Source organism: Cygnus olor, chromosome 23, assembly GCF_009769625.2.
Source record: "Cygnus olor isolate bCygOlo1 chromosome 23, bCygOlo1.pri.v2, whole genome shotgun sequence".
NCBI lineage: Eukaryota > Metazoa > Chordata > Aves > Anseriformes > Anatidae > Cygnus > Cygnus olor.
Genome location: NC_049191.1, coordinates 6,788,221 through 6,929,445, shown reverse-complemented (window position 1 = coordinate 6,929,445; position 141,225 = coordinate 6,788,221). Strand labels below are relative to the sequence as shown.

The window sequence follows — 141,225 nt, the reverse complement described above, 5'->3', positions numbered from 1 at the left end:
CTGACTCTTCACTAAGCAATGACGTTATCTCCTGCAGCACTGAGCCCCTGTGTTCTGTGGCCAGCAATGACCTTTTTGTCCCCATGCAGAAGGGACCATCAAAGCAAATTCTGGTCATTATCAAATACCTGGACAGATGAACTTTCCTGTACTCTATCACAATGGCAAGACATTCATGACTGACAAATGCACGAGTTGCAGGGATGGCTTGTGTTCACTTGTGGAACACCCTGCATCCCAGGGTGAAGACATCTCCACGAATCTCCTGGCAGATCTTTCACCTAGCCCTGTCACCTCTCATTACCAAGCCTCTTTTTCAAAATACCGTTCATTATCACAACAATGCCTGATGAGCAGCTCTGTGAGATAATTTTACAACAGCTACCTGTTGTTATTAGGAAGAAAGGGACCGATTAGTCTCCTTAGACAATGAGAACAGAAGTAGTTACCTGATCTTCCCTGACAGCAGAGAAAATTTAAGTAAAGTCTAGAAAAGACAAAACCAACAGTCAGTGCACCAAGATTTGGACATCAGCCTGAGAGACATCAGAGAAATCTCAGAGATGGAAAGGTGACAGTATTAAAATGGCAGATATAAATGACTGTATGGAAATGGAACAGGCCAAAACCATTAAAGGCAGATGATTTGGGACAAAATGCAACCTGCATGTTGACTGGAGGTAGGAAGTCTCTTTTCTCTATACCTTTGTTTTTCTTGAATGACTCACTACAAAGCCCTTGTACCAGCTTTCCCTGGTCACTAATAGGCAACTTACTGAACTAGAAGACTGGCACATCTGTCACAGCATTTTGGATTATTAGGGAACTTAAACTGTATGGTTCACGTACAAGGACCAGCCAGCTATCCTGGGAGCAGACGTCATTAAGTTTTGCTCAGTCATGCAGGTAGAGAAGAAACTCTCAATAATCCTGCCTCTTGTCCTTGCATGCCTCTGTAATAGATTGCCTGGCAGCTGGCCTTACCTCTCTACCTCTAAAGTGCGTGAGCTGGAAACCCAAAACACTGAGGAGCCGAGTACACCCCTTAGGCTTCACACGTTCTGCCTGATTCCTCTCAGACCACAAGTGTCCAGCAAAGCACTTGCCAGCACCCCTCAGAGAAGGGAACTTCATTTTTTCAAAGGAAAGCATAGCATTCTGGGTCTGTGAGTGGAACTTTGTGCATTAAATCTGCTGCAAACACAACAGCCTGCAGACTGAGCCCTTGCCAGGCTGGCCAAAGAGTGACCAACAGCTCAATGAGCATCCATTGCCCCTTGAACAGCAATCTGGCTTTGGCAGATCTCAGTTTGCATATATAGGATACGCAAACCTAATTAGAACAAGACAGTGCAGGATCAGGCACACAGCTGGCCAGTCTCATGGGTGGAGCTAAAGCCTCATCTCTTTGTTTCTCCATGTAGGAAGGATGCAGGCTCACAGAGAGAGAGCAAGCCACCAGCTATCAGTAATGAAAACATGCAGCTTTAATGCCCTTTTAATTGTAGATCTCAAAAAATCATCTCTAAAGGGTCAGAGTTCTCAACCCTGTCTTACATGGGAGAAACTGAGGCACAGAATGGTGACATGACCCGTCCCACCCCAGGAGGCTGCTACCGGGGTGAGGACGAGGAGCTGGTCTCAGTCCTGCACTCTGTCCAACGGCAGAAGAGGTTTCATCGTGCAGAGCTGAGAGCTTTAATCCCTAATACATGCTGCCTTCTGCAGTCACAGAACTGTTTCTTCCCACCCACACCCCCCTCTGGTGATGTGCTGCCCTCTTCTCAGAGAGTCCTGCTCGCTGCCACCTTCTTGTAAGGTCACGGTCCTCTAACCAAAGCACTTCTTTCCTAGCATGGACTAGCGAGAACTCAGCACCCCAACGGGCTCACTCCTTGCTTCCCTGGAAAGATATTTCTCTTCTTCACGGAGAAAAAGAATTGGATAGGCAGAGGCTTGAAAGTGAAGAAACCCCACCTGAAATAACCAAGGAGGGATCTTACCAGGAATTTACCAGGAGGGATAACAGTTCCCCGGTCCCTGCAGGACGGAGGAAACATGCAGACCCCTTGAGACCCAGGGTGCTGGCAGATGCTGCCTGCCATTCGCAGGGCACGCGTGGTGCCCCGGCGCTTGGTGCCGAGGTAGCTCGGCCCTGGTTCTTTGTTACTTCAGAAACTCTTCTTTTACTGTTCAATTCCACCATCTAGTGGACATTTCTCGCAGTACACTACGGGTCTTCTACAAACAGCTCTTAATCATGCGCTATTTTACATCCTTTGTAAGATCTGCCCAAACTCCTTTGTTACCCAGGGTACCAGATGTGGTTACTTTGCATTTTGGGGAGCACCTGATCAAGTTTAGAGCAGAAGTTCATATAGTTTCACCTCAGTAAAGAAGATGAACACTTTACACAAGGCCCGTATCAATTCTGCACATGAAAAACTAAGGGAGCGGTACACAAGGCCCAAGGGGGACCTCCTGACATGGAGAACTGGGAATGGACCCTTACTGGCCAAAGCGATGATTTGTAAATGAAGATTTTTTACCCAAATCAAATTCTGTACAGTCTGCTTGTCACTTTCCAATGAAAGCATAACCCCTGCTAAGTTCACAAACAATGAAACATCAGATAAAACCCAGTGGTGAGCACAGAGTGGAAACCAACAGAGCTTCTCCAGTGTGTTTCACTGGCTGATCACTGCAACGGCTTTGGTCCACATCTTGATGGGAACTGGTCAAGAGAAACTAAAAAAAATGGGATTTTTACAGTCTTCTCTGGAGAAGAAAGAGCAGTGTCATAACTCAGGTTGTATGCACCTCCTTTGTTGAGAGAGCTGCCTCTGCCACCACTGAAGCCTTTTGGTAGATGTTTGGATCACAGTAGGAACTATTTCATCACAGTTTCAGCAGCCACAGAGTAAGAACTGAGGGCGCATCTGGAGAAGGGCAGATGGCAGTCACTCCCATGTCTTGATCTTTTGCTGCTTATAACATTCTTCATTAAAAAATAGACAAGAATGGTTTCCACAGGTACTCAGAGATGTGCAGAGCACTTCATCAGCGTGTGAGCTGCTCCATCTTGCCAACAGACTTTGTGCACCCCTCCAATGGATGCATTTAGAAACGTTCTTGCATGGCATTTCAGATCGCTTCTTGTGGTTTGCAGTGTATAGCCGTGCTCGTGCCACATAAACCAGCTGGGTTTGTATCAGTTACTGCTTTCTGCAGATGTTGCTTTGGCGTGCCCTGCACAGCACAGAGGAGAGCAAAGGGGTGGAGTAGGTGCACCTCCTGTACGTGTGCTAATGCTGTGTATATCTTCATTCTGGTGCATGGCTGGGTGCTGCCAATGCTTTCCTGTCTGGGAGGGTGCACCGGGGTAACTGCTTTACTTTTTTGTGAAGTTTTCAAACTGCATGGCACGGTCAAAAATGTATATACAAGAACTTTATAAATGTGCAATAAGGACAAACAGCAAGGTTTTAAAATAAAAGTAAAGGGCATTTGATTTCACGTGACTCAGAGGGTTTGGCTCACCCCAGGTATTATCTCAGGCTCTTAGGGACAGATCAGGGCTGCCTCTGAGCTCAGGCAGAGCAGCTGGCAGGGTACTGGGGTGACAGAAAGGACAGGGAGCAAGTGTCCAGCCTGTCTCTGCTAGGTCCAGGCTTCTGCTGCAAAGTCCTCTGCTGCCACCAAGGGAGAGGTCAGGGTGGATGGGGTTCCAGCTCTGGCTGCAGGAGGCAGCTGCACCGTCAACAACGCAGCATCAGCAGCAAGTATTTCCAGGCTTCTCCATCTTAGCCCTGAGCCTTTCCCTCCCAGGACAGAGGCAGGCTCAATCCTGTCCCCTCCATCAGCAGCAGGCATACAGGCAGGTTGGCAGCTGCCACCAAGGATGAAGGGGAAGCACCTCTGGGGGCTCTGGTGGAGAAGTGGTGGATGGGGGGAGGGTTCCACTCAGCTCAGGCAGGCAGCTGAGCAGGGCATGAAGTCACTCTGTGGGGCCAGGAGAGTGGTTGGGAACAGGGTAAGAGAGGATTACGGTTGGATAGGGTTGTACCGTACCCTTCTCCCACAGGCGGCTATATAAGGTGTTCTCACCCACATCATTGCCACCTTGGTCACATGGAAGGCAGCATTCAGAGGAGTATAACCTCAAACCCAACCAACATGATACATCTGAGGTGATAAATGTAAATTCCAGGCATGTGTGGCAATACCAATACTGATTACAGTGAAGACAAAATGTTTTCTCTGCAGTGCTGGCCAGTGTTGGGCTGGCAGTGAGCCCAATTGGCTGCCAGACTCTCCTCGACAGGGTCTCAGCCAGGCTCTTGGATAACCCATCAGTGCCAGGAACACTTTGGTGCAGGGCAGCCTTTAGCTGCTTCTTTGACCAGTCATGGCACAGAAGAGTTACCGGCCTGAGATGATAACTCACTGGCAAAATCTTGCTGCAGCAGGTCACGTTTTGATCTTCAGGAGTGACCACGCTAAGAGTAGGTTGCAGAGGTCCCAAAAGCACTAACCACGCTACCAGAGAACTAGGCACCTGGATGTCAGCACTCCCTTCTTGGGGCTGCGCATACAAGGCACACACCTCTCCACTGCCTGTAACAGGAGCACAAATAAACAACTAGCTCAGTGGAAAACATCCGTGCTGTAGGAACTGAATGCCATGTCAGGCACATGTAATTCCATCTGTGCTTGCTTGTTCTTATGAAAGTAAAGTTTGTTTCAGTAGTCACATTCAAACACAGCCCTGCTGATCACACACCACCCATGAATGGTACCACATAGGCGAAGGGGGCTTCCCTCTTCTTGGATGGAACTGGAACCAAGAAATATGGCAAAGCCACAGCTGAAACACATTGTTTTGGCAGCAAGATCTCAGAATACAGGGCAACAGTGGGATTCAGATTAGTGGAAAACTGGCTCACACCTGAAGATGTAAGATAACTAGCTCTGCATGGGTCGTAAACACTGATCCTTCTTAGTGAATGCAGAAATTAGAAACTACAAAGGCAGAGCCACAGTGAGAAGGCAGAACACTCCCATCACCTCGAGGGAGACAAACCTTTGAGAAGGCAGGGACAACACCATGAGGTGCACGCACAGTGGTTACCTTACGAACATCACCTGCTCGCATCAGTCCCTCAGCACCTCTGCCAAGGTATCTATCTGCCTGAAGGAATCGCCTTCTTTCACCACACTAAGCCGACTTCACACACCGAAGGAATGCACATGTCACCAGCATGTGTCATTTTGCACTAACATGGCAAATAAAACTCCAACACCTGCTTAAAAATGTTCATACACATTTCTCTTCTTGAACTCATTATTCTACCTTATAGTCTTTGAGTAGATTTACTAGGGCCTGCAGAATCACAGCAACCTCACAGGCCTCCTTCTGCTTGTAGATCAGGGCTTCCATCTCACAGACATTATAATTAGGCAAAATCAACATTTCTGTGGAATTCTAAGGCAGCCAAGGAAAAAAATGTAAAAACAAAGATGAACGCAGTGAACTTGTTAAGAAAGCCCTCACCTGAAAAAATGTTAAATGTGCCTTTAAAAGGAAATACAAACCCTGATTCCTATAATCAGGATGATAACATACTATTATTATAAGAATAGTAACTAATAAAATAAAATTACATATTATACAATCTATTACTATATTATAATATTATATCAACTGTAATAACAAACCTTTTCCTGCATGAACACAGACCTAAATAATAAGGAAGTTCAAATGAGTATTTGAGGATTCTAATATATTCTTTCCTCACATAATTACTGCAATACATTAGCATTCATCAGGACTATGCCAATCTTCTGAACAAAACGCTTTCAAATTCATTTGATCTGCTGTGAATCAAATTCAGTTAAATAAACAGAGTAGATCCATTTTATCACATTCACAATCTGTATTTTACTGGGAGAGACTCAAGACCAAGACATTGTAAGGCCAAAGCAGTGAAATACCACCACCACTGTTGCCAAACTTCGCCTCCAAAAGGTCCAGGTAATCTTACGTTATTTGAGATGTGACTTTTCTGGGTCACTGCAATTCCACACCATTTAATATTCACAAATAGCTCCCAGTGAGTTCACTTATCTCTTAAGCACCACTGGATATCCAACCCCTGAGGCCTTATTAGGCACTGATGAAAAGAATCATGCATCTAAAAGCAGAAGCTTGCGTTTAGGTTACATACACCTCTGAAAGTAAGCGCCTACCTTCACTCCTAAGCAGTTGCTCCAGTCAGATGTCTGATGCTCACTCAAGAAATGGAAAAAGCTGAGATGCCCAGCCCCGGAACAACCCAGCCTCCCTGTGCTTTACCAGATGCTCTCAGCCAATGTATGTGGGGTACACACACACACAGATGTACATACACACACATCCTTTCCTGCATTTCTGCATGCTGTCACCCCTTCATCACATCTACCACCACTCTCACCTTAAAAAAGATGTTGGAAACTAACGTTCTTGCTTTTAAGCTAGCTGAGTAACAGATGAAAGCAAAAAGAGCCCTTCGTGAAGAAGCAAAACAGCACAGTCAGGCAATTCCAATGGCAAATGCTTCTCAGAGGAATTGCCATCAAGGGCGCCAGAGGCTGCACTATTGTGCGCTGTCACTGCCCGCCAGCAGCAAGGGGAAACAGCCTGCCCCTGGGGGAGGCAAGAGGCAGCTTGCCCACAGAACTAACCATGTGCAGGAGAACATGTCCATGGGGAAACATTCTGGCAGACCAGATGCAGACTTTAAGAGTGCAAGACCAATGACGGCAGAGTACGCTGGCACACGTTTCCATGGCAGAGATGTAACTGAAAGCAAGAAAAGCCTGGAACCACTCCCCACACAATCCCCAAATTCACAGCAGGATCTGTGCAGTCACCTCCCCCGGCCAGGAACACTCCTCAGCAGCTTCCAATGGCATAGCCAAAAGGCAAACATCACCAGCGTGTTCCTACCCTTTCTGATTCCTACCCACGACCAGCTGATCACCCCATCAGTAGCCCTACCCTGTTTCTACATCCCCTTAGGCACTACCCCCAGGCAAAGTCACCAGTCTGCAAGAGGCGGGGTGACACTGCCAGATGCCGTGAGATGCCTCGTCTCTCAGGATCTTCACCAGAAGGCCAGAGATCGGCCACACCATCTCTTTCACACGGCAGCCTGAGGATGGCCCTGATTTAAACCACGGAGACAATGACAATTACAGTACAAGAATCTGCCTGGCTTCCCTTCATGGCTCCTTCCCCTCTTTTCTGTCATTGGCATCTGGTATAATTAGGCACAATTATTTGGGGGAAAAGTGTACAACTTGGGCACGTTAACTGCAATCAGTAGCAATAAATTTATCTGTATGATTATATACACAAAGTTCTCTGATGTGCTCAACACCCACCAAAATATCAGTGAGCTCTTCAGAGGCCAAACCCTAATTGCAAGGATGGGGCATGACAGAGAAAGGAAAGCCAGAGAAAAACTGAAGGAGATAAAAAGTTTGAGGCAGCATTAGGTAATATGACAAAACCAAGAGATCTAGTCATTTGTTTCTTACAACTGTACTTCCACGTAAGCAGTGACATTTGCCACAGACAAGATAGGTGATTAAGGCATACACAGAACAACTCCGTAACTATGACTAAGAATGTCTAGGATAATTTATGACCAGATAAAATTGAGCAAGCAGTAAGCAGAAAACATGCGTGGAGCATCAGGAGCAGCATTCCGACAGCACAGCAGGCTGCTCTGCTCAACCATCAGGAGAAATCACCACGAGACCCCATCAGCCAACAACGGGCTGGGGACAACAGGCAGGGCTTGTCGGGGACAACCAGGCTTTCCCTGGGCTTTTTTCCTTTTCCTTTGCCCCTTTTCCTCGGGCTTCGTCCCGTCGCTGCAGGAACCAGCTGCCCAAGTCCCACTCACGAGCCTGCTGGAAAAGAGCGCAGAAACAACTGTAAAGAAACCCGTTTAATTCTTTGGGCCTCGCGAGTTCTTTTCTGCTTCTCCAGTGAGTGCTGAGCAGTTCTTAGCACCCAGCCTGCGGGTGCCGGGCCCCCAGCCCCCTCAGTTCCCCGGTCCCCCTCAGGAGGTGCCGCGAGCCCCGCGGGGCCAGGACCCGCAGCAGCGCTGGGCGACGCCGACCGGGGCGGGACGGGACAACGGTTCGGTGTCAGGGGACGTGCTTAGGGACACGGCTTGCCGGCGGTACCGGTGGCAGGGGGCGCTTGGACCGGGCGCAGCCGGCTGCCTCACCCACTTTAACGGCCCTGTGACTGAGCGCCGGGCCCCGCCCCGTCAAGGCTGAAGCGCGGCTCCCCTCACCCCCCCGCCCTCCCCCGCCTCACTGCGCAGGCGCCCGAGGGAGGCCCGCGCTTGCGCCCCGTCGCGCGCCGGCCTCATGAGCCTCAGCACCTCGCCGGCTGGCAGCGGCTCGGCGCGCGCGCGCACCCCCGCCCGCTCCGCTCTGCTCCCCTCGCCCCGCCACGCGCCCTCCGCGCGCCGCCGCCGCTGCTGCTCCTGCTGCTGCCGCGAGGACCCGGCGGGAACAGGTGAGGGGCGGCGGGCTGGGGAGGGGGCGCGCGGCGGGCGCGAGCGGGCGGGACCACGCGGGCAGGCGCGGGGGGGGGGGGGGGGGGGGTGAAGGGCGGGCGGGACCACGCGGCGGAGGGGGGGGGGAGGCCGGATGGCGGGCGGGCGGGCGGGGGTGGGGGGGGGCCGCGTCCTGCGACGGGAACGGGGAGGGTGGGGGGGGGGGGGCTGAGTGACAGCGGGGGGGGAGGGTCGTGAGGGATGGGGGGGATAACAGGATGGGGGTGATGGGACGGGGGGTGACAGGGTGACGGGATGGGGGTGACGGGACGGGGGGGTGACAGGATGGGAGTGATGGGACCGGGGGGTGCCGGGGTGATGGGATGGGGGGGGGTGACAGGATGGGAGGTGACAGGGTGGGGGTTACAGCATGGGGGTGACGGGACTGGGGGTGACGGGATGGGGGTGATGGGACGGAGGGCTGCAGGCGGTGGGGGCACAAGGCCGGGGTCTCTCAGCGGGGCTGCCGCTGCCTCGCCGGGTACCACGGCCGTGCGGACCCCGCTGAGGCTGTGAGGCGTCGCAGGCCGGCGGGCAGATGAAGTACATCCTGGTGACGGGCGGCGTGATCTCGGGCATCGGCAAGGGGATCATCGCCAGCAGCATCGGCACCATTCTCAAGTCCAGCGGGCTGCACGTCACCTCCATCAAGATCGACCCCTACATCAACATCGACGCGGGCACCTTCTCCCCCTACGAGCACGGTGAGCGGCCCCAGAGCAGCGCCCAGGTCTTCGGGTGGCTCCTGGGCTGGTGGGAAGGTGCCAGCTCCTGCGGCTGGGACCTGCCAGTGGAGCCTGTGCCACGAGGCAGCCTGCAGCAAAGATGGGCTCACGGGGGCTTTGGACTCTGGTCTTTTATCGCTGCAAATGAAGCTGGTGCCTGGTAAAGGGGTTCAGTTGTCAGGGTGTTAGTCTTCTTTGTTGGGCAAGGCTTCTAGTTTTATTAGCTGCTCCTGAATTTGCTGTAGCAACCAAAGAAGGTGTTACCCTGTGTTGAATTCTTTAGCTGTCACATGCAAAACCAGCAAGTTGCTGATGCGGACTATATCTCTGTGATGTGTGTGCTTGTGCCTTTCTGTGTCCTGCAGGCGAGGTGTTTGTGCTAGATGACGGAGGGGAGGTGGACCTGGACCTTGGTAACTATGAGCGCTTCCTTGATATCCGACTCACCAAAGACAACAATCTGACTACTGGGAAGATTTACCAGTACGTCATCAACAAGGAGAGGAAGGGAGACTATCTCGGCAAAACTGTCCAAGGTGATGTGAAGCTTTGTTTCTGGTGTTTAGATATGTATTCCATATTTCTGTACTGGTCAGATGCTTTTGAATTCTATCTTAATTTGAGGTCTTTTTTTTCTGATCTGTGCTGTCTTTGTGACATTTTTGATTTGAGAAGGCACGCTGGCGCAAATTTTGGGGTGCGTGCCAAAGTTTACCTGTAACCCCCCTCGAAACCGTACAGTGCTCAGGAGCATACTGCCTGTTGTATGACCTATATCCTGGGCTTGGATCCAACTTTCTAACAGCCAATCCTAAATGTGAACAGACTTCAGACCAATATATCTGTGGATTATTTGGTAGCTTGTTAAGACTGTTACTGTTGTTGATAACTCATTTAAATAATACTGTCATGTCTTTAGAAGACCCAGAGGATATTTGAGGATTAGATGTCTTCTCTTTTTAAGCATCCTCCACAGCTGCTTTGGATAAAGATTTTTATAGATGGTTTAAAACAGGCTAACTTTCTGCTTAGTGCATAGAACTGTATTTACTGGAAGCTTCCATCTTAAGAAGGAACATTGTTTACATATGTTTAAATTGAAGCAGGATTACATTTCCTGCCAAAGCACCTCTCTTGAAAATCGCAGCCAAGAATAGCCACTTCAAAAATGCATACTTCTTTAAAGACATGTATCAGTGCTGATGTGATATGGGAAGCACTGGCTAGTTATTTTCAATAATTTGGTCTGTAGTGGGATAGGTTGTGATTTTAACCCTTTCCATGGTTTATTCTTCAGTTGTTCCCCACATCACAGATGCTATACAAGAATGGGTAATGAGGCAGGCACGAATTCCTGTAGATGAAGACGGTATTGAACCCCAAGTTTGTGTGATTGAGGTTTGTAGCTCTTAAAACATAGCTTTGTTTCTGTATGGAATAAACTGAACTATATGTATGTTTTGTTTAATAAAACTGTAATTTTCAGTAATGTTTGACTTTGCATGTTGAGATGGTTAAAAATCTCCCTTGTTAGCCTCACTTTTATCTTCTGGTTGCTCTGTGTCTGAATCCATATACAGAAGGGCTTAGGTCCTGGACAGTTATATTTTTGAGGTCCTTTGCTCTCTAGAATAATACAGATTAGTTTACGGAATGAATTTTAGCTCTCGTAATTTTATACATCAAAGTCTGAGTTAATTGTGCTGTGCCCTCATCGTACTTGGTGGATAGAGGAAGGGTAGGTAAGTGACCCTCTGTGACAAGCACTTGTCTCTCCTTAGCAGTAACAGGACCCTCAGAGTGACTACCTCCAGCATAGACCTAGAAAAATGAATTGCATGAGTCAGTAGTGATGAACCCTGTTCTGTTGCCTGCACATTGTATGTGTCATCCTGCTGCCAGAGGAGACAGAAGAGGGCTAACTAAGCCTCTGAGGTGGTGCCGCTGAGTTGGCTGGCAGGATGTGCTGATACAGGAGAGAATGTGGTTGTCAGAGTGCCCAGGTCACGGTGACTTAGGACTCTTCCTGCAGCTTGAGTGCCAGTTTCTGTCCCAGGATTTGCAGCTATGGATCCTGAAGTACCTAGGAAGCACTGTCTGACAGCGCTCAGGAGTTTCTCACTGCTCCAAAGAATGCCTTGTGTTTCTTTATCTGCATGTGTGCAAAACCACGGTATAGTCACTTAAACTAACAGAAATTTTGCTTCTTGGTGCCACCTAATGTTCATAAACGATAATTCAGAAGATCTGTGATAGTAGCCCAACAGCATTTAAACACTTAAATCTTTTCCCTGAAGAGAGAGTAAAGGCACAGCTAACGTCCCTGGAGATGTGCTGTCCATGTGAGAAGCTGTTTTGCTTGTGGATTTTTGACTTTGGGGAAAATCACGAAGGTAGAATAGTAGTTGGGGTACACTGGAGGCCGAGGAAGTAGCACATACAACTGGCAAATCTTGTTGCTTTTCATATTGACGTTTTGGTGTTGATGCTCCTTAGGGAATTAGAGGGAGGTGCTGGGGAGGTGTTTAGATGTCCTTTTATGTATGTGTTAGTACCCTTTAGCATTCCTATATAGTAGAGTTTTGATGCTAACTTTAATTCTAAATGTCTTTGTCTTTTTTTAGCTTGGTGGAACAGTAGGTGATATTGAAAGCATGCCTTTCATTGAAGCTTTCCGTCAGTTCCAGTTCAAAGCCAGAAGAGAGAATTTTTGTAACATTCATGTCAGTCTAGTTCCACAGGTAAGGAACTAAAATGCCATGGTGGTCAGCTGCTTCTTCTGATCCAAAGCTTGATTTCTAAATAGGTGTTTCTGATATGTTGTATCTAAAGACACTGTATTTCTGTTTCTGTATATAGAAAGTTCTGGAAGAAATGCAGAGAATATATGGTTACATATTTTTATAAGGTTCACAAGAACAGAACAGAAAATTTTCAAAGTGTGTAAGCATGTAATAAATATAGTTGGGAGTTGCAGCAAACTCAGTTTTTCATCTTTAACTGCTGTCTTTCTCTGTGGAATCATCTAGCTTTTGCAGATAAATTTGCTTTCTAGGGCTGAAAACTTCCAGATTTTCTTCATTTGTGTTGTCTTTCACTTCTGCAAAGCTCTCATAAAATTCAGTGTTAGAGCCAGACCTCACAGCCATTTCATTTTAATATGATCATATTCCAAGTTATTCCTACACTTCTTCGTTATTTCTGTTACTGTGTGTCTTTTTCCCAAGATGTCCAGTATCTGTAATTCATGAAATAAGTTGGGTTACTTCTGTAATTTCAAAACATAGTGCTGTGTTTTGAAATACAGTCTGTGTGTTTGCATCTTTAACAGCAGCCAGATGTGACAGTTTTTAATTACTGTATAATAGTCTTAGTGGCAGTTGCCCTTGGTTCAAAAATTCATTGAATAAGGTCTTCAGAAGCAGTGCTATTAAAAGAATCAGTTAATTAGAAATCACAAAGAAAAACAAAATGTCCTTATGTTCCGAGCAGATGCTGCAAACTCCAGTTAATACTAAAAGCAAATGAAGGTACTTTATGCCATGTAACGCCTGATATCTGTATTATCTGCCCTGGATTTGAACGCAATTTACAATCTTAACCACTCAAAAACCTCTATTTCAAGAATCACTGCTGAAAAAAAGTCTTAGATGGTAATGAGAGTATGCATGAGTATTCCTTGTTTAGGAACTGGATCTGACAGAGTAACTTAGTTGCGTTACAGGGGCACAGATCAGTCTTTGTTCTCTCTTCTCAATCTTACCTTCCCTTTCTGGCTGGGCTAGGTGATTTAGGGAGAGAAAATCAGAAATTTAAATTACTAGGTATGTGGAGGGAACAGTGAATAAAAAACCTGAGACTCCCTGTGCTCTCCTTTTCCATAGTAGAATGCATGTCTTCTTACTGTTCAGACTTGAACTCTGGTTTCTGCTGGTTGATTTCAGTTTTTGAGATTAAAATGATAGTACAAAAGGGTATTCAAAGCTCATGTAAATTGTCTAAAAACTGGGTCAAAGTTTTATGAGACAAATAGGGTGGAGAGTCCCCAGTAACGTGAGTCATTGCTATAAATCATCAGAAATTAATGTAACAAATTCTGCTCTTTGACCAGCCAAGCTCTACAGGAGAGCAGAAGACTAAACCCACCCAAAACAGTGTTCGTGAACTCAGAGGCCTCGGTCTCTCACCAGACCTGGTAAGGTTTGCTGCATGGCTTTGAATTTGAAAATGCAGTACTGGCACGTTGCAACAGCAACCTAGTCTAAATAAGTTGAGTCCTTGCATATTGGTTTAAACAAACAAAAAAAAGTAACTAAGCTGTTGGTTTTTTTTTTCCAAGTCACAGAGACATTGCAGAAAGACATTTTTTTTTGTTAGAGGTTTGTTATGTGAATGTCTGAGTAGTCTGCTGCTTCAGAACCTTGATGTTGCTGTTCTGTTAGATTGTTTGCAGGTGCTCTACTCCATTGGATACCTCAGTAAAAGAAAAGATTTCCATGTTCTGTCATGTTGAACCAGAACAGGTAAAGGTTGCTGTCTACTTTGTTTATTGCAAGTAGCAATAAATATTGTAGCTGTTTGTCAAATGCTGAGTGAAGTTTTACCTGAGCATAGAGCTGTTGTTCTAGCTCTCTCTGTAATAGCTGCATAATTCATTTGCTTCTTTGTCTTACCTACATTCCTTGCATAAGCAACCGTTACAATTGTCCTTTTTGTGTCCACATCTATTTTTTATAAGGTAACTATGCTTAGGTGTAGACGATTCTGTGGAATCCAAGGTATTTTCTGAATAGCTTTTTTATACCTTGTTTATCCTTCAACATTCCTTCTGTGAATACAGAGGAATGAGATTTTTATCAGTATTTACAGGCCAAAGGGTAGGTGCCCAAAATTGGGTTAAAAGGATATGTGAATGCATTTTTGTACACTACTTTCGTGTTAGTGTTCTTCTGCCCATGCTTGCATATGGAGAAATTACAAAGAAAAGTTTAAATGGTATTCAAGAGGAGCGTTGTTTACTTGAATGTTAAGTGGTATGCAAAAATTCCACGTTAGCCTGTTTTTTTGTTATGCTGAGTGTAATCTGCATAGCATAGTCTGAGGTAGACCTTGGAAAATAATCAGATAGTCTGGAGGGCGCTTACTAGCTTTCAGTTCCAGCCAGAGCTTGGAAAAGTGTGTCTTTTTATGAAACAAGGGATATCACTGCACATTTTCAGGCTCTGTCAAGTCTTCTTTTTAAGTTCCTATACAAGATCAAAGGGAGTCTTGTGGTTTCACGTGTTCCATTCAGAATTAGCTGGTGATAATATTGATGTGTCAGCAGTATGATATCCACCTCTTGTTTTCCAACCTGCTGTTGGTCAGGAATTGTAAGTAAATTCCCCAAGTCAGCCACTTTCTTGGAAGTTTAATGCAATTTTATGTAGTTGTTTCTCTAACTGCAGTTGCACTTGAATTGAGAAGTAAATGTTACTGTCTGCAAAGGAGGAAAATTGCAGTTTAGTTCTGCTGGTGAAGTGTTGAACTTTGCTTTCATGGGAGTTGGGAGAAATGAGGATTTAAAAATAGTTGTGCCATATTTTTGATCCTTCATAAAGTACAGTCTCCGTGATGGTCAGATGGCCATTGTTTAGAGACATCTTTCCTTTTCTGCTGAAGCCTTCTTCAGTGAACTTAACTGTTGAAGTCTGTATTCCTCACCAGTCTAAGAATTCTTTGTTCTGTAGCTGTTTAATTCCAAGTTTGATGAAGGACTGAAAATGATTACTCTGTTGAACCCACAGAGTTCCCTGGACTTTAATCAGACTTGGAGCCCTGGTTAAGAATGACAATGGTGGGCAGATCCAGTCGTGCTGGGGGTTGTAGTTCTAGAAATATGAAGTCCTTCCTTCCCCAGAGCTGGAGACCTCTGCTTAGGAGGAGAAACTCACCTCTCTTGACTTCTTTTTTGAATTCTGTTACGCACTTGCATAACTTCCCTAGCAGCTGACTGTCATATTGCTGGGTCGTCGTGCCACAGCCCTTCCTCAGGCTGTAGTGAGTCGCAATACCTGGGACGTGGTGAAGGATAACCTTTTTAAGTATAGGGAAACTAGTATTAAGCTGTTCATGTGGTATGTTATTCGGTGCATGTTATTTCTTGCATGTTTAAGTAGTCAAAGGGTTGTTTTCTAGAGATGGAAGTTCTTTCAATAGCCATCTAAAAATAATTTGACAGGCACGCTTAAATCTGTTCTAATGACATTCGTATTTTATGAACAGGTTATCTGTGTTCATGATGTCTCTTCTATATACCGGGTTCCTCTGTTGTTAGAGGAGCAGGGAGTTGTTGACTACTTCAGACACAGGCTTGATCTTCCCATTGGGAGACAGCCCAGGAGGATGCTTATGAAGTGGAAGGAAATGGCTGACAGGTGAGCTGCACCGCTGGGTGAAGTGGGACTTAAGAATCTCAATAAGTTTCTCTACTTCACTGTTGGTTATTAGGTTATGAATGTTACTACATATTCATTCAGTGTTCTGAAGTGCTCAAGCTTTTTCCTCTTTTTTTCTTTACTACAAAAGTACATTTTCTTCCTAGATGGTTAACCATTCGGAAAAAAAAATCTTCAGTTTGAGAGTCCTTTAAGATACATTTTGTTCCTTACATTGTGGTGTTAGTGTACTGCCTGTGTCAGAACCATTTTGAAGTACTTAATGTGAATGGCTCAGCCCTCCCCCCAAAAAACAGCAGCGTTGTTACATAGCATTGAAATCCTTTTGTAGGCGTAGATGGGAGTCATCACGAATGTCAGTTTAAAAAAAAAAAGTACCTTTTGTGTGTGCTTTCAAGCAAGTGAAACAGCTGTTTTGTAACTGCTCCATCTGAGACTCCTAGAATGCTTTTTTTTTTTTTTTTCTTGTGGGGACTACAGTGCTTCTTCCTTGTGAAACAGTGAATTGAGTCTTTCCAGTCAGCATTCGGGCCCTTTCTGAAGCCTTATACACAGCTGTCTTTATAAGAAATTAATTTTCAAGATCTAGATTCTTCCCTTTAAAACACACGTGACCAGTGTAAAGAACGTTTCACTTTGACAGGGTAAGCTCTCAGTAAATGACTTGGTTAAAGGTACTTAATAATTCTGAAATAAACTGTAGAAACAGAATCTCTTAGTTGTAACCAAGAATGCTGTGTAAATCACGTGCTACCAGAGGCTGGGGACAGAAAGTGTAGGCGGCACAACTCAGGATTCTAGAAGTCATTTCTTTATTTCTGGCTGCTGAAGTGAACTCAGTCAGAAGCAGCGTGGGAAGATGCCGTACAGTATAAACATATGCGGAATTGTGCTTTGATCCTCTCTTCTGATAGTTACTGCTGACTTTTTGGATGTAATAGAACTTCCCGAAAAGACAGCTTGTATCTGTTCAAAATGGCTTTTTACCACAAGGAGAGACAAGTTAATTTATACGTAGCTTTATGCAAGCTTTTGCTCTCATGTTGCTGTTTTTTTCTTCCATTCTTGCTTTGATGTTTTTTAGGTTGTCTTTGTTACAGAAGGTCATCTCTTTCACAGTTGGTTTATCTCCAGTCTGACAGACTCCCAAGAGCCTAGCTCTTTAAATTACTTGAAAAGCTGAATAGAATATAAATGATTCTTGCCCCCATTTCCTCTTAGTGATGAAGTAACACCAGTGTTTTGATTTTTCTTTAGGTATGACCGTCTCCTTGAAACATGTTCCATTGCACTTGTTGGCAAATACACCAAATTTTCAGATTCCTACGCGTCTGTCATTAAGGCACTGGAACATTCTGCACTGGCTATCAACCATAAACTTGACATCAAGGTGTGTGCGTGCATGCAAGTAAATTTCCCCTTTCATACTTACAGTGCTGCCCATCTTAGTTGTTGACTTAAAGGGAGAGTTGATCCAGCCAGTGAACTTTAAAACTGTTCTTGGATTACAGCATCTGTTGTCAGGCATGAAACAGCTTTAAAGCAAACCAGCCTTTCATCCTGAGAGTTATGCAAGGCATCGGTGTAATTGATGGGAACTCCTGAGTGGTCAGTGTTGCATGTTGAACTGTGACAGAGCTCTAGATGTATTTGAAGAGTGCAATATTTGCTTTAATTTCTGGCAGTTGTCAAAAGCGATCCATTTTTAGGGTTGTCGCTGTTAACCTTGTACTGACGGCCTTTATGATGCTTCTCCCTCATTCTTTTATTGAGGTTTTAATACTGGGCTGGCTCCACAGATGCTTCTAATAGTCTTGATCACAGCTAAATGTTCTGAAAAGGTTGAAATGTGTATCTGTTGTCAGAAATTGAACTTCTATTTAATTAAAGTTTTTTAAAGGTGCAGTGGATTCATGATGCCATTGAGTCGTGGAAATAGCTGCTTTTTTTACAACAGCACCGTTCTACATTTGTCTTACATTTTGACTTAACTTTTTTTTTTTTCACCTCCACTGATTTTTTTAAGAGTGGTAAAAGGCAAATACTGTGTGTTCATCAATGGGTAGTTCCTGGTAGCTGTGTTTGTATGGTTCAGGAGGGTAATGGATTCTGTGTGTGTCGTGCATCGAGACCTTGCCTTAATGAGAACTAAGGAGACTCTGTATTTATATTTTTGTGGCAGTACCTCATAATCCTTTTTGGGATTTTTTTTTTCCCCAGTATATTGACTCTGCTGACTTGGAGCCAGCAACCCTGCAGGAAGAACCTGTCCGATACCATGAAGCATGGCAGAAACTATGTGGTGCTCAGTAAGATTCTTGTACTCTGTCCATTTGTTTGGAGCATGTCTGATAAACTTGCTACTTCTGACACTTAGGGAGTGCCTCGCCATAGGCCTTTTTCTTAGGCAGTGTACCAGCACACTCTTGAAGCTGCCCCAAAGACCTCTCAAGGAAATTAAGGATAAGATAGAGTAGAATGACTTTGAAAAAATAAAAATGAAAAATGAGGGAGTTTGTGAAAGGCAGCATTAGGGAAAATTATTATGGACATAAGGATTTGCACAGGCTTAGCAGGGAAACGGGGTGAGAGGAAATGAGGGAAAAGGATAGATACTGGCAAAGGTTTGGAAAACCAAAGAGAGGAAATACATAAATATGGTATTCAGTTCTTTAAGAAGAAGGTATAGGTACTGTGTTCAGCTCTGGAGCCACCAGAACAAGGACATGGATGTATTAGAATGAGTCCAGAGGAAGCCACCAAGATGATCAAGGGGCTGGAGCACCTCTCCTGTGAAGACAGGCTGAGGGAGTTGGGGTTGTTCAGCCTGGAGAAGAGAAGGCTCTGGAGAGACCTCACAGCGGCCTGACACTGCCTAAAGGGGGCTGCAGGAAAGCTGGGGAGGGACTCTGTGTCAGGGGTGTGGTGATAGGACAAGGGATAATGGGTCTAAACTGAAACAGGAAAGGTTTAGATTAGATAACAGGAAGAAATTCTTTACTGTGAGGGTGGTGAGGCACTGGAACAGGTTGCCCAGAGAAGCTGTGGATGCCCCATCCCTGGAGGTGTTCAAGGCCAGGCTGGATGGGGCTGGGGACACCTGGTCCGGTGGGAGGAGTCTCTGCCCATGGCAGGGGGGTTGGAATTAGATTACCTTTAAGGCCCCTTCCAACCCGAACCATTCTGATTCTATGAAAAAGTGTTACAATGCAGAGAAATGCCAAGAGTTAGCCAGGAAGCTCTTGTTAGAAAACAAGAACCAGTGAGGCTTGTTAGTCCTAAAGGAAGCAGGCTTTGGGTGATACCGATAGAACAAAGAAGCTCCTGCAGAATTCAGTTTCCTTGTGCCTGGGGTTAGGACGGTGTGACTCTGCAGCCAGTGGCTTCCTTGGCATGGGCCGGGCTGGGTGATGCATTTGCAAACAGGTGTTTGTTGCAGAGTGTGTGGATCATCCAGCGTGAACTACTTGAGTATTGCAACCTGCATTGTATTTGGGATTCCTTGGAAGGTAAAATGGGCATTTATAAAATGTTTCCCCCCAGATATTTTGTGACACCTCATATGAAGTCATATAGAAGCTGTGCTGCAGACAGGCTTTGCCACTTAGGGCACTTTAAAGCCCTTTTCAGTAGTGAATTCTTGCAAGATGTATAGGAGAGAGTGGCATGTGGTTGCTGGGAACCATGCTGGTGAGTCACATGTGAAAAGAATCTTTTCACTCTCGTGCAGCGGAGTCCTGGTTCCTGGTGGATTTGGTGTTCGCGGGACAGAAGGCAAAATTCAAGCTATTTCTTGGGCAAGAAAACAGAAAAAACCCTTCTTAGGTGAGAAATGTTTTTCATCCATTAGAAGAAATAAAGAAGGAAGTTGAATAAAAGCTTAACTGGACTGCAGCAAGAGCTTTGTGGATTTTCATGAGTGTTTAGAATATACAGTTTTGAAGATAATTGGCTGAAGGAAAGCGGTGGTCTGTGCTCAGCTTAATGGGGTAATAGTCATCATCTTTAGTTAGCTCTGAAGTAGTCAGAGTTGGTTGGGATGTGATGGCAAAATCTCCACGGTGAGGGGGTGTGAGTTTCAGAGCATGGCTGTGGTGATCTTGGCACCTGGAACCAAAGAAATGTGTGAATGCTTTTAAACTAACCGGGCATAGTGCGAGACCGGAGATGTCACGTGAGCAGTGGATGGGGTGTGAGGTGTGGAGGTAAAACGTGTCAAAACAGCCTGGTACAGGGCGAACGGCCCCTTAAATCCAAGTCCCAGTCAGGGGTCTGTCTCTTCCAAGTTTAACCTCTGACTCGGGACTGCTCTGTGAAGGCGCGTGCGCTTTGCCCAACAAAGCTTTTGCTTTTGTGAGCATAGGCTCAGTGGTCCCGTGTCCTGACTTGATCTGTGTTCTGTCTTTCCTTCTGCAGGCGTTTGTTTGGGAATGCAGTTAGCAGTTGTGGAGTTTGCGCGCAGTGTTCTTGGTTGGCAAGGTAATTGCACAAGCCTTTCCTGGGCTTTGGACATTTTATTTTGGTTGGTTGGGTAATACCTGTAACTCTATATTTTTCATTGGTAGGTAGATTAAATTTTTTTTTCTAGGCTTATAAAAAGAATTCCCCTCCTCCTTTGCTAACCCAAGTAAAAAAGAAATAATCTCCTTATCCTATTCAAGTAAAGCTCAGTGCTGTAATGCTTTTAACAACAGAAAAATTTCTATTGCTTAGAGTGAGGTTCAGCTCTTGATTAAGACACAAGTGAAGTTGTGCTCACATGTGCTGGACAGCCTAATTCCCATTATAGCCATTGGCAATGAAGACCAGAACACAATTCAGCTGACCAGGCAGTTGCACCTACTTCAGCAATTTGAATTACTTTCTGGGCTCCACTCCTTGAATGGACTTGGTTCCTGTTTTAAAGGAAGTTTTGACAGGAATTAGTGTCTCAGACTGATTCTGAATCTTGGTAGTAGTGAAGGGGTGGAGGGGGCAGGCACAGGGTTGTGTTTTTCGGAGTACTTCTTCCTTCCCCCTCCCTAGCTTTATTTAAAATACTCAGAACCGTTGTATTTTTCCTGAATGACCCTTGCTTTCAGCACCGAGTGCGCTAGCATTAGTTGCCCTACCTCTGGGCAGAAATTCATATCTAACGTTGCTGACAGAGTACTGTGTTTTTGCTGTCTGGGGCTGAAATGACAGCTCTGTGCAGGCAGAGGGTCTCAGCAAAGCTAAGGCTGCTGCTTGCCAGAAGGGTGGGGATGGGATGCAGTTGTACCTGGGGGAGGTGCATGCAATGGTGAGAGGGACTTTGTGTTTCTAATCAATTAATGTAACATTGCAGATGCTAACTCAACAGAATTTGACCCCAAAACCACACATCCAGTGGTGAGTATGTCGTGACTTGCTTGCAGTATCCTTACTGTGCTAGACTTGTCTGCACGCACCCGTTGGTATAGATAAGAGCTTGGGTTATTTTGTCTTGTGGCTTTTTTAAGTCTGTTTTTTATCACTTCCTAATCTGAACAGCAAATGTTTCCTAGTTAACTGTATGACAGTTGCCACTTCTTAGACTATTATAGTGCTTGTTATTGGTGCAACAGTGATATATATATATATATATATATATATGTATATATGTATATGTATATATATATAGAATTGCACTTCTTTGTAAAATGACATGTTTCCTAAGAGGTGAAAGAAAAAAATGCCCTTCTTAAATGGCAGTTTAAAAGCTATCTGAAATCAAAGAGTAAACAGTAAAGATTTGGTGATATCCAGGTCCAGTCAAATTCGGATATCACCAAATTTGATTATGATCTCAGAAATTAGCATAGGCAAAGATGAATTCCTTGGAACATTTGCGGACAGATTTCTGAACCTGCGTTTCTCAGACTGCAGACCACATGTGTGTCATCCAGGGTCCCACCATAAAGGCTGGCTTCTGCTATGTTTTTAAAATGCTACTCAGAAGAAAAGATTTTTCTAAAAACAAGCTTATGAAGTTCTACAAAGTATAAGTGATGCTGATTTCAGGGTTTTGTTTCTGTGAAGTTGTTTTTAGTTCGGTAAATAGCACAGTAGTATTATTGTGGGATCTGTGTGGGCTTTGACTCAGACAATTTCCTATGCTAGAGCTTCCCAAATATCCACAAGCCTCCTATATGTTCTCTGTACAGCCTTTACTAGAATAACTCAGCTAATTAATCAAGGTCTGTTGGTCTGCCTTCTCAAGACAATGTTCTGTGGGTTGTTTAGTTTTCTATATTGATGTTGATTTCTTTTTTCCTGTTAGTATTTCAGAGTGTGCCTGGGACTGAGCATCCCTCAGTCTCACTTCCTGCTCTGAATGCTTTTCCCAGGTCATAGACATGCCAGAACATAATCCTGGGCAAATGGGTGGAACCATGAGGCTTGGCAAGAGAAGAACACTCTTCCAAACGAAGAATTCAATCATGAGTAAGGCTTGTCTTACCTTCCATGTTTGGAAGTCTTTCCTGGGAATAAGATGCCTATATAGCGGGATGTAGTGGGTATAGGGAAGTGAGATCTGGGAATGTTAAAGCATTCCTTGAACTTATTTTCCAGTAGTGAAATGGAGATCAATCGATTTGGTCCCCTCTAGAAGTGGCTTATTACAGTGGATGCTAATCGTATGAATGTGTCAAAACTTGACATCAGGTGAACTGTTTGGCATTTATTTAAGACATTGACTTTTTTTTTTGGTGTAGGGAAGCTGTATGGGGATCATGATTTCTTGGAAGAGAGACACAGACACAGGTTTGAGGTAAAAATGCTATTGTGGGTGTTGAGCTTCTCTGTATAATCCCGGCAAAAGAGATCATGGGTTTTCTTGCTTCTGGTCTTCTAGGTCAATCCAGAACTGAAAAACTGTTTTGAAGAGCAGGGTTTGAAATTTGTAGGCCAAGATGAGGAGGGAGAGCGAATGGAAGTAGTTGAGTTAGAAGGTGAGTATTTAAGAATTGAGATTATGAGCCTCAGTATCTATGAGGGAAACTGTGAAGGTAATCGAGCAGACTTTTGTGTGGGACCAGTCCAGGCTCCGTCAGAACCATTCCGTGCATAGAGTGACATGCTGAGTTTCCTAAAAAAAAAAAAAAAAAAAAAAAAAAAAAAAAAAAAGTCCCATGGGCCTGTCCATTTAGGAACAACAGACAGGATAGGAAAGATACTGATCACATTTAAGCCATGATGATGGAGAGGAAGTGTTTTTAGGTGCAGTTCAGCCACCGGCTTAGAGACTTGTCATTAATGTTTCCTGTTTCTTTCTTGTAGAGCATCCATTCTTTGTGGGTGTTCAGTATCACCCTGAATTCCTCTCTAGACCAATTAAGCCATCTCCTCCATACTTTGGCCTCCTGTTGGCATCTGCAGGAAGACTCGCACATTATCTGCAAAAGGGCTGCAGGCTCTCACCCAGGTAGGTTAAAGGAAGACACCAGGCTTCTCATGCAGCAGTGCTTCCTTCTACAGGGTAAACTTGAGGCTCTTGTTCACACGGAGTGGGGCTTTGCTGGACTGTGAGGTGCTGGGGGTACTTAGAATCACAGGATGATTTTGGAAATCTTTTCCAACCTAAATTATTAAGTCCAACTGTTAACCTAGCACTGCCAAGTCTACCACTAAACCATGTCCGTAAGCACTGCATCTACACATCTTTTGAATAACTTCAGGGGTGGTTACTCAACTACTTTGCCGGGCAGCCTGTTCCAACCCTTTCATTGAAGAAATTTTTGCTAATATACAACCGAAACCTTCCCTGGCACAGCTTGAGGCCGTTTCCTCTTGTCCTATCCCTTGTTGTTTGGGAGAAGGTGCTTGCAGTACCTCTTCTTCACAGTCTTATTTGAAACCTGTTGTCTTGTATTTTAATATTGACTGTAGTGCCATAGAGCTGCACTTGCCCCACAGTGAGGTCCCAACTTCAGGAAGAGTAATTCTGGAGTGTCCTGTTGGGAATCAGATGTTTCAGGAAACTCAGCTGGGCCTGTTCTTTTAGATGATTGGAGACCTCACAGGGTTTTCTGCATGTTTCTTGTACAAGTCCTAGGTACAGGTTGGTCCTTGAGAAACTCGTTTCCATTGATGGTTTAAAGAACGGTCCCAGCTTGTTGCAGCTTTGTGGTTTTTTTTTTTTCTGCTGCCTTAAGCTTTCTGTTAGTTTGCAAAACAACTAATGTTTTGGACAGATTATAACGGTGCATTTACTTTCTTCTGTTGCTCCTGACTGCCCTGCAGTTCTGCTCAGTAGACAAGGCAATATGCAGCAAATAAATACCACTTCGGTAGTGACCCTTTTCTCCTTATAAAGAAAGACGTTCTATCGTAGTAGGAATGCTAACACACACTAAACCACAGCAGCAACAACCAGAAATAGCTAAACAATACCAGAGAGAGAACACTAAATTTATTAACCAAAAGCAATGCAAAAAGGAAAGCATTGGCCTTTCTGGGTTGAGGTGCAATGCAGCTATACCCACAGGAATTCCTGTGCCAGTCTCTGGGGAATGGCTGTCAGTTGTGCTCTGACTGATCTGCCATAAAGAGAGTTTGTGTGATAATGCCTCATTTCAGTGCTCCATGGGTCGAGGGATATTTTAATTTCCTGCTTTTGCACGTGGAATTTGAAGTGGCTCATCACAGGAGAGGAGCTTGAAGTTTCTTCTGTGTCGGAGCATCCTAAGTTATTGTTATCTGCTGTGGGAGTTTTTTGTGATTATGTTAACAAATTATTTCATATTCAGCATGTAATCTAAAAAGATTTGTGGCAGTTAAAGTCCAGCCTTTATTCCTGTGCTATTGTACCTGTTACGGAGTGTTCAGGTAAGTCTCATCATTGCATACCTGTGAAGCTTGCAACTAACACCAAAGGAGGGAACAGTCTGTACACTTGAGGATGTAATGACTGTTCTGATGGTCTTAGGCAGGAGGAGTGGGCCAAAAGAACTGTATGAAACTTAGCAAGGACAAATGTATCTAAGAAGGATAAACCCCTTGCAATAATGCAGGCTGGGGACTGAGGATCTGGGGAGCAGCTCTGCTGGCATGTTGCTGCAAGTCTTGGTGAACAGCAAGCTGAACATAAGCCAGCAGGGTTCAGTGTGCTCTGGCGGCGTTGAAAACATGAACAGCGTTCTGGGCTGTATGAATAAGAGAGAAAGCCAGTACATGGACAAAAGTGTTTGTCTCTTTACTCAGCATTTCTTAGACCACGTCTAGAATGCTTTACACAGTTTTGGGCCCTCCAGGACAAGTAAGATGTTGATAGACTGGAGAGAGTTCAGTGGAGGGCCACCAAAGAAGATCAGGAGGCTGGAGTACTGGCTAGTTGAGGAGAAGCCGAGGGAGTTGGGCTTGTTCAGCCTGGAAGAATTATTTTGTTAATGGGGACTTCATGGGGGTCTAATAGGAGCCCACCAGTACCTATGAGAAGGTTTTTAAGAAGATGAAAATGGGATTTTTACAGGAGTGCATGATGGGAAGATGCGAAACAATGGACGCAAATTGAATCTGTTTTTCACCTTCAGATTGGTCAAGTGTTTGTGCAAGTTGCCCAGTAAGGGTTGTGCAGTCTCTGCTCTTGGAGAACTTCAAAATGTGACTGGATGGATCCTGAGCAATTGTCTCTGGTGTGATAGCTGATCCTGCTGTCTGACTGTCCTGAGAGCCCTTCCAGTCTGAATTACTTTGTGATTCTGAAAAAGTTTTTTAATGGATTAGAGACAATCAGCTGTTACTGAGAAGATCATGGATGGTTAACCAGTCTCCTCTTGATTGAATTTAATTTAGATTAGCTTGGTCTTAAAATGTTTCTCTCTCTATATATAGATAGATGTAGTTTGATTTATATATATACATTTATATTATAATATTTTATAATCTATTTATGTATTTGTTATTCTAGGAAATTTTGCATGCTTTGCTTTTTGTCCTAAGCCAACAGTACAAAACTGCACTAATTCCTGATGCACATCTAGGTTTATAAAACACTTCTGCTCTGTAAAATAAAATCTTTCTGAATTCTACAGGGACACCTACAGTGACAGAAGTGGCAGCAGCTCACCTGACTCAGAGATAACAGAGCTGAAGTTTCCATCATTCAGTCACGACTGATTCCCGGTAACTTTTAATGATACTAACCTCTTCCCTTACAGAAGAAAAAATCGTTGCCCAATCTGTCCTTCTAGTGTTTCACATCAGTTGGTTGAAAACTGGCATGCTGCAAAAAGTGCTGGTGCTTACACGTGTTCTAGCTGTGTTGAGAGATGCATAATACCTCATGTCTGTGTAACAGATGTGGGTGTATATTTCCCTAGCAAACTGACACGTAATAAAGTATAAAAATAAATGTGGGAGCTTAGGATTGACTTCAAATAAAGAAACAAAGAACAAATACAGCACACCTTGCTGAAGATGGAAGCATGGCCAAGCAAGGGGTTACTGGATTTAGAAGGCTTAGTATTTGGGGAGCACAATCTTACCTTTGCCAAAAAAACATACTTGAAATACCCATTCTCCCCTACCTCCTGAGACAGCAAATTTCTCTGTTAAAATTGGATGTGTGTATGTATAAAAATAAAAACTCATTTTTGGAGGAGGGGCAGTAAACCTTAGCTTTCAAACTTCAGCAGAAAAAAAAAATAGAACACTTCAAACCTTAATTTGCAATGTTAACTGCAGAGTGGAAATGAGGGTTAGCCCATGAAATCTAGCACAAAAGTACTTCCCCCATCCCCAGTCATGGCACTGGGCCTTTGTAGTACTAAAGTTAGCTAGAATCACTTGGGCATTGGTTTGTTCCAGATCTGTTGTCACGGCAAACCACGAGCTGAAGAACCCCTCTCTAAAGTTCAGAAGCTTTGGCTCACTGAGAGTATCAAGCAAGCTCCATGACATGCCTAGTACTGGGTACAGAATTGATACCTGGTAGCTTGGAGTCCTTCCCCAAAATAAAGTTGTAGGGAAAGTCAAATTGGCACATGTGATGCATGCCCTGTCCAGCTGACTGACCTGCTGGTTCAAGTCTCAGCTCAACTCTTAATAGCTGCAACAAAATGAAGGGTTTCCTTTTGGTACAGGCAGTGAGTGGGCAATGCTGCTCATCCAGGGCTGGGAAGGGGGAGAGGTTAATGCTTAGCCTCATAGTGCTCATTCCCAAAGTTTTATTTAAATGTTGACTTCTAGAATGAAGTTCATAGAATGGCTAGAATCATAGAATGGCTCGGGTTGGAAGGGACCTTAAAGATCATTTAGTTCCAGCCCCCCTGCCATGGGCAGGGAATAACCCCAAGGTTGCTTTCTTGGAGATATAATCTAGTGGTTTTAAAACTGCCACAATGCCCCTATGAACTAAAAGACGTCTATTTTCAGACAAGGAATGTTGCCAAGTTGCAACTGTTCGGTTTGTCTGGAGCGATGCAGTTTTAAGACTCGGATTTCAGTGTGCTATGCAATTTCAGTCTATCAACTCTTACTAATTAATTCTTTTATTTCTTTCTTTCCTTCTCCAGATGCGTCTTCGCTGAAGAGAAGAGCCCTCATTAGATTTTTTCCAGGCATTCTTACAGCAATAGCTTGAACACTGTCAGCTTTGGGCTTTCTTAAGTTATGTTTGTTTGTTTTTTTTAAATTCCGTTATGAAATCCTGTCTATTTCCTCAACTCCTCTGTCTTGTTTTTCTGTGTAGATTCTGATTATTTCTGGAAGAGAGCTCATCACAGCACATGCACCTCTAGACTTTCTTCAGTTAGCACCATCTTGGAGATAAAAAGCAAATTTGAGTATGGGATTTGATGTGTTGGGGAGAATCTAGTTGCACACGTCCTTCCTAATGCATGGTAATGCTGGCATGAGTTTATATCTTGGACACTGGTGGTTGTGTTGCTTTCTCCAGCCTTTCTGCTCCCAAAGCAGTCTTTATTACTTGTGAAATAATGTGTATGATTCTAGATTTGGAGACTCGGTTCTTGTGCTGTGCTGCAGAGGATGGGTCTGTTAAGCTTTATGCAGTCTTTTTTTGGGAGGGAGGCGGGGGGATGCTTTGTTTATTTTTCCAATAGTATTTAAAAATGTTTGGCACTGGTGGTCTTGGTGCATTCATTGCCAGCAATGAACTTTTAACCAGGAAAATCTTCCTGGAATAGAGGAGTTAATCTGGAAAATGATCTGCTCTAACTGTGATATGTCACTCTGCAGGGATGCAATTAACTTGGATCATGTGAAAAAAAGCAAAGCTGTCAGGAAAGCCCATCATTGCCTGAATCGAGGCGTAACTGTTAGCCCTTTCTATGCCAGTGTTTGCTGGTGCTGCTTCTTGGGCTGGGAAACTTCAACTCCTTGCATCAAGGGGGAGGTACAGAACAGAAAGTGAACTACTTTCAGATGCTGCCTTTAAAAGCTCCCGTTGTCGTTTACCTTGGACTGAACAGTTCATGGTGCTTTTTCTTTGATTTGTAGTGGAGCCTTCCTTTGCCTTTTTTATACGGCGGAGCCATATGTGCCGCACTCAATGCAATACAGAAGTGCTATTTCCTGAGGGAGGGGCTTAGCAACTTGCCTACAGTGTTACTTGATGTAGTTTGTAGAAGTGTGCTGTCCTATGATGATGAGCTCAGCTTTGCAGTCCTGGGGTGGGAAATGCACTCTTTTTTTTTTTTTTTCCTGCCTCTTGCTGCAGTGTAAGCAACACAGTTTTTGGTCTCTGGTAATTTAGAAGAAAGGAAGAAAGTTATTCAGTTGTCTGAAGTGTCATATATTCAGAAATCTTCAGTTCATTAAAGTTTGGGGAAAGCTGTATGTCTCGAGCCTGGCTGAGTACTAACTCTTGTGTTGTCTGGTGCCAAACTTTATTAAGCACTGTTCTGTCATCTTAAGTGACCTTTTCCAAAGTCCTTCTTGCTTTATACCTTAATTATTTTAAATATACATTGTAAACCTGCTTTTAGCCAGAAAAGCTTTAAGCCTTCTCTGTGTGTGTCACTTATAACATCTCTGAAAAAATTACCAACTGAGATGCTCTCTGTTCTGAGCAAAATGCCAGTCATAAAATGGCTGACTCTAGCAGTATAAGGTCACTTGTTATCTGTAGCACAACTTCCTTTTCTTTTTCCTGAAATATCTTTATTTTGGCCAAAATTGTGCGACTGACTTCGTCATTAAATGATTATTTGTAATAAAATAACTAGCCAAATGCTTGCTATATTACTTCTGTAGCTCAGAGAAAAAGGACGTAAGTGTAATATTGTCTAACTTTCAACTTTTTTCTAGCTTGCATTGGCTAATTAGCCTCACAGTGTTTTTTAGACATCTATTTCTGAAGTCCATTTCTCATCGGTCTTTGCTCCAGCCCTGCTCAGGCCCTGGTGCAAGCTTCAGACCTGGGCTGCAGGCTTGGGGCCTGAGTGAGTTGTAGCAGCAATTTCATTTTTTTGAGTTGTTGGAGCCCTGTGTTCAGCCCTGGGGTCCCCAGCGCAAGGACACGGACCTATTAGAGCAAGTCCAGAGGAGGCCACAAAGATGATCAAGGGGCCGGAGCACCTCTCCCGTGAAGGCAGGCTGAGGGAGCTGGGAGAAGAGAAGGCTCGGGGGAGACATTACAGCAGCCTTCCAGTACCTAAAGGGCGCTGCAGGACAGCTGGGAAGGGACTCTTTGTCAGGGGGTGTGGTGATAGGACAAGAGGGAATGGCTTTAAACTAAGAGTTGGTTTCCATTAGATAACGAGGAAATTCTTTACTGTGAGCGTAGTGAGGCACTGGCCCAGGCTGCCCAGGGAAGCTGTGGATGCCCCACCCCTGGAAGTGCTCAAGGCCAGGATGGGTGCAGCTTTGAGCAACCTCGATGTCGCTGCCCATGGCAGAGCCCCCAGCCCGTGCCGCACACCCCGTGTCCCTCCCAGGCGCTGCTCCTGGACCCTCAGCACCGGGCGAGCCTGCAGCAGCCTCTCTCTGCCGTCCCTGCGGCATTCACAGGCTGCTGCCTGCCCGCAGGGGCCCTCCTTGCTCCGGGATGGTTTTGTGCCCGTTTTATGGAGTGCAGCAGGATCCCCCAGAGGTCTGGCGGAGAGGAGACGAGTGTGGTGCTGCCGTGGGGCCTGGCAGGCGCTGGGACAGTTTGTCCCTTCTTGTAGAGTAAACCCTGGCCAGCGCCTCACCCCGGGCAGCGAGGGACTCTGAGTCCATCCACTCCAGTGCTCCATGGCCCCTGCCCAGTGCTCCCACCCACGAGCTCCCAGGACTGAGAGCAGGATTGTGACCCTCCAGGAGCCCACGGGGTCTGTGCCCAACTCACGGGGGCACAGCACAGTGCCCTGCTAAAGGTAACGTGCTCCAGGCAGGGCTGGGCCCGCACATCCCTGAGAGCAGCTGTGCTCCTGGAGCAGGAACTGGAAACGCAGGGACTGGGTGAACGGTGAACAGCCCACTGCAGGAGAGGCTCAGGTGCGAGACAGCTGAGGGACTTGCAGGTGCACAAGTCCATGGGACCTGGTGAGGTACATCCCCGGGTCCTGAGGGATCTGGTGGATGTAGTTGCTGAGCCACTGTCCCTCATATTTGGAAAATCATGGGACTGACAGTTCCCACTGAGCGGGAGAGGGGAACCATAACCCCCACTTGTAAAAAGGGACAAAAGGAAGAGAACCGGGGAACTACAGCCCAGTCAGTCTCACCGCTGTGCCTGGCAAGATCATGGGGCAGATCCTCCTGGAAACTATGCTCAGGCACATGGAAACGAAGGAGGTGATTGGTGACAGCCAAAATGATTTCCCTAAGGGCAGATCATGCCTGACAAATCTGGTGGCCTTCTATGATGGGGTTACAGCCTTGGTGGATAGGGGAAGATCTGACATCATCTACCTGGATTTGTGCAAAGCATTTGACACTGTTCTGCACAACGTGCTTGTCTCCAAATTGGGGAGTCATGGATTTGACGGATGGACCACTCAGTGGGTAAGGAACTGGCTGGATGGTCACACTCGAAGAGATGTGTGGATCCAGGCTGTGCAATGAGCGGCTAGAGAGCAGCCCTTCCAAGGACGTGGTGGGTGCAAAACTTGACATGAGTCAGCAATGTGCACTTGCAGCCCAGAAGGCCAACCATGGCCTGGGCTGCACAAAAAGAAGCGTGGCCAACAGGGTGAAGGAGGGGATTCTTTCCCTTTGCTCTGCTCTCGTGAGACCTCACCCGGAGCCCTGCGTTCAGCTCGGGGGCCCCCAGCACAAGGAGGACGTGGACTTACTTAAGTCCAGCAGAGGCCACAAAGATGCTCAGAGGGCTGGAATACCGCTCATGTGAAGACAGGCTGAGGGAGTTGGGGGTTGTTCAGCCTAGAGAAAGCTCCAGGGAGACTTCACAGAGGCCTTCCAGTACCTAAAAGGGGACTACAAGAAAACTCTTTGTGAGAGAGTGCGGTGATAGGACAAGGGGGAATGAAGCTAGTAGGTTTATATAAGGAGGAAATTTTTTACTGTGAGGGTGGTGAGGCACTGGCCCAGGCTGCCCAGAGAAGCTGTGGCTGCCCCATCCCTGGAAGTGCCCAGTGCCAGGCTGGATGGGGCTTTGGGCAACCTGTTCTGGTGGGAGGTGTCCCTGCCCATGGCAGAGGGTTGGAATTAGATGGTCTCTAAGGTCCCTTCCAATCCAAGGCACTGTGTGATTCTATGCCAGAGAGGGCTCTGGGCTGGCTCCAGAAAGGCAGCACCACTCGTGGGGTCATGAAGCGCCTCCAACCTCTAAGAGGTGGTGCAGGACCTGCTGCGGTCTGCCCAGTTCCCCCCCCCCCCACCTCCCAGCAGTGCCCATGGAGCAGCCATGGATCCGTCCATCTGTCCTGCCCCAATGCCTGACCCCATCCCCACAGTGCCCAGGCTTGCCCCCACGGCAGGTGCCTGTGGAAACGCTGCCAGGGGCCCAGCTATGTGCTTCCCCCCCCGCCCCCTCCCCCAGCACGCACACAACCAGCAGCGAGGAAACATACTTAGTTATTCTTTTATTTATAAACAAATCAACATAAAATAAGTGCAGAGGAAAGCACTGGCTGACCCCGCATGGGGACCTGTCTACAGCGGGATCAGCATCGGATACAAACGAGGGGCATCCCGGGGCCAGTGCTGTGAGTGACGGGGCTCTGTGAGGTGAGCAGAGCCCCACCTCCCTCTGAAGACACTGGTGCAGGAGCAGGGAGCGCAGCAGAGACCTTGCTGTACAACAAAAAGCCTTTTTCTTACTTTGGGGTTTGTGGATTTTTTTTTTGCAACTTTCCCCTTAGGGGTAAACCTGACCCAGTGCAAGAGACTGGAGAAGAGACTGGCTTGCCACGGGGACCCTTCCTACTGCTGCCCAGGGCCCTCGAGGGTTGCAGGGAAGAGTGTGTGAGATGTTTATCTGTATGCAAAGAGGGTGACCTAACGGCAGGAGAAGTGCTTGCAATGGAGATCCCCGTTCCCTCCTTTGGTCATTGCAGGAAGGAAGCGCGTGTGCGCTGGCTCCACGGCAGCTCTCCCCGGTCAGCCCTGCCCCGGGGCAGGAGACGCCGCAGGGACCCAACAGCCCCCGGCCTGGCCCCCGCAGCCCCCAGCCGGGGTCAGGGCGCTCCCCAGGGATGCAGCTTTGGCACAATCGGGCAGCCTCTGCTCGGGTACTTCTCCTGCAGCTGCAGTAACGCATCTGGGACAGAGGATTACCGCTCAAGTGCCATCAAAAATAAATACATTAGACTGTCTGAGACAAACAGGTGCCCCCGGGCAGGGCAAAACCCTCACGGGAAGAGTAATGCAAGGGCTGGTCACCAGACCGGGGTCCTCTGCCTTGCCAGACCCGACAGCCTCTTGCCAATGCCGAGCTGGGACGGAGCGAGACACCAGAGGACCTGGAGGGCCCCTTGGATGATGAACCTTTGCACCTCTGGCTAAAAATCTCCAAGAGCTGCAAGTTCAACAACAGGTACAAAAAAACATTTTAAACAGAAAACTCCTTATAAAAAAAAAAAAGAAAAAAAGAAACAGAAGCAGGAGAGAAGGATCAGTCAAGTCCTACAGCATCCAGCCAGCCTCCAATGCTGACCCAGATGCATCCTTGCCACGGGTACGCCAGACCCAGACATGCTCCTCAGCTCTCCCGTGGCTCGCTCCATCTCCTTGGCCGCACGGCGTCCCCAGCTTCCCCAGTCAGAAATAAATACGAAGGCCTTCCTACCAGCCCGGCCTCCCCAGCACGTGGAAGGCCAGGAGGGGAGGGGCAGGCAGTGCTCGGGCAGTGAGGGTGCCCCGGGGCGGGCGGATGGGCTCTTGTGGAAGACGGGGAGCGGGGTGGTTGCTGCTCTAAGCCAGCCGCCATGCTATGAGGGCCGAGTGCAGTCGCAGGCGCTGTCCCTCTCGCAGGCAGGCTGCCCACAGGGGCACAGCAAAGCGCAAAGCGTCCGAGGGGCCGGGGACCACGGGCCGCCTGGGGCAGGCGAGGCTGGGAGAGCAGGGCCGGCTGGGTGCTCCTGCAGCACAGCGAGAGGGAGAGGAGCCAGCACAAGCCCCGTCCTGAGGACTCTGCCACTGCTCCTGCCCAGAGCAGCTCCTCAGTCCCAGAGCGGTGGGACTGGGAGCCTGCAGAGCGGCACCGGCTCGGTGCTCGGACGTCCACGACGCGCTGGGTGTGGAGCCCAGGGCCAGCCGACTGCCGGCCTCCTTGCCAAGGCCCGCGGGGCCTGGCTGCCGGGGGCAGGGGTGGGCGGCTGGTCCCTGCAGCAGGCCGGGGTCGGAGAGGCATCCGTCGGCGGCGTGGATGGGTGTGTGTGCATGCGTACCTGTCTGCAGGTGAGTGCGGGTGTGGGTGGCCAGGAGCAGAGCTTCCAGGATCTGTCCTGCCAAGCGTCCTCTCAGAACTTGCCTTGCTTTAGCTTGTCAATGTGGTAGGTTAGCTTTAGGGCTGGCCCCAGCTTCAGCCCCATGTACTTCATCATCATGTCGCTCCGCAGCAAGAGCAGGGCTTTCCCGTCGATCTCCTGCAAGGAGGAGAAACAGCACCCGTCAGAGCCCTGTTCAGCCCTCCAGCCTCCCAGCATCTCAGCTGCCCAGGGCAACTCACAAACCGATGGACAACTGAGGAGTGCCTTCTGGCTCTGGCTGCTGCTGGCACGTCAGGACAGGCAGGATTTTGTTCTCATGGCTCATTCACGTTTGCGTTCGCCCAGCGTGAACTGTTCCTCAAGCAGCCCAGCAAGCTGTACTGCAGGCAGGTCCCTGCCGCTTACACTGGCAGGCCCAAACCCTGCCTGTCAGCCAGGCTGCGCCCACAACACCGACAGCTGAAACACCACAGCTAGCACAGCGCATCGTTCAACCGCAAGGGAGGCAGCTAGTATGTAGCCTCTGCATCCTGGTGTGGGCATCCTGCCCCCCCGGCCCTGCCTGCGGCACAGGGGACACAGCCTGGACGCCACGTGGTGGTGGCACACCTGCTGGAACCATGCTGTGGGGCAGCGAACGCCCAGGAGCTGTGCTGAGCTGGTGGTCAGCACCCCCTGAGCGGAGCGGCAGTGCTCGGGAGCTGCCTCTCACCCAAGGGCATTGCTGCCCTGGTGCAGGGAAAACGTCCTGGGAAAGGATGTGCCCTGAGAGCCATCCTACTGCCACACATGCGGCACTCTGCAAACTAGACTTCACCACGTGAAAAACGGCCATGCTGAAGTCAAGGCTGGAGAAATGAGGCAAGAGGCAGAAATCTGTAAACCCAAAGAGAAGGCCACAATGTGCAAAGTTGTCTGGAGTCTCTAAACAAATGTCCTGCAGCTGGCAGGGAAGTGGAGCATCTCACCTCCAGCAGGCCTGGTCTCAGCAGCATGGCTTACAGAAGTACCTCCTGCCTCGCAGCAGAGCCAGACATGCCCCTTGCAGAGGCTCAAGAGGGAAGGGATCATGAAGCTTGAAGAAACTGGGGAGCAGCTTTGCACTTAGCACCTGCTAGCAGATGTTTCTCAGGCTGTCATCCCTTGCAGCACTCTTTTCCTTGGCCCAGAGCTTTGCAGTGGACAAGTTGCCATGAAGAAAATGTTTACTACTGCATTTACTTTTAGCAAATATCACAGCCTCTGACAACAGAAAACCCTGTCCTGTGTTGTCACTCAGCTAGGTCTCACATCTAGTAAGATCTCCAGTACCGGGTTTGTTCTGTTCTTTCTTTCCTAAAGTGAAAACTAAGCTCTTCCTCAGGACTGCCAACACCAGGGACTGTAATCCCTTAGTGGAGAGCTGAGCACTCTCTTGCATAATTAAAACATTTTTCAATTACTGGTGATTCTAAAATAGAACTCATTAAGGAAAAAAAAAAAAAAGAGCAAAGAGCGTGTGTCTCAGCCCAGCACGTGCCCCACTTGCCTCTCCTCCTGCCTGCGGAAGGGCTCTGTACAGCCCCAGCTTGCAAAACCCCCCAGACCTGCATCGAGGTCCGACTCCAGCTGCACCACGAACACAGACGTGAGCACGCACAGCACAGCCAGCCTGGTGCCATCGCAGGGAGACACCGAGCGTGGGCTCCCCTTCCTGCAACGAGCCCCGAGGCAGTGAGGGGGGAGATGCTTCCCCCAGCTGGCACAGGAGCTGCGCCGCCTCCAGCTCACAGCAAGGACTTCCTCCCACTGCTTCTCTGACTTCACGGGCACTACCAGGTAGTGGACTGAAGGAAAAGGTAGAGGACAGATGAACTGGCAGGAACCAGGACATGAAGGTGCCAAAATTTTTGTAGATTTCTTGGTACAAATTCCATGCTGTATGTCTGCAGCTATTTTGCACTTAAAGGTATGAACGAAAATCAGAGCCTTAGGAGACCCCTTTTTATTGGAGTCTAACTGCAATTCGCAGAGTGAATTCCACTTGGAACATGTTTCTTGCCAGAAGAAATTTGCTATGAAGTGAATTTTAGGATTCCGGGTGAAGAGTTCTGTGTGTTTTTGGTGCTACAGTTCAAATCCAGCTCCAAGCTGAGCTCTCTGCACACACAAAGGCAGCAGCACTGCAGCTTTAACCGGGCTGAGACGTCTTCCCCTCCGTGATTTCTGAGTGAAAAGATCCCAAGCCTGGACGTGATTCAAGTAGGATTTATAGGATATTTTCCTCAGCACAAAACTAGTGTGAAGTTCTGCTGTTCTGACTCTCACAGACCTTCCTCATCAGGTATCTATTCCCCACCCATATATAATACACGCATACACACACGTGCATACACACACACACAGAGACATACTTACATGTTTTCGAAAGAGGTCAGCGTGGGGTCCCAGCTGTGGATCTGCTTCTCGAATGAACTGCATCACCTCCTCCACCGTCCAGGACGAGGGGTCTCGGCTGTTGAGCCGCGAGACATCCCGAGAGCCAAGGTATCTGTCTGAACCTGGGGGTGTAATTGCAAGACAGCAGCAGTTACTCCAAGCGTGACCGCAGCAGCATTGCAGCAGACATTCACCCTAAGCTACCATTCAGTCTCCTCTTTCAAAGCACTGGCAGAGACAACGTGAAGGGCACAACCACGCCATACTCGAGAGTCCTGAGGCACAGGTCTAGCACCGAAGGACTTTCTCTCTCCTTATGCCTTACTTTTGGGGCAGCCTTCTATATCTAGCCCTGTTACTCACCCTAAAACCCCACTTCCCATTGCCCTTGTCCTTCAGGTGAGGCTTGCCCCACATTCCCAGTCCTCTTTGCCAAGCTGCTGTTTCCCTCCTTTGCAGACAATTCTCCACTCCCACTCCTCTCCCTGAGCACTGCTCCTGCCCTCGCCCCCCGCCCAGAACACCACCTTTAGCAGTTGTAACATGGCAAAGTTACTCTACGTTTTCATCGGCTGCATTTTCTGTTGGACTGAGCCCACGTGCAGAATTCTGTTGCCCTGAAACACTGCCTGAGCTAACACAAGTCCTGCTCTCAAAGCGCTGGCCTGGCACAGCCAGTTGTTTCAACTCTTGTGCCTGTATGCACAGATGGGGGGGACGCAGACAGATCGAGGCATCAGCAGCCTGAGCTTTTTAGAATCTTTTACTGACACCATGCACATAAAATTACAACTTTTTCTTGCAAACACCTGGATTTGGTATGTGGTTTACTGCAATTAACAGCTCTCCTGACGCTACTCCTCTACACAAGCACCGTTTGTGCATCCACCCATCCTCCTGGCCACCCACGCCAGCTCCCACCCTAATCAGACAGTTCTCATCGCACTGACCGCTCCCCAGCCGTCCTCGCTGACACCCATTTACCGCTCTGACAGCCCCTGCCCATGCTCACAAATTCATCTCCTGCCTGCTCCTTCCTATCCACTGCCTTCCACGTCCCAGCTAGTCACCAAGCCAAAGAGCTGACCCTGCGAGCACCTCCTGGCCGTATTTCCACCCACCCATCTGCCACGCCTCTAGAGCTACTGTTAAACCTAACAGACTACCTGTTTAACAGTGTAGAGGCCAGTCTCTGGTACTTGCTGAAGTTAGAAAGATGTAACTGGAGTTAGAAAAGCCCTTTATTGCCAAATTTACAATCGGAGGGCTGGCTTCTTAACTCTCTTACCCCCAGAGCTAAGCCTACGCAAGGCAGAGGTACTGCCCTGAGTGAGGCTAGAGGGTTGGTGCAGGTGCCTGTATCCTTGCAGGCGATAGTCTCTGGAGCTCCTGCTGTGGCTGGATGAATTGACAGAGTTCAAGGCAGAGTCCATGGGGTCCAGGCGAGGCTCCAAGGGCCCTGGGAGGCCATCTCCCAGAACAAAGGTTTCACCTGGAACGCACCAAGCTGCAATCAGTGCACACGAACGCCACGCAGCCCCACGTCACGGCTCAAGAGCAGCGTGCAGAGCCGCGGCAAGGCAGCACCACGCAGGGCATCCACGCAGCTGCAGGAACAGGCGTCACTCCACTTCACTGGGGGGCTCCTCGAAACTGAAATATGCACAGCTAAAGCACTGCAGCCTGGCGTTTGCCTGGCAAGTTCCAGTCCAACCAGTGAGCAGCGATAACGGTTGATACCCAGATTTGAGCAACAGCTGCTCTGCTAATGCCACCACCAGCTCCAGTTTGCATTCCTGCAGCCTCTTACTGCTTCCACAACTGCTCTGAGCCGGGAGAGGAAGCTCCCTGCATTTCAGGCTCAAGGCCTACAGATCATGGGCATCAGTGTGCAAGGGAACGGCCTGGGCCCTCGGGACTGTGGGGGATATTTAGCCAAACTCATGCCTTGGTGCGGGCAGCAGCACGCGCAGAGCAGGAGGGAGCAGCAGGCTCCTCCGAGCAGCTCACCTGCCCCATCATGGCCAGCAGTGGCATGGGGCTGATCCTCCTGTCCCAAAAGCGGGGTGCTGGGGATCAGCTGCGCACCCCTCCTGCCTTCTGCTGGGCTCTTCGGTGCATGATGGAGCTGGTGACCAGCACCCCTCGCTGGGGCAGGGCAGAAGGCTCTCCCCAGGCAGGGGTCCCAGTGCCTGCCTGGCCTCCTCACCAGCCCTTTCAGGGTGGGGGATGGAGAAAGCTGCCCTGGATGACGTTCCACTGACTGAGATCTGCACACCAGCAAGTGAACCTCGTATCTGGGCAAGATTTCCCTTTGCTCCCTTTGCTGTTATACTGGGATGGTTTCATCCTAGGACCACGTGTTTGTAGATTTTACTATGGCACAATGCAACCTAATCTCAGTCCAGGTGGAGCTGGTGCTTCATGAGTCATCCTCACATTCTTGGGTTCTTTATCACGAAATACCTGGCAGGTTTGCACAGCTGTAGAGGAAAGCGGCTCCTACAAGGTGTGGTGCCTGTGTACTCATCTGGGCTGTGCCACTGTGCCTGGCTGGAAGCCGCAGCACCTCCACCAGCACCCACAAAGAGCTGCGGCCACCCAAACGCTGCGGGAGGCCGCTAGGAGGGGGAAGCCTGGGGAGCTGCTCGAGCAGGAGAAACTCCAGCACAATTGGTGCTGAAGTGGGATGGTGGTGTGGGCACTGAGCTGGCGTCGCAGCCCATGAGACCCAAAAGTTCTGCCCAGGCATTTCTGCTAAGCTGACGCTTTTATGCTCCAGAGAAGGGAGATACAGCTTGCCTGAGCCCAAACCCGAGTGCTCCAGAGGCTGGGCCCTGCCAACCTTCTCCTGGAAGCAACTTATTTTCTTTGGTTCCTATGAACTACAAGGCTATTCTGTGAAGTGTGATCCTCTGGTTTTGGTGCTGTTGCTGCCTGTATTTGAGCAGAGAACCCAGGGGCGAGCTCAGCTGGGGTGGTCAGACCACAGCTTGCCAGGCAGCACCTCATTACGCTGTAAGATACAAACAGCCCTTTTTGTCCAGCTGCTCAGCAGTCCAGTGAAGCAAGTGTGAGCTTATCACCTTCAGAAATGCAACGCTCCATCTTCTGGGTTTTGCTACTCTGCATTTGAGGCACTTCTGCATTTATTTGCTCTTAGGCCACTGTGATGTTCTTAGATACCAACAGCACATCCTTAAGATGTCACGCAGAACCAGTGCTGATGTGAAGACTGATATTCCCTAGGTGACGTGTGCTGTTTGCTGGCCGGCGTGCCAGCAGTTTCCCATGTGGGTAGATAGATGTGTTTTCACTTGCTCTCTGTGCATCAGACAAGGGTTTCTGATTTATGACTGTTCCTGAATAACTCTGCACTCCTCCTTCACTCCTGTCCCACACTGCTTTTCCACCACCTCATTTCAGCACAAAACTGGGTGCAAACCCAGCACTGAGCTGGCTGCCAGCTCCCAAGGCGGACTGAGACTCCCTGTGCTGAGCCCAGGCACACAGTGGATGTGATTTGCGCCACTGGCTCTTCATAGGAGCTCCTTCGCAGAAGCTACCTTGGGTTTCCTCTCCAACATCAGGACGGTTTTTTCTTACACCACAAATCACTTCCCATTAAACACACACTTCTTGGAACATCTGTGCAAAGGGTGACGTCTGACTCCCGGAACGTGCGGTGGCGTGAGAGCGGCTGGGGGGCACAGCCTGCCGCACTGCTCTGCGTGCCTTGTGGCAGGACAGGGCCAGGTGCGGCAGAGACAGGGCACGGGCAGGGGTCTGTGCAGCTCAGCTCCAGCCTCCAGGGAAACACGACTCCCTCTGCGAGTGACGCACAGCCTCAGCTTGCCAGGAAGCCCCAGATGTGCTGGGTCAGGCAGCAGCACGTGTCCGACTGCTAATGACGACACCGAAGCTCACGCAGAGGGATGTGTGTCAGCAGAATTTCAGAGCTCGGCTGGAGAAGGCTGCAGCTTGGGAGGCTGGAAGACCACATGCATAGGTTCGTGTTGGTGCAACACTAAGGACCCAGAACTCACCCTCGGAACAGATTTAACTCAACAATTAACGCACTGTCATTATTCTGATGTGAATGCTCTGTGATGCGTTCTTCAAATATGTGATCATGTTCTCACATGTGTTTATGACCAAACATCCGAAGAACGGCATGCAGCCACACAACTTGGGAGCGCTGCTTTTTTGCCTAGAATTAAAGCTGCACACTCATCCTCAGGTTCCCTGGCTCTGGGCTGGCGAGTGCTTGGTTGTGCTGTAAATATTGCAGCAGAGCTGGAGGCTTCTCGGTAGGGTCAGTGCAAGAGAGGTCTCGAACTTTCTTAAAAATACAAACACACAGGGTGCTGCTTACACAAATGATACCGCCAGAGAGGGGAGAGGGAAACAAGGCAAGAGAAAAATTTTGACTAGCTCTGTGAATCAGCTACAGCAGAAGACAACACGCTTCTGCAGGCGGCAGCACACAGACTGCTTTCAGGCACACACACTATCCAGAATCCTTCTGCCCTTGATAACTAGTTTTTGGAGTGAGGAGGAGGTGGTTAATTTTTAGGCAGATTTTCTTACATAAACTGCTAGTTTTAAATACAGGCTTGCTTTTGGAGCATTGTAGGAAAACATGCCACAATTAGTGGTGGAGAGGCAGGGAGCAGATAATTAAAGTTTAATTAAACAAATAATGCTATAGATTCAAGAGTGCTGTTTTACTGCTAAAACATGGAGTTTGGCCACAAGCACAAATCTGATTTGCACAACTACTAAACACCCACTGTTTCCAACAAATGATAGTCTTTCAAAAGCGGGTCCCCACTGTGCTGGAACTGCAGCTTTTTAGCAAAAAGCTACATTAATGGCACTGGGTGTAAGAAGAAAAACAACATATGAAGAGAGATCCCCTCCTCGTCTTTCTGCCTTCCTGCCAAGGGCACAATGAATGGAGACTTCCCCCTGCTACTCACTGCTGTCAGTTCGGCGAACTGGAAATAGCTCAGGTGCTGCAGTGTGCCACACTGCTGCAGCCAGAATGGCTCTCCTGAGTGAGTTCGTCGCCACGAGCAGACACACCTCCTTGCTCAGGAAATACACCTATCTGAGTACTTCGGGCTCATGTTCTTAAAAAACATCCTCTGAAATGCAAATATCCCTGCTTCTACTTACATTTCACAGTGGATGAGGTGGAACGGGCCATTAGTTGATTGCCTGCAGGATAAAATTGAATTTCTAAAGGGGATTTCGAATTGCACCTTGTTTCTCTCTGCCCTGTACATCTCCTGCTTGAACCAAGAATGGACCAAGACCAAGTTGCTGTAGGAAGTTCACAAACCACGAGAATCACCACCTTCTTGTGAAGGCACACAGTCTGCACACTTGTCTCTACTTTTACAGAAGAGGCTGCAATAATCTGGGCATCTAGATGGCACGCCACATTCAAAGGCCAAAAGATACCTGAATACTCTCTGAAGCAGACTGAGATTCAACCTTCCAGACAACCTAACTAGGTTCCTACTCAGGATTACTTGTTACAGAATCCTTTTGACTGACAATACAGAGAGTCTGCGATACCACCTAAGCAAGGCACCTTAATTTTAGAGCCCCCCCAGAACAGCAAGGCACTGCGTATTTCACTGCCCGGACAGTAGGAGCTGACACGCTTTGCTAATGGTTACCTGTGTGCAGTGGCTGATGGATTAGAGGACACCAGGAAGAATGTGTACCAAGAGGTGATAGAGGGATTGGGTTCTAGGGAACAACTTTCAACTCGTCAGTATACATGGGACAGTCCCACAGTCACCTTGTTCTTCACATCAGCTATGTGACAAATCTGCCGTTTTGATCGATTTAGGTACTAAGGCCATTCGAACCTGTCCATCGCAGGGTGCAGGTTCAGATCAGCTGTGATTGGAAGAGCACAGAGCATGGTGAGGCATGAAGGCTAAGCTGCACCACAGTGCACAGGAGGCTGCTGACTCTCAAATCTGGGATCAACAGCCCAAGCCCAGCAAACTCAGCAACAACTGGGGAAACAGTGACTCTAGCAGGACAGCAACAGAGCACGAAGCCACTGAACTAAGAGCCCAGCTAACAGACTCCAGCAATTTTTCAGGAACTTATTACAAAGAACTGAGACTAACCACTTGGCAGATTTCACCATCAATTAAAAGGCTTTAGGAAAGCTAAACCTCCACTCTGCATTATGGAGCATTTACAGTTCACAACAAAAGGGAAGGTGGAAGCGTATTTACTGAGGACTCCTCCTCAGGCTCACAGTCCTCCAGCTACCCGGACTCCCTGGAAGCCCACGACCTGCACATGCAAGTGACACCTACGGACCACACACCAAAGAGGATATTTCTGCAATTACTTTTGAGAACGTGGCAGAGCACATCTGCGTCAGTTATTTGGCTGATGGTGCAGGCAGCAGCAGTGCTGCAGGAGGTTTGGTTTAGCTGGTGAAGCACACGGTAGCGAACCATGCCGTGTTATTTAGTGAGGGCTGTGAGGAACACGATGGGATCCTGGGGAAGGGCACTAGTTCCCAGCCAGACAGCTGCACATCAGCATCTGTAGAAAACACTGCAGCAAGCCATCATGGAAAAAAATCAGGGGGAGATTGACTGAAGCAACTGGACAGTTTTATGACCTTTAATATCATATATAGCAATGGAAGCTAAAATATGGGTAATTAAACCCCAGGTTTTATGGTATTAGCTGATCGCTATCAGGGTTAGAAGGAATTCTGCCTGCATTCCACACGTCTTGCACAACTGCTTGGGCTACCTGCCTTGGTGTACAACAGTTTCTTCTTCTCTCTGAAACACCAAGCACCGACCCATGCCAAAAGAGACAAAGCAAAGCAGACTTCCTAAGCCCACGGCTTGGGCTGGCATTGCCGTGAGGTTCTGCTGCATCCGTTACAAGTCACTATAAACAGCCAGCTTTGGGAAGAGACGCTGTGCTCACCTTCCAAAGGGTGACGGTCATTCTTTGGTAACTTGGGGGAGAGAGGAGCACTGTATGGAGGGGAATCTTGGGAATATCGCTTTGTACCCCGGCCTGGTCCCTGCAGAGTGCCGTCTAACGAACTGCTTCTGTCTAGGAAAAGAGAACAAGCCCTATTTAGGAGTGGAGATTTTCTGGGAAATTCAGCCCTGCCAGAGTCACTTGCGACTCTTGTGCACCGCCAGTCTGGTAACAGCCTGCTGAAACTGCAACCCAGCTACAGCTGTCAGCGCTTACCATTTCATACTTTGCTTTGGGAGTTTCACAGAGAAAAAGGGCGGGGATGAACCTAACAAGGCTCTGTAGCCACTTTTTGCCATGCTTCACCCCGAATGGCACCTTTGATCAGCATCATTCCGTTTCTCCTCCTTCTGGCTCATCTCCCACATGATTCCTCCTCCACCCCAGTCTCTTCACCTTTTGGACACTTGCAGCCCTCAGACAGTTTGCAGACACTCTATGCCATAGGCACCGTTTGATTAAACCGTACTTGAATTTTTGGTCTTTCCCTGAACGGCTCCCCCAGCGCCACGGCTGCCCCCCTGCCACTCTTCCGCCCCAGCGGTGGGGTTACAGGGCGCCGAGACCCAGCCACCTGGCACCGCACGCACCAGGCCGGGCCGCGAGGCGTCCCTCACAGATGGAAAATGCCAAACACAGAACGTCACTGCACGGATGGACACAGAGGATGGGACTGCTCACATGGACGGGACGGCAGCCACGACAGCGGTACGGTTGGCGGCGACCTTGCCCCGTGTGGGCACAGCACGGGGTACGGCCAGCACGAGGCGACACGTGCCAGCCTGCGGCGGGGACCCTGCGCCAAGGGGTGAAATGCTGGGAGACGAATGCCAGGAGCCGGACAAGAGCCTGCAGCAGCTCGAGCCACTGGTGCGGGACAGGAGGGGACTGGAGGGGTGACAAATACGGCGAGGGGTGGGTAGGACCAGACACCAACAGAGATATGTTACGCCAAACGAAGACACAAAGGTAAGGATGGGTGGAAAGCATCAGGCAGTCACAGCTTAGTTGGCTAACGAGAAACACGAAGGTAGATAAAAGCACCTGTTTTATCAAAATCCTTTTGGGAAAGGAAAGAAGCTGCTTTTACTGAGGCCCCTGGACTCCCTGTGACTACGGTCAAAAACCACCAAAATATTATTAGAAAGATTAGCACTGTCCTCAGGACAGTTCACTGTAAGAAACATTCGGTGCCCAGACAGAGATGAGAAACAAATGCTCTCAGTAATGTCTCTGGATATTTCTAAATGTAGAATAAGATGCATTTCTTCACCAAACAGTCACAGAACCGCAACAGAAGGTGATGTTTTTTAAAGGTTTTATCTTTTTTCTTTTTTTGTGTGTGGGGGGGTGTTTTAAAAAATTTTTGATTGTAAAAGTAATGCAAACACACAGAAGGTCAGGTTGTTGCAAATAACCCAGGGAATTAGAAAGTAAGTCAATGCAAATTAAAGGAAGGATAAACCAAAGCAGGTCTGCAGTCAGGGTTTCTCAGTTTAAATGGCAGTTTTTAAGAAAATAAGGAAATAGATGTGCGCACACAGCTGCATGCTGTGGATCATCAGGAGAAAAGGAAAATACCCTTAGTTCAAAGGATGCCTTAAACCTCTTGAATGTGTATCATCAGTGAGGGAAAGAGCTGGCAGGAAAGGACCCCACATCTAACCACACAAATACCACTTAGAGAAGGATGCTGATAACATGCAGATCATTTACAGGCAATGAAAGGGACCTGCTCAGCTAGGAGATGTACACTTTGGAGGACAGCACGTACAAGGATGATGTGAACTTTGAACTCAGCCTGTCTTCTGACAACGCAAAGGAAAAGACAGCACTATGTCCTCCACTGCAAAAGTAACACATGTGTGGGTACAGAGCTGGAGGACATCATGCAGAAAGGTAAAGACTGGGAAAAAAGCTCGTCCTTGTCTGCGAATTATGGGTCAGCTTTGGGGAATATTTCACCTCCCTAACTTGGAAGGTCTGTGGGGAGGGAGTACATCTGACCATGCCAGCATTTGTGCTGCCAGGATGGGCTCTGTCACAGTCAGGCTCTGCTCAGCTCGTCCCATTACATCAAAGTGGCCCCTTCAGGATGCTGTAACTTGCACTGGCTGCACCAGTGCTTCCTCCCTGTCTGCAGAGCATGGCTATGTGACAAGCCTCAGTGGAGATGTGCTTGGGACATCCACCTGAATCCAGCCATACCAATGCCACCTTCTGCTTTGCTTCCAATTGCAGCAATGTTGAACACTGGGACAAAGCCCAAAGGCTAACAGAAACGGGACAGGAATGAAAACACACACCATCGACTAAGAAGGAAAAATCAAATAACCAAATTTACTCAAGCTGGGGGGGAGGGGGGGCATGAGGGTGCAGGAGGAAGCAGAAATAAAACAAGAGAGAAGGTGCACGGGTCTGCAGCAGTGGGTCTGCAGCAGTGACTTCTAACAAAACTCAGTGATGGACTGCTCAGCAGGACTGGAAATACAGTGCTAGCGTTTAAAAAAGAAGGGGAAAAATGATATAGGCAACCGAATGCTCATGTACGACCTCAGCAGCACTGCAAGGCTTCTCAGAGGTTCAGAAGGGAGGGTAAGTATAACACTGCACTTACACACAGCACATACTGCAGTAGGCACTCGTCAGAGGTGACTAACCCAACAGCTTGTGTATCATGGGAAAATATCTCATTTATCAGACAACGGAAGCATGGTCAATCTCATTTACCTAGAATTCAGCAAGGCATTGGTCATAGAAAACCATCATTCAATATTTTATAGTAGCTTTGGCACAGATCTTAGAAGTTCACTGATGAAATCTGTTGACGTCTTCCCGAGTTGTGCCAGGCAAGACAGTATTTGATCAGAGAAAAATATATAAAGAACAGAGTACCAGACGAGGTAAATTCAGATGCAAAACGCAGATATGTATGTGACACATTGCCCTGCGAGCTGTGAACCTGCAGCTGACAATGACGGATGGGAAGAACAGGGTACATGACCAGGACGGGACGCTCATCGCCTGCTACAAGGACACAGCCATGAAAAGTGGCTTCTTGTGAAGACGGTGGTGCCAGTGCTGTGGCACCAGGCCCTCACCAGCTCTTCCCCAGAGTGCTGGGTAGCCCTCTGGTCACCTCACTGAAGTTTGACCCCAAGCAACACTACGTGAGGAGAGCAGAGAGCCTTTCTTACCAGCACAGATGGAAGGCAAGCTCCCCCAGAGGATACAACTGCTTTCTAACGGCCTCCAGAAGGAGGGGAACTAAGTCAAGCTAAAAGACGATGTTAAGACAAGACGACACAGTTACCAAGTAGCCCAAGAATAAATTTGGACTAGAAACTAATTCCCAACTAATTAAAAACGGAGCTCCAGAGTTAATCAAAGCAATTCTGTGGTGTCCACAGTAACAGGATCCCAACTCAGTGGCTCAGAGGGTTCATCCTGTCCGTGTTTTCAGATAGCTCCAGATCAGACCTACCTGCACACAGTATTTCCCAGCCCACTTCTATTCCTATCAAGAATAGTCAACTTTCCATTTTCTTGCAAATCCACAGTTTTCTGATGTGTAACTCGATCCATTCCTGCTGCCTTCTGTGGCTAGGGCCTACAGAGCCTGCGTGCCACGTCGCAACTCCATGGCAACACAGCCTGACCTACGGCTGCTGCAGACTTCTTCTGCCCCGAGCACACCCACGGGTCCCCCAGCGCACCGACGGCAGTGCTCGTGTCACGGTTAAGGGCGTTTGTTCTGGGAGCCGAGACCAGTTCCCACCAGTGACTGTTTTCTGGAAGAACTGGCCTGCTCAGGCACGTGAGTGCCTGAGCCACACAGGGAACAAAGCAAGACACACGGAGCTGGAGGCGAGTCCACTATAGCCTTCTCACTTGGTTTGATTTAAGCAAATATAAAACCGCATCCTCATTCTTCCATGACCAGCACTAACCTCTAAACATTATTGGTACTGTTTCTTTGCCCTCACCAGAAATCACTGTAATGCACAGATGTTTATCATCTTTCAGGCGCTTTAGAGAGATGTTAGATCCCTGAGACATCACTGTGAACTACAGGACTAGGGGTTATCACTTCTCTAGACTGTGGTTAATCTTTAATCCCTGCAAACACTCTAACAAAGAGCTCATGGTGAGCAGATCTCAAGACTGTGTCACGTTTGGGGCTTGCCTGTGCTTCCCCCGCGCTTCCTCCTACCTTCCTGCCCTGCCAGGCAGCCCAGCCCTCGGTGCAGACACCCGTGACATCCCACGGCGGCCACCAGCCCCATGGGGGGTACAGGACCCTCTCCACCCACGCCTGCTGCCATGCCCAGACATGGGAGCCTCTTCCTCACGTTCTGGCTTTGCTCGATCTCATGACGACAAGGTAGATCCACACAAAAACAAGGAGATTTCTTCTAACTGGGGGTCAGCTAGAGGGGTAACCTCTAGTTCCAGCAACTAGTCCAGCCGCTCCAGTATCTGCCACAGCAGCCAAGCAGCCTCCTACAGCTCTCCTTACACCACAGCAAGGATCCCTGCTCCTGGCCCTGCTGGCCCTGCACAGCCCCAACTTGCAGGCAGCTGCTCAGCCACGGAGGAAGCAGAGGACACTCACCCGGGACCCTCATGCTCTTAGCACTGTTGCCATTCCCCTCCCCAAACATGTGTGCTTTGAACACCAGCCTGGCCATGCCACCCAGCTGGTTTCACCATCCTCACTGACGGCTCCTGGAAGCACAGGAGTGAGAGGGCGGCAGGAGAGAGCAGAGAGGCAGGGGAGCAGAGCACAGAGAGATGCACGAAGCACTGAAGCACCAGGCTGTTGCGCCTAAGCCTCACACTTTTCAATCTTTCCTTAAGTAGTTTTTCCTAAGGCCTTATCCTTTTCCGTTAGAAATTCTTCTTGCTCTTTATGTAAGAGCCATAATTATCCAAAGGATTAACTCTGAAAGACCTCAAATGGTACAATAGTTATTCACTGGCTTGGAGAGTGGAGGATGCGTAACAGGAGAGCAGATCAGCACGAGACGTGTCAACCATGTAATGAGGGTGTAGATAGCATCTATCCTCTCCTCGAGCAGAGCTCCTACAGGATTAGCTCCCCCAGAGCCCCACAGCCAGCCCTGGGAGGCAGCTGTCGCCCCGGGGTTGCTGCCACCACATAGCACTTGCAGGGAAAACTACTGCTCTTCTTGTTTCCCAGTGCTTTCACTTAAAAGCAGTTTTGCAGCCTGACGATTTGCATCGTGGCATGAGCTATCTTGCCAGGGGTGTGCTGCTTCAACGCAGTGGAGCATTAGCCTTGCCAAGAAAAACAAAGCCACCTTTGCCTCGGATAGCTGCAGCGTGTTTCCATCCCCGAGCAGGCTGAGCTTCCGCTGAGGGCTGGACTGCTGGCAGCAGATTCGTGGCCACGCTGGAAACTGCTCAGGTAGGATTTAATTAAATTTCTAATTACAGTTTACCTACTACTTGTTATCACTCTTCTATTTCTTATGCAAAGGCTTTCACTAATTCCTAGCTGGATGAAGTCACTCTAATCAGATTACAGGAAGCGGGAAGGACCAGGGGACAAGGAGAGGAGGGAAGACAGGGAGACAGCACGGATGAGCGGAAACCTACAGGCAGAGATGGAAATCGGACTGACAGGCAGAAAATAAGGCAACTTGAACGCTAAGCGAAAAAGAGCCCTGCGGGCACGTGCATGACGCTGCTGTGATGCAATGAACCCTGCAGAGAGGGCTCAGAAACACGCTCCTGCCTCCTGAGTTAACGATAAAATCTGGGTTAAGGCGCGGAGCACCTGGGGTCCCTACAGCGCCGCCCCCGCCCCAACTCCTACCTGGTAGATACCTGTCGTGGTCGTACTCGTGTGAGCGCTGCATGTGGCTGTTCTGAGTGAAAGGCTGGTTCCCAAAGAGGTTGTCACTGCGGAGATTGTGGCAGAGCTTCTCCAGGAAGCGGAGGACGTAGGTGATACTGTTTACTGCTGGCAGGTTCAGAGTGTGCTGTTCCCGATCAAACACAGCTGGAGACAGAAACAAACAGAGCCCAACACGTAAACCCCCAGCAAAGGCAGGAGACTACGCCCAGGGCTGCACAGCCAGCTTCTGTATCTCAGCATCACTGGTCTAGACTAGAGCAAACAAAAGCCACTGCCTTCCGCTGGCTGGGCGCTGGCGAGCTCGCCTCCCTGGGACAGGCTAAAACCAGCCTGCTGCACCCGCTGTCAGGGACGAGGCTGCACGGCTGCGAAGCCGCGGTACCGGGAGCGGAAAGGCGCTCAAGGAGGGGCCTGCACTCCCGCCATCCGGGTCAACTGGGGCTTAAGAGTAAAATTAAAACTCGGGGGCAGGGGAAGAGAAGCTTCGCGGTACGGCTTTTCCTTCCACTAGGAGTTCTGCCAGTCCCCCCCGTTCCGTCCCCTGCTGGGGTCCAGGCAGTGCCAGAGGTGACCACGCACAGCGCTCCGCGGGCTCGCACCGGGGCTGCGTGCTGCTTGCTCCAGCAGCTGGGCCTGGAGGACAAGCTATTGCTCTGCTCTGCGTCAGCCGCTAGCTGTTGCTTCACTGACACAGATGTCTGGCAAGAAAGAGAAGACAGAAATCTTCTGTCTGCCCCTGGCCCGTGACTGTACCAAGCTTCAGGAGAGACATCTTCCAGCGACTGAATTCTTGCAATGACATCTCTGAAGGCAAAGTGCTGCAGGCCAGTTCTCACCTGAGATGACCTCTCCCCCGTGGCCTTGTTTTAAGAAGGAGAAGACTGTTTTCTGATGGTAAGCGCAATCAATGCAGGCCTGCACTGCTTGCTGCAGGACAACAGAAGCTCGAGCTGGTCCAAAATGATCCGGCAGCTGCTGAACTTTCTTCTTGTCTAGGTGGGGCCCAGTGCTGCCGTTCTTGTTCAAGTAAATGCAAACTGCCAAGATGAGAAATGTGTTTGCCATTAACCCACTCAAGAAATCAAGAAACAGATGCCTAAAATCCAGCCTGAAAGATAGAGATGCCCAGGTTTTAAGACTGTAAAATCACTCACAAAGTGTGAGCGAATCCATCACAGGTGCCTATCTGCAACCTAACAACAGTCACATTTAGGGGAGAATCACCTCCAACACCTTCCTGCCTCATCATGCTCACCTTCCACGCTGCTGCTATTACTCCTATGCTTTCCCCAGTGCTCAGGCTCCCAAAGGCAGGCTGCAGTGTGGTTCCCGGGCCAGCAATGTAAAGTGGCTGAGATGTTCAAAGGAAATGAAGGAATGCAGCCCCAATTCTTCCCTTTGGGGGGAAACTGGGTTCTTTGGGTTCCTCTGAAAATTGTGTTCTGTGGAAACAGAGGGCTCTACCCATATCCAGTGCTTGAACATATAAAAACTAGCTTTGCATTAGACTTTCCTGCCCAGATTCACCTTTGGCTGTATCTCACAGTTGTAGCAGAGCACATGCTCTGCACTGGCTGCTGCTATTCCTTCCCTGCTGCCTCTTGTCCCTGCTTGTGCCGAACAGCCCATGGCCACTGCTGCTCAGCAAGAGCTGTTCTGCACCTTGCTCTACCTTCAGCAGCTGTGCCTGGCACAGTTTTGGAGAGCCCATACTATGAACTCCTGAGTGCAGCTGCTCACAGTACTGCCTCTGGGCTGTATTGGCCACAGGAAGTGCACTTTGAGGGCTTTGGAGTCACTAACATGCAGGTGACAACTCAGGGAAAGGGATCTCTGCATTCGTCAGATGGACTTGCAATCCTCCTATGGCTTCGTATTTCCAGTATGGATAGGGATAAACGAACAGCTGGTCTGAACTCACGTGCCTCTTTTCCTCCTGACACACTCTGAGTTAGGCCAGCCTTTCTTTGTGGAATCTTAAGGTTTGCTGGTTTGTGTGCTTGTGAAGAAGTGGGAGTGCTGTGGCGTGCCACCTCCTGCCTGCTGCAGCTCCTAACTGTGCAATCTTTTCGAGGATGCAGTTCGAGACCCTTACCTGTGGGAGCCTGCATGGCAGAGCTGGGGATTGTAGCAGCGTCCTGGGGCACAGTGCTTGTGTCTGGTTCTGGGGTACTGGTTGTTGGAGAGGTGGGTGCTGGGTTCAGCAATGTCCTAGGTTTCCTCTGCAGAAAAAGATGAGGATATTTCTCCTTTTATCCCTGCTCTCCTATACCACCCATGATCACTACACTCTCTTCTCTGCATCCAACAAACAAGGCACTGTGGAACATGACACACTTCTGATGGCGATGACGGGGAGTTTCAAGAACCTACTTAATCAATATGTGTACATTCTAGAAACCACGATCCTCGAAAAAATAACAAGCCTGAGATCTGCCACCTCTGCTTGACTTAGACTAGCTACACATGATGGACAGAAGAGCTTATTCCACCATTTGGCCAACCTGTCATGATCACAGCATTTGCCGTGCTACTTCACAGCTAATGCAGCTCCAAAGACACGGTTTCTTGATGGAAATGATCTTTAGGACACAGACATTCTCTACAACTCTGAGGCTGGACTCGGAGGGATATTCCCAGCCCCACACACCCCTCTGGTCTCCTACTTGCTGCAGTCACACAGCCAGAGGCTGAGACAAACGTGCACAAATACACGCATGCACCATCCCATGGCAGAACTTGCAGCACCTGCTTTTCACCCGCCTGCATCAGCATCAGCTTTTACCTTACTGCCAGGCTTTGGGCCTCTCTTTCTGGGGAATTTCAAAGGCTCCACTGACTTGGAGGGTGTAGGCATGGGGTGATGGATTAGCGCTTTGGTCGTTCGACCACGCTTCTTCCCTGTTTTGCGACGCCTTTGCCCTTGTTGATGCCCCAAAACAGTCTTTGTGCTACTGTGCATGCTAGGTTTCTCCGAGTTTACTTCGGAGGCAGGTAAAGGGCTCTTTGGAATCACAACTGAAATAAAAAGAGAAAAAGCAAATATAATTAAATCAGGCGAGAATGAAAACAAGAGCAGCCTCCATCTTTAAACAGCGTCATATGGAAAAACCTGGAGTAGTCACAATCCCCTGAGTGGAGACCACTGCTCTCCATGCCAGAGTAAAAACCAAACGCGCCGATCCGGGGTTCAGCACCTGAGCTGTGGGGCGCTGTGGCTTAGCCTGGGCAGGCTGAACTCTGGAAGGATCGCACTTCGAGCCATACCTTCTTCCTGAAAACAACTGGCACCTACAGCTCTTCCATCTGCGAGTGGAGACCTGCCAGAGATCAGGTAAGATGCTCTGAAAGCATTCCTAGGGGAAGGATCAGTCAAGACCTGCCTGACAGTACAGAGCCAGGGCTGCGCTGGAAATCCCCTCTCTCGAGGCTGAAGTCAGATTTGCTCTGTCCCTAAATTACCAGTGAACTGCAGGGGAAGGCACCACTCTGTCCTTGATGCGTGCAAGGACGACTGCTCCCAGCCCAGAGCAATAGCTCCTATCTCAGTTACTTCAGCTCCTCTCATGCACTGCCAGAGGTGAGCGACGAGACAGTATCTGGCTGCAGACAGCACACGGTCCGATCCTTCTTATCTTCTCAAGCTTTCCATGACAAAACCAGGTTTCTGGTGTATTTCCCCCAAATCCCCTGAATTTGGTCATTCATCTTTCCCAAGCCCCACTAAAGGCTGGAGATGAGCTGGCCCAGTTCAGCAGACCAATGCCTCTTTGAACTTCTGCTACAAGAAAACAACACGGCACTCCTATATTTTGAAAACTGCACAGCGACATTTACGATGTCTCATTTCTCAGACCTGGAAACCTCACTGTGTGTTCAACACGGGGGCTGTGACTTCAAAAAAAAAACAACCGACCTCTACCTTTTGAAGTGGGGTCCGTTATAGTTAAGAAGAAAACCTTGGCAAGGAAAGCAGAGAGCCATAGAGGAGCGATACCAGGATGGCAAGCGGCACCAGCAGTGACAACTGCGGGTGCATAAGGAGAATGTAAGGTTTTCTAATGAGAGCTTTCCAAGCAGCCACCCTAAGCAAGGACAAAGAAACCCCTTCCTGCCGACACCTCGGGAGCAGCTAACAGCTGCGCCCCAGGTTTCAGGGGTCTGGAGAGGATCACTGGGCTGCGGGGTGGCAGCGGCAAGGCAGGAGCAGGAGCCCTGGCAGCCCCGGGGCAGGGAGCTGTTGTTCACTGCTTCGCTGCGGCACGACTGCTGGGGAGGGGCTGCGTACGGCCCCATCAGTGGCTGCTTGTTTTGGCCTTACAGGAATGAGCCCCTGGAAGTGGAGGACCCTGCTCTGCTCCTCCGGTCTGACTGCGCTTCATTCACCAGCTTCCACTCTGAGAGGAGACGTGTGCCTGGCTGCCAGCTCCCGGACGGCCTGAGCAAACCGTTCATTCAGCTCAACAACGGGGCATTTTGGTGCCTCGCTGGGCAGGACCACGAGACCTCCCACCTGCCAGGCACGGCTCTGGTCCGTGCTGCCACCAGGATGCCAGCCTCCAGGAACTAGCCCCGCTCCGGTCTTCAGGTGAGCGGGACAAGAGTTACAATGCCCTCAACTTCTTTTTTTTTTAATCTTTATCTCCTTGCCTTTGTGCACTACATGCACTAAGGCTCTGTGTTGGATTCCGCTGATAAGCTCACAGGCATTGAGTGATTTTACCTAAGATTTACCTAATTTCCTAACTAACATCTTCTTCTGCCAGGTGGATACAGAGAGTGGTGACAGAAACAGAGTCACAGGGTTTTGCTGTGTCTAAGATAATAACATTAATGACAGCGCTACTTTGCTGGCAAGGAAAGGAATGCAACAGCACAAATGCTTCTTACTGTGTCACCCAGTGAGCTGCGTGAGCAGAGAGGAGCAGCAGGGCCAGGTACCCTCGGCCAAATCGCTGCGCCTCCAGCCGTACATCTGCACAGCTGACTTCAGCCGAGGAGTGTTTGTGTAAAGGGATTTACTAGAACCCTGTCAGTTGACAGAGCAAGGATAAACACGGGTAAAGAACTCAGTACTTTAAAGAAACTTCTAAACATCAAAGCAATGTGTAAAACAAAGTGGGAGGCATTTTGTTTGCACTCTGCAGCAACGCTAAGTGTCCGAACAAAGCTGTGCCACAGCGAGGTTTCGCTAAGCTTCAAGAGAAATTGAGGATTCTACAGACAAGCTGTGAAGCAACTTGAGTTACCAGAAGAAAAAAAAAAAACGAAAAGAAAAAAAAACAAAAACAACAAAAAAATACACCACAAAACCAGAAATAGTAAATTTGGAAAGTTAGGATGCAATAAACAGCTGCTGAACTGTACCCTCCCCAGCTTGAACCGCATCTCAGAGAAACCCCAGCGCCAGGGAAAAGGTGACTGACGTCAGGCGGACTCCCCGTGTGCACGCTTTCACTACAGAATTTTGTAATAAAAAGTCATTTTTTGGCGGTAGAATAAATGCTAGGAAGTTCTATTGTCCACTTCAGTCACAAAGATATGAAAAGTAACATTAATTTAATGTTAAGCTTTACCACTCACTGCTTTATTTTCAGAGAAATAAAAGCCCCTTACATTGTATGTGCAGAGCACACGGCAATTTCTTTCAGCCACAGCAGAGGAGATTGCACTGAGGCTGCTGCCATGACAGCCCATCCTTGCCACCGCCCTGTGCTAATTCATTTCATAAAAAACCCACCAGCCTGTGCTAATTCATGTCTCTTGTCCCTGCCAGACGTACTGGAGCTGCACACCACCAGCTTTTGGAGAAGGAGACAGCAGCCACTCGGGGAGATCAGTGCTGTACCAAAAACCACAGGGCTCCGGCTGCTCGCGCTGCTTGAGCCCTTGCGGTGACCGGCTGTCTCCTAAGGGAGCCTAAGGTTTTTCAGTACATGCCTGCAAACTTTCCTCCAGGATTTCAGCCCCCGATGGCACAAGGATGGGGTGAATATGCAGGCGGGAGCTGCTTGTCCTGCAGCTGCAAACCACTGCCCGCATCCCCTTACCTGCCAGAAGCTGCAGTTTTTGGGTCTTGTTCAGCCGGTGGTGGTGCCAGCCCAAACGTGCGCAGCTGCCGGGGCCATCCCCACCTCCTGTCCCTTGTCCCTCACGCTCACCTCCACCCTGTGGTGCGCCACCAGGAGAGCCAAATTTTCTAAAAGTTACTTGAGGCCCTCTTCAAAAATCAAGTTTGCTGTCACTCAGAAAAGCAACCTCTGCCTCAGGGCTTTGGTGCTCCTATGGGGTCTGAGTAACCGAACACAGCTCCAAAGCTGGCCTCGCTTTAGGCAAGGACCCAGGCCTCCAATGGTCCCTTCCAACCTGCATCATTCTCTGAACTCATGGTCAATCATTTCAGCCCGTTACTGGAACAGAGAACTAAAGAGAGCAATTTTTCTGCTGCTTCAGCTCGCTGAACTGTCTTGCTTTGGGCTGTACAGGCACCAGGACCTGGAAGGATGGAACCGCTCCTCTTTGGGCTGGTATGGGAGCAGTTTGCCTGCGATGAGGATCATCACCCTGCAGATGCAGGATCAAAAACTGCTGAAGTTGGAGGCAAAGAAAAGACTGACATCACTAATTGGTTTATTAATCATCAAAGGATTAGTTTAAAAAGAAGTCCCGAGCTTCCTGCAGAAACAGAGACCTGACAGAGAATTCAAGACTATTTCCTAACGCCAAAACATCCCTTGCCAGTCAGCACATGGCTCCAGCATTACCTGCAGCTACACACCACACTGTTACTCAAACTGTTATTTACAGGAGACTCTATAAAACATAAGTTGCTGTCCACACTTTGAGGTTTTGCTAATCATACTAGAAAGCAGCATTTGTCACTCATCAGCTTCTCGGGCTTGTCTGAGCTTGAAGAAGACAAATTTATGTCCTTGCGGTAAGAATAAAAAAGCCAACACATGCAATAAAATATGGAACAGAAGGGTTTAGGATGGAGAAGAGTTCCCTACCTTTCTGTCCATTACACCAGCTAATTACCAGTTTGCATTTACTAACAGCTGCTGGACCACAAAACCTGACATCTCCATTTTACGTGCTAAGGGCTCCTGAGCTCTCGGATGCAGCTGTAGGTCACGCACCCTCCCTCTGGGTATAGCAGTAGTGACCACTGGGGTGTCCTGAAACAAAGCAGGCGGTTTATGAGAAGACTGAAAATGACATTTGTATCCATTGTAAAGCATCTAGGAGGAACACCCTGTAGGGCACCCAACTGCTGTTTTTTTGTGCTCCAGCTTCAGCACTGTGTGGTCAGAAGCACGAAGCAAAGATATGGGTTACAGACACACATTTAAGGTAAGTGTAATTGCCAACACCCTGCTGAGAACTGGCTGAATCCTCTGGATGCAGCCATCCAAACCCAGACTTCCTGACAAGAACCAGCACTCAGTGCCCGTCTGAGAGCAAGATGTGCAAGCTTCAAACCTCTGTGATTCTTCCCGAAGCAGAGGCTGTCATTATTGTCCACCACGAGCACATGCAGGAGCTAAACCTGGGCTCCAGGATGGCTCCAGGTTTGACGCGCCCCCAGCTCTCAGCAGTTGGGCAGCCAGAGCAGAGGGGGAAGGGGCAGAGCGCAGCTGGGAGACACAGGTGCCCTGGAGCACAGCGAACGTGCACAGTCCTCCAGATCCTGGAATTTAGAAGTCAGAATCCAATTATTCGCATGATCTAATATTTCCTGCAGGGACTCCAGCTTGAAACGCCTGTTTGACCTAAGGCTGAGAGACCAGAGGATGTACCTAACACAACAGTACAGCAAGAGGATCCAAGCGCTGCATGATTCAGCACGTTCTAGATGTTCTCATGATCAATTAACTCCCAAAGATGCTTTTTTTTTTCCTCCTTAAACCACAAAATTTGTCTAGTTTCAGTTTTTGACTACTGAGGCTTGCTGGGAGCCATGAAGCGCTTTATTCAATGTCCCCCTCCCGGATCTGACTTGCCAGTGGTGACACAGCAGCATTCACAAAAACACAAAACCACTCACCCTAAATCTGTCTCTGTACTTTTAGTCCTGATGATCAGGCCATTTGTCACTTTCACATGTATTTTTGGGCAGGACAAGCACATGAAGAAGAGCGGTTACTAAAAACCAAAGCAATGCCTTATATACATTTGCTGTATCCAAGAAGGGCTACGAACACTCACCACGACAGTGTCCCATTTCTTAAAGGCTTCGAAATCTACAAGTTCTGCCAGAGCTGCAGTTTTCTTATTTTAATTGTCTGCACGTGCTTGGATGAGCACTGTGCACTGTGGATGCCACCACACATCCCACTGGTGCAAGCTGTGGCATTTTTATGGTTGCTTTATTTTTGTAAATACATCTACAAAAAAGTCACACAAGTCACAGTGATGCTGCTATTAACTATTTGCTTTTTGCACAAGTCTTACATCTACAGCTCTCAAGGCAGCATTCCTGTGTGTCTCCAACCAGTCTGGTAATTACTCGCAGCACCTTCCCAAGGCACTGCGCTGAGGGATTTACAAACCCTTCAGCAGCACTCACTGCGCCTTGTGATGCATCTCAGACGTGCTGGGTAACACTGACAGCTGGAGGGGTAGGCACTCCTCAAGTGCCAGACCAGTATTAGTACTGCAGGACGTCCCAAGTGTCCTACCTCTAAGTAAAACCACGCATGGATATATGAAAAAGAACAACTCAAGACTGCAGTTGGCTCTTCTGGAGCTGAAGAGCAGAAAAACCCTGTTCTGGACCCGCAGGGTCTGCTTACACAAATCCAAACCCAGAGCTCACAACCCAACTCTGCACTACCAAGGCTGCCCCTCTGTGCACCACAGTCCGCTCCTTTCACCCTAACACTTGCCAAACCCAAGGAGGCAGTTTTAATGAAGCATGAAGTTTATTGGGCTAAAACATTTTCCCAAAAGAAAATGGAGGTTTTATCTGAAAACACAGCCCTCAAGATGAGTCCGACCAACCTGGGCAGTCAGTACGGCGTCTGTACCAGAAGCCCAGACTCACAAACCTGAGAAAGTGTGAAAGGGAGAGCAAGCACATGGATGGATGTGACACAGCCTGCCTCCCTTTCCACAAAGCCACATTCTTCACCAAAGGCTTTTTATAAGAGATGAAGAGCCATGGGATAAGAGGGAAGGTTTCTGTAGGGCTAAATCACTGCTTAGAAGAGGTAGGGGCAAATAGTCATTCTCACCAGGTAAGGGAGGCGAGGAAGTTTTCTAACAGTTCATGCTTTCCAGGGCAGACAGGACACTGCAGCGCATGAGCAAGCTCCAGAGAGAGCCCAGGACACTGAGAGCCAGGGCAACAGAGCGGCAGGGGACCTTGGTGACAATAGGAGAGAAAACTTGGGCTGCAGGACCCATCACACAAGAACATCAGCTTTGGGCACAGCAGCAGCTAAAAAGAGACAGGACAAAGACTCGGCTTTGAGTGGCAGATGGCAGATGAGGACCGCTGGATGTCATGGTAGAAACCAACTGAATAGAAATCCTCATTATGCTGTTAAAAAAAAAAAAAAGGGCAAAAAGCCACCAAACCTGCAGATGATCCCTGGATTCTCTTTTCCAACGTTTCAGCCGCACTGGGGATGCCCTCAGCCAGGGCTCAGCTCTGCCTTGCCCCTGCCAGGGCACCCCAAACCTGCCCCCACTGATCCGGGTAGGCAAACCCCCATCAGACGGAGCGTTTTGAGGAGTCCCCTCACAGCACTTTGGCTCCTCCTCTTAGCGTACAACCTAAGACATCTTTTAATGTTTGTAACCGGTTCCTAGTAACTTCTCAGAGACAGCGATTTTTAATACACATCCCAATTCCTTCTCTGCAATGCAGCTACGTGATTACGCATTTTCAGTCTACCCAGGGCCTTTCAAGCACCAGAGCACTGAGTGGTGACTTACACTTACACCTCTGGGTACAGCACAAATCCCCTCCGGGAGCCTGTAAGGGCAGTCCGGTGGGAGCGCTGCCTGCTCTGCAAGGCAAGGTCCCCTCTTGCTGGCTGGAAGAAGCTGGCTGAGATGTCAGCTCTACCTGGCAGGCAGACTCACGAGGCTGAGCAAAGGACAAAGCTTGAGGACCACGGAGCTCACACGCAAGGGCGGGACGGACAAAGCAACCAGGAGGGAGTGGGGTGTCCCCCTCAGGCAGGGACGCGGGCTTCGCAGCTGCTGCTTCGTGCACCAAGAACCCGGACACGGGCTGAGGCAGGGACATTGGTCAGCGATGCTCTCCCACTTCCCCATTTTCCTGGATCCCCTGGTAGCAGCTAGTCATTTAATAGTTCTTGGTGCTTTTAAACAACATAAACATACGTGTGCGGATATTCCTGAACATGGGGGCGAAGTGCTTTGAGAGCTGGCACAACAAGTGTTACGGATGTGCAACATAATAGACTTATTCATCAAGATGCCCCGGGGGTCAGCACGGTCCCGTTCTGCCGATGGCAAAATAAACAGAGATAAGGGACTGGCTCACGATCAGACACAAAGACAGGGACAGCGCTGTGAAGAGTGAGGACGTCCAAATTGTTTTCCTCAGAAAAAGTCATTTTCAGTTTAGTGCTGAGCACACAGATTAGTTCCAAAACCCAGGTCTCTGTTTCTCCCCAGTACAGGAAAGAAACGAACTGTTTTACATCCAACTGGGTAGCATTATAAAAGGAATGGGTAAACTGCATCATGCATTATTATTTTTTGAAAATAAACTGCAAAGGCTAGCATTTGGGTAAGGAAAAAAAGGCATCACGCCTGCCACCACTGAAGAAGCCACGCAAGCTTCTCCCCAAAGAGCATCTCGTAAGCCCCTAAGCTCTTGGCACGTTTGCTGTGGAGCATCTGCACAATCGATAACAGACGTCTCTCGCTGCCAGTTACACGGCTGCAGCTTGGAGGAGCAGCGCACTACTCCTTCAGCCCCTCTTCTCCCTACCATCCCCTCTTCCTGCTCCCTGAAGGCAAAGCGAAGGAGCAGAAAGACCGTGCTGGGAACAGAACCGGCCCAGGGATTTACGCTGCAGAGAAAAATAGTAGTTTTGGACAGCAGGGCTAGACTTCCCATTGGCTCAAGGGATTTATCTTGTAGATTTGGATTGCACACGAAGTCCTCAACAAAATTACAGCCCTCTCTGAGACAGCACAGTTACTTACGCTATAGAGTATCCTCATCAACCTTGGAAAAATACTCGTTTGTACAAGCCAGTGTCCAGCACGATGTGTAGGCCCTGCAGAGCTCACAAAGCTGTTGGCCTCGGCTTGTGCCGGCATTGGGTTTTATTTCTCCAGCACTCACACCACTTAATTCTGGGCCCAGTTCTGCAAGGCCAGTCAGAAGCTGCTGCTTGGCTGGCACAGCCCAGAGCACAGGGGCCACCAAACTCAGCCAGTCTGGAGCACGGGTCCTCCTTCAAGCCCAGCCACCAGGTCAGAGAACAAGGACCCCACAGGGAATATGGTTCAAATGCAAAGGACAAGCAGATGCCACGTTTGTCTACAACCACCCTCTTCATAACCAAAGTCAGCAGTTTTCCCCCAAGCCCCCTCCTGGTACCTCTTATCACAAATAAACTGGCTGCAACACAGCACAGACTCTTCCTTGTTATAACCCCCTCAATAGCCTTACCTTCTCCAGCCCACTGCAAAAAGAAACCTCTTGTAACAGTGAGTTCCTTTAATCAGCAACAATGGAATTAAAACAGAAAAAGTCTGAACTATAAAAGGGTGATGAGAACCAAGCCAGCTCCAGTGTGAGAAAACATCAGCAGAGTTGACCCTCAGACTCCTGATCGAAGGGATGCACTAGCAGGTAAGGGACAACATACAGGGTCAACCAGGATGCTCCAGGAGAAATGTCAATGCCATTTATTTATTGTCAAAATGAGACCAAAACCAAGTCAAAATCTGAACTTCAATACTCTAGCTTAATTTGATTACCCTGAAGCCAGTTCAGCCAGTGGAGATCGTTTCTTTCCTGACAGCACCCAGGGTGAGTACTCCAGCAGCAAGAGCTCAGCTGGAGCCGCTGGAGTTGCTCAGCGGATGGTGCATGAGAGGAGCCGGCATTTTCCGTCTGACACAGACGCCCACACCAAACAACCTCATTTCCACACCCCGGGAGAACCATCATAGTGCAGCGCCAGCGGGCTGAATGCCCTGAGGACGGCCAGCAGCCTTCTCGGTACGTACCCAGAGCAGGCTGCCAAAAGCATCGGGGATGACTGACCCATGTCTGGTCCACGCAGTAGTCCTCAGGGAAGTCACAGAGCCACGGTCTTAGGATGCAACCAACCTGCAGACCAGTAAGGCTTCAGCACGTGCAAGCACAGCCACGCCAGCCTGAGCAGGACAGGGGTCACCACCCCCAGATTTACAGCCTGCAGGAAGCTTGCGGCAGCGTGGCTATGCTGCTATTAATATCCAGCGAGCTCAAGGACATTCCTTGAGTTAAAATAGGTGGCATGAGAAGCCACCGCAGTCAATCTACTAACTGATTGTGTCTTTTGCCTCTGGGAGTTGATTATCATCTCGTTTCCAAAACCCCACGTTGAGAATCAAAACGCTTCTGTACTCTTAGAGTATTCAGGCTATTCAGAACTGTTCCTGGGGTTTCTGCTTGTTCTGATCTTCTCTGAAGCTCTTTTTTTTAGCTTTGGCTTCCTGGTTAAATATTAGCAGAACACCTTCAACATCTCAGAGCACAAAGAACAAGGAGACTGCTAGTGGGTGCAGTTTATTCCACCTTTTGTTCTTTATTAAAGCTGTTCAGAAGTCATAAAAATACCAAGATCAAGAGGAGAACTGACAAGCTGCAAAAGGTCTAATCGTTATAACAAGTTGGGCTGTATATTCAGTATGAAGCTCCCGGATTCAATAAAAATGCACGCTGTGGCAACGTAGCCCTGTTTACCAAAGCCAGGATCAGAACCTGATCTGCGCTCAACAACATTTCCAACTTCTCTGAATAACAGGGAGGAAACAAAGAGAAGAAACTACTCAGTAGGTCATGAGATAACGTAATGCTCCTGCTCCCACTGTGTCACTGCGAAAAATCCTACCAAGATTCAGGTATCTTTGGATCAGGCCCATTTCTCCTGCATGCATGTGGGCTGCTCAGTTCACAACTGTCTCACCAACTGCACGCAGCCTCTGTAAGCCTTTGGGAGAAAAATCTGGTCAGATCATGCTGCTTCCTCCAGCACTTGTCTGCATCAGAAACAGCACCCCTATTGGGGACCAAGCTACGGTCACCAACAGCTGGCACCTGTGTGCAGGTGACAGGCAGAAAATAGACTCGGAGCACTAAATCCTCAACGTGAAGCCTCGAAGGGCATCCAAGCTCAGCATCTTCCATGTCCCAGTACAGAGCTTAACTCAAACTCAAACTCTTCTGTGGCTGCTGCTCCCGGAACGCCAGACTCCTGTCCCTGCCAGGGGAAAACGAGGCAGCTCAGGGTGCACCCGAACCACCCACGGGGGAGCAGGAGTGTGCCTGGAGACGAGTGTCCCCACTCACACCAGCCAGGCTTTCTTCCCGTCCTGAATCATCACAGAGCACGTGGGCTGGAAGCCCTGGGGTTGAAGCAAATCCAGAATGACGGGCTCCAGGAGCCATCCTGACATGTTCGGCCATGACTGTGCATTCAGGCTGTGCGACTTAATTTTTAACAAGCTTAAATCTGAACTTGAACAGATACCTGAGCAGTAAAAGGCCTCTGTCCTCTTCCGATTCCCTGCTCTGTGCCATCACCAGTTTTTCAGGACCCTGTAAAAAAGCACCAGGACCAGACCAAGATTGCTTCACTGCCCTGATCTCACAGTACAAACCAGCACCTTTCAATTCCAGTTCCAGCACCGTTGACCGGCTTCAGGACGATGCAGCTTCACTTCCTCAGGCCTCCGCCCTGATGTCTTCTGGGCCTGGGTGACATAATCCGGAGGGTCTGGGCAGAGCATTTGCACCAAACAGAGGCTACAGGGGGTCTCTTTCATCGTACAGTACCAAAGGCGAGTGAGAGGACACGAGCTCGGTGTGTCCCAGGTCAGACCAGGCTCTGCAGAAGCTGGAGCACTGCAGGGAGCTCGATGGGAAATGGGGCTCTCCCTGCTGCCCTCCTGAAGGCATAAAACCTACTGAACAGAGCACACTTGAGGCCTGCTTAACTCTGCTTCCAAACCTGTCAGTGATGATGGCGAGGCAAAGAGACAGCAGCAGCTCCTGAGCCAGACCCTGCATTTAGACCAGCAGATGTAAAAGCCCTTACATTTGTCTGGCTCCTTCCCAAAAACGTGCAGACCTCCAGCCTACACAAGCACCGTGCACAGCCCTGCACCGCATCCCACCCGCACAAGTAGCGTTACGAAGTCCCCGCAGGAGGGGAGCAACAGGCCCAGCTTCATTCGTCCCAGGAGAGGAAGGTTTCCACCAGTGACGCTCCCGCAGAACCGTCCTGCGGTGACTCAGCGACGCCTGGAGTTTTTAGAGGTCTGGTTTAGGCCAAAAGGCAGGATGGAAAGGGGAAGGAAACATCCTAAACAGCATCCGGACTCTGTGGGTTACGAAGAATTTTAGAATAAAATGCATGAGGAAAATTCAAGCTGTGACATTGGTATTAAGGACAGACGGGGGCAGTGGAAACTCAGGTCAGCTCTTCTCCCTGGAGCTCTTGCAAGTCCCAGCACATCACACAGTAACACCAGGTGTCCGACGCAGTGGCTCCGTGCTCCCCCTGAGCCACTGACCTGCAGCTTCGTGCAGCGGGAGGAAGGCGCAGTTCACCCTCCCGCGGAGCGCCCAGACCTCCACCCCATTACGGATTCCAGCACACACGTCCCAGCCCAGCTGGGGTTACGGATAAAACCCGTGATTTTGTGCTCCGAACAGGTCAAGGGTGGTGCTTGGCAGCTCCTGATGGTGGTCTCGAAGGCAGCATCCGCAGGTACCCGGCTGTGTGTCCACAAGGCTTGCGGCCACAGGGGCAAATGCTGAGCTTCTGTGCGTGACCCCTCTGGATGCCGGCACGTAGCTCCACCGGAGTGTGAGGCCCCAGCCACCCCACCGACCGGAGGCCCCGGCCCTGCCGTTCTCCTCACCAGCTTCCTGAGCCTGGCTTCGCACCAGCCTGAGGTACAAGCTCCAGACCCTGAAGTGACAGGAATCGGCATCTCCTCCCAGCACTAAAGCAGAGGAGCTGACCTGAGCGTCACCCTGCCAGCTACTCCCGACAGGCGCTTCCAGCCACCTGCCTGCTCCCTTCCCAAAGGAGGAAGAGAAACCGAGCAACATCAAAAATAAAGAGAAGTCAGAAAGCAAACATTACCTTCGCCTGTGGGCAGAAAATCTAGCATCTGATGATCGTCTTCCTTTGAAGACGCCAAGCAGTTAATAAATAAATCGCATGGCAGCAAGGGTGGCAAGAGAAGGACGTCATGAGCTCCGTGTGTTGTGCCTCCAGCCTCGCGCTGCTGCGAGCACGGCGGGACCCAGCATGCGGCAAGTCCAGGAGCGTCCGTGAGCTCCGCTTCAAAATACTCCCGTGGTGGCTAGGTAAAACTATTAACTTTTGCTTGGAAGCGCTCGCAAGCCAGCCAAGCCCGTGGAGAGGGAGCCGCGTGCCGACAGCTAGCAGCAAAGACCCAGGCAGGGCAGGCGAGCGCCTGCGGCAGGGCCCGGTGCTCGCTCTGCAGCTCCCCGCCGGCTGGCCGAGCCCCGCAGCGGCGCTCCCCGAGCCCGAGGCCCCGCTGCCAGCTGGGCTCCTGCCAAGGCAGCAGCTCCACTCCTCCGAATTCCAGCCCAGGCTGCTCCAGCTCCTGCCCGCCTGGCCTTAACGCTTTCACTGCTGCTGCCTCCGGCGCCCAGCACAGCATCACCTCTCCTACAGGGATCCGGGAGGGCGTAAGGAGGTGTAAGGGACCCACCTGCACTAGGCGCAGCCACCACCAAGCAGCTCCAGAGGTGTCTGGCAGCTGAAGGAGACATAACCCACAGGGAGGAGAGGCGCGCAGACCTCCCGAGTTATGGATTTGACAGCAATGCTCATGGCCGTGGGCAGGATGCTGCAGGCGGCGGTGCCCTGCACCCCGTTGTGAGGGTTACAGCATTTCCCTGCCCTCCAGCAGGGATGTGCCGCTGCACAAGGATGAGCAGACTTCAGGGACGCTGTTACCGCGGAGGAGGGGTGTGTGCGCACGGGTGCGTGGGGAAGGTCCCAGTCCAGGTACAGCTCATACCTGGATTTCTCAGGACCTGGCACGTTAGATGCTTTTCAAGAAAGTGGGGGAGACTGTCCCTGCCCCGGCCCCTTCCCGCAGCGGTGCTGCTTGGGCTAACGCATGTAGCCCCCGGTGCTGAGCTATCACCAGGGCTCCTGGGGGTCCTGTGTGTGCCTCACGCTGTCTGAAGTGAATCACAGTTACAGTTCCCAACACTGCAGCATGAGAACCACAACAACACATGCATTTCCTTGAAATGTAAAGCTAGCACGTAATGAATACAAGAGTTCTGCATGCTTCCTTATGCAAAGACCCAAATCTTGCAGCAAACCCTATAGATTCCTGCTCCCACAATCAGCGTGTACAGAAAGCAAGCCCTGATCCCATCTGTTCAGTCTCCCCTTCCCAGCCCGCTACCCGGCCTCCTCCTCTGACACGAGGCAGAGGAAGGAGCATCACCTGCTTGGGTGAATAGCTTCGAGCTGGAAGCTGCCTGGCAGAGGACCTGGCAAGACCCCTGCTTGGTTTTGCTTTCCTCAGGGGTTTACAGCTCTCCTTTTCACAAACCACTTCAGAAAGGAGAACAACTCCTCGTGGAACCTCTTCCAATGTGTACTTCACTGACTACAAAGGACTGAACTTTCCTCTAGTCTGTGATCGGTTGTGAAAAGCCAATCTTCCCACAGATAAAAGCGGCAGACATCTCTCTGCCAGACCATGCCTTGGCTGATGGGGGATTTCCCCTATACCCACCTCCCTGCTGAGGGCAGGTGCCCCGAAAACGACAGTCATTAGGCAGCCTCTTATCTCATTCTTCTTTCTTCCAGTGATTTTTATCACAGCCTGGTATTTCCCTCTTCAATCTGCTTTGCCCTGATCCTTAGCAGCTGCACTGCGGTTTGTGGGCATCTCTCCCGCTCTCTTTCTCCCCAGACATGACTTAAAGTAACTAAGCAACAACCCTCATTCTTTAGCTTGATCTTGAGCATTGATTTTCTGTCCTGTTTATAATGGAGAGGGACTCTCCAAATCGGCTTTCCAAATCTGCGCTCTACTGATGCCACTGACCTGAGAGCAGAATTGTTTCTCTGCCCTGCTTAAGAGCAGCAAAAGCTTGTTACTCACAGACTCCCCGAGGAGTACGAAGTTCAGAAAACGGAAAGTGCATGCCAAAAGTTTTTCCAAAAGTATTATGTGGCGTACGTATTTTGCTCCTTCAGTCTCTGCTTCCTCCCAGTTTACATTGCCACCTGACACTCCAGCAGTCCACAGCCTGGTACTCTCATCACGTGCGTCACAGTGTAACTTAAACCTCCAAGCTCATGGCTTGAGAAACATGCTATCTCCTGCCCCTTATCTGCCACAATATTTGTTGAGTCTGTGTGACTCATATGTGAATTATTCCTTCTCTACCCAACAAAGCTTCAGGGTCTTCTACTGAAAACTTCTGCATCTTGAGTTCTACTGAAACGATCTGCATGTAGCGGATTTTGGCCATGCTTCTGTGTGCTGCTAACCTTAAAGCTGGGGAAACACCATTTTCCCTCTGTTTCACCCTGGAACTCCGGCACCACCATGAAACAGGAAAGTCCAAAGCCTTTGCAGTAAGTTTGGGTTAAATGCCCCATGCAACTTTAACTCAGCTGTTTTATGCACATGCCCCATGACAGATTAATATTTCTCTACAATGAGTGCTTGATTCTTTACGAATGGATGTGCAAACAGTTCTTCCAGAAACAGAAAAAAAAAAGACATATAAACCTCTGAGGTGAACCTACAAGTCACCATCATCCCCCGTGCAAGGTGAGTGCAGAAAATGCCATTAACACAGTCTGTCCTGAGAGCGGAGGTCAAACCAGCACTGCGTCTGACAGCGAGCCCACCCACACCTTATGTTCCTAAAAGCCCAGGATGTGCGGGTAAGGGCGTACGAGCACGTGTGTAACACGAAAATCCACTGAAGGTGCCGAGCACCAAGTGTGAGGGGTGGTGGGGCAGACCTGGGGATTCCTGCCCAAGAGACAACTGGGGGTGCCTGCTTGGCGTGGTGGGGAGCTCCCTTTGGGACGGGCAGGGGGACCTGCTTTCCCCAGCTGCTGTCACGGAGAGCCCAAGGTGTACGGGATGAGCTCTGCTGCGCTTTGCCTTGCCCCTCCGTCCAAAAAGACCCCACCTCCACCCTTACCCCGCTCCGGCTGCCCTGTGTCAGTACCCCATGGCTGTGGGTCACCCACGGTGTGCCTGGCAGAGCCCCGTCCCCGGGCTGTGCTGTACAGAGGCGGCCTGAAGCCGGGCAGGCAGTTGGCTGCCTGGGCACGGCCAAGCGCTCCCAGCGGGCCGCCACCACGTCCTGACGGCGCTGCTATTGCCGACACTGCAACTACCAGCCTGGCGAGGCGAGGGCCGTTCCTCCGCGCTGCCTGGGCTCCCTTTGCTCCCTCCCTCCGCACACCCATGCCCTCTGGAAAGCTCCCGGGGAGCGGCCGGCCCGGCCCCAGCAGCACCAGAGCCCTCGCAGCCGCCCCACTGAGCAAACGCGGGTGGGAGTGGGAGGCCTGGAGGAGGAGGGATGTGCCCAGGAGAAACCCCGCTCTCCTCCACCTCTGCTGGCAATCACCAGAAGAGACAGATTAGAGCTGAATTAAGTTGCCAGCATTAAACAAACATGCCTGTTCTCTTTGAAGTTCTGCTTCCCTTTAACATGAGCTCATTTCTCTTTGTTCAGCCCTAGGAAGCCACGAACTTCGCTGGAGTTAACTCTTTGCAGGGCTCCGCAACTCTGCCAAGCGCTGCAACTCAGCCCGCCGGCACCCATCTAGACGGCGGGGCTGGTACGGGTGCAGAGCCCGGTGTAGGTGCAGTTATACCAAGAGTCCTGGCTGTGGCTCTCCCTGCCGGGAAGGGAACCCCCTCGGTTCAGCAGGAAGCTTTACTGCAACGGTTCCTGGAGCTAAAGGAAACGGGGATGCCTCTGCGGTGAAGCCTCCTCCAGGCCTGCCAAGAGCAGCACTCACAGGCCCCGGGGGAGCTGAGCTCAGCCCTCCTGCAAGGCTGGGCTGAGGGGAAAACGAACAAGGGAGGGATTCAGATTGGGAAAGAGGAGGAAAGTTCCCAGAAGTCCCTTCTTTTGGTTTAATCCCACAAAGCGGAAATTGAAAAGTTTGGGACAGGAAAGGACGGGGATAAAGGAAAATCTTGCCACAGAGAGGAAAGTAAAATACCACAAAGCCAATGCCGATCCCGACTTTGCGGCGCTTTTGCATGGCTCACACAACCTCTGCCAGTCCCTGCTGCTGCCGCCGCAGCAACTGAAATACCTGCCAAAGAGAGCAGAAATCTGCCTGAAAGCAAGTGTTCTGGCTGGGAGCGTGGAGATGTGCCTTCCGCTCACTGTTTCTGTACGTGAGCAGGAACCACAGAGTCCCTGCAGGCTGAGCGAATACACAAGGGAAAGCTGCGACGGGCTGGTGAGAGGGAACAAGCACTTCTTAGAGGGCACCCGGCCACCACCGTGCTGCTCCAGGATCGGGGGATCCTGGGCACTCTCCGCTGGCACAGGGAGGGGTGAGGCAGAGCTCTCCGCCCCTAGCTGCACAAAAGCTCCTACCCGCCACCAACACATCCCTGCCCACGGTGCGGTGCCCGAGGAGCACCTCGGGGACACCGGGCAGGAGCCCCCGGCCCCAGGTCAGGAGCGAGGGAGAGGCTGGGAACACCACGGCTGGACGCGGGCATCCGAGATAAGCAGCCTTAGCACGATAAGTGCCTCCCAGCTCCCAGCCTAACAGAAACCATCCCCAGCCGAGGGGAGCTCGCAGCATGGCCTGCAGGCCACCAGGCCACCATGTGAGGCGAGCCCCGGGCCACGAGCCCAGATGCCAGCCTTGCGGCACCAACAGGCCCGGTGCCACCACAGGGCCGCAGGATAGCACCAGCCCGATGCACTGCACAAACCCTGGATTTTCAAGAGGAACTGTCTCATCAGAGAAATGCCTTTCCTAAGTAATCCTTCAGCTTGGGCAGGGAGGTTCCTCTCCTGCTTTTAATTTCACTGCCAGGCATGCGCTGAACTTGCCAGCCAGCAAATGGTAGAGGGACCTGCACGGGGACAGTGCCAGCTCCCATGTTCCCAAATAACTCTCACACTTGCACGCTAGACACATGGCTGAAACTCTCAACAGCCAGCATTCAGGCATCAGCAAGGCAGAAAGCTCCCCAGTACCATCCCTAACCAACCACCACAGCTCTAGGAACACGACAGGCACTGCCTCAGACCTGCTTTTTCCAGCAGAGACTGTAGCAAATGGCGCAGCAAGATAGCGCTGTCAGAAGTACGAACTGGCGCAGTCCGGCTACTTAAAGATAGATAATTCTCTCATTATTTCCTTATTATATCTCCAAATAGCCCAGTTCCTGTGGGAAAAGGTCTCTGTGTGTCCTAGGGACACAGGAAAGACTGAGGAAATTCCTGAAGAGGAATGGAACAACATGACACAGCATCGCCTTCCCTCCAGACAGCCACCATGCTGCCCGTCTTTCCAGATGGCTGCTGCCTAGCACCTTGATGCCAGGCTGCCTGTTACACTGCCAACAGGTATGATCATCTGTACCTTCACCACACATGAAACAGTGGTAAGAAAGCCTGAGACAGCACCCAGATGTCCTTGCTGCTAGCGTCTGCCTGTTTTGCTGCCCTTTGAGAGATGAGTGGATGAGAAAGACAGCAAAACAACAACGTGGACCTTACCTTTTGTTCCAGGAGGCTGCAGATTATCTCCAGTCAGCGAGCACCAGCCTACGGGAAAGATGTCCCGGGAATCATATCGGCACCAGTAATCGAAGGCACCTCTCCAGCCATCAAATGTTATGAGGACCTCAGAACCTCTCACCTCCCCAATGGTGGCCGGGCAGATGAAGTGAGGGTTCTTCCTGTCCACTGCCTCCAGCTTCATACCTGTCTTGAAGAAGTTTTGGGATGGAGATGGTGGTTCCTACAAGAAGTTGAAAATATTCTCAGCGAGTGCCAGTGCCTCCCCAGACCAGGGCTGCCTTCTCCATCAGCACTCACCTCCACAAGCAGATGGAGAAGGGAGCTAGTGGGCCAGATCTGAACCCCGATTAGGTGTGCATGAGTTGGCCTAGCTATGCAGCCATGTGCCTTTTCGTTCATGAGACAACAAAGTCCGTTACTGACTGCTCTATCATCACCAGGCTGCTGGACCAAATCCAGACAGCGCTACATTAACACTGCACCCTGTGACAACTCTGTCATGCATGACAGAAAACAAAGCTCCGACGAAAAGAGCCTCTGCAGGATACTCTCACTTTGTATCTCAACCAGAGCAGGAAAAGCTGAGATGTGACAGTCTCTTTCCATCATTCTTTCCCCACCCTTCAGCTTTGCTAGATATATGAGAAGCCCGTCAGCCATCCTTATCAGGGGCTCACTCTGCCTGGTCTTTTACAAAGAGATACAGTAAAACCACCCCAACCACCCCATATGATGGCACACGCCTCCCAGACTGGTCTCTGTCCCTCTCCCTTCACTAAGGGGGCAAGAATACAAACTGAGAAATCATACTTGCACTGTTGCTTCACAAGCAACACGAGGTAGCTGCATTCCTTGCAAGCTCTGGTACATTAAAAAGCTTCAGGGAGAGGTGCTGACTTTTACATATAGAATTGGAGAAGCACCCGCTGCCCAGGTGAAAACAAGCACATCTCTCAAGCCCAAGCATTGCAGCCCACCTTCCCAGTAGACCACGGTCTGCACCCCGACCCCTGCTCGACGCAGCAGCAGAGGGTACGGACGTGTCCCTAGGGAAGCAGCGTGTGGCAGCGCTGGGCCACGTGTTCAGCTCCTCCGGGACCAACGGACCTCACAGGAGAAAGCGGCTGTGATTCTGGTGCTCTGCAGTACAGGGGACACGCCAGAAGGATGTCTTCACAAACAGTAAAATACCTTGTGAAAAATCCGGACAGGAGCCATCTCTGCTCCATTCAGAGTCTTCAGAAGGAACATGGGCCAAGAGGAGGCATTCAGCCGGAAGCCTGCAGAGAAGGGAGCAGAGGTGGATGTAAGGCTGGGAGGTCACTGGATCCGGCCATACATGCCTGTCCCGACGAGAGCTTTGCAGCGGGCACATGTTGTGATCCCATACCACCCTCCTCTGAAAGCAGGAGCCAGGCTTGACCTTTTCCAGATACTCCAAACGCAAAACATTATGTTGTTGAAAAGAAACATCTGGAAATGGATGTTTGACTGCAATTTTCACTTATCATAACAAAAGTCTGTACATTGACCATACGGGCATTGTGCGTAGCACTGGTGCTGGCAGCTTCAGTGATCCTGCTACAGGGGAGACATGAATCAGCAAGTGCTCAGGCTACGAAATGTCTGCCTCAGGAGGGAATCTCAGCTTCTGGGTGGCCCCCTCCACCTTTCAGGAGTGAGCTGCCAGCAAGCTGACCTGAAGAAATAAAGAGGCTGTGACTTGGCTAGGAAACAGACTTAACCATTTAACCAAAGAGAAAGGATGGCAACTTTTGGCTCGATACCTTCTGTGAAAGAAGTGGAGAAGTAACAGGAAGAGGCATAGGGGAAGAAAAAAGCAAATTTTCATGCTCTGAGTCAATGGTACTGAACACAACTGCACAACAGCTCTGTGTCCACTGGTCAGCTCTGCTCTTTCTACACCCTTTGCTGTCACAAGACCTGCTCTCTAGAAAGGCTTGTGGTATTAATCCCAGAGGTGCCAGAGCCCAACACACTGTCTTGTTTGAAAAAGCACACACACACAAGAAAAAAAGATCAGAGAGAAAGCAGAAGCACGTGATGAAAACCGTGGCAGAACCTGACGTGCAGCAGCCCTGTGCATGTAGTGTCCCACTGAAGATGACAAGGAGATACCTGAATATACAGAAAACACAGATCTGGAAAGTATGAGCACAAAGATATCTCCAGATATCACGCAACACGATCTTTGCTAAATGCAAGGCTGTACCTTCCTGCACTGGCGGTTTCTGCTGTTCAGCTGAACATGGCATTGCACTTTCTGTATTTGTGGTATTTTGAAGGTAATGCTGGGACTGGACCTACACGGAAAGCATCCCACAATGATAAATGTGGCAAAGTTTTGCAAGAGCTAAAACACCAGAACACAACCAGCTCAAGAAAAACCACTCTGGTTGAGAGAGCTAAGCTCCCAGGGGGGCAAAAATGACCTTTGGGTAATAGAGTTACTATTACTTTTGGGGTAATATGAATTATCCATGTACAGAAGGAGAGCAGCAGCTTATGTATGCACACAGAAAACACCCCAAGGAACACGTAAGTTCCTCACCTCGTTTTCTGGGATCTTGCACTCTGCAGGCAGAAAGGACAACTGCATTGCTAGCTACTTGTTACTGGTGTTTATGCTGGGCACAAGAGAAGCACCCTCATCTGGACCAGGGTTAAGCAAGTGACACAGAACAGAGCTGGACACAGACTTCTTCCACTGACTACTAGCCTAACCTGCTCCTCTGGCATGGTCAAAAATCAGTTTTGTTCTGCGACTCGATTACGTTTATTGCCATCTGCTGGCAGAACTCAAAAAAGGCACAGGAGGAACCCACCCCTGCCAGGGAGGGCAGGCACCTGTATTTGCTGGGCAGACCGCACCAGAGGTGTGTGCGGCACCCTGGGACCAGGGTTTCAAAGAGACGTCTGAAAATGGACAGCAGCATGCATTAAGGTGACATGAAAAACAGCAGCTTTAAAGTTAATAGCTGCAGCAGGTTCTGTCTGTAGTAAATATGAAGGGAAAGAGTGTAATGCAACTTGTATACACATGGCATTGTCTGGAGTGACGTGGCAAAACATGCACTTACGGATGTTTTTTCCTTCAGAAAGGTCAGTCCCAAGTGTCCCATTGCAATTTATACTCTACTTCCACCAAAGCTCACAAATGATGCTCCAGAAAAGAATAAAAATACTTCTAACTCAAGGTATTCCATTGCAGGTTTCTTCCATCGCTATAGGTCAGCTTGATATTATCTGGGGGTGTGCTAATTCAGAAAGTGTTTTATGAAGACACTTCGATAACAATTGGCAGCAGAATGCAAAAGCAGGTTAATCCTGCTGCTTAATCAGGAAAGAACCAGCAAATCAGCTCGTTATTCAGCACTGTCAAACAAAAAGATGTGTGTTTAACTGGAGATGACACTGGCAGAACTATTCGACTATTCGGGTTATTTATAAAGCTGTAGCTGAGTAAAATTAAATAAACAAACAGATGAAATATTGCAACCGTCCCTTCATTCTATACAGGACTTAAATCACTGGCAGCCTTTTCAGACATCATCATGTTTTCCCATCTGATGGTCTCCAGCTAACCTGCTATTGCTTCTAAGGCACCTGGGCACAAATACACTTAGACGGCAAGAATGAAAATTTAAATGCTTTTGAAATCACAGTGTCAGGACTAGCAGTGATACAGTAGATGCCTCAGCCCTAATTGCTCTCTTGGTTATTCTCTACATCAAGATTTAGAGTTCCCCAGCAAAGCTTCTCTACCCGGCTCTCAGTACAGTGCTCTGCTCTAAGGGGAGGTGCTGGGGACATGCTGCTGGACGGCAGCTGTTTTGTGTTAAACACAGCTTTGACGTGACAGCAATTGCAAGCAGGATCAGAAGCCTACAGCAACAGGCAACGGCCTGTAATCAGGCCTTGGCTAGAGCTATGTGCCAGCACTGCCCCTGTGACTGTGGGGTGTCTCCCAGAAAAAAAAACAGCCTGGATACATCTTGTTCATGTGCTGCCAATCACTCAGGAAAGGTCATCAGTAGCTCTGCCTTCACTGCTCCTGCACACACCCCTGGGTGATCAGAACTTCTGGAGGCCCCTCCTTTGCTTCTGTGTCCTCCAGGAAACTTAAGTGTCTCTCAGACTCTTTCACACAAATGGCTGGAAAATGTGTTTTTCCTTTGTGGTACAACAGGGAGAGCTTCAGAAGGCATGAGAGCACAGTCAGCACGTGCTAAGCCCATGCTTAAGCTGCAAGCTGCTCACTTGCAAGCGAGCTATCAGCTCGTCTAAGTGCCAAGAGCACTTTCATCTACGCTCCAATGCATCTCCCCATCCATGACACAGTGTGCACGTGGAAATACAAACCTGGTGTGGAATACATCTGATTAACAGCCCAAGCTAACTGGGCTGCTCTACATCGCTGTGTTAGGCATGGGCAGTCTGTGGGTCTCTGTCCCAAGCACAGAAATGTTAAAAAATAAAATAAAAAAAGGTTTGTACAGATGATGTAGGTGCTTGCTGGACAGTTGAACTTCAGCTCACCCAGTGGAGGCTGCAGCATCCCTCCATTCTTCTCACAGTTTCCTATGGGCTGGATTTCGGCAGAGTCCACCAGCCGCCAGAAGTCATTCTTGTTATCGCTGCCATCGAGACGCAGGCGGAGGCGAGCGCCTGTCAGACCCACCACCGTGGCAATGCAAGTGGAGGTGGTGTTCCTGGGGTCCTGGGCTTCTAGTTTCATACTGATCTTGAATTCGTTTGCAGGTGGCGTGTATGACTGCAAAGAGAAGAACAGGGACCCAGTTAGAGCCAGGAGTTCCAATACAGGTACCACCTCAGTCCAAAAGCTGAAGCCCTAAGATGATGAAAATTGTTTCTGCCAAAGACTGACAGCAGATATTCCTCTCTGATATTCCCCTCTGCTGGGACTGATGTGCGCCATGCCAGTTCTCTCCTGTATCCCCTGTATTCAGCACAACCACCTCTGTACTCAAGCACCCGATGCCCACGGGGCTGCTATTCCATTCCTACAGAACCGGTGAATTCTGCAGGAAATCTTGCTGGACGGGATCCAACAGAACCTGTATCACAGCCTCCTCAAAACATTTTCTCCAAGGGCCTGTGCTCAGCAGAGAAAAAATTGTTCTTGTGTCCCCACCCGTTCACATCTGAGACTTAAATCTTCTGTGCTATGTTAACATTTGCAGTGCCTAAACATATCTTTTTCATCTCTGCTTCAGCACACTATGATTTCTATTAAGGCTCTGTTATCCTTAAGCGTCTTCCTTGCCAGAAAAGGGGCCACCCCAGGCACAAAACTCCTGGGTTGCAAACGACCCATCTCCCTTGGATTTCTTGTTTTCATTCATCCTCTTACCTGCTTGAAGCAATGGGCAGGAGCTGGGATGGCACATGTCTCTTTCAGGTACTTCTCCCAGGTGAAGTGACCTAAGGAAAAAAAAAAGGAGGGGGGGGATTCAAATAGGATCTGATGAACAAAAAGCTCAGAAAAGAGATGGCTGGAGTCCTAGAGCCAGCAGTTCTCCACTTCTCACAGAGGAGGTGCTCACAGGCAACGTGTTTTCACCACAATCCTCTGATGTTTGTGACCACAGATTTACAACTGCAGCTGACAGGCAGAACAAAGCATGGCGCTGCCTCCGACATCGTGCTGCCTCCGTGCTGCTGATGGAGGGTCTCAGAAAGCAAGGATAGCAGCCCGCATCTTCACATAAAAATACCCAGCACAGATGGGAATCCGTGGAGTCCGCTAGACAACTGCCCCTTAAGAATCATTCATTAAACACTGCTCTGCCTGGGGATTAAGCACGGTCACTATGGGCAAGGAGCTAAAAGCAGCCCAGAGCAACAGAAACCTTGCAAGGTGCTGACTTTGTGGTTCTCCCGTCCAGTATGCCCACGGCCTGCCCTGCCAACCAGCAGCTCCCAGCAGGTACCAGCCCCCCTGCAGAAATAATTAGCGGACAGGTCAGTTTAGTGATTAATTCCCTGATGTGGGCACAAAGTCCACGGCTTGGGCGGGATGGAAGCAGGGTTTCCCAGGACAGGGATTTACGGAGCAGAGCAGCCCCCATCCAACAGCCAAGCCCCTTCCCCCGAGCGTTGCTTTTATCACGCCTGCACCGCTTCTCATGTACAGCAGCGACGGAGAAAGCAATATGGCACCCAGGGAAACCTGTTATTAAATGAGGAATTAAAAGCTCCCACGATCCAAGCAAATCATGACTTCTGCCATTTAAGCTGAGCAGCTGGGAAAGGATCCTTCCAGCATGACATTAGCTTGTATTCATCCGAACGGCTCCCAGGAGACCGCTGTTTCCAAGTCATTTCAAGAGCATTGGTGGCAGCACAATTAAAGAGCGGCTACCGCTTCCCCTATTCGTGTCAAGTTTTTAATCAGTCTGTTTTCAAAACAAAAGCTACATTAAGAGCCATTTCAGCTACTGCAGAGCATACCACACCTCTGAAAATCCGGGTGCCGGGGTCAGCACACATTGCTTCAGTTCTGCCTCACGTGCACAGAAGCCTTAGGGGCATGATAATCCACCGGCTTCAAATAAGTAAAAGAAACACTGCTTTCTTGCCACCTCCGTGCTGATAACTAGCACTCTTCTAAATACAGTGGTAAAGAACAGAAAAAATACAGTTTTGCTGCCACAGTGGCTGAATGCATTGCTTTTACAGACTCTGACAGCAGCTCTCCATCCCATCCGCTGGCACGCGCTTCCTTTCAGCCAGCAGTCTCACACGGGGGTGAATGAAGAAATTAGGATTCACTGCAACGGTGCTCTCACAAACAGGAATTTTGGGGGGCTTAATTGAAGATATGATTTTTAACTCAATGAAACTCTTCGCGTGAATAACGTGTAGTAGGTATACAGCCACAGCAAACCCAGACGGAGGACTCCACGCCAAGCCCAGCAGTCCTGCCACGAAGCACTGTGCTGCTCTCCACCCCTGAGTTTGGTTCCTGATCTGGGCTTGTCTCAGACCAGCCTGGCCCTTCGGAGTCCGTGTCCATAGAGCACCCAGTGATGATACCAGGATGAGGAGTGCAAGCCTCAGGGCCTCAGCAAGCCTCTTAAAAAGCATCAGATGCTTTTGACAATTTTATTCGGAAAAAAAAAAAAATTACAGCTCATCGTCCCCTCAGCTGGTTTCAATCCCTCACTATTAAATCTAGTTCTGGTTTTAATCCTTCCACTTTTCACTTACTCCGAACCAAGTGAGGCCATTTGCTCTCTGCAACGGCTCACCCTGCAGCCGAGATCAATGCTGTAAAATTCCTGCAGGAGCAGTAAATTTCTGAGGCAGCTGTGTGCCTCTAAAAATAGCGTTTGGAGATGGAACTTATTTGAGATTAATTCTAGAGCCTGTTGGGACTCAACCGCCATATGAAGACACACACACAGCAGAACTGCAGCTACTAACAGCTCACGTTTCTGATGACTTCTTTTGCAAAGAAAAGTAGGAGCAGCAGAAAGACGCTGAACCCCAACGAGAAGACAGAGGATATACAGCAGAGTTAAACCTGCCTTCCTTCTCTGCTTACAGTGGGTAATTTCTTTCCGTAAAACCAGCACAACAATCACAATTAGAGACGGCACGTCTGCTCCAGGATTACTCATAAAACGGGATAGAAAATGCATACTGAGCTTAGAGGGCACCACCTCTGCCTCAGCACAGCTCCCTTCACAGAATGCTGGAATGGTTTTAAATGATTTCAGGAAAAATGTTTAGCTCATGATACAATGCTTTTCAACTGGGAATCTTAAAGTGCTTTAAAACATAACCAAATATGATCAACTTCAACCTAACAATGCAGGAAGAGGAAAATGGCATAACACAGCAAAAGTCGGGCTCTTACGACAAAGGGAGAGCTGTCAGTAAAACAGAAAAAAGGAGGAGATTCTTCAAGCTTTTTTAACCAGGGAGCAGAGAACGAGCCCTGACACACATCAATAAATCGGGTGTCTCGCTGTGGGGGGACAGGGTGTTTTTGTCTTCTTATTTGGCCTGGGCAGACAGCACTGCAGAATATTTTCTGAGTGTTGGTCAAAAAACACTGGTGGCTTTTCTCCAGCTCCCAGTAAGCGGCTTTGCTTCATGCAAAACCAGCGCTTCGTTCTGGTGACAGGGCAGGGGTGCCAAGGACAGAACTGTCTGCAGGGACTGACAGCCCCTCTTGCCCCGAAAAGCGAAGGGGAACGCTTGCTCCCCTGCTTGCTGCCAGCTTCCTTCCAGCACTATCTGCAATATGCCCTACTGGTCCAACAATCACCCTCTGTTTTCCCTGGTCTCTGCCTCCCCTTTTGCCACCCCCTTGCAGAGAACACCGTACCCCTACAGACTGGAGGGATCATTTGTTTGGCCAGACCGTGTTCCTCGGTAAAACATACATCAAATCTTCTTTTCAGGCAGGAACAAGAGAAGGACACAATGAGAAACACCACGTCGCTGTAATTACAGTTGTGAGCTAAACAAAAGCCAAGGATTATAAACCTGTATGGCTCCCTGTAAGTCGGCTGTGAAAATGCCTATTAAGGACAACTGTCTGTCACTTTTGCTTGCCTTTGGAAAGTGCCTTACTGCGTGCTAACGCCAAAGAAAGATATTACTTGCAGGGAGAGCATCAGATTGGGGCTCTGATGTCTTAACTTTTAAAAATATTTACTACAAACAAAACACTCCACACACCCAAGGGGTCAAACTACAGTAGTTGTGAACAATGCAATTCTGCACCCTTGTGTTTGTATTCTCATCATGTTGCATTTAATGTTGATCTGTTGCCCAGAATTTAAATGAAGATGGAGTTTCTGTTTATATCTTTAACCGAGTCTGGTTTGGGTTCCATTAGCATTTCAGCTCCCAAGGGGTCATCAATCCCAGTGAAATGATACATGTGTGTTTCAGGTCACATCTGTGAAGGAGAGCGCGCCCTACCCAGATCAAGGCATCCCATTAGGGTCTGCAGCCCATATGTGTGTCTGCTAACTAGCATCAAGGCAGCACATGAAAGCAGCGCAGTCGGAGCCAACTCAGAACAAAAAGTAGCAGAGCATCGGCCGTGCTCGCAGATCCAAAGGTGACAGTGGCTGCCCCCGACAACAGGCTGCAGCTTTCTGAGGGGCCAGCTCTCCCAGTGCGATGGCACAGCTCCTGCACCTCCTACCTGCTTTACTTTCCAGGCACTCTGCTCCACTGGCAGTCCGGCCGCACGGTCTCCATCAAGAACAGCGACAACTGATAACATGATACTGCTTACTCACTGCCTAGCTCACAAGAAATGCAAGAATGTGTGAGCCAAAACTAATAGATTTCAAACACCAACACGTTGTCTGCTTTGCTGCTTCTCAGAGGTGTTCCCATTCAATTTTAGCTTTGAGCAGAAATCCCTCCGGCCTGGATGGCGGGGTGCTTCGTGCCAGAGAGCTGCTGCAGTTTCACACCCCTTGCCGTGCAGCCAAGCTCCGCGCAGGCGGTAGTGATGCTCTGGTCAGAGTTTCTTGAAGGGGGCTGATGTCTGATCTCTGCTGTTATGCCATGTGCCCACTGAGCGCGTGCACACACACAGAAGCACGTCTGCAGTAGTTCCTCCTTAGCTCTGAAACCCTGAGATGCAGTGAGGTGTGGAGACTGGTGTACACGGTTAGCCTGAGTATTGACGGGAGCGCGCCCCCCCGAGTTTCACAGGAAGCTCCGTCTCAGGTTGCACTTGCCTCTGAACAGCAGCCAGCCCTCTGGCATCTGCAAACAGTGCCGCAAAAAGGGAAAAGCAGTGCAGCACCCAATGCCCTGCTGGGACACTACGCAGAGCGCGTGGGAGCTGTGACAGCACCCTGTAACGTAACCTGGAGCTCTGCGTGGGGTGACACAGGACCCAGGACTTTATCTGAGATGTTAAAGAACTGCCTCCCCTTGGAGAAGGACCTTCCCAAACTGTGATCCGTGGGACTTCAGTACAAGGGTAGGTAAGGACAGGTCGGATGCCCCAAAGGAGAACGGTGAGGGCTGACAATGACCCACAGCCACTGCCCTGAATCAGGGTCTGGGACAGCCAAGCCCCAAGGCACTGCAGCCACTCCGGTCCTCACAGGGGCTCTAAGAAACACAGGAGTGCCTTCCATGAAGGAAAGCACATGCTTCCTGTTAGAAGTGGTTCAGCTCAGGAAACCATTTAGCTTCTTGTTGCTCTGTACTTGGTGGGAAATATCGACATCACCTGCCTAAGGTAAATATAAGTAAAATACAAGCCTTGCATACGTTCCATAAAACTGGAAGTCACCTGCATCCCTCCCAGCAAAGACAGCAGGAGCTGGCAGTTTCCTGAACAACCTGCAGGTGCCCTGCACAGAAGCACATCGGCCCTGCCCGAAGGGACACACCGCTGCCTCTGCGCCAGGCTGCCTCGCTGGGCTCCTGTCCGCAGGCATCAGCCGCCGCCGTGAGCGCCAAGAGAAGTTCATGCAGAAGTAAGAAGCTCTCTACATCCTGGACACGTGTAAAAACGTGGCAGAGCCACCCATTTGGCATGCATGGCTGGGCAGGAAGAAACAGCTATTCGATCCTGCCTGATTTCAGAACGAGCTGCCTCAGCCGAGTGCTTGCCCTGACATCTTCTCAGCAATTGCTGACTGTAGTCAGAGTTAAACACATGAGGACTGCCCAAAAGCAGTTTTTAATCTGTAAACTAACTTGGCATGCTGTAGTTTCCCAGATCCAAGCCAACTCCATAAGCTTTTAGAAAGAAAAGGAAGGGAAAGGGAAGCATGCTGTCTTACCTTGGTACTGGGAGGGAGACTCTGACGGGCGGCTGTACTTGTGCTTTTTACCATCTTTCCAGTCTATGGCTGAGACAAGAAATAAAGCAGTCATGTCAGTGAGGGAAGCCAGCTAATGCTCTCTTCAACATTAGCAGCTCACATCACCTGCTCTGCAGGCATGGGCCACCTCAAAGGAGAGAAATGACCTCCCTGTTTTTGCTGACACAAACCCAGGTAACGCAGGTTATGCCCAGAGCAGGGAGATTTTGTCCAAATCTCCTTCCTCCATACAGCTCAGAAGACCTGACACCAGGCCTCTGCACTGCAGCCTCTGCCTAGCCCTCACCAACCAATATTCTCCTGCCATGGCAAGCAAAAAGGAGAAAAACGGCAAACTGACAGACCTTCATCATTTAAAGCGCATGAAGAGCTTTCAAGGCTCAAGAGAAACAAAAGCCAGGGTCACTAAAAACGACTGGCATGCATGCCATGCGCCCCAAAGGGGAGCCTGAATCGCAGCTCGCTCGTCGCCTCTGGGTTACTGCGGCCAGCCACGAGTGCACAAAGACGCACAGGGAGCAAAAGCCTCGGCGCTCTCCAGTGCTGGGACTCATCAGCACTTCTCCCAGCGTACGCACAGTGCCCCGACAGGGACAGCGTCAGGCTCCACGGCGTCCCCCTCACAGGCCAGGGCAGCAACGTAGCCCTGGCTCTGATGGACATCTCATGAGAGCTGTCTTCATCACGACAGCTTTGGGCAAAAGAAGTTCTCGAGACTGCTCTGGAAGACAGATTCAGCCAGAAACGGGCGATGCTCGTCCCCTCTGGCAGCCCTCAGCCAGACAGAGGGGTGCCAGAGCAGCGTGCCATGGCAGAGCCTGCCCCGAGCGAGCGGCCCATCGTGGGCTCCTCCGTGTGCTGCTGGCTGATGGATGTGCACCCACGAGCGCTTTTAGCTGCTACAGCCCCGCTCATTTATTTTACAAGGCATTTTATAGGCTATTATAAACAAAACCAACCAAACAACAAAAGAAAAATAATTTGGTAGTGCTCTACAAAATTTGTCCCCGTGAAAAGCAACTACTTGTGAAAGGAACAAGAAAGAAAACAGAAAAAGCGCAGAAAAAGTTTTGAAATCTCGGAGAAGCAGCTGAAAGAGGCACGCCATGAGCTGCTGCTAAGCGGATAATCTTAAGGTGTTTAAAATTGCTTTTGGACCATTATTTTAGCAGTCTTCTCTTCATGACATGTTCTTTTCAGCAAAATGCACAGGAAGACTTAATATAGATTTAATCCCTTAAAGGAACAAGAGGGCCATATGGAGTATGGCCACAGCACCATTAGAAGTAGACCAGCCAGTCTCCTCAGAGAGAGGCAAATGAATGAAAAAGCTGGAAGGAAACCCTTCCTATAACTGCATTCCCTTGCGAGACAGTACCCTGCTTATCTCCTGATGAGAACAAGGAAAAAGGATACCAGGTATACATGCAACAAACAGAAAAGCCTCCAGGATGCGTAACGCTGCGCTCAGGGTAGCTCTGTAGCAGCCTCTGTGTGCTCAGAGCTGCCTATTGCCGTGTTCTGCAGGTGGAGTTCTGTTTTATTGTTAACCTTTACCATGCAAAATCCTCATTAAGCAGGCTGCAAAAGCAGAAAAAGGGGGAAAACGCAAGAATTTCTGGAGGGAAATAGAAAAAAAAAAAAAAGCAAAAGTTCAATGCCTTGCTGGAGAAGCAGGTAAGTAGGACAGGGACCCATCTGCACACAACACAGGTGTTGCTTCTGCAGCACACGGCAGAGCGCTCGCAGCACAGGTCACGCTGCCTGGCGGCACCCTGCTCCACGAGGCAGAGAGGACAAGCTGCGTGCGGGGCTAAATTCAGGCAGCCAGGTCCGCGGCCGCGCTGCTGACTAATCAACCTGCCTCTTTTATTGCCAAGCCCTCCAGCTGCCTCGCAGCACGCTCTCCCCATTCCCCGCTTTCCCTCATTTATTTTCACTTCATTAAAGGACAAGCAGTGTTAGGAAGAGGATAATGCTTCTGTAAGATGAACCACCAGAGAAGCAAAGGAGATGTTTAAAAAAAAATAAAGGAAGGAGCGAAATTGAGCATAGAAATCTCCTGCAACAAGCCTTGTGTGCGTGCAGCAGATGTGAACAAAGGACTGCGGAGGATGCGCCCTCCTCTGCTGCGCTCCCTTCCCCCACGCTCTGAAGCGCATGTGATGAGATCACTCCCGTCAAATGCACATGTATGGAACAACACTAAAGGAAATCAATATTATTAGTTAAGCACGAGGTCCAGGCGGCTCAGCTGCAGGCAGCCTGCTTGACAGGGCCCTTCTCGTCCGGGGGAGCGGGACGCGGGGAGCGGGCGCGTGGCTGTCCTGAGCGCCTCGCCACAGCTGCGGGCAAGGGGACGAGAGACCGAGGCCGCGAGAGGTAAGTGCCTGTAATGAATTTCATCTCCACGAGGTAGGCTGGTCTTTGGTTTCATGCCTCATTAGAAGGGGGAGGCTTGTGCCAGCAGAGCAGCAGTTTGCCTCACGCTGGGAGCACGAGCAGATGGTGCGTGCAGCAGCTCCGCGAGCAGCGGCCCGCCTGCCATCGTGCCCCAGCGCCGCGGGGGTGCGCAGGGCCACCAGGGCTCCCCCGGCGCCCAACCCCTCTGCTCCCCAACCGCTGCTGCAGGAAGACGAGGAAGGAAGAGGCCGGTGGGGCTGCCGGGTGGGCTCCACCGCTGCAGGGACCCCTGGGGCCAGCCCGGGCATCCTGGGGGCTGCCACAGCCACGCTGGCTCCCGGTGGGGAACTGATGGAAGCATTCCCTGCACGCTGCCAGAGACGAGAAACTCCCTTGTCAGAGCTTTGTTTGCACCTACAACCAGCACGTCCCCCCACCCTCCCCATGGCTGGCCTCCTGGTCTGCTGTGTGTGCTCCTTCCTCTGGTCTGAGCAGCTCGCTAACGGGCCTTTGTCTATGCCAAGCATCACCGCTCACCTTTTTGAGGGCCTGGTTTCCGCATTATATCACCTGCTGCTGTCCTTATCCTGGGACTGGCTTGATTTTAGATAACTGAAGATGTCTAGGACAAAAGAAATAAACATGAGAAAATTCCCCATTTCTGGAGCATACAATCATCTGCAACATTAACTAATTACACAGCGGGGAGAAAATAGATGCTCTTTCACCCCAGGTTGCACAAACACCTCCTACTGAATACAGACAATTCATTTCAAGCCCACTGAAACTAAAAGCCTTTCTCCAATACGCGGAGAACTTCAAATTTATGGCAGTGGGAGCAGCATAAATAAGCAAGAAGAGCATATGCCAGTCTCTCTGTTAACTATACAGCAGGTCCCGAGTGTGCACATGGAAGGGGGGCTGCTCTTGCTCACTAACAAAGGGAGGCAAAGCTGGAATTTATGAAAGAAAACACATGGAAACATAACATTAACTCTGGCAAAGCAGCACCGCAATCCCCAGCTCGCCACTTGCAATTCAAATTGCTCACAGCAGTTCTGGGTAATAAGGATGAGAAATTGGACAATGACCCAGGAAATATTTTTGCTATTACTACTGCAACGAGTGTCCAAGTTGCATTGTTTTTTTTTCCTGACTGGAGGAAAACTGGCCAGACTGCCCCTGACAAGAAAAAGCATTCGCATTCTTGTTAAAAGCAAGTGTTACTGGAGATGGGAGCCGTTAGGTGTGTGCTGGACACGCATGGAGGTCGCTGCTCCCGCACAGCTGCTGTGCAGGGCAGCGGCTCCTGAATGCAGCAAGCCCCAACCCCAGCCCTGGCAAACCCCGCCAGAAAATATCTAAATGAATGGCTAAGCCACGAACAAGCCCTTAGGAAAGCTAGTAAAAGCGTGTTGTGACACTACACTAACTAATTAAAGATTAATTGTGTCAATATAATTCCGTTTTGTTCATGGTGGGGCAGTCAGGCTGGAGGATGTAAGAGGAAGCCGTACCAGCACGCTACGCTGAGTTTCCTGCTTACAGGGCTCTGTACAGATCCGGACAGACTACAGGTTTTGATTCTGAAAAACGGCCTTTTTCCACATCTAAGAGAAATGAAGAGTTTAGCTTTCTATACAAATGTTGCAAACTACAGTCTTTAGGTGCAGTGCTGGCAACATTGAGCAAAACTCTGAAATAAGACTAAAGGAAAAAAAAAGTGAATAGCTGATTTTTAATCTAAAGCAAAAGGTACACAGTAGTCTCTTATTGCCTCTCTCATAAACAGTGTGTGTGTTTGTGCATACTTCTGAAAAGAGTAAAGTTTCTTTCCCTTTAAATGCCTGAAAGCAATCAACATGTGAAAGCTTATTTACAACTTTTAATGCTTCTTTTCATAATTTTCGTCTGTCATTTTTATTAAAAGTCACGGCAGGAAAAGTCCTCCAGCCATAAACCCCAGGGCGCGAGGTGTTACATAAAGGCAGCAGACAAGCATTCCCCATCTCTGGCTCTGCACCACCGATGTCTGCTCGGCTCCTGTGGACCTGGACTTTCTGAAGCACCTAATGCTGCCCATAAATCTCACCCGCTTGGCGCTGGACCACCCGTTCTGCGCCACTCAGACGGCTTTTGAAAAGCTGCTTCAGCCTCAGTACTTCAGAGCCCTACCCGGCAGGGACGTGTAACCCTTCCCTGCAGGAACACTTGCAGGAGAAATTCATGAGTGTGTACAAGATGCTCAGACACCATTTGTGGAAGACCAAAGCTGAGCAGGCAAGACGAAATAACTCCACACTTGGTCCTTGCTCAGACAGTAAGGAGAGAGACCCAACTACTTGTAAAGCATGAAGACAACTGCCCAGACCCTCAGCCGGCACCGTACATAGCTTCCTAATAAGATCTCATGTCATGGAAGAGAATGAGATGTAAATATTGAGTTGGGGCTTGGACCAGGCAAAATCCCGAAGTTCCTTCCAACCTGAAACAGGCTATAATCTTATTTTGCCGATATCTAATCAGGTGAGAGGTGGAATCACCCCAGAGGCTTTAGCCAGTCTGAAACACCCCCGTGAAGAAGACAGACTTCAGCTGAGACAGAAGAAAGTGAATGTCAGAACGGGCAAGTTAATGGGCAGGGCAGGGCAGGAAGAAACGCGGTACGGATGTATGTGGTCTTTCACACTGTTCAGGAATCGAAGACCGAGAAAATCCTACAGTAATAAACAGCAGAAGCTACAGCTCGGTATCCAAAGGGGAAAACTTGGCTATTCACATAGACAGGAGTTTCCTTAAAAGCATTAGACAAAACAGACACCTGAGGAGAACCTGGTGGCTGGGTCAATGTCACTAAGGGGACAATCTCACTTTTGAATCAGGTGAAGCAGCTGAGATTTACACAGCCCAGCACGTGCTGTAATACTTCATCTCCAGACCCTGCCACTTCTACCAAAATGCATACCAGAATTGAAACTCCCTTCATTGTCAAAACCTGTATTTCTCACACTTGTGTCTATCAAGGTTATCTTGCAAGCACAGATCACAGTTTTATGTGGTGCTGGTTTCCAGAATTCACGACCTGAAAGGACAGATCAAGGTACAAACTTGTTTAAATGGGATGCTACCTTAAAACTTTAGTAGACCAACTTATTTGCTGTCTTTTGTAGTAGATAAAGTGCCTTTTTCACAGTTCCAAACAACTTCCACTCACCAAGATATCAAAAGTGCCAACGGCTCCACTGAACTGTCATGAGCTCTAGTTCCCCATCATTCCTACAAGACAGCAAAGTCAGTACAAATACTGCAGCATATCAAAACCTGGAAGCATAGAGACAAAATGAAAAAGTTTGCATTTAATTGCAGAAAGGCTAGGTTACCAGCTGCATTATTCATGTTCATATTTAATTCATTTAAGACATCCAAACTTAAATTTAAAGACAGCTGCAACAAACATTCCCACTTGCCATAGCAAAGCAGCGTAGAGCTTGACACAATTTAAGTTCAGCTTGCAACGAGTACACGGGACTGCAGCTGTTAAACACCTTTGATATCAGTAAGATCACATCAACTGAGTTGATATAAACTAGTTCAGCTTTTGTAAAATGAAACTATCACACAAAAAAGGATTTAAAAGACTAGACCTGATTAGTAATAAAAAGGAGAGAGACCTCCGGAGAGGCATATAAAATAATGAACGGCATGAAAGTAGTGAATTAGGGACTCCAAATTATCCTTTCCACATTGCAGCAGGGCAAATCTATAATCTATAAAAAAATAACAAGTATGTACCCAGGAGAAGGAATTGTTGTTTATTGGAAACTAACAGACATACAACTTCCTCGTGGAGGACGTTATCAAGACAAGGAGATCAGTAACATTAAAAAAACAGCAAAACAGCATTTCTAACTATGTCAAAGTCTGAACCGCACAGGCTGTTGGTACTCACGCTTCACTCCAAAGCTGACCAGCCAAATCCTGCCCAGCGCACCACTGCACTACCTGCTGCCCTTCGCAAGGAGAAGCTGTGCCCGTGCCTTCCCACCTGGCTGCCGACACCTGGCCACAGGCAGCACACCAGGTGCAGCTCTGCCACCTTCCCGCTGCCCCCAGAATTGGTTGCATCAAGATTTACACCTCGGGTGTATTTTACTTTTCTTTTTCCTGTTCTCCTCTACGTCAGCGTTGCAGAAAGATGTGTAAAAATAAAGGCAGCAGCTAGGAAGCTGGGAAGGATATCCCAGGGCTCTGGTTCAGGCTGTCGCTCACTCAGCACACACGCCGTGCAGTCCTCATCCTAAGCATTGTTGAACAGCTCCTTAATCTAATTAAGTCCTGCCCCCCCCAACCACTGCTCTTACCAAAAAATCTGATCATCCCTAAGGGGAGGATGATTCAATTTACCTGTGCCAGATTGGAAGGGACCTCAAGGGCTATGGGCAGCCTGCTCTGTGATACTCTTGCACTAAACGTTGCAATTGCGATGTCAGTAAAACAAGAAGTGAAAAAATGTGGATGGAAGGTACTGTCACAGCTATACAGACCTCATAAGATGCATGTAATCTCTTTATCTACAAAGCCTCTGCTCCTTTAGAGTGCATAATTATGAAAGGAGTTATAGCTGAGATTCTTAGTGTCTCTTCTAGGCACTTCTTTATTCCACTAAACGCACCACTTGCATCTGAATTATTTCCTAGGGTTGTTTGGACTTCCTATTATATGAGGAAGATTACGGTGAACCTTGGGATGGAGGCCAAGTCAGTTCACAGTGCTACCATGTTTGATTGAATGGGTAACTGAAGGCTTGTTGACAGCGTGCCAAGCTTCAGACCTCTCTGGACAATGCAGTTGCCAGCAGGCAAGATGTTTTCAGACAGAAGAGGAAGAAAACTACCAACAGTGAAGCTGAAAAATGGTTTTAGTAGGGTGGATACATACCCCACAGCTTAGGATCACGAAGAAAAGAAAACTGCGTATTGCCGGAGGACTGTGAGAATGACGCTTCTAGGAGATCCCATGGGACAGCCACAAGAGAGTCCTGAGGGCTTCTCATAATGCAAAACACCTGCAGTCACTGATCCCCCCTGCCAAAAGCACGGCTCTTGAGCACCACGACGGGCCCAGCTGGTAAAAACCCCCTCCGCACAACCTCTGCCTCCACTGAGTTGTTCTGCAGGGGAATCCTTCCATCAAACATTATCTACGTGCCCACAGCGAGGGGCTATCACCGAGGAGCTCCCGCGGTGGTGCCAGGGCAGCGCTCCCCTCGGCACCACCTCCTGCTCCAGCGCAGCTGCCCCACGGGCACACCGCAGCCAGATTCCTCCAAACCTGACCAGGAAACCAGGCACGGAGACCTGATCAACAAACGTGTACAACCATGTATATAACCATGCCAGCCTGCTCCGTTACCATCACTTTTTTTTTTTTTAAACCAATTTTAATTTCTAAGTGGAGAAAAGCACTTCCAGCCTCCTTGGAAAATGAGAGCATGTGATCTGGGGCACTTCTTTCCTCTTCCAACTTCCCACCAGACTTAGCTCCTCAGGTTTCTGCCTGACCTGCAGACGCCACAAGTTTTGCTGGTCTAAAACCATCAAGGAGCAGACAGCTCCCAGCCCATGAACACCAGTGTACCGAAATGCAGCAACACGCACATGCTTGTGCTGGACCAGGAAGGAAAGCTCTCAAGAGGGAATAGCTGCAAATTTTGAAGAGGCGAGCCAGAATTTGTCTTGACCAATAGATTTATCTCCTTCCACCTCCTTGTTATCATCCTCCTGGACAAGCCCGGAGTTTTATTTCTTCTTGTCTGTGCAAAGCTGCCTTTTGGCAGCAGTGAGCGCAGGCTGATGGAGCGACAGTACCTCTGGGAGCATCTCCCCTTGTTAGGTCTCAAGGGTCCTTATGCTTCATGCTAGGAAATTTTTCAAAGAAACACTGTAACAATGAACGTCGGTATTTCCATCTGGAGCACTGATCCCTTCGTGTGATCTGAAATAGCCGATGGCTGCAAACCATTACTTCTCTTTTTACCAGGAGGATTTTGTGTCATTTCCAACATCTCTCTCTCTCTCTCTCTGGAACTAATTTTATCTTTCTACCATGTAAGAAGTGGACTGATAAACTCCAGACCTCACGACTGGCTCTTCAGAAACACATTCTTGGGAGAGATGTTAAGACACTGAGGTGTCTCGAAGATGTGATCACAAGCAATACACTTCTCTAGCCCCGAGCCAAGTCTCAGGGGAGAACACATTTTAAGAGAGAAAAGAACATGTAAAAAACTTGGATAGGCCATGTCTCTACAATGAAAATATCAACTTTATGACTTCCTCCTGAACACCTTCAGGTTGGAGGGGAGAGGAGATGGGTCAGCCTCCTGGAAAACGACAGCTAGATCATCAGACACTGCTGAGGCGAGTTCAAGGGAAAGCCAACAGCTCAGGATGGGGGTGAAAGCCAGAGTCCGCTGGAAGGAATCACTCACCGCCACGAGGGAGGCTGCAGGAGTTACCACCTCTCAAGACTGTGGAGGAAATGAAATAAAACCTTGCAGGATTCCAATAATGTTCTGTTTCTCTCTCTCAAAAAAAAAAAAAAGACCCAGCAGCGTGGGCCTTGGCTCAAAATAGAAACATCTTGCCTTGTGTCACTGGGAACAGACCTTGCTCTCCATGAAGTTTCAAAAGGTTGCAATAAAATCTACACTTTCTGTACGCTCCAGGAACAGGATATCTAGGCTGCAAAGCAAAGAGAGAAAAGAACTTAAACAAACAAACAAAAACAACCAACCAACCAACAAAAAACCAACACAAAAACAGCCAGTTTAGAAAGTCTGGCTTGAGACTGCTAATAGGAAGCCGCTATAAAACACGTTTAATCTTCTCACACGCTTTTCTGCTGATGAGCTGGGAGTTAAAGCTGGCCTGCTGCACGTCTGTCATTTCTATGGAAATGGGAGTGAGAAACCTGGCCCTTCAAGTCCTCCTAAGAACGGGTGCAGGATCTGACCACTGTAAGATATGCACACATTAAACCTAGAAAAATCAGAACTCTTGTTTTAAACTGGGTTTTGCTTTGCTTCTTAAAGAAAACAAACACAACAAAATGGTGCAAGATCTAACCCCCCCCCCCAGGCCCGGCGGGGTCAAGCAGCGCAGCCTCTGAGGCCTGCAGCGAAGCCCTGGGCTGAGGAGGCTGGTAACGGCCCACCACAAGGACGCCTGTACGGAGCAGACTTAGGCTAGTCACACAGCACCAATCCCTCTCATTACGACTGGCTTAACGAAGCTTCGTTATGCTCCTGAGTTACTCCAGCAGATGCCTTCGTTGCTGGTCCTGCTGGTGGCTTTCAGCCTCTGCCTTGCCATTGTTCCTCCTTGGATGAGGAAGGCTGCAGGCACAGCGGTCAGCAAGGCCATCGAGACCGTGGCTCATCATAAATCTCCCTAAGGGGCTTTGGAAAAACTGGAGGTCTCTGTTTCTTGGTGTTAAGCGGAGATTTCCGAACCATGCCACCACCACACCTGCAGCAGCTCTCCCAGATGCGCTGCGACAGAAGCCATCATGGAGGGCAGGCCTTTTGGAGCGGCGAGGCCCCTTTTACACACAGGGCACCGAAGGACTTACAACGCGCTGCATGGGAAGAACGTGCCAAAGCAGGGGATTGAATCTGCGTGCCCTAGGCTAATGTTTCTGCCACTGAGCCATCTGGGCTATAATTATTTGGCGTCAGTAGGACTCACACAGCCCCAAGTCAGTCATCTGCCCCTAGGAGAGGGCTGGCTGGGCGACAGCAGCAGAAGCTGCCTTGAGCAGCGTGCCAGCACGCCCAGCCCAGCCCTTGGGGTCACCTCGAAGCAGACAAGAGAAGTTACCAGGTGTGTGTGCTCTGTAGTCCCCGACCCTGGGCGTGTTATGGCCATGTCCCGATGCCCTGCAGGCAGGGAGCCCCACCTGGGAGCGGTGCAGAGCAGGGAGCACACCGACGCGCTCTGTGGCGCAGGCGCAAGGGCCGAACTAAGTACAGAAAGTTTTGCAGCAATGTGGCTATTTTGATCTGCACTGAGCTGTGTGCCAAATCCAAAAGCTATTAATGAAAGCAGATGGCTTACAGAAGACCTTCAGATGGGATTCTGCCCATGACCATTACAAAGTCAACCCTACAAAAGCATTCAGCAGGATGCTTCAAGGTCTTTAAATAAGACTTTAAACAGGAGCACGTAAAAAAGAAGTGCAGCGTTTCCATATCACTGTCATCTGGCTGTAACACAGGCACACACTTCTCTCACAGGCTCAATCAGGTCCTGTAGTGAATTGTGGCAGCTTTTCCAGAGGGCAGTTACACTCAGGATGCAGGTGGCAGCAGAAACGTGCCCCACCACGCACTCTCTTCATAAGCCTACGTTCATTACCTGGTATATATATTCTACAAAACCCTGATAATTAGCCTTACACTTGTTCTATCCTCGGTCATATCTTACTTAAAAACTAAGCTCCTTGTGGGATGGGAGAAACAGGAAGAAAGGATCAGGTGGATAAATGCATCCATGATTTGTAATACTAATTAATGAAATGAATGTACCTTAGCTCCATAGAGACAATATATGCCCATGCCCCTAGCAAGCAGAAACAGAAAGGTCTGACTTCCAGTTGTGTCTCTGCTGGAAGCGTCACCACTGATTGTGCAATGATACTGCAAGCTGGATGCGAAAATTCTTGGAAGAAGATTTTGCATTAACTAATTCTCATAATGCAAGTTTGATAAAGTCTCAGCATAATATTCTCAGGAAACAGTAAGCAGGAAAAGGAAGCTTGAGGGGGAATTAAATTTAAAAAAGGATGATAATTAGGGGGGGACAACAGAAGTGGAAGTGAGGAGAGCCTTGGAAGGAGAGGGGAAGGAAATGACCCAATCTCCACATCAGCTTCCAACTTCCAAGTACTCCGGCCCAGTGGAGGACGCTCCCCAGGGCCAGGTACACAGGGCCAGGTGTTTCCACTGAAACTGCAGAGAGGGAAACGGGAGCTCAGGGAGCAGACGAGAGCCAACCAGCCCTGATGGCAAGGGGCAAAACCACTGCTCTCTCTAGGGAGCTGAAGTACTGCAGGCATGGGGAAGACAATGCTTACATAAACCTAGGGCTGCCTTTTCCCATCTTCTGCTTTACTTCTGTAACTGATCCTAATAGTTAAATTGAGTGCTTAGCAATAACCCTTGGGAAAATGCACAGGCTGAAAACCCGTACCCATAAGCATGGCTCGGCACCACAGCAGCCTCTCGGCATGCTGCCTGCATCAGGTGCTCTCATCCCTCACCCGGCCCCAGGCAGCGGTGTTCCCCGGGGCTCAGAAATGCCCCAAGGTCTCCACGCCAAGCTGCAGAGCGAGATGCAGAGCCCAGCTCTTCCCCCTAACCCCTGCAGCCCTAATCCTTCTGTGCGAACGGGCAGCAGGACTGAACGAGCTCCAACTGCTCAGCCCTGCCTGCAAAAGGCGAGAGAAAAACCCTCCCGCATCCTCACGGTGCGGAGCACCGCTGCACAAACCCAGGTGTGCCCCTGCAGAAGGGAGTCAGCGCAGGTCGGCCAGCCCTGGACAGACGGACGGACGGACAGACAGCGGACAGAGGGAGAGGCCGAGGCCGTGCCACCGCTCCCCCTGCCCAGCAGTGGGGCCGCGGAGTGCGGGGAGCTCGCAGAAACCCGCCACGACCCGAGGCAGCGGCGCGCCAGGGCAGGAAGCGAGCCTCTTTGTTTTATTTCTCGCTCGTGTAGAGAGAGATTAATTCATCTATTTCATAGGAAAAGGAGAGGAAATTGCAGCAGTGCAACATGTCAAGAGAGACCAGAAGAGCCAGGCTCACTGAGGATGTGTATTAATTACTGCCTTCTATTTTTATCCTGTGTATAACTCCGGTCTCATCTGTGACTGAAGGAGCTAAAATCCCAGGAGTCAAAACTGTAAATCTACTGAAATAGGTGAAATATCCTCTACAAGCTGCAAAGTCTGGAAATAAAGGAATTCTAACAAATCCTCATCAAAACTTCCGTAAATTTTAATAAGAAAAGAAAGAGCAATCTAGCAGTACAGAGAAATGTTATCCCCAGAGAATTACTCCCAGAGAGGAAAATTCACTAGCCGGTTCCTGCAAGAAACCCTGAACAGATTGCTTTTGATTATGTAAAGAAAAAGTTGCTACATTCCTGAACGGCCAAGAGTTTGGAAAACAAAAAGTATATTGCAAGGCCTTCCACCGTCCTCTGCACAAGACACCATTAAATCTCTTATTTTGGCAATAACATGTACATACGGGAGACGCCAGTGAAAAAAAAAATCATGACCACAAGCAACCAAAAGTCCATCCTGCAGCTACGAAAGTATGTTCAGAGGCTGCCAAACAGCTAATGAAAAAAACGCACTCTTACAGAGTGTATCTGCTAGACGTTAAACTACCTGCTGGACATTTTGTACAGCTTATAGAGCCATAAAATATCACAGGGCATTTACAGATTTTCCAGCTGACAACAATACGAAATAACTGAACAGACCCAGACCGAGTCCTCTGGTGAGGCGCAGCGGATAGCAGTGAGCGTATACGGCCACATACACAAACAGAAATCGCGCCAGCAGCACACAAGATGAGAGCGAAGCTCAGAGTAATGGAAAGCGAGCCAAGACAACAAAGCCATCCCTCAGCCTCGCTGTAATCCCCGAACAATAGCAGGACGGCCCAGCCGTACGCCGCGGGGGCTTGGGCGATGCCAGAGCAGAGCCCATCCCTGCTGCACCGCCGAGCCGCGACCCCGGCATCGGCCGCCAGGCTCCTGCCGTGCTGGGGACACGCGGCACCGCGCAGTCAGCCCAAAACCCTGTCAGGGACTGCTGAACTGACGGCGTGGCGCTCACCTCCGGGGACATGTGACGAGGCAGCAGAACTGCCCACCTGCCGCGGCTTATTGTCCTTCGGAGGGAGAGACGGGCTGCAGGCGGGCAGTGAGGTGGGACCTACCCGGTTGGAGCTGGCACCTACTGGCCATCAGTCACCAACATCTTCTGGGTTGTACCACGTCAACTGCACGCGACATAACCTACAGAAGACACCCTGCTACAGGACAGAATGCCGAGTTACCTGCGCACAAGGACAGAAACACAGAGCAGGGCACCAAGAACCTGAAGGCCACTGTGAACTTTGTCCTCTAGGGAACAAGGTAGGAGCCACGCATTACACTGCTTCCGAACTGGTAAGAACCACTAAAACTAAATTAACAACGACCCTAACATTTGGTGGCACAGAGCACGTGCTGCATTAGCTGCTCTACAGCAGTGCCACACTGCTCAGGGCCAGCTGCCGGCACAGAGCAGGCGGCCACCCCTGCCACGGAAAGGCCACCGGCACCGACCTCTCACCGCGGCCCCGGACCTGCAGAGCGAGCGTACGCATGCGCGGACAGGCATTGCTGATCAGGCAGTAGCAAACTTACTCTAGGTCCACGCAACAGTGAACAGTTTCCCCAAGGAATTCTGCAAAATGGAAAGTAAATTGGAGTTTTAATACAAGAGACTGAATACTACAGCGCTGACTCTTTCCAGGAGCTGGCAGATTGGAGGGCGAGGGCACCGTAAAGGAGTTGCACGTGTTTGTTGCCTCTCCTTATAGGACTGCAGGAGCAGCCACACGTTCCCAGCACAAAAACAAAACCTGGGTAAACACACGAGCCCCAGAGATAACTGATGGCAGAAAACACACGGCAAGGAAGCAGGATAACTGAGTTACAGAAGTCTTACAGAACCACAGAATATTCCGAGTTGGAAGGGACCCGGGAGCCCAGCCCAGCCCAGCCAAGATTTGCAAGGCAGAAATCCTCGTCCTGGGTGCCTCATCCCTTTTCCTCCCTTTCTGAATAAATCACAGCCTATTGCAATCGTAGACCTCTCCCTGAAATGCATCATAACGATTTTATCAACAAATGAAATGAAAAAGTTATGATAATGCCTTGAAGATATTGCAAACACCCATCTTAGCATGGGAAGCAATAGGAAATTAGCTGCAGATCATGAACTTCTATAGCAAATGTGTATTTCATAAAATGCTCAACCACAGGCAAAGGAGACAAAACCCAGCCCTGCCTGTGACAGATAACAATATTCTGCTCTTTCCTTCTCAGCAACAGTTTTATCAGCAGCATCTCTGTATCATGTCTTGAAGTAATGCAACTTTTAATGCCATCCTGTTGATTTTTATGAAATGTATTACTAACAAAAAACTTTATACGGTGTTCGAGATGTGCATTTTTCTATAGAAATAAGAGACAACTGGGGAATTCATGATGCACAATTTCAATAAAACATTTTTCACCTCAAGCACTGCTTTCCCACTGACACCAGCACCGATGACGGTCTGCAAGTCATGGCCAACACAGCACGGGAGTCAGGACCAGGGCTCCCCGAGTGTCACACACGTGTAGTTAACCACAGAGCAGCACACAAGAGCCAGCAGGCACTCGAACACTGATGCAAAAGGCAGAAAGAAGGACCAAACCCTAGGCATATGATCGCTTTTGAATTTAGAGAATCTTTCTTCCCTTTGGCAGCCTGGCAGGGAGAAGGTGAAATGTCAAAACAAAGAGGTTAAAACACAGCCTCAGTGGTCTGATACCAAGCAAGGCTTCTTAATCATTGAATAGTCAGGCACTGGAGTGGATTGCTGAAGCAAGTCTGAATCACCGCTATTGAAAATCTTTAAGAACAGCTTAGACAAACCTCTAGGAAACACTACGTGTGGGTAACCCTTCAAGGTCACTTCTAGAAACACTGGAATAACCAGGACTGTTATAACCGTGTACATTTGATCGCACAAGCAGTGCCGCATTTTGATGGACTGTAACGTCTTTTTTTAAAATTAGCCACAACAAGACAAAAAAAACACAACTCAGCATGTAAAGAGCGGCAGCCTCTGGGCTGCGGGAACATTAACTCGACTTATTTTTAGAAAGTGGAATTGGTGCAACTTCCTCCTCTGTCCACATCAGAGTTCAGCAGCTTTTCTGCCTGCTCGCTGTGCCTCCCCGTGGGTAACGCTCCTCGCGTGCCAGGCAGGGCCTTCTCCCGCCTCCCATGCACAGCACGGGCAAGGCCGGAGGGAGGGCAGGCTGCTTGAGGGAGGTTCGGCAGACACCTGGCTGCACAGCACCTGCTGCACAGCACCAGGAGCCGGAGCAGAGCCCGGCCTCCGGCCTAGGAGCAGCCCTGCGCGTCCCCGTCCCCTGCTGCGCGCGTGCCTTCCGGCCAAGCCGCCCGTGGAGGCCGCTCGCTGGCCTCCCCTCGGCCTCCCCCTTGGCCTCTCCCTCGGGCTGCAGGGCCGTGGGCAGGGCCGGTGCTGGCAGGCAGCCCGGGAGGCTCTGCGCCGCCGCGGCTGCCAGCGGCCAGGAGGTAGCGGACGGGGAACACGCGGCCCCCGCCTGCGGAGACGCAGCTGGATGAGCGTCCCGCTGCCTTGAACGCAGGGGTTAGTGCTGGGGGAGGAGGCAGAGGCTTATTTGGAGCAGGGGAGGAAAGGAGAGGCCCAGAAAGAGGGGATGAGGTGTGGCTGTTGCGCACGGAGAGGTCAGGAAGGACAAAAGCCGGCGCCCAGCTCGCACTTGCAGAGGCACCGCGGGGCTCCCTCGTGCAGGCAGCGTACAAGGCAGCCACGAGCCGCATCCGAAACGGCGCCGCTTACGCCGTGCCCATCGGTGCTGGGCTGGAGTGACGCCAGTTTTCTGACCTGCGCGGCACCCCACGAACGCTGAACAGAGAGAAACAGCACAAGCCTCCTGCTGCAGCTCCTGCGGGGACGCAGTCCTTGCTGGAAAGCAGCTGTTCTTCATAGCAGGGCCTTTCCCCAGAGCCAAACGTCAGCAGCACACGGGGGGAAGCCAGAGGCGTTGCTCCACGTCCACCCTCAGCGTGCCCGACCAAACTGCACAAAGCGTAGCTCCCGCAACGCCTGGACCAACCTCGCTCCCTCGACGAGGAAGGGACCTGACGCAGCCGCTGGCACAATGCTGGCAGGGCCGAGGGAGGGGAGAAGCTGTCTTTTTCTCAATGGGCAAAAGCGGCATTTCACAAATTTCCACTGGCATCTACTCCTACGGTTTCCGTTGTTAAAAACAAAACCAAGCCGTGGGGAGGTTTCTGGGCTCTTCGCATTGTGTCAGCCTGGAGCACACAGCTGCAGCTGGGTAACTGGGAGCACATCAGCTGGGGGAGGTATCTCCAGGAGGAGGTGGGCTTCTGGCTGGTGCTAATACCTTTTGATTTACAACACACACACAAAAAAAACTTCTGAGCGAGAAATGGAGCACGGTGTACGTATTTCAGAGGTGCAAGCACAGTGCCAGGGAAAACAACGAGCCCTGTGCTGAACTCTCACGCCAGCTCCTTCGCGCTGGCAATGGCCATTTTGACTCAGCGCCAGCCTCCTCACCACCACCGAGCAGCTTCCAGCCACACAGGGGAGCCGCAAGGACAACCTCCCACTCCCGATGAAGTCAGATCTCAGGAAGAAAAGATCCGGTGGGCTCATCTGCGGCACTGCAGGACATCACCCACCCGCATGGCCTCTGGGATGAGGCCACCATGCAAACAGCAGAGGCAGCAGAACAGGATGGTCATCTTTTCCTTCCATTCACAGCCAAATTCTTGAACTTTTGCTCAGGATGAGTCTGCATTAAACCGCAAGACTATGCAAAAGGAGAGCTGAGGCATATATTCTGCTCAAATCCCTGTTACAGCCACAGAAACATTTGGTAGGTGTCTGAAGGAACCCTGCTGGCTGCAATGCCATATATCATGGCATCTAAATCTGCCAGAGGTCATCTGTCGGAAACCTTTGTAAAAAAGCTCAGCACTATGCTGTTCTTTTAAAGTAATTTAAGGCAGAGAGAGATCGCTGAGAATTAAAGTTTTCAGCACAAGCCAGGCAGCAGCGATGCCTCTGCTCTGAACCCTCCTTCAGCTTGGTGACACTTCAGCGGCTTGACACTGCCAGCTCAGGCCACTAGACATGAACGAGTCTCCTTTGATCCATGAACAAGCCAAGCAAAAACTGGTGATAAGGAGACAGAAGACCTCACGTGCTTCCCGCTACTTTCACATTTGCATTATCACTTCAAACACTGAGCAAGAATTTAGGGAAGTCTTCACAGTGAGATATTTTTTAAGCTTGGAAAGAAAGGAGTTCTTTATGAATACATTAAAAAACACACAACACCTTGCCTTTAGAACTAGGTCCTGCCATCTTTGGGATAAAACATTGCTCACGTCCCATGGCTTGGGGTGCACACGCTGCACCAGGGTGTATGGCAGGGGCGAAGGAGGTTGTTCGGAGTTACAGTCTCATTGCACCCAGAGAGTTCTTGTGGGGATGTTTTTTTACCTTGAGACGTTTCTGACTTACGTAGGAGATTAACAACCTTGCAAAAGAAGGTGGGAGCTGCAGCTACTGCTCTTTCCTCAGCGCGTCTTGCTTCATTTCCCACAGACCTCTCCTGGTCATCTTATGGGGAAAGCTTTTAAACAGAAATGGGCAACCCAATGACTCAAAATCTGCTTGTCCCACTGCAAACTGAATTTCAGTTTCAGTCAAGAAAAAAGAGAGACAGGGGGCTAGATGCAAGCACAATGGCTTTAAGGGAACCAAACACGCCAAGTTTTAACTTACACCAGCACTGAGCCCACGCTGCTAGCACGCTACTCCAGATTTTGCAAATAGGAGCTTGCAGAGCAAGCCAAGTCTTTTGCCACAAACGGCACAGTCCAATGTGCAAACATGCAAACGTTTGATCTGCCTTCCTTTCGCATGTAATGGTACTTAGACATACCTGAAATGCGATCGTTTGGGCCCACTCATTATTACTGCTCCACGGAAGCTCAGCTAATACAGTCCTGCTAAGCCCAGCCTGACCACGGCATCGTAAGAAAAGCATGGATCGACAGCGGAGTGCAGAGAAGGGCAGAGATCAGCAGAGCAGAAAACAAGCCCATATGAAAAGAGAACAGAAAGGGAGCTCAATCAGCTTAGGAAGAGAGAGCAAAGTCTTTGAATACTTTGGATATAGCTGCAGAGATGTTGGGAGTACAGTGTTCTCCATGTGCCCTGCTGATCATAAAAGCAGGAACAGGCTTAAAGTACAATATGGAGATTTATCTTAAACAGCATCAAAACCTCTCTAATAGCAAGGATGCTTGAGTGTTGCACCTGTACAGGATGTGCAACGGCCAGCAGGAAAAGCCTTAAAGGAAGAAACGTTAATCAGGAGGGGTTTTAGATGTGTACCTGATCTTACTCTGGGCTGGGAAACAACTACGTGATCCCCTGAGGTCCTCTCTGGGCACACTGTGCCCGAGGCTATGACACAAAGCGTTATGGATTCCTTTAAATTAAATATAAGGCAAGGACACAACCCCTGGAGCACTGACACCCTAGTTTGAAATACAGCCAGTTGATGAATGATATCAGCATTTTATACCCTAACATCATCTTTCATTTAAAGACACCAAATGTGCTGCAAAATTCATCAAGTTTCCAGGCAAGTGACTCAGAGTTAAATATTGCTAAAATTTTATATACAGAAAAAACAAGGTAAAGGAGACAGACTGACCTGAACTGAGGCTCAAAACTTGCAGGGATGCCACTCACGTGCCTGCTCTAGATTCTACATTTACTTTCTTTTAATTAGCTAATCACCTGATCTATTTAATACCAAATGTTTGACTAAAAAGCGGATTATCAAGACACAGATTTGTCATTTCCTAAGATGTGAATGCTAAAACAGGAGCACCTTGGGTCAATGTCTGTCTCTCAAAAAAAAAAAAAATCACACTTCAACCTTTACTAAAATAAAGATTTGAAATAGCACAGCCGTGTGTATATCCATCTCGCCCACTGTAAAAGTCTCCCCCTGTTTCTGTCTGCATTTTCATACCATCTACTGGGCAGACCCTGAACTACCCGACCACGCATCACAGACCCCTCACAACAGCTCGTCCCGAGCGCCGGTTGCCCACGAGCTGGGCTCCGTTCCCTACAGCAGCGCCGAGTCACCAGCCGCTGCCGGTGACAGCTCTGAAGCGCAAGGGAGCTATGAAACTATCACCCTGTACGCTAAATATTTCCAGAAAGTGTGCTGGGACACCTCACCCTGGCCAGCTAAAGTCCGAGGGCAACATCTGAAAGGGAAGAGGCCGGCAGAGAGGAGGAGAGGAGGCAGCAGTCCCTCTGCCAGCAGCTCGGCACAGCCAGCCGCGCGCCGTTACTCCGGCAATTGAACTGATACGGGAGAGCGTTTTCCCCAATATTACTGGCTGCTGGAGAGGGGCTGCCACATGGCTGTTCTCAGCCACTCAGCGCACAGTGTTTACTATAAACAACAACAGTAAACAGAAATGGAGCCAAAAATCAAAGCTGGGTACCCTGGAGCTGGGTCTCCACGTTCTTATTTTATCCACGGAGATAATTAAGTTTAGTATAGAGCTGCTGAACCTAAAACGGCCAAGGCCAAAGCCAATGTTACTGAGCACATCCAAAACACGGGCCACGGACTTGGATTTATTATCTCTACCTTCAGTCATCAAGACTCCAAACTGCTGCCACGGTTTCACACAGGAGCTTCAAAGAGCGCGTGGATTGAACCTGAACAACGTGCGGTAGCAGCCAGCCTGACACTGTATTTATTTTTAAACACCTTAATACGCGTGAAAAGCTCAATTTTGCTCGACTCCCAGCTCCGCTCAAACCCTCGGTTCAGACGGGCTACGGAGGAGAAGCAGATGTTCCCCCGGGGACAGTAACTGCGGGATATCTCTGGCCAGTCCCTGGGACTGCCCTTCACCCCTCGGCTGCAGTGTCCCAGGGGCAGGTTTGTGAGCGATGCCCGCTCCTGCTCCCAGCTCTGTCCTCGTCCCTCTCCGCACCACGGGCTCCCTGCTGTCCTCCAGGGCTCGCGGCCAGGGGCAGGCGGCACCGCGGGCTGGCAGCGGGAGCCTGCGGCACCTCCGGCAGCACGCTCCCGTGTCCCCGCTCCCTTTTCGTACACGGGATGTCAATAGGCAGCGCCAGGGAAGGCGAGGGGCTCGGGCAGTCTGCTCAAAGCACTCCCGGGCCTTTGGGGGAGGGTGCAAGGCATCGCAAAGCGCTGCGGGAAGAGCTCGGGACCCGAATCCCCCTGCGCTTACGGGACCCCCTCATCCAGCCCTGCCCAGAGCCAGCTCAGGGCGCAACAAAGCCCCGAGCTCCTGGGGCTGCTCCGCGGGCAGCCGGCCCCGGCGCGGAGCCCCCCGGGCCTGCCAAGGGCACCGCAGCCCCCGGCCCCCGCGGCCCGGGGCAGGAGCGGAGCGGGGCCGGGAGCGGGGCCGGGGCCCCGGCGGGCGCCAACAGGTGTCGGCGGGGCCGGGCGGGCAGGGCAGGGCAGGGCAGGGCAGCCTGGGGCAGGCCGGGCCGGAGCGCTGCCAGGCCGGGCGCGGTGCGGGCCAGGCGGCGGCCGGGCCGCTTTGACAGCCCGGCTCCGCTCCGCGATGCTCCGCGCCGAGCCGGGCCGAGCCGGGCCGGGCCTGCCGCGCTGCCACCGCGGGCGGCGGCGGCGGGGGGGCCGCGGTGCCTTCTCCCACCCTGCGCGGACAGCGCCGTGCCCGGAGCCCCGCGGGCGGTGCCGGCCGGGCCGTGCCCAGCGCCGCGCCTCCCGGCCGGGCCGTGCCGAGCCGAGCCGAGCCGAGCCGAGCCGTGCCGGCCCCCCGCCGCTCCCCTCACCTGCGCGGCCGCCGAGCGCTGCTGCTCAGTCCCTCGCCGCCGCCATGTTTCCGATGCGCAGTGAAGGCGGGGAGCGGGGGAGGGAGCGCGGCGGCCGCCGGCCCGGCCCGGCCCAGCGCCGCCCCCTGCCGCCGGGACAGCGCCGCGCGGGGGCTGCGGGGCCGCGGGGGGCCCGGCACGGCCCGGCCCGCACGCAGAGGCGGCCCCCGCCAGCCCCCGGCCCTGCACAGCCTCCGCTGCCTCCCCCCGTGCCCCAGGCCCGCTGCACGCAGGTGGCGGCCGGGCCCGGGGCCTGACCCCCGGCTCTCCCCCCGGCTCTCCCCCCGGCCCCCGGCGGGCACCCGCGGGTCGCTCCGCGGACACGCCGCGTGTGTGTGGGACTGCGGGGTCCCCACGGGGTCCTCGTGTCCTAACCCAGCCGTGGGACGAGCGGGAGAGGTGACCCAGGGGACACCGCGCTCTCCTTCGCCAGCTGGAGCCACGCTGCCGTCCAGCCTGCAGCTGCTTTGTGGCGGTGCTTGAGAGATGTGTCCCACGCATACCTCACCCTTGGCCAGTGGTGCCCTTGGATAAGGGGCATTTTGTTCCCCCTGACACCCCCAAACTTTCTCCCTGGGCCCCCAGATGCCCCCTGGCCTCCTGTCCCGACCAGGCCCTCGCCCTGCATGCAGCCCTGCAGCCACCTTCGAGGTGGGGACACCACAGAGGGATCCCAGCGTCCCAAACCTCCCTGCCGTGGCCCCCAGCCAGAGGGGCACCTCACGCCACCGCTGTACTCAGTACAGAGAGCACAGAGTACAGTACGGAACGTACTCAGTACCTTCATGGCACCCTTCATGGCTTGCAGACCGACCCTCGTATAAGCCAACCCCGACCAGAGGTGGACCTGTCCTGTCCTGCAGTGCAACCAGAGCCTACACACAGTACCCCAAAACGTCCCCTAGCATCCCTTAGCTAGAGAACACCCAATCTGACACATTGCTACTCTAAGGGCCACCTTTGTCCCCCTTCCTCCTGTGCACCAACACAGCCACAGCCACCTCTACCCACAGCAGAGCCCCCCATCTGCTCACCCCTGCCTCTGCCCTTTCCCTGGGTCTCCGTGCCCCACAGGGTGGGCAGGCAGCACAAGCCCCGGTGCAGCCAGAAGGCAGCAGCACACGGTGGTCCTGGAGCCAGGTTCCCAGCTCAGGGTGTCATTTCCCCCTTGCTCTGCATAAATGTTCTGGCTGCTGGATTGGCCATGCTGAGGACCCTGCTTCCACTGCAAGATATTGCAACTGAACAAAGCCATTCATCTTAATTATCAACTAGATCATGCTGTAGCTAGTTACAGAGCAAGAGATTGTGTCCTCTCTCTGTGTGCTGGCTTGCCTGAAAAATACCAACACGTATATTGCATTCTGGAGATCCAGTTATCTTCAGAGCTGCTCGAGTCAATGGTCAGTGGATCTAAAGGACTGCTGCTGGGTAATTGTGACTTCTCACAATACAGATATTTCACTGAGAATATGGAGACATCACTTTGGAGTGACTCATGGACATAAGTGACAAGCCTTCTCAGGAAAGAAAGCACCTGAATGCTTTCCAAAGTGCACGTAGCGACATGACAAACATCTGAGTCTCTCCCTTGACTGTTCTCTTGTGCTGTGGGATTACATGGAAACTCATGTATTTTAGCTCAAAACCAAAGCAAAAGATCAGAAGGAAGCATCCTTGGTGCAGACGGGGCCTGGCTGTGTTTGGAAAGGTTGTGCCTGAGGGAGCTCTGCCCAGTGCAGAGACACTGTCCTCAGGGAGAGCTCTCTTGTGCCTGAGACTAGAATTACCCACCCCTGTCTGTCAGGTATCATGTCCCACAGCTTAAGGCCAGTTAACACTTGAAACAGCTGAGACTCAGCTGGAGCCAGCACACTAGGAGAGAGTGAGACTAAGGCAGAGGGCAGGTTCATCATCGCCTGAACCACAGCAAGTGCTCTGCAGCCTACTGGGGTGGGGTGGGGTGGGATGGGATGGGATGGGATGGGATGGGATGGGATGGGATGGGATGGGAAGCAGGTTGCAGCTACCTTGGCAGCAGGGATGTGAGTGCCCCTGGGAATGTGTGGTTGTCAGCGTGCATTTTCAGCCAAAGGATTTGGCCAAACCTTCTGCCAGGCAGCATGACCTCCACCCTGCTCCAGTGCAGTGTCAGCAAGCTGCTCCTCACCCGTGCACTAGTCCTGGCAGCACCAAAGGCTTCCTGCTAGTAGCTTTGTCACATGCAATGAAGGGAAGATGAAGCCATTTACTGCTTGCTGTCAAATCTGCGATGCTCTTTGTCCTGGCCTGGAAGTCACACTGACGCTGAGCAGAGAGGAACCCAGTAAAAAGCCAGGGGCTCTGGTGGTGCAAAGTGAGGGGGAATCGTCACACCGCTGCCCCTGGGGGCACCCTTGCAGGAAGGTGTGAACCGTCTTGGCCCGCTCGTTGTGCTCGTTGTGGACTCTTTTCCTTTGGGGCAGCTAATGCCATTCCCTGCGCTGTGAAGGCTGCAGGCAGAACTGGATGGCTGACCTCCATCTACTAGAGGCAAGAGACAACACAACGGGGGCGCTAATGCTGTCCTGCCTCAAATGCTGGCTTGGTCCAGCCTCTGCAAGGTTTAGGATCCTGCCCAAGGCCAAAAGAGCTTCTGGCTGGCCAGTAGCTAACTCCTGGGGTCCAGCAACTAATTCACAGCTCTTCTATCCCCTTCTCAGAGAAAAAAAAAAAAAAAAAAAAAAAAGAAAAAAAAAGGGTTAGTATTCCCATAACAAAATACAACCTGTATTTGCCTGCTTCTCTCCCCCACAAAAAAAATGGCAAATAAGGATATACACTTCTCCAAACAGGGCAGGATTTCTAAGGTCGGGGGAGAAAACTCTTCTAGAGGGAGTTGTTCCAGAACTGCTGTTGGGAAGTTTCTCATGCTCTTTTCTGAAGTGTGGTACCCACTGCTGCTGAAGATGAGCAGTGGACTGAAAAGCCTGTTCCTAAAATTTTCCCACTGAGCGAATGGGCACTTGGAAATGCTGGTGAGTGTTTTTGTTTTAACCAATACACAGAGTACTGTGTTATGGCAGTACAGCACAGAGAGATGTTCCCTTCCATTTCGGGCTTCATGGTGCTCCCTGTCAACATGGCATCTGAGCACCTTCCGTATAAAATCAGAAGTGTTAGTGCTCCTCATGGGTTTCATCAGCTCTGGTATTTCCTCATTTCTACGATAATCGGGATTTCATGAATGGAATAAATGCCCAAGAGCTAAGGGCTGCAAGATGGAGACAGGAGAGAAATTTCCCCATTGACTTTAATTTGGAGTTAGCAGCAGCAGAGTTCTGAAGGATTTACATATGACATCCATATGAGCACCACAGGAATTCAGTTTGATTAATATTACAATGGAAATGAGCTGCAGAAATGGTTTGCCATTTATTATGAAGTGTTGCCAAAAAAGCTCCAGGACATTTGCAGTCTGCTTTGGGCCAGCTCCTGGAGGCTGCCAGCACCACCAACAACTGCGGATGGGCACTGGTGTCCTAGTGCCTGTGGTGCTGGACTCGCTGGTGGCAGCAGCTTCTGAAAGAGAGGCTGTATGTTAATATAGCGCAATAAAGAAGAAGAAATACATCTGCTGTCTGCGCTTTTCCCCTCTCTTCCTCCCTCGTTAGTGCCTCTCAGCTCTCTGGGACCAACTTTCCTACCAGGCTGGTTCCACTCTGCCGACCTTGAGTCTGGCATGGATGATAAAAATATAGACCATATTCTGCTAGAAAAAAAAAATAAAAAAAAATCTTGGTGTCTCATGGTTCATGACCTTTCTTTCCGGAATCTGATATTTAATAAAAAGTTGAATACAGGGCACAGGGAAGGAAATCTAAGGAAACATGTGCAGCGCCATCCTGGCTCTCCTGATTCATTGCTCGACCTGACAGCTCGCTCCGGGAGGGGAGGAGATCCCCCAGGCCTCGGATGGCAGGAGGGGAGGTTATTTACAGAGCCGCAAGCAGCAGGTCACCCTGAAGCACCTCCTGTGCGTCCTCCTTCCCAAGGCAGGCTCATACTGAGAGCAGCCATTGAATTTCACTAGGGTTATGTTTTCCCAAAAGGGTCCCGGTTTGCTCTGAAGGCATCACGGGACAAAGAATCGTCTTTGCGATCACAAGGAAACTCTTCTGGTGGTGTGAAATTGCCCGGCGTCCTGTCCAGGTGTCTGCGGGCAGCTCTGCCTCTCCCTGCCAGATTACAGACTGACCTTTACAGGAAGGCTGCACGCTGCAAACCCGCCCCTTTCGATCTCCTTCTGAGGCAAAACAGTGAATTTCCTCATTATGGCACATTTCTCTTTCTCCCATTTCTGATGGCTGCTATCCTTCCTTGCCCACAGCCTTTAAAAAAGGTGGACACCGAGCCTGGGTGCCCAGGTCCATGTCACCGTGCCACGCTCGGGGCTCACACCTCCTCTTCTCACCCGTTCCTCGCTGGTGCAGTGCCCATGCCTTGCACTCCGTGCTTGGGGCTTGCCTGGTTTGTACCTGTTGTCACTGTGATATCAAACTAGCCAGCCCATAATTATTTGATTTCCTGCTCTTGCAGTGGCTCCGCACCAGCACCCTTCTGATCTCAGCAGTAGTTCAAAAGCCCTCTGTGTACCTCCCTCACCTCTTTGGGGGTTATTCTCTTAGGGCTCTCCAGGACTAAGTGTAAAAATAAGTCTGTTTTGAGTATATGTTGTTTAAACCTCTCGGCTAATAGCAGGCTTGCAAGTACCTCACCAGCCTTACATATTACAAGAAAAAAGATCCAGTTTCTGCATAAGCAGAACTTTGAAAGTTATTGAACACCTGATTTATTACCTCTGCTAATAAGGTCTGCATCTATTAAGAGACTCATATGGGTTTGAGTTCCCTTGTTCCAGCCTTATTTTAAACACTTCCTACTGTTGCTCTTTAATCCCACCAGCCACAAACACTCCGCTTAATACCCTGTTTGCACCCTTCACAAATTGCTGCACGTCTTAACCCGAGCCAACCCCTCACCCTCCCACCGGGACTTGAGAATCGTCTTTGGTCCCCCCGTGGGAGATCAGTGCTCTGCCCCGGGACGCACCCAGCTGCGGGGTGGCCTCATGCATTGAAAGAATAATTAAGCTCCCCCCACCCAGTTCTGAAAACCATTGTTTGAGGTATCCAATTACTAGGGAAACTTAATTTTTAATCCTCATGTCGCATTTTCTCCCATTTTTTCCTTTCTGTCATTTTCCCCCAAATAATGCTTGCTTTGCTTTTCAAGTTGTCATGGAAAATTTCAAGCAAAAGATTTTTCTTTTCAGAATCGTAACTATCTATGGGAATGAGGAAACAGTTCAGGTTGTTGATTCAATTTAATTCATCTTTTCTTTAACTGCTCTTCATATTTATGGCATGTCTTAAATTTAGGGCCATCTTGCATTCATTTAACCTGGAGAGGATGTTTAGATTACATGTCGGGAAGAATTTCTTCATGGAAAAGGTGGGTAGGCATTGGAACAGGCTGCTCAGGGCAGTGGCAGAGTTGCCATCCCTGGAGGTATTTAAGAGAAGCGTGGATGTGGTGCTTAGGGACGTGGCTTCATGCTGAACTCAGTAGTCTTAGGTGACGGTTGGACTCGATGATATTATGCACCTTTTCCAACTGAAATGGTTCTATGATGCTATGACTTCATTTTTTTTGTGTGTTTGTTTGCCATTACTGCTATTTGACACATACCTATCGATTTGAGATCCTCAATTTACTGGCTTTTATTTATTTACTATACTTATTTCCCCCACTTTTCCCGTGGGACGGGACAGGATTCCTGCCGTTGCTCTGCTCCCAGTGTTGTGATCGTTCTGAGTATCTCAGGAAAGTCCCTCCAGGAAGCCCCCATCTCCGTTCAGTTTTTCTGACCAGGTTTTTCCTCCCCCGGCACTCAGCCAGTAGCTTGCAGCTCCTTCAAAGCCACAAGCCCCAGCAGCGCTGGCTGGGGTCACCTCCCCATGCCTTTAGCTCCGGCCAGGGAATGGTGACAGCCGACAGCCGATAACCAGCAGCCCTGTCCTGTTCCGAGCACGGCATTCGTGTGGGTGCCTTCCTGCTCTCCGCACAATAGAATATTCCCTTCAGAATACAGGAGTTTGTTCGTTGTTTTACATTAATTTAAAGAACACAGGACCAACAAACCAGACCAGAGGCTCCACAGTGGCTGAAGGTTTTGCACGCTTTTTTGGGAAGCTTTTCTTTGCAAATCTGGCAGCGTTCATCCGCGTCCTGCCCCAGCCCCGCTGGGTGTCCTTGGAGACGCTGTCACTTTGCACTGAGCGGGGCGCAGGCGCGGTGTCTGGTAACACTGAGTATTTTCGAATCGACATGCTGGAAAGCCTCAGCCCGGGGCTCTCGGGGGAATTAGCTGGGAAGCTGGCTGAGTCATGAATAGCGAGATTTAGCAAGTCTCGAAAACTCGGAGAATCCCAAGGGACTGGGGGATTACAAAATCATCGTGATGGTTTGAGAAAGGAAAGCCACGAACCCAGATCAAACAGTGGGAAGAATAATTTGAGTTTCTATGGCTAAGTGTTGGCTAAACACTGTAATTAATGGCTTTTGGCATGGAAAGTCAGCCTTGCTAGACAAACCCCTGGTCTTTGCTGTGAGAGACTGGGGCTGGTCAAAGCATCCGTGCTGGTCCAGGCCAGGCTCATGCAGTTTTCAGCAGGATCCTTGGCAGCACCATGCAGATTGGCAGGGTACAGGTCAATGTGAAACAGTCCCACCAAGAAAATCAGTAAATGCTTCAAACTGGCAATGTAAGCGAGGGATAACAGGCTATGTTAGCTGTCACTGGCTTTGTGACAGGTCTCCTCACCATCACCAGCTCCTTGAGATGAAGGGTGATGCTGTTCCTGCTGGACTGGAAACTAAGCAAAGAGCAATGCAGTCATTTTGTTAAAGACATAGATGTCAACCACAAAATCTATGGTAATGTCTGCAGATGACACTAGGACCAAGCACGACAGGTCACTGCTACCAAACGATCAGGTTTGTTGGTTTAAACAGTCACAGCCCAGCCACTGTGTTTGAAGAGGCATCCGCAGGACCACACCTGGGAGCCAGGAGCGCATGCTCCTCAGAGCAGGAGATCCTGTCTCACAAAGCATCATTCAGAGCGGCTTGAGAGTCATTCTGTGCATCCACGTGACGTTGGCTGTATGAAAGGGGAGTAGCAAGAAGTCAGGAGTGACCTAGATCCTTCACACCGCATCGGAAAAGCTATTACAGGAACACCGCAGCAGCTCTGCTGTCAGCCTCTGACGAAGCCTGCAGGAGCACAAAAAAGGGTTGGAAGAAATCTACAGAAGTCTTCCAGGGGCTGAAAAGCATCCTTCTGACTCAAGGTCAAGCAGCTCTTCACACGACACAGCACAGACATCTTCACTGTGAGGTGCCCCTCTTGCTGGCGAGCAGCTGGCTGGTGCGGGGTGATGCAGGGGCTGCAATAGGAGCAGGGCGATGCAGAGCAGAAACAGCCACCAGTGCCCAGGGTGGCCTGGCCAGGGCCAGAAGCCAGACATCTCCCTATGACAATGGTCTGAGTGACGTTTGGGGGCTTACCACTTCATTGCTGACCCTGGTGGAATGAGGGAATTCTTGCACGATAGCAGCAATTGTGTTTAGACACCTTGCTCTGAGCTTCTGCTTTTATCTGCAGAAAGACCTCTCATGCCAGGGGGACCACCTTGGTGGATCCCACCCGATCTGGTGGCCCTGCTGGTCCCTTTCTGCTGGTCCCTGCCCATGGCAGGGGGGTTGGAACCAGCCAATCTTTAAAGTCCCTTCCAAGCCAAACCACTCTATGATTTATGAAATATTGAGCCTCGCCGCTGTCTTTGGGCTTAGTGGAGCGTATTGGGGTGAGACCATGACCTATGACAGATAGAAGTTGCAATAACTGGTCTCTAATAGCTATGCTGACTTCAAGGTTTGCAGTCCCTTGGTGGGTGGAATAGCTGCTTGGCCATTTACCTCTTAGTCCCTCTAATTAAATAAAATGGTTTGCCGTTTTCATGGAGCGTGTCACCCAGGCTGGCAGATCTCAGCCACTTTTCCTGCCTTGCTGCAGCACTGCTGGGTCCTGCTGTGGGTAAATCCCGTAACTGGTGAGGATGGAAAAGCAGGGGCCGGTCCTGTGAGGCTGCCGGCACTGCCCTCCCAGCGCTGGGAAGCCCTGCCTGCATGCACCTCGCTCCTGCAGCACCAGTGGTGCGGCAGCAGTGCACCGCTGAGCCTGCCCGCACGCTGCATCGATAACTGGTAACCTCTTCTAGCCCAAATCTGCCTTTCGCTTGTCACCACTTGTGACAGATCCTCGGATGTGTGCTCTGCTTGTAGCTGGTTAGGAAAAATTGTTTCAGTGAATTAATTTGTGCAAGTTGTTCATTCGGGTTACTGCCAGGCGGCTGGGCTCTGCGGGGACACGGCTCCGCGCCGGCGGCCAGGGGCGTGGGGGCTCCTGGGCCAGGCTCGTAGGGGTGTTTTCCAGGGCACCACGTTGTTTTCTGCAAGAAATGCTACGTGCTTATTTCCTGCCCATCTATATTTATTAGGATGCAGAGATTACGTTAAGGAGAGGGGGGTGTTCCTCTGCAATGCTGCGTGCAAATGGTGTACGGGAATGGTTCAGGACATGAACTCGTCGTGCTTCGAAATCAGGCTGTGCAGTATGGAGATGGAGCAGTTTTGCTTTTAAAAGTGGACCGCCTGCCCTGGGTGCTGCCTGCTGTGTCACCCCCTGTGCGCCTCCTGCAGCACCAGGCGCTGCCTGCACCCGCCCTGCCTGCACCACCCTGTGCTGCCTTCCCTGCGCAGGGCCCACGGTGCCCTGTGCCTCCTCCAGCACTCCCTGACTGCAGCACGGTTCACTGCCTGCCTCGTGCACTGCCGGCAGCGCCCTGCACTGCTCTGCACCCTCACTGCCCACATTCTGCACTGCCCGCTGCCAGCCCTGTGCGCTGCCCGTGCTGCGCCCTGCACCACCAGCAGCACCTCACAGCCTGCTGCTTTGTGCCCTGCACTGCCTGTGCCGTGTGCCACCTGCAGCACCATGCAACACCTGCACCGTGCATCGCCTGGTGCACTGCATACTGCCCGTGGTGCTGCGCGCTGCTGCAGCACTGTGCACTGCTCGCAGCACCATGCACCACCTGCCCTTCGCACCCTGCACTGCCTGCAGCGACATGGACCACCTGCAGCACTGTGCAGCGCTTGTGCTCCACACCACCTGCATCCTGCACCCCCTGTGTCCTGCACTGTGCACGTTCGGCAGCAGTGCACCACCTGTGCTGTGCACCGCCCTCAGTGTCACACGTGGCGTGCACTCCATGCTGCCTGCAGCCTCTTGCACTGCCCACGGGAGACTGCACCACCTGCAGGGCCATGCATGCCATGCTCTGTGTGCTGCCTGTAGCACCACGCGCTGCCTGCAGCATCCTCTGCGGTGTGTACCACTCATTCTGTGCACTGCCTGCGGTGCCACGGACTGTCTGTACTGTGCACTGCGTGCCCTGAGCATCGCTTGCAGCCCTGTGCTCCAGCTGTGTTGTGCAGCACCTGCAGCTCCAGGCACCACACTTCTGTACCATGCCTCAGCTGGCACCGTCCTGGCTGTAAACCACCCTGCAGCTCCATGCAGTGCCTGCACTATGCAGTGCCCTGTGTCTGTCACCCTGTGCGCCGTGTGCTGCCTGCAGCACTGGCATGGCTCTGCTCCGTGTGCCACCCTGCATCAGGTGCCTGCATCATCACTGCCTGCATCAGGCACTGCCTGCAGCTCTGTGCAGCACTCTGCACCGTGTGCTGCCTGCACCATCCGTTGCCTGCAGCGGTATGCTGAGCTCTGCACCATGCCCCCTCTTTCCATGCCATGCCCTGCTTTGCCCTGCCCCGCAGCATCTTCAGCGCGCCCTTGCTGCAGGGCAGTTGCAGGCTGCAGTGGGGCTGCTCGATGAGCCTCTGCACTGCTCAGCATTGCTCCCTGCATTTGGGCACTCAGCCCTCCTGCGCTGCTGGAGATGTTCTGCAGGGAGCTGGGATCCCCGGGTGCAGGGGCGTTTTGGCACGAGCATGGGCTGCAAGGAAAACACCATCTCTGCATCTTGATTTGCAAATAGTTCTTTACACGTTGGGAGTGAAGGGCTTCACCTTTTTCCTGAAAAGCTGGTATCTGTCAGAAAATACTGGATATCAGCCCTCCTGCGCTTTGTGCTGGCACTGGTGGCCAGGCTGGGTGCTGCTGAAGCACTGCTGAACGAGAGTCCTGGTGCTGGCACACATCAGCCCAGCAGGAGCAGGAGGCTGCGCTCTGCCCCGGGGCCCTGGGTGCCTTTTAAGACCAGCTCCCTTGTTAGGCTGTGTAATTACAGCATCCTACTGCTTCTGTGAGCATGCGACCCACAGGCCATGCGTACAGCTGCGTAATGTCGTCTGATCTAATTCACAGAGCCCAGGCACGATGCCTTTGGTAGCAAACGAGTTTGGGGAGGGAGTGCCAGGCTGCACCCCATGTCCCAGGGGCAGCCGAGGGCTGCGTGATGCGAAGGGCGCTTCGAGGCATCAGAGGTCCTCCCACAGCTCTGTGATTATCCTGAGCTCCTCTGAGCCTTTGAGAAATGCAGCCAAAGGCTTTCCCCCTCAGCAGGAACCGGCTTTCCTGAGCTCACGGGGAGCTGGGCATGCTAATTTGCCTCTCCCAGAAAGTTAATTGAATTGCAGATATGCACTGATGTTAGAGGATTCCGGAAATAAGATAGAAAAGGGTTTCCTGGCACTGTGCTACAGGATTTTCTTTGTTAACATTTTGTAGGGAACCAACTATAGCTCAGACATACCTGCAATTGGCTTCACTGCTTATTGCCGTGTCACCAACCGTGCAGCAGGTGTGGGAGCTGCAGGGTGCAAGCACGAAGCCTCGCAGCCTGTGCAGGCCTGCAGGAGGAAGGAGGCCGGGCAGTGCCTGCACCTTGAGCTCCTGCTCTTGTTCTCCGATTATTTGGCAAAATAAGCCAAATGGAGAGGAAGTGAGGGTGCCCTGGTGTGAAGGAAGCACAACCCCACCAGTGTGTGGAAGCTCAGGGCAGGGACGGTCCCCTGCTGGCGGGTGCAGAGCTGGGGAGGTGAAATGTTTTCCGAGAGCGGCCACCGCAAATTGAGCATGGCAAGAGATATGAGAGCCTGTCTGAGCGCTGAGGAGACAACCTGGGGGAATTTTAGAGAGGAGCAACAAGCCCATAAAATATCCTAGACAAAGTGATCTGCAGTTGTGTAAGCTCGTACCAGGATGCTGAAGGCATGTGGGAAAGATATCTAGGAGGCAGAACTGAAATACAGTGATGCATGGGACAACTCCAGTGAGACATGTGAGTCTAAAAGATGAAAGAAACACAATACTCGAGAGAGAGAGAGAGGAAAACAGGCACAAGGTGGAAGCCTCACAGGTACCGTGGTTCTCCATCTGCTTTCCAAGGTGGGGACATGGCCTGGAAGCACAGCGGCTCAGAGCAAGGCTCCCCTGGCAGCCATGCCTGTTGCAGGAGGAGGTCAAAGAGCCTGGAAAATCTCAGGTTTTTATGTTTCCATTTTGAAGATATTGGAAATAAAGAGGAGAGTTTTGGGGTCTTGCTTTTATCTGCTTCAGCGTGCAGTGTTTCAGTGGCAAGGCACAGAATGGGGAAAAGAAGGAGAAAACACTTAGAAGAGAAAGGGAAAACAAAGTATGAAACATCGGGTAGGAAAACCCTGTGTTTTTTCAAACCAATTAAATTAGTGGTATCAAAGTTTTAAAAATGGATTGCTATTTCCCCTTACAGCTGAAACATCCTTCAAAGGCCTGGCCTTACCCTCTTAGTCCCAGTGAAGGAAAGGCAGATGGAAGCCGGTGGGAAGCGGACAGAGCGGACGTGGGGGTGCGGGGCTGGGTAAGGGGCCAGCCATGTCTGGCTGTGCCCGCCCGATGCCCGGCCTCGGGGTTCAGGGATGGCCCAAGGGATGCCAAGGGCTTGATGCCATGGGAAGGCCTCGAAGGCGTTGCCTCCTGCCACCTGAAGCATGGCGTTGGGGAGCAGGGGGCCCTGCGGGAGGCTGGCTCTGCTGTGAGGCTGGCGCCAGCCTGGGGACCTTCCCTGGCTCCTGGCAGCTGGAGCAGCTGGGGCTGGTCTGCAAGGCTGCGTCCGGCAAGCGTGGAACGAAGGACACTGCAGGACGAGCGTGGTTTCGTTTTCCACCTTTGGCCCTGTGCCATCATTGCCTGAGTCCTCTTGAGACACCTGGGGAAGCCATCCCCAGAGGAAAAGGCATCGAACCAAATCCGCTTCCAGCATCGCCTGGTCCCCATCCCCGGTCCCGTCTGCGTTCGCACCGATGACGGCAGAGCCCCTGCACACAGACCTCTCCCGTGCCCTGTCCCGCTGTGCAGGTAGCCGCGTGTGGTGGGGACAGCGCTGGCCCGGGGCTGCCCTCACCGTGGCACCCAGGGCACAGCCCTGCCATGGGCAATGCCGCCCGGCCAAGCCCCGCTCCCACCAGGCACACAGAGGCAAGGAGAGGCTCTGGAGTGCCATGGTCAGCCCGAGCCCCCCTTGGGGCAGCAGCTGGCTCTGCCCCCCCGTCACAGCAGCACCGGGGGTGCTCGCGGGCCTCTGCTCCCCTGTGCCAGGTGCCCGGGTAGGGGCCAGGGGCTGCACTGATGTGGGGCTTCTGGAAGCCGGAGGGGTCTTTGCTCCTTGGGGCTAGAGCGAGATGAAGCATCACTGCATTCCAGTGCACTTTTTGGGCATAAACACATAGAACAACAGTTTGGCAGCCCTGGCAGAGGCAGCAAGGCTATTGTGGTGGTCGCTGCCACCCCCCTGCAGCTCCAATGCACACAGCTGGGACCAGCCCTGGCAGCGTGCTGGCACCCAGGCGGGTGCTGACCCGGCACAAATGGGCGCTGTAAAACCTAACCCAGCGAGGTCGTTTCGGGTCTGTCCTTACCGGTGTCAGCGCCCCAGGCCCCATGGTGCTGCGTGGCAGTGCAGAGCCCCTGCGGGCGGCGGTGTTCGCCCGGAGCCCCCCAGACCCTGCACATTGTGGTCAGGTGCGCCAGCTCCCGCGGCTGCAGCGGTGCCACGCTCACTGACCTTGTTTCACAGGGTGCTTTCTTTTAATCTTGGAGGAAAAAAAAAAACAAACCCAACCTGCCGTTTTCCTGCATTTTTCAAGGTGCGCTCCGTCCCTTTCATGTGTGAGTTAGCTTTTCTTAAAGCTGCGTTTTCCCTTAGCTTTGTTTTAGTCTCCTCGACTCCTTGGTGCCCGTGCTCCTCCCTGGCCAGGCACGCCGAGCAGCAGCGATAGCCTCGTGCTGCTGCTGCCCGTGAGAGTAGGGCTCTGGTGGGCCTCCGCGTCCCTCCTCAGGTGCAACAGCCTGGGAAGGGGTCGGTGCTGGCTGTGAGGGCTGCGTGAAGCTGAGGCTGATTTTGACTGCAGAGCCATATTAAAAGCCAGGGAAAAGAAAGGGGTCGGAAGGCTTATTCTGACATGAGGATAAGGATGTTTTTTAGGAAACAAAGCAGTTTGTTTGAGTCTTTGGTGCTGGATGATTTTTGGCGCCCATGAGAGGGAAACTGAGATAGCATGAGGATTTGGGCAGATCCCTGCTACTCTTCCCATCAGTCCCACCAGGTGCCAAGGCTCTCCGGATCCACTCCAAGCTCTGAGAAGTGCTGCTGCTTCTTGATTTGCACATTTTATGGCAGAAAGGCTGGCTGGGACATCCAGAACGGACACCTGAGTGTGTAAATGCCCCTGCTACCGCAGCCCATGCTAACAGCAACATCCACGCACTGCCTCTCGAGGGCAGGCTGTCCTTTGGGGCGCCTGCCCGAGGGCTTTTGGGGCTGCCAGAGCCTGCTTTGCACCACAGCCCTGCACTTGAGAGCTCCTGCTGCTCCTGCGTGGGACTGGGTGAGGGGCCTGATCCTTCCTCTGGCCAGCCATGGGGGCCTCATCCCCTGTGGTGCTCACCCGCACGGTGAGATATCTCCAAGTTGCACACGCTTGATCGTGGCACAAATTATCTGTGACCATTGTTGGAAAGTGTGGTTCATGGGAGAAGAGCGAATGGCCTCTCCTCCCCGGTGCAGGCATTTTTACAGCCAGCTGAAACCACAAGAAACATGGACAGGAATTCAGGCTGTTGGAGGTGGAAAGAGAAACAGCTTCCAAGAGCTGATACAAAAAAAAAAAAAAAAAAGAAAAGCTTGCAATGTCTGTTCTTTCAAAACCAAAAGAAGGACTAACTGCCGCGCCAGCTTTGTCTTTCATTACTCGCCGCACGGCAGAGGGGACAGGGCAGGAGGAAGACCGACATGCAGACAGACTGACCTCTGTGACGTGCGGCAGGGACCCGGGGTCAGCGCCCACAGCGCGCCTTGGCTGCCCGGGAGGGGAGGGCTGCAGCCAGCCCCGGCTCTGCAAACCTCGTTGGAGATCGTGGAAAGCTTTCTCTGAACTGGAGCAGCAGAACCTGAGCTGGCTCAGGCTCCATCCTCACCTTTAAGCACTGCTCGGGGTTAAACCTGCACCCTGCTAGCCCTGAGCTGGAGGGCACCTCTGTGCCCGGAGGAGTGCCCCCCACCTTCAGGTTAATTGGGTGTAGGAGATTTGTAGGATCTGCTTTATAGCTGCTACCATCCTGATGCTTATTAGTAAACCATCAGCAGTTTAAGAAACTGCTGCAGCTAATGCCAGAGACCACTGACATCCATTTTTTTGGATGTTCGTAACTGTCTGAAACATCCAGCTGAGATTCCCATGTGCTGCCTGTGCCAGAGGATGAGCTGTTTTGGAAAAACCAAAGGAAAATTACCATGATACTTCTGAGGCTACGAGGAGGGAGATATTATTTCCCCACTGTTTATAAACAACTTTTTGTGCTTTAAACAAAACAAAACAAAACAATAATTCAGCTCCACAGCTGGAAAAGCCCATGGGGAGATGCTGGAGGTCAGCAGTGATGCCATTCCCTCTGCAGGGCCATGGCTTGGCACCAGGGCACTTCATGGGCTGTGCTGATGGGCTCAGCACGGGCAGGGGCTTGGTTCTCCCAGCAGCTCTGCACTGACACCTGGAGATCACCCTTTGGGTGGGTGACAGCTGTGAAATCGGAAGGCCCTGTGAAACCAGGGCCATGGAGGTGGTGGCACGGTGACCTGTGCCTGGGGAAGGTGAGCGCAGTGCCACTGGTGCAGCCAGGAAGCTGATGGAAAGCTGGGACCTTGCGGAGGTGGTCCCTGAGAGGGTGCACAGCCACGGGGCTGCGAGTCCGGTGTGCAGAGCTGCACCGACCGTGCTGGAGATGTGCTTCGAAGATGTGCTGCAATTACAGCCTGGAGAACTGTGTTTTCCTGATGGGCAAAAAAGGTTCCTCTCTCGATTGGTTTCCTGAAATACGAGAGTGGCTCAGGCAGTGTTTGGGGCTCTCCGGCTCCTGCCAAGCTGCTGAAACTCCTGGCAGCGACCTGCGGGATGCTCTGCCTGCCTCCAGCTCCACCGTGCCGGCGCTGGGAGCCTGGGCTCCTCCACTGCCCAGCGCTTGCCAGGCCGGCAGATGGGCACCCGCGGCTTCCAGGCTCGCTGCATCCTCAGCAGCTTGCCACGCGGGCTGCTGTGGAGCGGGGATTGCCAAGATGCTCTGCAGCTCACCAGCCGCACCGCCGGACTGTCAGGAACCGCCTGCCCCTTGCTGCCTGCCTGCCGGGCTGTCGTGCCCGCTCCCTGGGGTGCCCTGGCCCGACGCTGCGGTGCCCTGGAGGGGTGCTCAGCAGCTGGGACCACCAGGACCCCCATGCCTACCTGGCGGGCAGCTGCACAGCAGGAAGGCAGTGAGTGCTGGGAGCCCCATCGGTGAAATCCCATCTCTGGCACCCAGTGCTTGGTGGCTCCCGGCTCTCCCCTTGCTCCCCGTGCCACCGAGGCAGGGACGCTGCTGTCCTCTTCCAGTGCCGGAGCCCCCCGGGGAGGGAGCATGGGGAGGGGGCTCGGGAGGCTCTGGGGCTCTGCACCAAGCTCCTGACGGGTGCCCTGTCTCCTCCAGAGCTCTCCCATCACTGTGGTGCCAGGCTGGGAGCACAGCCCCCGTGTTCATCCTCTGGTTGCATGAGGGTGCTCCGGGCTCCCCTGCCCTCCGTTCCTCTGGGCTCCAGCAGCAGGGACAGGCCTGGTCTGGGGCTGCTCGAGGAGACTGATGGGTCTCTTTCCACGCACACCCTCGTCCCTGAAAGCACCAGGGCCGAAAGTCTGCCAGGCAATTACATCCAGGAACATAAGCAAGTTATTGAAAAGCCTTGCTGGCAGAAACATCAGGATCTAATTTCAGCGTGAGTGAAAATATTATTCTCCAGTGTGAGGGGAGAAGTGATGAAAGAACAAGAGGCTTTTTGAGATGAGCCGGGAACACCAAGTTACACCAGGACAAAGGTTGAGCAGCGATTTCCCAAAGCCCAAACTTCCTGCAAAAAAAGTTTCAGTTGTGATTAAACCATTTCCAGGAGCTTCCCTCTGGTCCAGGGTATGATTTGTGGTCCCAAGAAACTGCAGAGGGCCTTAGCCAAGGCTGGAGCAGGCGCTGGTTGTGTCTGGGAGCTTGCGGGGGTTGAGGGGCTGGGGCCGTGGCTTTGGGTAGGCGCTGTGGGTACCGCCTCATCTGCTGGAGGTTCAGGAGGGAGAGCGATGTGTGCGTCCTGCCCTGGGGAGGGCACAGCCCTGCCCTCATCAACTGCAGGGGGACCGGGGGCTTCTCGTCCCCCCCGTGCCCGCACACCAGCCCCTGCAGGCGCGTGGCTGCCATCCCCGTCTGGGCTGCGCGGCACGCGTCGCGTCCTGACACACGGCGGGCCCCTTCCCGGCGCTGATCCTCTCCGGCGCTCCCAGCCGCCGGTACAATGCCGCCTTTCAAAGCCCCGTGCCCAGGAGAGCGGGGAAGATCACACGCGTCGCGGGGAAAGGCTGGGGGTGCGCAGAAGGACGTTTGTCTCCCTGAGCTAGGCTTTGGTTGCGCACGAGCTGCCTGCCTTTCATGTGCTTTCAAAGGCAGCGCTGATGTCTGGAGACGCAGCTCTTTCAAATTACAGAACTCCTCTGGCTGCCTTCACTGTGCTGAGAGCTGCAACGCCGGGCAGAGCTGCAGGGGGAGAGGCGCTCACATGGACGCACACGCCACGGCCAGCCACGCACGCACAGGCGGGCACTCGGTGACACAAGCACTCACACACCGCGGCTCTGAGCAGGGGCTGGAGCCAGAGGTCTCCAGAGGTTGCTTCCAGCATCAGCCTTGCTGTGGTTCTGCCAGTGGTTTGTGATTTGCAAGAAATGCATGGAGAAGGAGCAATACTGGGAATGCACAGAGCTCGGCTCGGGCTCTTGTTGTGGTGTCAGCCTGCGTGGGGACGCGGTGTGATGGGCTGAGCCTTCCCTGAGGCTGCCCTGGGCAGGACCCATGGTGCTGGTGTGGGGCTGTGCGGGCAGTGCCAGCCCAGCTGTCCTACAGGGTACAAGTGTGGGGAAAGAGGGGAGCGAGTGTGGCTCACAGCACTTCTCCTCCGTGCCCAGCACGTGGGATATCTACACCAAGACCTCCCCGGCACCTTGCATATGGTGTGCATGGTGCTGCTGGTGTGCAGAGCTGCAGTTCCTGCTTCCGAGCCAAGAGCAGAGGAGGTGAATATCCCACGGATGCCCTGGGGATGATCCAAGCCTTTGCTGCCATCGTATTCTCCAGCCCCACAGCTGCTGCCCACCAGCCCCCCCGTGCCATCAGTGAGACCCAGGGGGAGCTGGGCACTGAGCTTGGCTCCCACCAAGCAGCTGTCAGAGGCAGCCAGGCTCTCCCTGCCTGGACCCTGTGCCTGTGCCATGGAGGATGCACGGGCAGGATGCAGCTGGTGCCAGCCCGGAATGGCAGAGGCCAGCAGGGCTGCTCTCCCCACCCCACTGCTCTGGGTCCGTGGGGCAGCAGCTGGGGGAGGCCAGATGTGGGCATAGGAACCCTCCTCCCTCTCCCCCCTTCGCAGCAGGTCACACATCACAGGAGACAGCGCAGGGTAAAAGAAGCACGTAGCGGGAGGATCATCCTTGGGCTGGGGTGCAGGGAAGGGACGTGCAAGTGCCCAAGCACATTTGTACCAGCAGCCAGTAACTCCTTCCCCCGGAGTGACATTTGGCAAAAAACAGGGAGCCCATTTCCTGCGCTTTGGGTACTCTTCACCCAGGATTTTATTTCAAAGAAGGCGAGAGGACTGGAGCCAGCAATGGACACAGCAGGATAGAACCGGGGCTGTCTCGTGTCCCATCTGGTGGCTGTCAGCACCCCCGGGAGGTTTGGGGAGGAGAGGGCTTGGTGGCTCAGGTCACCTGCGCCCGCTGCCTCCCCCTGCCAGTCCAGCCCAGGCACCGGACTGGTGGGCACTGGGAGGGGAGGGTGGATGAGAAACACTTGGCAGGGGCAAGACATCTCTCCTTTCCCCCTCTCCGACTGCTCCCCTTGCTCTCCCACCCCTCTCGTGGCTGCGCCCATCCACTCCGAGCTTGCTCCTGAAGCCGGGGTCGTGGCAGAAGCGGGTGCTGAGCCCTGGCCCTGCTGCTGTCGCCGTGCAGGAGGGGTGGCACCGACCCCTCGGTAGCTGCCGTCAGCACCCCCGGCCCCTCGCTGGGCACGGGGCTGGGTCGGGGCAGTGCAAGCAAGGTGCGACCGGGAGTGCCCAGGAGCTGCTGGCACCAGGGGATGGGGACGGGTCCGCGGGCACCCAGGGGGATCCGCAGCCCCGGGGGCCAACCCCCTCCCCAGGGCTCGTTCGTGCCCCAGGGATGTGGCTGGGGCCGGGGGGGGTCCTGAAGAGCGCTGGGTGCTGGGGTCCGCCTGCCCCACGGCCGCGGGGGGGGGGGGACGGGGAGGCTGGGGGCTGCCGGGGGGGACAGGTCAGGACCGCGCCCCTGCCCCGGCTCCCCCCGAGCCCCCCCCCGACCCCCCCAGCTCCGGAGGTGCGGAACGGCCCCGTTTCCGTGGCAACCGAGCGGCTCCCGCCGGCGGCGGCGTCCCCAGCAGAGGGCAGTGGGCGCTCGTGGATGCGCCGCGGCCGGGGGGGCGGCGGGGCTCGGCCGGGGGGGCTCGGCCGGGGGGGTCTCAGCCGGGGGGGGGCTCAGCTGGGGGTGCTCAGCCGGGGAGGACAGCCCTCGCCCCCGGCCCTTTGCAACCGGCGGCAGGAGAAGGGGCTCCGCGGTGGGTGCCCCCCCTCCTGCCGGTGGGCACGCACCCGGCTCGCCCGGGGCCGTTCTCCGCCGCCGGGGCCGGGAGCGTCCGGGGCTGAGCCGCCGCCTCCCGCCTGCCCCGCCGGCTGGTTTGACCTTCCTTCCTCCCTCTCATCCCACCCGCAGTGAGACCCAGACCTGCAAACCTGCGACCCAGACCTGCCTTAAAGCCCCCTTTGGGGCGCTGAAGCAGTTATTTCAGTTGAAACTGGTTCAGCCGGAGCCTGGATGGCCCCTCTGCCCGGGATGCTCGTTCCCGCTGGTTGTGCTCCCAAGGGTGCTGCTCGGGCCATTGGAGCAGGGCCAGTTCCTCCCGTGGTGGGGCAAAGCCCCCCCCCCCCCCCCCGTCTCCCCTAATGCCTCTCCAGCCCCGTCCGCCTTGGCACCGAAGCCATCTGAACTGGTGCCAAATGCACATCACCACCATCAGTCACATCGCTAAGACAAGCCCTCTATTTACATATTTTATAGCATTAAACATGCACCACAGCCCACACACCGCACCACAGGGGCTTTCTGTCCCCGCAGCAGCAACTCCTCAGCTTGGCAGGGCCTCAGCTGGCTCTCCCCTGGGTGACCCATCCTCTCCAAAGGATCACCAGTGGGATTCCCCACCGTGGGTGCTACAGGGCTGGCCGATGAGTGGTGAATCCCCCGGCTCCCAGGGAGGCCTGCTTTGCTCTAACAGCAGAATGGCCAGAAGCTTTTCCTGCTTTTGGTCCTGAGCCTTTATACGATGCTGTGCTCAAACTTTCTACCCCTGCCTGCTTTGTCAGGACAGGCTGCACCATCTCTAGTCCCATCGGCTCCCAGTGCCTATGTCCTGGGATGGTGACATGTCTGGGGACACGGGGGAAGCTGGGGCGTCTCTGCAGCACCTTGTCGTCCATGGACATGGTCTACCTGAATGGGAATATTTGGTGATGTGTGTTTTATCCAGATCCTGTGTGTATTTGCAAGAGTCAGAGGGAAAGTGTGTACAGATTTCAGTCCTCATTTGAATGCAGATCAGCGCCCCAGCATTCCCAGGCTGAGAAGGAGTTTTCCCTGGTCCCTTGCATGGCTCTGTAGCCTCAGGCACACAAGCACAACAAGAAACATCTGTCCTTCTTTCATGCAATCAGTTTCAATCACTAATAATTATCTCTCCTCTTCCTTTTTCCTCCTCTGCTGGCTGCTGTCCTAGTGCAGCGTGGCACTGCTGGAGACCAGGTATCCACCTGCTCTGTGCCAGGGCTCGCGCAGCTCGGGCAGACCATGCCCTGCTCCTTTCTCTGGCCAGGCTTGGCCAGGGCTCTGCCTCGCTTGCCAGACTCTGCAGTCCTGGGGATTTTGTTGAAAACCCCAGCTCTTGGAAGTGACGGGAGGATCTCAGCTTTCCTTGCTGGATAAAGGCAGTGTTCTGATTCTTTGATGGGGAAGAAAGCTGTGAATACAAACAGGCAAAGCAAAGGCACCAACACCTTTCTTATCCTTTCATAAGGCAATTTCCCGGTTTTGGGGGGCCTGGCCAGGGTAATGCATCCCTTAGAGCCATCATTCATCTTCTCCCCTGGAGCAGGCAGGGAAGTGAGGATGGTTTCTTAACATTGCAAGAAAACACAACCCTGAAACACATCATCCTTACTGCTGGAGGGCTTGGGGTGGATGCCCAGCTGGCAGGGTCTCCCTGTTGCTTAGGGCCAAATTTGGGTGTCAGCAGACTGCGGGGAGCCAGCAGGTCTGGGGCTGGTGCCCACAGAGCAGCGGGCTCCAAAGTCCTGCAGCTGGGCTCCAGCGATGCAGGGCTGTGCTGCGCAAGCGGCGGTGCAGCAGGGTGCTGTTGGTGTGGCTGGCGAGGCAAGGCGTCGGGCTAGATCTGGGCTTGTTTTAAACACTGGCAACTGGTGAGCTCCTGGCTCTGAATACCTGTGAAGAAGAGACATATATATATTTACACATCTGTCATTAACCTAAAAATAAAATCAAGTGACAGATTACCTGCTGTGGGTTTTCATGGAAATTCAGGGGTCTGAGTCCTTGCAGAGAATAAAAAAGGACTGATCAGCCCTGCAGGTCTCCAGGGAGATGCTCCATGCCCAGCCAGTGCAGCACGGGGTGATGCTGCAAAATGCACATGGTGGAAGACGCTGTGAGGACGCCCGGTCCGTCCTTGGGCACTCAGCACTGAGAGCAGGACAGGGGTAGCACACAGGTCTCTCACAAGAGCTTTTGGAGCAGTTTTCCTGCTGCTTATGAGAGGAGCCTTGGGGATCCCTGTCCTCAGCACCTCCTCTTCTCCTGCAAATGGCTTTACACCCCACAGGGCTTCCCACAAAAGAGGCAAGGGTCACCCACTTTATGGGCTTCTGGGCCATGTAGGCTGACTTCCCACCACCTAAGTGGCCACAAGATGTCCTGGCAGCACAGCTCCCCAGGAGCTTCTCACGGTGGCAGGTGGTGAGATTTCAGCTTTTCTTTTCCATCCGCTGCCTCACGCCATTTGCAAGATGAGAACAGGCCCTGCCACCTCCCTCCTGCTGTGACCCTTCAGGGGCTGTCATCCTCTGCAGGAGAGAGGCTGGCAGGGAGGAGGGGGCTTACCCCCAGCACCTTTTCAGAGCTGTTCTCTGCCGGAGTGCACAGCGGTGTGTGGTCTTCCTTGAGCAGGTGAATCAGTGGCCACCCCTGAAATCATCACTTTTGGTCATTAGATTGGAGCATCTTGTCCGCTACAGGGAGGGGACGTGGCAGGGAGGTGCCCCCCGTGTGCTCTGAGCTCCTCGGGGGCAGCGTTTGCCCAAGCACTTCCAGCACCATGCTGTATGCATGACGTCTGGGCGTCCCTCTGTGTCCATCGGCTGGAGACGATCACTGGCACTGCTGCGGACATTGCTCCTGCCTAATCAGGGAGCTTCACTTCTCACTGGAAATTACGAGATGAGCAGATCATGTGCTGCAGTGGTGGCTGAAGGTGAAAGCTGCACAGAGACGTGGGGATCTCTGCCTTGTTCACTTACTGCAGGCTTTTATATCTGCAATTTTGCACTGACACCCTGAGGGAAGGCCCCTGAGTCACACAGCATCCCTGCCCACCACCCGAGATGACCCCCCACCCTACTGCTGTTGTTGAGGCCTGCTGCAGTGGCTCTGGCTACATCCCTTGCCCAGGGATGCAGGAGAACAGGCAGGAGCAACTCAGCCCACCAGAGCCAGACCTGCTCCCCAGCTCTTCCACCCGTGCCCCTGCCGAGGACCCTCGGGACACTCAGCCTCACCCCTGGGGCTTGTCCCCGCCACCAGCACCCCAAAGTGGAGCTGCACTGGAAGCCAACCGTGTGGGTAGCAGCAAAGGGCTGCCACAGTTCTGGTGACTTGTTTCATCTCAGGCACCGTCCTGTCCCTCTGAGACAGCCTGTCTGTCCCTGGAGGTGGTGGGGCCCCTCCACTGAGACATCTGACTGCAGACGTGACTTTAGTGGACGATGATAGGTGGGACGAATCCTGTCCCAACGTACACGCTGCGAGGGTCCAGATGGAGAGCTCGCGTAGAATATCAGATGCTCCTCACGTCTTTCCAAAGAAACCTTTGAGTCATTTGCTCCGAGGCTGTGTGGGTGTGCGGGTATTTGTGCTCATGCACGTGGGCTTGCACCTGGCTACTTGTGCAGACGGATTCATCCCGTGCCCATGCGTGCACCCTGTGGGCAGACTGGGGAGTGGAAGTGGGCCGGATCCTGCGCAGCTGCGGGGTCTGAGGTGAGGAGGCTCCCGGCGTGGCCACCATGGCTCCGCACACCGATGCTCCTGGAACAGAGCAGGCTGGCAGAGACAAGATAACGTGCCACAGAGAGCAAAGCCGCTTGGATCACCTCTAAAATGCCTTATGCGATCAGACACTTATCACCTTAAATCCCCAGCTTGTCCTAGGTCACGTACCACAACTGCTCTATTACTAATATCATTAAGATCCCTTCACTGGCTTCTAAATAATAAGCATAGGCGGGGACACTGTGATTAATGGAGGGCTGATGGATGAAACCCCCTGTCACCATTTAATACCTGTAACAATAGATTCATTAACTAGGATTAGTTTCAGACATAAGCTTTCTATACCCATGGCTATTACTCACTCAGTTCATTAACAGGACAGCATTAGTTCTGGTACCTTTGAGCTAGAATACATCCTGCATACAAATGATGCCCGGCGCTGTAACTTTCAGGAAATGTGAAGACTGTTTATAAAAAGATGGAATCTCTTAATTCAAACCTGTCAGCAAAGACATTTCTGCTCTCATTTTTTTGCACGCTTCATTTCTGAAGGTGAAGGATGGAGGTGATGTGCCAAAAGACATGTTCCCACTGCCCCAGCTCTGCCCTTGGTGGCTGCTCGGGGCTGGAGGGGCAGAGCTCGGTGCCTGCCGAGCGCTCACCACGGCGTGGCACTCTCGTTTCCCAGGAATTAACTCCGGAGAGCTTTACACAGTGGTTATTTCCCCATGCCACAAAATGTGCTTAAAGGGCCTGACTAACGAGCTGTCTGTGGGTTGCTGCACACTGAGGGGTGTCACGTCCCGAGGATTTTTCCCACAAAGTGTTCTCCACTCTTTGGCTGCTCTGTGGCAAGAAGGCAATTTATTTTATTTTTTTAATTTTTTTTTTTTTACCCTGGCTGGTGTGTCTTTAAGCTTATTTCTGCTCATGTCCCCAGAGGTGGGCAGTCGGATACTGCTTGGTGGGGACATGACAGATGCAGATGATGGGGGTCATTGCTCGCGGAGCAACGTGCAACCAGGTGGCTGCAGGAGGTGGCTGCAGGAGGTGGCTGCAGGAGGCTGAGGTGGCACTGGGTGAGAGCAGCCAAGTGCGGAGGTGCTGGCACGTAGCAGGCCAGTGTGGGACACACAGGGATGCGTCTGCTCTCCCCACAAACTGTCACACAGGGAATGCTCCCTCTGTAATTGCTGGGTGTTTGCTTAGCTTGGGATCTTGCGGTGGTGACATAGCTGTGGTGGGCATTAGGAAAAAGGAGAAATCTCGTATTGCTTAGCAGAACAGCCAAACTAGAGGGATATTTGCCTGACTTAGTTTTCCAGAGGCCCTCCTGTGCCTCCTGCGCCCCAGGGATGGTGTTCAAGAAGGGGACGGATTCTGCAGCGCAGCCCAGCACTCGCAGTTGCACAGGCTGTGCAGGGTGAGTCCCCTTGCTTTGGGTGGTTGCAGGGTCAGGGCTGGAGACCCTAAAAGAGCGACTCAAATGTTTTCCAAATGGTAGCCAGCACAAGCACGCTCCTTCTGGAGGAGTACTGATGCCCAGGAATGAGGACATTGCCTCAGCCACCCCTCTCTGCACGTCTCCCAGTGCATGGAGGAGCTGCGAGAGCTCCCACCGATGTTCGGGGCTTGGCTGCTCTGCTCCACGAAGCCAAGCTGCAGACAGGATACTCCCCTTGTCAGAAGAGCCATGGAAAAATGTATGTGTATCCAAAAATATTTGAGAGTTGAAGTCAATCTGCAGGATTTTAGTCTACTGTGGAAAGTGCCTTCTCAGTTTATCATAATAAGTGTGATAAGTTCATTGTTACAGAAAATGCACAATATGTTTGGCCCAAAAAGCAAAATAAGGGTTTTGAGGATGCAAAAGCAAAGCTGAGGTCTTGCATTTTGATATGTTTCAGTCTCAGCCTCCTCCCTATTAGTATGCAGTGCCAAGCCAGGGGGGTAGGAGCTGCGATTTTGCACATATGGAAAGATAGGGAAGATAACCCGTTTCCTCCAAGAACATTAACACGGGCTGGAAGAAATCACTTTGGGGTTGAGAGAGAGCAACCAGGGAGGGAGGGGAAGGAGGAGAGGTAATCACATTTCACAGATAACTCTTTAGATGGAACGAGCTGAGATCACGCACCCTGGCCCCGCGGTGGTGGTGAGCCATGCAGCACCGCAGCTCTCCTCCCCACGGGAGCTGCACACTTGGGTCTTTCTCCTGGTCAACCTGTGCATGATGGGGATTACGAAGGGATGAAGATGCCACGCTCATGGGGCCGTGTGTGCGTTCGCAGCACGAGGTGGGAATGACACGTTTGGCTAGAGGTTAATGTGCGGGGTGGCTCCAGGTCAATTATGGAAAGAAATTACGACCTGCGAGCTCTGGTGCACACCAGCTGACTGCTCCAGTTGCTGGTGGGAGGCAGTTCAACCAGTTATGGGGTTTCCCTGGAGGGCAGAGAGAAGTGCGGAGTGTGGCACCTGCGGCTGAATAACCTCGTGCAGACGGGGACATGTCTGGTTATGGTGGACCTGGAGGTTACAGAGGAGCCTGGCTGGAGTGTTAGCCGACTGCTCGTGCTCTCTGCATGTAAGGCAAGAGTACCAAGGGGACGGGCAGCACGTGGGGAGCAGCTGCTGCCCGCTAATACGGGGACAGCCAGGGCTGGGGGCAGCCGGGCTGGGTCAGGCTGGGGCAGTGCGAGCTGGCAGCAGCCTGCAGCTGCCCTGCCAAGTTCCTCCTGGCTGTGATCGACACTATAGCGAGGGGCAATGCCACGGGTGGTATCTGGGGAGGTTCAGGCTGGATGGGCGGAGAAGCTCTCTCCCCAGGAGGGTGCTGCACACTAGGATGGTGGAAGCATCTCCATCCCGATGGGACTTGGCCAGGCAAAGCCACGGCTACCTGAGTCCAGTGCTGGCAGCCGCCCTGCTCTGAGTGGGGCACGGGCTGGGGACCTCTTGAAGGTCCTGCTGCCAGCAGTGCCATGACCCTGCGGACACTGGGAGCACCGGGACCAAGGAGCCGTGCAGCCAGGCACAGCCCCAGGGACCTGGTGCTGCCCGTGCCAGCTCTCCTGGCCTCACATCGTGTTGCCCGCATCCCCGCTCGGTCACTGCAGCCAAGGGTGGCAGCGAGCAGTGTGTGTGTCCTCAAAGTGAACTCGGTGCTTTTTTTCCACTGCAGATTTCAGCTTTTAATCAAAAACTGGAAACAGACTTTGACTATTTTGGGGCATTCCAACAAAAGTTTTTTAATGAAACTGGAACTGTCTGTAGGGAATAGAAGCTTAAAAAAAAGTAAATTACCAAGTCAATCAGCTGTCTAACCAACTTTGAGTCACAAATAAATTTAAAAAGAAAGTGTCTGGAAGTGGTGGGGCAATGGTGGGAAGGGTGTTAGGACAGGTGGCTGTGATGTCCACCCTTGGGGGGACAAGTGGCAGTCAGGAGGATTTGGGACAGGCGGAACTGTGTTAGCTCACCCCGGGGTGCAGGGTTTGCTCATGTCCCCCTTGGGGCTGCGTGGGGACGCTGGGACACTGCACGGCCACAGCTCCAGGGCAGCAGCCGCGGCAGCAGCGGCTCCGTGTGCCTGCAGGACGCTGCCAGCGGGAGGCATTTCCTCGCACACATGTGTTCGTGGCACACACCTGTCCATGAGCACACCTGTGTCTGTGTGCTACAGGAGGGGCAGAGCCAGTGGGGTGAATGCTGATGTGGGCGAGAGGACAGGGGTGCGAGGAGTGGCAAGAGGATGGGGGGACAGGCAGCGGGTGCAGGAGGAGGCACTGGGACGTGCTGGCCTGCAGGCCATGAGCTCAGCCCCTGCTTTGAGGCTGTGCGTGAAGCAGGATCAGACCCTGCGCTGACTGCAGGTTCACGAGGAAACGTCCGGGGAAACGAAGCTCTCACCTGACCCTGGGCTGAGCTCGGGAAGAGCTGAGGCAGGTTGTGAAGCAGGTCCCACCCGCGGTAAGTGGTAGGTACCCTGTGTTTATGGTAATAACAATAATTTACCCTTCACTATCACCTTCCAGCTGAAGAGCATAAAGCCCTTTGCAGGCATTAATTATCATTAGCCTAATGACATGGTTGATGAAACGGAGGCCGTGAGAGCTGCAGTGATTCACCCAAGGTCCTGAGGCCCCTGCGGTGGCAGAGGCAGGAGCTGCAGCCGGCGCCTTGGGGCACGGAGCAGGCACAGGGGACACCACGAGCGGCACCCTGGGGACACCAAGGTGTGCTACCCGCTCCTCGCTGGGCTGTCCCTGCTGGTGGGCGAGCTGGCGGGGGGACAAGCTCAGAAGGACAGCAGGACAGCTTGCCTGAGGCTGGAGGCACCTCTGGCTCCATCAGGTCTGACTGCCCGCTCAAGCAGGGCCACCTACGGCAGGTGCCCAGGACCATGACCCTGACCATCCCCACGGGCTCACTGGGCAGCCTGTGCCAGCCCTCGGTCACCCGCTCCCCACAGCACTGGGGACCCCGCGTGGGGCTGGGACCCTCCTGGGTGCACCCAGGACCGGGTGCGGTGGCAGGGGGGACAGCGAGGGGGTGGGGGCTTTGCCCGGGGGTGGCACGGGAGCAGCAGCGGGGGCAGCCCCAAAGGGGGGTCACTGGAGCCTGTGAGCACCGCAGGGAGGATTTCATTTAAGGGGAGGGATGACATTTGGGCTGGTAGTGGCTGTGACGGGAGGCAGGTGAAGGATGGTTTTGGGTGGGGGGCACAGGAGGATGCTGGGGACAAATTGGGGCCTGAAGGAATGCGCGTGGTGCGGGGCTGGGAGGAGGGGGGGGCAGAGGAGATGCCGCCTTCCCCTCCTCTCCCAGACACAACCTGCTCTCATTATCCTGAGCCACCATAGGCACTAACGCACACAAATATATTCTAATTTATTAGAGCTGGCAAAGATCTCTTTGCAGAGAGCGAATGTTTTATTTTTGAGGCTCAGTGGTTCAAGTGTTTGAAAGGGCAGCATTCTCTGTGCCTCCAATGTGGGGCTAATGATAATCTAAATTAGTTATTGGAAATAATTACCAAGGCTTTATTGTGCCAAGCATAGCAGAGCCCTGGAGAGCAGTCGCGCTCAGACACGGCCATGCAGCTAAAAGCTTTGATGCTTCATTAATATTCAAGGGGAGTCTTTGGCTGTTTTCCCTCCTCCCCTTGCGAGCTGCTGCAGCTCTCTGAATGAACCCAAGGCCTCCGGTGACACCAGCGAGGGGCCTGCCAATTGAAATTAGCAGTGGTACCATATCGAAGTTCACTGCACTCCTAATCTCAAATGGAAAAGGTGGGTTTCAGAAGATGCTATCACTCCACGCGGCGGAGAGGATTCAGTGCCGAGACGGCTTCTTCTGGCTCCAGGCGCCTGGTTCCGGGCTGAGATAATGCTGGAGAGGTAGCATCTCCAAGGTTGTCCTACACAGCTGGGTTTTATGATATAATGGACCAAACCGGCTGCATAATTAATCAGCCTATATTTTTCCCCTAGTAAATCTTCCTGTGATGGGCAAACAGAAGCCCTGGAGCTGTGTTTGCCTGCCAGATCCATGGTGGTGCGTGTGTGCCTTTTTCTTTTTCTTCTCCCCATCTCTCTTCTGGAATAAACGCTGTGATTTGAAAGTGACTCCAGCGCTGTTCCCGGGGCTGCGGGGATCTCAGGGCTGCTATTATTTTTTGCATGCGAAGCAGCTGCAGCCTCCCTCCCCAGCCCCTGGGCTCCGAGCAGGACGGCAGGATGTATTTTTGGAGGCGGACTTGGCCTGGCAGGGCTCCAGGGAGAATTTCCTCTCCTTGCTCAGGATTCTGCACTAATAAACAATTCAGCCCCGGTGCCTGCAGGCAGGGCTCGGAGCAGAGGCAGTGTCCATCGTCCATCACAGACTTGATAACCATGCTCGACACATCTCCGCAGCGCCCGCGGGCCGCCCCGCCAGCAGCAGCCCCGGGACTGCTCTGCTCGGCCAGGGCCGGGGGTGAGGAGCAAACCCTCGCTCGCAGGGTGGGCGACGGCTGCTGCGGCTGTTTTCCAGCCGAGCATCGCTGTGCTGCACAATAAATCAGGAATTTTAGCCCCTTCCTTATAACCCACGCTGTGCAATGGCTAAAAATGCCCCAAGCCATGTAAATCTCCAAGCGAGCCTGCCTCTGCACAACCACGGGTGGCTGGGTTGGGGCTGAACCCACGAGCCCAGGTGCTGGCGGGGCGCGGGGAGCCGGTGCCGGCTGCGGGAGGCACGTGTCGTGAGTCATCCCCGCTCGCTCCCGTCCCACGCCGTCTCGGCGGGTGAGTTATGGGGCTTCTCCTCTGCTGAGCGGGCACAAATCATCGGGGGCTGTCAGGAGTCAGGATGAAGTGGGCTGGCTGGAGAGTCCACACCAGTCCTTTAACAAGATTGATGCTTTGCCGCTTCCCAGGTCTGAGTTCAAGAATCTATATTTTATTCCTTCCCTTCTCTCCTTTTTCCCTGCCCCGTTTGCTGCTGTAGAAACCGGCTCTTATAATTCCTGGTCAGGTTTGCGTGTGCAAGGTGGTAATGTGTCTCCCTGGGAAGAAAAAAATTGTTTCTAGGAAAGATTTATGAGGAATGAATTATTTAACCTCACACTCCTGTCTGCCCCCCTGCCTGCCAGCATGGACTGCAGGACCTGCAAACCTCGTGTGTTGGTCTGGATGGGACAAGGTCTGCCCGGTGCCGCTTGGCATGGGGCAGGGGGCTTGCTGGGGGGAGAGGACAAGCAGATGCTGGGCCGGCAAGCAGCAGATGTCCCCAGATGTCCCTGCCTGGTGCAGCCTGTCCGTTCTGAAGTGCGGCATGGAGGCAGGTTGTGCCTGGGCAGGCAGCATCTGCTGCTGCGAGCAGGGAGAGAGCCAGAGGTGAGCAGCTGGCGACACATCTGGGGCGGCCTTCTGCCAGCGCCGGGCTGCCCGCACATCCCTGCCCCACCAGGGCTGGAGATACCCAGCCATGAGCCTGGTCCTGGCCAAACCCAGCGCCGTGTCCACCCACCAGGCTCAGAGCTTCCCCCCTGTGCCCCTGGTTCGTGGGGAGCGGGGCAGCACTGGCGGGGGCAGCGGGGTGGCACAGGTCGGCGGGGGCATTGCAGGGCCAGGCGCAGGGAGCATGGGGGAACTGAAAGGGACAAAACGCCTTTGCAAGGTATTTTTCCCTTGAAAATGACAATTTCTGCAGGAAGTGCCTGTCTGCAGTGAATTTCCAGAAAGAAAAGAAACACACACACAAAAAAAATCGGTTTGTGCGAATTGAAAAAAACCTGCCAGACGTTCCCTGCTCCTCGCTCGCCCGCCCCCTCGAAGAAATATTGGCAGAAGAAGACGAAGAGAAGGGGAGCCAGAAAACTTTTGAAGAAAAATATTAATGAAAACCAAACCCTTTCGGCTTCTTTTTCAGCTGCTGGGGGAGATGCAGGGCTCCCTGCCCTGCCCTCGGGGCTGACCCTGCAGCCAGGCCAGGAGCTGGTCCAGCCCCGCTACCGCTTGTCAAGGGGCCAGCCCAGGACCCAGAGCTGGGCACGTCTCGCTCTGCCAGCCCCTCTCCCATGGCCTCAGGGTCTTGGAGTAGTGTCAGGTCCCTGGGAAGCATCTGGGGATCACTGGGTCCTGCCTGGAGAGCTGGGTGATATCCCGAGCAGGAAAGGAGCAGCCCTGGCTCGATGGGGAGCTGGGCAGCGATGCTGTGTTTGGAGGAGGGGATGGAGACCTGGTGTCCGTGCTGCGTGCAGCAAAGGCAGAGCCTGGGCTGCTCAGGGGTCTGGGGAGCCTTACTCAGCGTGAGGATGGCCTGGCTGGGCAAAAGCCCTTGGAAGTCCCCAAAGGGAGACAAAGTGTCAGCCTGCGCAGGGACGTGGTGCCCAGCCTACGGACAAAGCCACCACCAGGGCGTCCCATGGCTCCAGCCCCACCACGCAGCAGGAGACACAGGATGGGATTTCTTCCCAGCTGTAAGCTGAGAGGGCAGGGAGAAATGAGCCTCGAGTCCCACAGGAGGACCTGATGGGGCAACAGAGATCACCACCTTTCTCTTGAAAACGGTGCTGAAGAACTCAATGCCTGCATGTTGAAGGCTGCTTCTCCGTGCCCCAGGGCCATGGCTGCAGCCCAGCAGCACGGAGGGGACACCACTGCCGGTGTCCTTAGCACCAGCTCCCAAATCACCCAACTTTGCTGCTGCAGCTGACACTGGCCACAGAGGTGCTTGTGCTGGTGTACAGATGGCAACAGGCAGGCATCCCCTCCAGGACAGCCCCCGTGTGGGGATTGGGAAGGGGAAACTGTGGCCGGAAAGAGTGGAGCCAGCTGGCACTGGTGCATGGGGTCAGATTCTGCAGAGGGGAGCACAGGTCCCAGGGTACCATGTGGTCCTGCAGAGCCATGGGGTGCTTTGGGCACCCTTGGGATCCCACCAAGACACTGGGGCAGACTGGGATGCTGCAGTGCACTGGGGTTGTGCCCTGGGAAGAGGGCACATAGTGTGGGAGTCCCACATTGGGACGGAGAGCTCTGGGACTTCTCCCGTAGGACTGTGCAGGTAGATGGGATGTGCTGGGGACACTGGAACGTGGTGCTGTTCCAAGAGACAGCAGGGTGAGCCGGCAGCGGTGTGCCGCAGCTCACTGCTGAAGGTGACAGTGACAGCAGGGCTGTCACCATGGGCCATTGCCTCCTGAGGAAAGGGAAGGGCATGCAGCTGAGCCTGACCCTGCTCTGCTCACTGAGGTCCCATCAGGGAGGTGGTGCCCCCGGTGCAAGGGCAGAGCCAGGCCCCCTGCCCTGGCAGGGTGCTCGCTCCCCCAGCCCCACTGGCTCCACCAGCTGCAGCGGAATGGGCACAGGGGGCTCGGGGCCGAGGGGGCCAGGGTGGGGCTGCGTCCCGCAGGGAGCCAGGTCTGCTGGCATGGCAGGAGCCATTTGCCTCCACATGCCACGATCCATCAGGCCTCTTGCCCTTGCTCACCCCTGCCCGTGCCTGTCTGTGTGCCCGGGGAGCAGAGCTGCATGCTCCGGCACTGCCCTGGGGCACGGACAGACCCCGCTGCCCCCTGCCCACCACCCCAGGGCAGCAGGCACCTGTACGTGCCCCAGGCGCTCGGCAGGCCCAGTTCTGCAGTAAGCAGCCACAAGCTCCAGCCCGCAGAGATGGCTGAGCCTGCGCAAGAAGCCTGACAAGGCACACGAGGAGGATTACACTTCACAACGCGCGTACATGCGCTGTGCACGCAGTCATGCTTACGCCTTGTGCATCCAAAACAATGCTCAAAGACACCCACAATAATGCCTCCAGCTTTCAGTTAAAACTAATTTTAACCAGTGAACACCTGCCAAATTGATTTTACGGGTTTGACACCGGTAAATCACTTGAAATTTCAAGCCTCCACAAAATTTGCATTCTGCTATTTTCAAGTCTCTTGGAAATTCTCGACTTTGGCTGGTTTCACTGTGGAACTTTTTGATGAAGCAGCCCAGGGGCCAGGAGGCAAGTAACAGAAAAAAGGCAACACGAACGACTGCTGGGAAACACCGAGTGGTCTGCAGAGGGTTTTTGGATCTGGTGTGTGGGTCTGCCTTACCCCGAGCTCGAAGGACTTCTCTCCAGGCGAACAAATCCTTCACCTGATGGATTCTGGCTTATAGATGGGGGTTCCTTGTGGCTATCCCCAAAACAAGAGAGCAAATTATGCTGTGGTACATCCGGGTGGCTACGGGGGAGAGCTTTGCTGAGCCCTCTCTCTAAGGAGCTTGGAGCCTGCACCCCACATATTTGGCCATGCTAAAAGGAGCAGGATGTCCTCCACAAGCGATCCTGCGATGGTCCTGTCAGATAAAATCATCTCACAATGGCCACATCTGGGGAAATGGTTACAAGGGCAGAATATCACCTGGATTTTGTTGTGTCTGCATTACTGGATGCGCTGGGCTGACAGGATAGCCATAAAGCCAGGTTTGTTCGTTCTGACCCTAATGCATTAAGCACCTAATGATGCTTGTGTGGAGAGCCATTCTGTTGCTTTTGTGTAACAAGGACATAAGCAATGAAAAATCAAATCTCCTTTAAGGTATTCCTGAAAACGGCAATGCTGCCAGAGGAGGATTTTTATCTTTGAGCTTTTTAATGGGGTGGATATCCCAGCTGCTGCAGCGTGGCTGAATGTGTCCTGCAGTTTCTTTCTTTTCTAAGTGGGTAGCTTGTGGCAAAGGGTCAGCGAGGTGTAGCCTTTGCCATGTGCAAGACAAGGTCTGGGTTCCCTTCACCTGTAGCTGTGCAGAGGAGGAAGATCTGGGGTGCAGGTGTGGGGTGATGCTGATGTGGTCTGTGCTGGCTCCAGCCCTGCTGCTCCCCAGCTTGCTCTCCCTGTGCCCATGGGCCAGGACATGCATCGCAGAAAATGGACCCAAAAGTGCAGAAAGAGCTGGACACTGTGCTGGAGGGAGATGGGGAATTTGAAACTGCACGGGAGGAAGGAGGGGCTGTAAGAAAGCCGAGGAACCGCGGGTTCCTGCGGTGGGCTCTGCCAGCAGGAACAGGCAGCGGCCACGTTTCTGCCTGCACAGGCCAGGGGAGTTGAGGCCGGGTGGGAAGGAGAGCAAAGAGGCAAAAACCTGGGTGATCTTTAGGGGAATTCTGCTATTCCCTTTCAGAGAAGGGCAAGGAGTGGATGCGATGGAGGTGGGCAGGTGAGCTGAGCATGCAGAAAACGCTTTATCACAGGAAGGCATCAGTGGAAAAAGACTTGTTCTTGAACGGGGCATTTCACAGAACTGTAGAAACATAGAAGCACAGAATGTCTTGTGTTGGAAGGGACCTTAAAGGTAATCTAACTCCAACTCCCCTGCCATGGGCAGGGATGCCACCCACCAGATCAGGTTGCCCAGGGCCTCATCCAGCCTGGCCTTGAACACCTCCAGGGATGGGGCATCCACAGCTTCTCTGGGCAACCTGTTCCAGTGCCTCACCACCCTCTGAGTGAAGAATTTCCTCCTAACCTCTAATCTAAATCTCCCCTCTTTTAGTTTAAAACCATTCCCCCTCATCCTGTCAATATCTGCCCCCCAAAAGTGGCTCTCCATCTTTTAATAAGCCCCCTTTAAGTAATGAAAAGCACTGAAAACTTTTTATAAACCCCCTGTAAGTATTGATGAGGTCTCCCCAGAGCCTTCTCTTCTCCAGGCTGAACAGCCCCAGCTCTCTCAGCCTGTCCATAGGAGAGGTGCTCCAGCCCTCTGAGCATCTTCGTGGCCTCCTCTGGACCCGCTCTAACAGCCCCACATCCTTCTTGTGCTAGGGACCCCAGACCTGGATGCAGGACTCCAGGTGGGACCTCAGAGGGGCAGAAGGGGACGATCCCCTCCCTCCACCTGCTGGCCACTCCTCTGCTGATGCAGACCAGGGGTTTTTCCCTAGGGACTTTGGGGAACAGTCTTCTGGGGCAGAAGGTGGCACGGGAGGGCTTTATGACAAGAGGAGTTTGGGGTGAGGATGGAAGGACGGGGGCAAAGATGCTGCTGCTGCCAGGTCTTCACTCTGCACGGACACTGCCCTGGAGCTGGTGAGGATGCTTGTGGCCACTGCTTTGGTGGGAAGAAAGCCCCAACAATTTAATGCACTCAAAATGTGGGGAACCAGCTCACCTCTGCCTCAGGGCCCTGGAAGAAACAGTTCCTGAAAGAGCAGGACTGGTAGCAAGGCATCGGTCCAAGGAACTCCCACCATGACTGAGACTGTAAAGAACGTGTCTTCGCTATAAATGCGGGGTAGGCAATGGCCTCTGTCATACAGAAGGGTTTTGAGGTCTCAATAAACAGGACAACAGTTAAAGTCACTGAGGTATATGGAAAATTGAATAAAATGCAACATCGGTTCTCCAAGGGTTGTCAGAGACCAAGTGAGCCTTCTTGCACAAAGGAAAGGCATTGCATTGCGTCTGTCTAGATTTAAGCAACTATCAGATACAGCACCCATGGGAAATTATTAGTTAACCTAAGGAAGATGGGATCACAGAATTAAAGTGGATAAAGAACTTGCTAAGGGTGAGTCTGCAGTGGATAATATTAAAAGGAGGTTATCAGGAGGAAGAAAGATTAGTAGTGATGTTCCCTGCGGACTGGCCTTGGTCTGTCTTAGTGAGCATTTCCTTTCTTGGCCTCAGTTGCACCCCGCCTGCAATACATATAAAGCAGGGGATGACCATGCCAGTAGGAGCAGGGCAACCAAGAAAGGAAGAGCAGAGAGCAGCGAGGAACGGGAGAGCCTTACCTTGCCAAAAGCCGACGTCAGGCAGGCCTTCCAGTCAGCCAGCGGACGGCACCTCCTCGGCTGAGAACTCAGATAAGACCAGGCAGAAACAGTTCAAGTATTTCTGTACCAATGCCAGGAACATGAGCAATAAAATGGAAGAATTAGCAGGCCTCATCCAGGAGGAATGAGTAATCCTGGGAACTGTGGATATGGGAGAACTTATCTTCCAGGGCATAGAAAGCAGAACAAGTGCTACAGATATCTGTGATCACAGCCAGATTGCGCTACCAACCGTCCTGCCAGAAGGAGGGGGAACGAGTTCGGAGATGGCTTTTCTAAGGAGCAAAAAAGGAGAATTTGGTGCTGGCGACAACCTCAGCTTGCACCCCTGTGACCTGCTGTCCTCGCAGGGGCTGAGGTGGACACGTGCTGCTCTCCCCCCACGGCTCGGATGTGGCATGCAGACTTTGTGCCACGAAGCAAAGCAGGCAGCGAGGCTGCCTGGACAGGGCAGCCCCAAACGAGGACAAAAGCCCGTCGTGCCTGGAGCCCACGGCCCCGCGAGGGGACGGGCTGCAGGGCAGGGCTGCAGGTGCCCAGATGTGCCCTCAGCCGGCGCTGCCAGAGGGCAGGGGGTGGGCAGGGAGGGGAGGCCGGGGCCAGAATAGGTGGGACAGGAGCAGGAATGGTCAAGAGCAGATGTAAACAGGCCTGTGTTCAGAAAACCTCAGGGCAGGAGATCTGTGGTGTCTGTGGGTGAGTGAGGAACTGTGAGCAGCAAGTGGGGGTCCTGGACCTGACTGCTCTTCTCCAGTTGCTTGCCAGGGTTGTGGATCCAACTCAGTGACCTGGGTGCATCCCTGCTGCTCTGGGCAGCGGGTCCCACACCATGGGGGTCTCACTGTCCTGCCAAAGGCTGCGAAAACACTGCTTTCTGGCACTTTGATGGCGTGTTTCCTTGCAGCAGGGCCACAGCCCTCTGCCTTGAGCCTGGCCAGCTCTGCAGCACCTGGAGAGCAAAGCTTTGCCCAGGCAGCTTGTCCAAAGCCACCGGTGCTTGGTACCCTGCTTCTGGGCAAAGGAGCCGGTGAGCTCGAGCACACGGGCACAACGGGCAGCCAGCAGAGCACCACCAGCAGAGGACCACCTTCCCCGTCCTGCAAGTGCAAGGTCCGTAATGAGGTCTTGTTAGGAAAGTGGGAACGGTGAGTGATGCTCTTTTCTCTCAGATCTCGGCATTTCAAGCTACATGCAGAAGGAGTGTGGTTGGGGATGGGAAGGAGAAAAAAAATTGATGCGTTAGATATTTCTACCCCCGTCCTGCACGTGAGGCTCAGCCCGTGTGCGCCAGCATCGCAGGGCTGACTCAGGGAGGTGTCACCGCCCCGCTGCCCTCACCCGGCTGCGGGAGCCTCCCAGCACGATGCCGGTCCCCTCTGCGGGGTGCCCGGGGGCAGGCTGGGCTTGTGCTGTGCCCGCAGAAGCTTTCATCACTCGCTTCCTCCTCTCCGCCTCCTCGCCCCACTGCTGCCGGGCAGCCCCCCTGCATCTAGGTCAGGCGGAAGGTTTTGCTTCACCTCCTGACTTCCACCACGCCTTAGGTGTGTGGGCAATTACAGCCACTCGGCACACACCCTGCCTGCTCTAATTACCCGGCAGGGGCAGTGCAGGAGCACAGCTGCAAACTGTGTCATGCTCCTGGGGCAGCTGCCCCTTGCCGGGGTGCACTTGGCACTGCTGTCCCCCCCTCCTCCAGCTGCCACCTGCAGCTGGGGACCTCAGCACCGTACCCATGTCCTGCAGGACCGGCGCACATGCAGTGGGACATTTGCTGGGACTCAGCATGGACCAGGCTCATCCTGAGCCTCATGGGCAACAAAATGTCCCCGGTGCCAAATATTCCCTCTAGCAGTGGCTGAGCAGCCCCAGGGCCTCCTCGCCTTGAATCTCCTTGCACAGGATAAGCGTGGGTGCTCTGCAGCTCACTGCCTCCCCATCCAGAGCTGCCGGTCCTGCTGTCGCATCCCTCCCTGACTGCATCTGCACCCTCCTCAAAGCTGCATGCATCTTCTCTTCAAGCCAACCTCCTCCATGGTCAGTCTCAAGCCAATCGCTCTCCCAGGACATCAGGAACCTCGAGATTTGCTTGTCTCACTGCACCCCAGCGTCCTCATGGACTCGCTGGGGTGGAGATTTTCACCCACCAGTATGGGGCTTCCTGTAATGCCAACCCTTCACACTCACTGCCCGCTCTTGTGGATACCGGGAAGGGTTTGGAGTAAAGTCTGAGTGAATTCCAGCCATAACAGTGCATTTTGTTGTTGTTGTTGTTGCTGATGGGCAGAGAATGAGCCCAAAAGGCCATTTTGGTCAGACCAAAGCTGGGTGTGAGAGCTGCATTCAGTGTAAAACAGGAGGAAAAAAGGACAATTAAAACATTTTCATTTTACATTTTCTAAATGAAACCTTTCATTGCAAAAGACCCCAAAAGAAGCAATAAAAGGGAAGAGAAAGGGAGAAGGAGAAAGGTTTGTAAAGCACTTCATTTCCTGTTGAACGGAGGCTTTGGCGTGACCCAGATTCACTCTTTGGGTTCCCCTTTCTTGCAAGTTGAAACGCTCCTCTTCTGATTTCCTGCAGCCACCTCTCCCCCCTCCTGGGGGTCCTGGAGGGCTGTGGGGGGATTTCTGTGCTGGGGGTGGGCGCCTGCAGCACCGCCTGTGAGCCCCGTCCGGGGGCAGGGGGGCACCTGGCAGGCCCCGTCCATGCCTTGCCATTTGGGCACGACCCAGCCCAGATCGTTAGGTGGGAGCATTTCTATAAATGCGAATAAATAAAGGAAGTAAATGACAGTAATTTTGGACGTTTTCCTGTATGTAAATGCGTTTCCTTGGTAATCACATCTCTAGTATTTCTGTTTATTTTTATACATCTGTTTTCGGTTAGCCCACAGAGCTCTGTGCTGAAATACAGCAATATCCTTAGATGTCCCTCACCTTGGCACGGGAGTGGGGCCACGCGGTCTCACACGCACACGTGTGCTGAGACACGGACCCCTGCATGTGCCTGCTTGCACACGTGTGCATGTCTGTGTGTGGGGGGTCCCCGCTGCCCCATGCGTGCTTGACCTGGAGGTGCAGTGCCATGGGCGGGGGGGCTGGAACTGGGCTTTTGTGTCCGTGCCCTGTAGTTTATCCATGTCATGCTGCTGCTCACAATGACACATTTTTAATTGTGCCTGCTAAGCTGCCCAGAGGCTTTTTGCTCCCTGGGATGCGAAACACCGCACCAATACCTGAGGGCTCTCAGGTATGCGAGCTCCGGACGGTGTCCCCAGCCCAGCCCAGGGCACGGGAGCGCGTGTCCCCCGCTGCTGCCCCGTCCAGGGGTGAGGGCAGGGCACGGCGCTGGCTCCCAGCCCAGCTGCGTCAGGGCTTTGGGGTGCCCATCCCATGGCTCAGCGCTGGCAGCACCCTGCCCCGCAGCGCACCGCGTTGCCCCGGGGAGCTGCAAAGCATGGGGCAAGGTGTGGTGGGGATGGAATATGTGGGGGGTGGTGGCCCCATCCATGCGTACCCGGTGTGGCTTCGGTAGGTGCAAACGGCGCTGGGTGCCTGGAGGCCACCTTGCTTGGCCCAGCACAGGGTTTTGTGGGGACAGCAGCAGGCTGGGTGTTCGGGCTGCCTCCCGCAGCCCTGGTACACACAGATGGGCACAGATGTCCCACCTACGGCAACACTTGTGAGGCCGGGCGCAGGCACTGGGACCACGATCTCCCCTCACTGTCACCCCCGTGCCACTGC

At 51.6% G+C, this 141,225-nt stretch overlaps 2 protein-coding genes and 1 long non-coding RNA gene across 16 annotated transcripts; 1 reads left to right on the top strand and 2 right to left on the bottom strand.

Annotated features, from left to right (window-relative positions):
- Positions 1–7,574: 7,574 nt before the first annotated feature.
- Positions 7,575–8,320, bottom strand: LOC121058877. Its single transcript, XR_005814383.1, has 2 exons — positions 8,239–8,320; positions 7,575–7,959 (listed from the first exon to the last, which is right to left on the bottom strand). It is a non-coding gene; the product is annotated as an uncharacterized LOC121058877 (long non-coding RNA).
- A 37-nt stretch (positions 8,321–8,357) lies between these two features.
- Positions 8,358–28,975, top strand: CTPS1 (CTP synthase 1). The gene is made up of 19 exons (XM_040534994.1): positions 8,358–8,578; positions 9,145–9,322; positions 9,709–9,879; positions 10,641–10,741; positions 11,968–12,084; positions 13,455–13,538; positions 13,786–13,866; positions 15,608–15,759; positions 17,038–17,170; positions 18,001–18,089; positions 19,511–19,605; positions 20,197–20,259; positions 21,107–21,150; positions 22,128–22,224; positions 22,497–22,552; positions 22,637–22,733; positions 23,062–23,206; positions 25,815–25,905; positions 27,297–28,975. Exons 2-18 carry the CDS (start codon positions 9,157–9,159, stop codon positions 25,897–25,899), a joined length of 1,776 nt encoding a protein of 591 aa, XP_040390928.1. The 5' UTR covers positions 8,358–8,578; positions 9,145–9,156; the 3' UTR covers positions 25,900–25,905; positions 27,297–28,975.
- Positions 28,976–31,757: 2,782 nt separating this feature from the next.
- SCMH1 (Scm polycomb group protein homolog 1) lies at positions 31,758–102,151 on the bottom strand. 14 transcript variants are annotated; one of them, XM_040534751.1, is made up of 17 exons: positions 102,041–102,098; positions 86,465–86,526; positions 84,768–84,860; positions 83,788–83,872; positions 80,806–80,874; positions 75,381–75,451; positions 74,546–74,780; positions 71,177–71,265; positions 69,962–70,205; positions 51,752–51,984; positions 51,062–51,188; positions 49,803–50,003; positions 48,925–49,110; positions 43,023–43,154; positions 37,327–37,530; positions 36,018–36,160; positions 31,758–33,776 (listed from the first exon to the last, which is right to left on the bottom strand). In XM_040534751.1, the coding sequence occupies exons 4-17, from the start codon at positions 83,810–83,812 to the stop codon at positions 33,651–33,653; spliced, it is 2,085 nt and encodes a 694-aa protein (XP_040390685.1). In that variant the 5' UTR covers positions 83,813–83,872; positions 84,768–84,860; positions 86,465–86,526; positions 102,041–102,098; the 3' UTR covers positions 31,758–33,650. The 14 variants fall into 14 exon arrangements, with proteins under 14 accessions (XP_040390685.1, XP_040390682.1, XP_040390684.1 ...); XM_040534748.1 differs by lacking the exon at positions 84,768–84,860 and having other exon boundaries at positions 102,041–102,103; XM_040534750.1 differs by lacking the exon at positions 86,465–86,526 and having other exon boundaries at positions 102,041–102,102.
- Positions 102,152–141,225: the final 39,074 nt, after the last annotated feature.

Excerpts from the sequence above, each read along its gene's own strand:
- CTPS1 (XM_040534994.1), top strand. The coding sequence starts at position 9,157 with ATGAAGTACATCCTGGTGACGGGCGGCGTGATCTCGGGCATCGGCAAG. Across the intron at positions 9,323-9,708 it reads CTTCTCCCCCTACGAGCACG|GCGAGGTGTTTGTGCTAGAT; the intron begins GTGAGCGGCCCC and ends TGTGTCCTGCAG. Across the intron at positions 22,553-22,636 it reads GACACAGACACAGGTTTGAG|GTCAATCCAGAACTGAAAAA; the intron begins GTAAAAATGCTA and ends CTGGTCTTCTAG.
- SCMH1 (XM_040534749.1), bottom strand. The coding sequence starts at position 83,812 with ATGCGGAAACCAGGCCCTCAAAAAG. Across the intron at positions 80,875-83,787 it reads GAAACCAGGCCCTCAAAAAG|CCATAGACTGGAAAGATGGT; the intron begins GTGAGCGGTGAT and ends TTCTTGTCTCAG. Across the intron at positions 49,111-49,802 it reads CGGGGGAGAGGTCATCTCAG|CTGTGTTTGATCGGGAACAG; the intron begins GTGAGAACTGGC and ends TTCTGTCTCCAG.